Here is a 137,733-nt window from a genome sequence, read left to right as displayed (position 1 = left end):
ATGGAGTTGCCTTAGGAGAGAAAGGACTTCACTAGGAAGCGACTGGAATTTAACAACGTGTCATTCTATGGGCACTGATTTCTGAGAATGATTTTACACCACCATTATCTTCATAATTTTTCCAGGGATAACTGTGGCAGGACACATGGCTGCCCTGCTCTTTTCTCCTTCCCTCTCGCATTTAGTGAGAGTTTTGTAGGTAACAGCAAAACAAACCTGTGTCTGTGTTACACGGAGAGAGACTCCCTGCGGTCTCACTACAGCGGTCTCCTTCTCTCCCTCAGTCTGTCTGTCTGTCGGTCTGCCTCCCCGTCTAATGAAGTGAAAATTGGAAATTCTTAAAGTTTTTCTGCACTGTACCAGCAGCACTAAAAACCCAGGTGAAATGGGGACAATGAGAGCCCCGACTTCTTAGGCTCATCATGAGACCCAAATACATTAGTCCACGAAAAGCGCATTCAGCACTTTTTGATGCTGGTGGTTGCCAACGTTCCCCACTCTACAGATGGGCAAACTGAGGCTCAGTGTGGCAGGCTCGTCGTGCCTCCTCTATATGGGCACTGGATGCTCAGAGAGGGAAGACACACAGCCTTGTTGCGGGGAGAAGGCCCCCCACTCAGGTTTCTGTGGGCGGGTAGGCAGGAGAGATCACAGGAACGAGAGCCCTGCCCCCAATTCCTCCTCCCCCCTTCTCCAGCCCCCACCTCAGCTCATTAACAGGAGGCCCTTGTTCTACCCAGTGAAGGGCAGGAGGCCGAGGGTGAGGGCGGGGTGTGTTTACCCACTGGCCGCCTGGCAGGCAGAGGCCCAGGCTCCAATAGGCCAGTGGGAGAGGGAGGCTACCAGGCAGGGGAGAGCCCCAGCCCCGAAATGGGAGGACTGCATACAATTTGTGCCAAATAAATGCTTAGCAATCAATAGGATAAAACTAAATAACTCCATCCACTGCACAAGCATTGACCCCTTGCTGCACAGCCGATGGGAAGGAAGTGGTCTCAGCCTCTCAGCCCTGTGGTAGGTAGCCTCGAAGGTGGACAAGTGCACACAAGCTGCATGGAAGTAGGGGCTGGCTGGGCTGTGGAAACAGAGCCCAGGGGTCAGGGAGGCCACTCTGCAGTGGGATGTTAGTATCGAGACCTGAACAGGTGAACGGGTTCCAGCTGATGAGGGGTGTCCCGGGCAGAGGACACAGCAAGGGTGAAAGCCTGCGGGGAGGATGTGCCTGATGTATGGGAGGTTCAGCAGGGAGGCAGGTGTGGCTGGAGCAGAGGGGTGAGGGTGTGATGGAAGGGGAGAGGGCTGGGCGGGACAGAGCCGTGAACCATTTCGGGCTTCACGGGCCTCTCCAGCCCCATCTCTTTCTGCCCTCCAGGCCCTTCGTTGGACTGTGACTCTCCCTGGTCCACCTTCCCCTTTAACATCACTCACTCCTCTTTGTCCCAGCTGGGTTAGCAGCATCCTCTGGCCTCCAAAGTGCCCTATCATCTGTCGCAGCTCTGACCACACCGAATGGGCACAGATGGATTACATGGCTATGGGGCTGCATCCTTCACCACACTGAGTCCCACCATATCTCCAGCATCATACACGTGTTAGAATAAATGAATGATGGATGGACGGATGGTTAATGGGTGAGTAGATGGATGGATGGGTGGATTGATGGACAGATAGATGAGTGAGTGGGTAGATGGGTGGTTGGATGGGTAAACGGGTGAGTGGATGGACGGACTCACAGAAAGGAAGGCAGATGGACACATGAATGGATGGTTGGATAGATGATAGCTGGCTGGCTGGATCAGGGGATGGATGGATGGAGGGATGAATAGATGGGACGGCTAAATGAGTGGATTGATACACAGGCAGATGGGTGGGGAGATGGATGGATGGGTTGGTGGATACGTGGCTGGGTGGGTGGATGGGTGGATGATAGGTGGATGGATGTATCATAGACAGATGGTAGGATGGATGGATGAATGGATGGACGCCCCCTTGGGGCCTCTCTAGCTGTGTGACAAGCGCATTCAAAGGTCACTGTGAGAAGTCAGTCAGACAGTGAAAGTGAAGCACATAACAGGTGCCTCTGTCCAGTCTCTGTCTCCCTTGCCTTACATGAGACAAAGGAAAGTGAACTGGCCTGGCTCACTCTAGCCACACTGGCTGCCTCTCCCTGTGCCTCCCACTCTCAGGCTTCTCCCCACCCTAGGACCTTTGCACAGGCTGTGCCCTCCACCTGGAGCACTCTTCCTTCTGCCCTTTACCTGGCTGACCCCTATTTACCCTAACTTAAAGTTTACTCCCTCAGGCCGGACCAGGATGGCTGGCCTGTGTGTCCCTATTCTCACCCCACAGAAGGAGACTGACTACAGCAGCTGTTGGGATAGTCTGCGAGAGAGCTATGGGACGATGACAGCCACATGGAACCCTCTGGAAAAGGGGTGATGCCACTGTTGCTGCTGGCCCACATAGTGCTGGTGGAGGGGCGGTCATTGCAACACCCACCCCATGAGTTCTCTTGACTCTGTTTCCCGCTGGGTTAGATGATTTACCCTTTTCTAAAGTCACAAGTGGGGCTTCCCTGGTGGCGCAGTGGTTAAGAATCTGCCTGCCAATGCAGGGGACACGAGTTCGAGCCCTGGTCTGGGAAGATCCCACATGCCGCGGAGCAACTGAGCCCGTGCGCCACAACTACTGAGCCTGCGCTCTAGAGCCCGTGAGCCACAACTACTGAGCCCACGTGCAGCAATGACGACGCAATACAACCAAAAATAAAACCAAACAAACAAATAAATAAATTTATTTTTAAAAAGTAAAGTCAGGAAGTTCCAATGAATCCAAGAGTCACAAGACCACAGAACAAGGAGCCACAGAACTAAGGAACGACAGAGTCATAGCATTATGGGCTAACGGAGACATGGGACCACAGCATGCTAAAGCCATGGCACTGTGGGATCCTAGGGTGATATGGCCACCCGTCAACAGAAGCACAGAACCATGGGACGGTGGAAGCCACAGGAGCCCAGGGAGCCCGAGACACAACACTGGTGAGCCCCACATATGAGATGCCACAGGATGGAGTCTCAGAGGTGATCCCATCAGAATCACCCTGTCTGATCCACCCTGACCTGTTGGCACCTGTCCAGGGAGGCTCCCAGAGGCCACGGGAGCTCTGAGGTACTCTCTCCCTGCTCTCTGGGACAGCCACGGGAGAGAAGGACCACGCCATCGCCGATGCCTGGAGCCAGCCAGCCGCCAAACACTCGGCGAGTCCCTGTGGCCAGGGCCAAGCGAGGCTGTCCAGGTTCCAGGAAACAGCGCCAGCCTCCGGCCAGGCGCGCCGGGACGCCGAGTGCTCAGCAACAAGTGGAAAAAGAATCAACAAGTTCCTTCTGCATCCGTATCCTCTTAAAAGCCAACAGCAACACGACACGGAGGGGAGGCTGTATCCTGGCTGCGTTGCCTCCGGATGGCAGTAAACTGGTAAGCTGCCCCCCAGCGCTGGCCTCTGCCCAACACCAGGAGTCATAGCCCAGCTCGGATTCCACCAGACACATCCGGGTATTAATGAGCTCTCCCAGGACAGCAACTATTCACCCAGCAGACCCGGCACCTGACGCCCAGAATAACCAGTCTGTTTTGGAGAGGGGAAACCGAGGCCCAGAGGTGAACACCACTGGCCCGGGATCACAGAGGGCCGGAGCTGAGACCCGAACTCAGGGCTGTTGGATGCTAAGAGTGAGCTTGTCACCACCCCGCTGAGCCTCCTCTTGGGAGCCCTAACCCCCCTCCTCCTGAGGCCCCAGCCATTTGCTTCTAGATGTGACACAGCGTCGAAGGCAGGAGCACGGGCCTCAGCGATTTCTTCCCTTTGCTGAGCTCAGAGCACCTTGTTCACAGAGCTGCCACGGGGACGAAACATGATCATACATGATCAAAGATGAGTGCACGAGCTTCCCTGGTGGCGCAGTGGTTGAGAGTCCGCCTGCCGATGCAGGGGACACGGGTTCGTGCCCCGGTCCAGGAGGATCCCACATGCCGTGGAGCGGCTGGGCCCGTGAGCCATGGCCACTGAGCCTGCGCGTCCGGAGCCTGTTGCTCCGCAACGGGAGGGGCCACAACAGTGAGAGGCCCGTGTACTGCAAAAAAAAAAAAAAAAAAAAAAGATGAGTGCACACTGGGACCGCGTATTGCTGGCATGGAGGAACTTTCCCTTCCTCCCATTTTACAGATGGGAAAGCAGAGGGTCAGGGAGGGGATTCCAGCCTCCTGAGGCCCCCAGCACCTGCAGTGAGGGCTGTTCTCATCATGATGGGGACGAAGCAGCTGATTTTCTGAAATACCAGGTTACAGGGAGGGAAAGCCCATCCCTTGCTGCCTTACCTTAACGTCAGGGTTACCTTCAGCTATGGCTGGATCCAGAACCCCCAAATGATGCCTTCAGGATCTGTGTCTCTCTGTCAGCTGTCTTCTCCCTTTTCTAAAAAGAAAAAATTATGATAAAGTACACATTACATAAAATTTATAATTTCAACAATTTTAAAGTGTACAGTTCAGTAGTTTTTAGTACATTGGTGATGTCATGCAATCATCACCTCTATCTAGTTCGAAAACATTTTCATCTTCTCCCAAAAGGAAACCCCGTTCCCCTTATCAGTCACTCCCGTTCCCCCTACCCCCAACCCCTGGTAACCACTCATCTGCTTTTCTGTCTCTACGGATTTGCCTGTTCTAGACATTTCATATAAATGGAATCATACACCATGTGTCCTTTTGCGTCTGGCTTCTCTCACTCAGTTTGTCTACAGGGTTCATCATTTTGTTTATCCATTCAGCAGTTGATGGACATTTGGGTTGTTTCCACCTTTTAACTATTGTGAATAAATAACCCTGTGAACATGTGTGTGCAAGTTTTTGTTTGAACACCTGTTTTCAATTGGGTGTATACCTAGAGTGAAATTGCTGGATCTTGTGATCATAAGATGATGAACTATGTTTCACTTTCAGAGGAACAACCACACATTGTTTTCCACAGCGGCTGCAACATTTGACACTCCCACCAGCCATGCACAAGGGTTTCAGTTTCTCCGCATCCTTGCCAATGCCGTTTTTTTAGATTTTTTTTTTATTATGGCCATCCTAGTGGATGTGAGGTGATGTCTCTTTGTGGAAGCAGAGCACCCTGCTAGGCCCAGTAGAGATCTCAGGGCTGAGGCTCACTGGCCCAGCTCAGGTTCCATGCCCTTCCCGGAACCAGTCACTGTGGTCTGTAGATGGAAGGTTTTGACTGGACAGGCCAGGGGCTTAAGTCATCCTCTCGAGGTGGGGAAGGGGGTAAGCCCCCAGCTGGATGCCACCAGATGCAAATAATGGAGACTGGATCCGCCACCTGCCTCCTGCCTTAGTGATCATTCTGGATTACAGGTTGCCGGACACCACCTGCTTTAATGGAGGTGATCCTGGCAGTATGCCAAGCCTCCATCGTCTGCCTCCATCTCCAAACGCTACATTCAAGGCCCCTCTTGTTACCTTCTGCCTGCAGGAATGGTGGTGGTCCCAGCTCTGGCCCAGGCTTTCCCTGGAAGGCTGCTGCTGGGGGAAGCTCCAGGCCCAGCCAAGGCCCTTCCTTAGTTTGCTGGCCTCTTGACCTCCCCTGGGTACCAGGCAACCTTGAACATCACAAGGAAACAGGCTTTGCCCGGGACGGCTGCCGTCGCCAACGTGTTATTTCCAAATGGCTGGCAGGTGGCAAGAGGGGCCCACACTCACTAGTTTCTCACCCCATCACTCGTTTCAAGGCCGCTCAAGTGACGTTCATCTCCCTTGCTCCCCAGCCCCGCTTCAAGCCCCAGAGGGTTGAAATGGGGGAAATGCACAATCACAGGAAATCATCAAGTTCAGAGCTGTGACTATGATCCAGAGCTGGAAGGGAGGGAGGGAGGGAGCAAACAGAAGCCCAGAGAGGGCAAGACATTTGCTCAGGCCACACAGTACGTGAGGGGCAGATCTGATTTCAGTCTTCACCTTTTTTTTTCTTTCTTAAAAATTATGTTTTATTGTGGTAAAGACACATAACATAAAACTTTCCATCTTAATCAGTGCACAGTTTGGTGGCATGAAGTGTGTCCAGATTGTTGGGCAACCATCCCCACCATCCATCTCCAGAATACTTTCAGCTCGAAAAACTGAAACTCTGTCCCCATTAAGCAACACCCCAGCCCTCTCCCCGCCCCTGCCACCTGTCCCCACTTCTTAAGCCACACTTGAACCACTTCCTCCTAGTGACTGGGATCAAAAGACCAGAAAGTGATTCAACCCAGTTCCCACCCCACCTGATTTTAAACAGCTGACTTGTGCCCCTGATCTAGAAGATTTGGGACCGCTGGGATCTTGTCCGTGGGGCCCCAAGCTGGGTCATGAATGGTCCGAAATGAGCAAGCTGTCATGGTGATAATGGTGACTCCCTGAGGTGGGGCTGTTTTCCTCCCCATTGCAGAGATGGAAAACTGAGGCCCGGGAATGTGACAGCTGTTGTCTAGCGAACCCCACACCCCGTCCCGCTGGACTGGGAGGCCCTCTGGGCAGGGCTGGCCATGGCTCGTCTGAGGGGTTGGTCTCCAGTGCGTGGCCCTCGGCTGAGCACACAGCTGGTGCTTCGGGAGACCTTGAATGTGGGTGCGAGTCCAGAGCAATGCCCCCTTTTCCAGGTGGAAAACCGAGTCAACTTTCACGTCTAGAGAAATGCTGGGAGCCAGTCTTTTGCCCTCCTGACCCCTGCCCTCGCTCCTAAACAGGTCCCTGGGCGGGTCTCAGATCTGTGGGTTGGCGAGGGGCCTGGGGCCTGTTTTTCCACCCGGAGCTTGGGTTGACACCGGGAAGGGTGAGGCCTCGGTGCTGGGATTATTTTTCTAAACTTTACAGTTGCAGCCAGAGACACAAAGCTGAAACCGTCCTGCCCCCCACACCTGGCCGGGCCATGGCCAGAGAGGCCACACGGAGGCCGGACCCACTGGACGCCTGGATGCTGGGCCTCCCCAGACCGCACGGTCTCGGGGCTGCATCCAACTCCACATCTGGATTTCTCCACTTGGTCCCAGTTTCCAGCTGGAACAAAAGGACCCGGATGGGGAAAACTTGGGCCCTGCCTGCTTACACAAAGCTTGGGGTTTTAGGGCTCGGGCCACGCCCCGGCCTGCCTCTCCCTGGTGGACCCGGTCCAGGCTTGGACGTCAAAGGCCGCTCTTCGCCCACAAGGTCCACAGTTCCATCTGGAGCTCGACCAGCCTGGCCCAGGCATGTGATTCCAACCAGACACCTTGACCGCACGGCCAAGGCACAGCCGTTGGTACCCTGATGTCATCTCTCCAAGGCTTTCTGTCTCAGGCAATGGTCCCACCATCCATTCCATGCTGGGCCTGAGACCTGGGCAGCATCTGAGGCTCCTCCCTCCCACCCCCCACCCCCTGCCATGTTCAGTTTGTCAGCAGCTCTTGTCCCCTCGGCCTCCAAAACATACAAATCCAAACACTTTGCCCCTCCCAGCAGCCCAGCCCTGGTTTCCACCCCGCTGACTCCTGCCCGGACACTGCCCCCCATTCCCCAGGGTAACCACAGGGGATGTCTCAAATTCATAAATCAGATCATGTTCCTCTCTGGCTCACACACCCTCCATGGCTCCCTATTACTCTCAGAATAAATTCCACCTCCTCTCTGTGTCCTGCAAGGCCCCACACAATCTGACCTCATCCCATCCCTCCTGCCTGTCTCCTCCTTCCCTCACTCTGCTCCAGTCACACTGGCTTCCTCACTGTTCTGCCAACAGCCACGCCCTTTCCCACCCCAGGGCCTTTGCACAAGCCATCCTTTCTGTCTGAAATTCTCATTCTCCATTTTTACACGGTACTTTCCTGTCCTTCAGATCTCAGCTTAAATATCACCAACCTCAGGAGGCCTCCCCAACCCCTGAACAAAAATACCTTCACTCAACTTTCTTCCAAACACTCTTCACTCTTTGAAAATATCTTCTTTGTGTGTATGTTCATACAAACTGTATTTTACCCACAGCATGTACCATCATGCCCAGCCCATAGTAGGTGGGGTCCTGTCTTCTAGGGGACCTAGAGCCCCAATGACAAGGTTTGAGAAACATCTACCCCTCTGAGTCCCCCTGACCTCCCCCAGCAATGCCCCAGGATTTATAGTCAAGAACTTCACCCTCAATACATGCCAGTGTGGGCAAAGGCCGGAGGGGACGAGAACAAGGCAGTGTTCCTGGAGCTGGCTGTGGTGGGGCCCAGCTCACATGGGGGCAGGGGACACAGGGCGATACAACTAGACAGGCCAGACTTGGATTCCATCCTGGGACAATAGGGAGCCATGGGAGGTGTGTGGACCCCATTGCCCTGTGCTGGGCACCGGGAGGTTCCTTCCTCAGACGTCAGCACCCTGTGGGTTGTTCATGTTTGCTGGGAACATCTCGAAGCAGCTTTATACGAATTCCTGTGGAGAACTGTCTCCGACTGGTGAGGCCACGCACCACCTCCGTCACCACAGGACTCAGGGAGGTCTGTCGGTCTGCAGGAGCCTCCCAGACCCAGATAACGTGCTGACAGCCACCTGGCCCTGCCTGGGCCCCTCAGCCTCCCCCAAGAACAGCAAGGTCCCCCCAAGGCCCTAGGCCTGGCTACCCCTTCCAGACCCTTCGTGGATGCCAAAGACCTCTCTCCTTATTCCCCTGGAATTTTCCTCACAGGCCCTGCCAACGCCTCCAGGAATATATTAAAAGAAAATGTTTCCAGTCCGAGCAGGACTGTTTTATGGTTCTCGGGGCTGGGAGTCTGACTGCAGAGTGGAAAGGCCTCGTCACGACGCTGTTCCTTCTGCAGAACGGCTTCGACCCTGCTTGCCTCCTGTACCCTCCTTAGAGGCCTGGGCTCTGCAGGGATTTCCTAGCCAAGCAAAGTCCCCCTCACCCCCTTCCCCCAGACTGGGGAGAAATTCTCCAGCAAAATAGAGGCTCAGGATAAAGCCTGGAGCTAATACATTTTCCAACATTTATTCATTCAACAAACGCCTGCTGTGCTCCTACTGTGTGGTCTCCTTCGGGTGCTGGGGACACAGCAGGAACAAGTGGGACCTGTCCTGCCCTAGGGTGGGGACCAGAATCAGGTGGGAAGTGGCACTAGAGTACCCCCAGGTCACAGGTCTATAAAGGTGGGCAGGGAAGGTGGCAGCTTGCCTGAGACGGGGCAGGGAATAAGCAAAGGGGCAGAGATCAACATAGGCAGAGCAGTTCCAAAGATGCCTTTCTTTTGTCTAATTGAGGTGAAATTCCCAAAATGTAGAAATCACCATTTTAAAGTGAACCATTCAGTGGAATTTAGTACATTCACAGTGTTATGCAACCGTCACCTGTATCTCATTCCAGAACTTTTTCATCATCCCAGAAAGAAACCTTCATCCATTGACAGTCACTCCCACCTGACTCTCCAGCCCCTGGCAACGACTGATCTGCCTTCTACCTCTGTGAATTTGCCTGTTTGGACATTTCACGTAAATAGGGTCATACAATCTGCGGCCTTTGTGTCTGGCGTCTTTCACTTAGCGTAATGGTTTCCAAGTTCATCCACGATGTAGGGTGTGTCAGAGCTTCATCCCCTTTTACAGTTGTGTAATATTCCACTGTACAGTTGTACCATGTTTCGTTAGTGGACATTTGGGTTGTTTCCACTTTTGGCAACTGTGACTAGTGTTGCGCTGGTCCTGGACTTTTGTTTGCAGGGAGTTTTAAATTTTTTATATTTAAAAGTATTTTATTCATTTATTTATTTTTGGCTGAGTTGGGTCTTAGTTGCGGCACGCAGGATCTCTTTTTTGCAGTGTGCGGGCTTTTCTCTCGTTGTGGCACATGCAGGCTTAGTTGCCCCGTGGCATGTGGAATCTTAGTTCCCCGACCAGGGATGCAACCTGCGTCCCCTGCGTTGGAAGATGGATTCTTAACCACTGGACCACCAGGGAAATCCCTGTAGGGAGTTTTTCAAATTACAGATTCTATTTCACTGCTAGTGATCGGTCTGTTCAAATTATCTATTGCTTCTTGATTCAATTTTGGTGGCCTGTACGTTTCTAGAAACTTGTCCATTTCTTCTAGGTTGTCGAATTTGTTGGCATAGGTATTCTCTTATTTTTTTTGTATTTCTGTGGTATCGGTTGTCATTTCTCCTTTTTCATTTCTTATTTTGTTTATTTGGGGCCTCTCTCTTTTTTTCGTGGTGAGCCTGGCCAGAGGTTTGTCAATTTTGTTTACCCTTTCAAAGAACTAGCTCTTGGTTTTATCGATTTTCTTCTAGTTTTTAATTTCTATTTTATTTATTTCCGCTTCGATCTTCATTATTTCCTTATGTCTGCTGACTTTAGGTTTTGTTTGTTCTTTTTCTAATTGTTTTAGGTGGTAGGTTAGTTTGTTTATTGCAGATTTTTCTTGTTTTTTGAGGAAGGCCTGTTCACTATGAACTTTGCTATAAGAACTGTTTTTGCTTCATCGCGTGGATTTTGTATGGCTGTGATTTCATTGTTATTTGTTTCCAGGTATTTTTAATTTCATTGTTGACCCATTTTTTTTTTAAATGTCCCTTAGACATTCCCATCACCCCCAGAGGAAACCCAGTCCCCATGAGCAGTCCCTCCCATTCTCCTCTCCCAGCCCCTGGCAACCACTAATCTACTTTCTGTCTCTATGGATTTGTCTGTGGTGGACATTTCGCGTACATGGATCCTTACATTATGAGGGGTTTTGTGGCTGGTTTCCCCCAGTCAGCATGATGTTTTCAAGGTGACTCTATTTTCAATTTATTTTTACTTCATTTTGCTGAAATATGTTAAAGCACTCCCAGGCCTCGGGTCATTTCTCTGTTTCTCTGCCACGTGGCTCCAGAAATGATGGGGATTTTCATAGGCACCCACGATGCATCATGCATCTCCCCGTTTCCCCAGCTGTCTCAAAAGATGACTTTTTTACAGTTGGTGTATTAGAATCAGGTTCCAAACAACATCCGTATTTGGTTGTTGTCTCCCTTAAGTCTCTTTTTATCCCCTCTCTCTCTTTTTTATTAATTGTGGTAGAATAACATAAAAATTTAACATCTTAACCATTTCTTTCAAATTTTTTTTTGGCAGTGCCATGCGGCTTGCAGGATCTTAGTGCCCCGACCAGGGATCGAACCCGGGCCCCCTGCAGCGGAAGCGTGGAGTCCTAACCACTGGACCGCCAGGGAAGTCCCCATCTGAACCTTTTTTTTTTTTTTTTTTTTTTTCGGTACACGGGCCTCTCACTGTTGTGGCCTCTCCCGTTGCAGAGCAACAGGCTCTGGACGCGCAGGCTCAGCGGCCATGGCTCACGGACCCAGCCGCTCCGCGACATGTGGGATCTTCCCGGACCGGGGCACGAACCCGTGTCCCCTGCATCGGCAGGCGGACTCCCAACCACTGCGCCACCAGGGAAGCCCCAGAATCTCCTTCTTTTTAAGGCTAAATAATATTCCATTGTGTGGCTACACCACATTTGGCTTATCCAGTCATCTGTCGATGGACATTTGGGTTGTTTCTACCTTTTGCCTTCTGTGAATGTTGCTGCGGTGAGCACAGGTGTGCAAGCATCCATTCAAGTCCCTGCTTTCGCTTCTTGTTGAAGGCGTTTTGTCCAGGAACCAGAATGTAAGACCAGAGGAACGAGAGTGCACTGACTTGGGGGGCACCTTCTTGGGACACGTTAAATCTTGGGATTTAACATCCCGGCAAGGACTCAGAGGATGATGGGCCAGCTGGGTTGCTGAAATGGCTCTTAGAAGCCTGGAGAAAGCGCTGGCCCAGGCTGAGAGGCGTGGAATTACCTGGGTGAGCTGTCCTGGCAGCGGCTGAGGGCAGTGGAAGCATACGTGGAAGCATCCCAGAGGATGGTGTCCCGTGGGAGGACCCAGAGGGCACAGCATCTCCCAAGGCTGTCAGAGAGACATGCCAGCGCCAAGAGGGAGCTGGGTAGTGGTGTCTTCTGCAGGTGGTCACAGAGCCGTGGACACGATGCTCCAAGTACGAGGTTGGGTGGGCACTTCACCACCAAGAGCCAGAACCCTCAATTATTCTAAGACAGTACCATGGTTTCACATGTCAGCTTGTTTAGTTTTACATGTCAACTTGGCTAGACTGTGCCCAGTCATCCCTTAAGCCCCAGTCTAGGGGTAGCAGTGGAGTATCTTGTAGAAGTGTTTCACTTCCATATCCAGTTGACCCTAAATAATCAGGGTGGGTCTCATCCAGTCAGCTGAGACGATTTATGAGCAAAACTAAGGTTTCCCCAAGGACGGAGAAACTCCACTTTGTCCAAGATAAACAAAGCCAGACCCTAGTTAAAGTGGTCAGGACAAACTTATGGTTACCAAAGGTGCAGGGCTGGGGGCAAATTAGGGGTATGAGGTTAACAGATACTAACTACTATACAGAAAATAGGTAAGCAGCAGGATGTACTGGATATCACAGGAAGTTACACCCAATATCTTGCAATAACCTGTAATGTAACGTAATTTGCAAAAAAAAAAAAAAAAAAGAAAAGCCAACGAAACACCCTGAATCACTATGCCATATGCCTGAAACTAACACGACATTGTAAATCGACTATACTTCAATCAAAAATAAATAAAGCGGTCGGGGAGATTTTAATCCATAACATACTATTGCCATAAGGAAAAAGATTCAATGTGGAGCGAACTCAACTTTGATTTGGCTTTCTAAAGGGAGAATGAGGGAATGGAAGTGGGGGGTGAAGGGGGGCTCTGTAGAGGCAGGGAAGTAAAAATGACAAAAAGCAGGAAGGAAGGATTGTTCCACGTGAGACCCATCTAGGTTTGCCAACTGATGCTTCTCAAAGTTTGGCCTCCACCCTCCCACCGAGGCTGAGAGACCGGGGTGCCATCTCCAAGAGCTGACTGGAACAAATGGTCAATTCTTTTGGCAGCCCTGAGTTTTCTCAGGCAGGTACTTTAAGAGGGGCTGGGGTCGGGACTTCCAGCGGTTAAGACTCTGCAATCCCGGGGGGAGCAGGGGGTCCGGGTTCGATCCCTGGTCGGGAAACAAAGAGTCCGCATGCCGCAACTAAAGATCCTGCACACGGCAACTAAGACCCGGCACAGCCAAATAAATAAATAAATATTAAAAAAAGGAAAAAAAAGAGGGGCTAGGGTCATCCTAGGGAAGCGACCTTGAGCCATTGGATACCACATTAGTTCAAGTCGTTATAGGCCAAGATTGGAGCCTAGTTGAGAAGAGGGCTCGGAGGAGTTGGGCTTGAGTTTGGTCAAGGAGACCAATTTTTTGGCTCCTGCCTGAACCCCCAGTCTGCCAGTCTGGATTTCGAACTCACCAGCCCCCATGATTGCATAAGCCAATTCCTCACAATACGTCTTTTGATGTATACATGTCCTGATAGCTCCATCTCTGGGAGAAACTGGCTGATACAGCCAGGCAAGGTGGAAGGGGGCTTGACCCCAGCGAGCTGTGGAGATGATTAATAAGACTAATAGAATATCCCTGGGGTGAGATGGATGGGCAGCTACCAAGGATACCGCATCATTAACAGCCACGATCTGAAAGCACAAGAACAGAGGAAAGGGATGCTGAGTCTCAATCCCTTTGCCCAGTTCCCAGACCCGAGCTGGCCTGAAGAGCTGGTCAGGTGCGAGGAGGGAGGACTCTGGAATGTTCTCTCCTTGACAAATCCTCAGTCCTCTTTGTCACAGCGACCTGTGGTCCTGTACTCAAGTGGCCGTCCACTGCAGAACCTGGATGCCCAGACATTTTGAGGACTCTCAGACACAGGGTCTGAGCTGACACTGATACTCAGAAACCAGTGAGTCACCACCCCACCCGCAGACAGAGGGCTGGGGGGCCAGATAAAGAATAAAGTCCTGGAGAAAGTCTAGCTCATGGTGGACCAGCTCAGCGGTCCCTGAGTATACAACAAGTAGAGCTGATGAGAACAGATATGCTTGGAAGTTGGAGGAACTTCCTCTCACTGTTGAGGCCCGAAGGATAAGAGTGGGGAAGGCCACAAGAAGCCTCTAAATCTGTCCCCACATGCAGCCAAGTCGTAAAACACAAACAAGATCACATCCATAGAGATCCGCCACCATCAAAGGACGCAGGGGAGGGTCCCTGTCACATCTCTGTTTAATTCTCCAATCAAATTCTCCAGTCCGCCTCTGAGGATACCAGATGGGCCCTGGAGAATGACCATGGACTTCCTCAGGTCTGACCAAGTGGGTGCTCTATCCAGCTGCTGTGTAGAGGGGGTGGTCCTGACAGAGCTTATTCCTGAGGCTTCAGCTATGTCGCCTGTGGCCACTGGTTTGGCGGATGCATTCTTTTCTATTCTGATTAGAAAGAAGGACCAGAAACAGTTCACATTCCCACAAGATAGACAGGATACGCATTTACAGTTTTGCCCCAGGGCTAGGATTGCCCGAAAAGCTACAGATGCCCATTCTGTTTGGGGAGGTGATGAAAAAGTTCTGGAACTAAATAGTGATGGTGGTTACACAACAGGGTGAATGTACTAAATGGCAATGAATTTGCACACTTAAAAGTGGTTGAAACGGTAACTTTATGTATATTTTACTGCAATTAAGAAACAAACAGGACTTCCCGGGTGGCACAGTGGTTAAGAACCTGCCTGCTAATGCAGGGGACATGGGTTTGAGCCCTGGTCTGGGAAGATCCCACATGCTGCGGAGCAGCTAAGCCCGTGCGCCACGACTACTGAGCCTGTGGTCTAGAGCCCACGAGCCAGAACTACTGAGCCCACGCGCCTAGAGCCTGTGCTCCGCAACAAGAGATGCCACCGCAGTGAGAAGCCTGCGCACCCCATGAAGAGTAGTCCCCGCTCGCCACAACTAGAGAAAGCCTGTACACAGCAACGAGGACCCAACACAGCCAAAAATAAATAAATAAAATAAATAAATTTATATAAAACAGGCAAACAAACAAAAATATAGGATGCACCGTTGAATTTGAATTCAGATCAACAATGAATAAATTTTTAGGATAAGTATGTACCAAATATTACGTGGAAAATACTTATCCTAAAAATTTATTTGCTGCTCAGCATGAGGAAATGCAAATCAAAGCCACAATGAGGACTTCTCTGGTGGCACAGTGGTTAAGAATCCGCCTGCCAATGCAGGGGACACAGGTTCGATCCCTGGTCTGGGAAGATCCCACATGCCGCGGAGTAGCTAAGCCCGTGTGCCACGACCACTGAGCCCGCGCTCTAGAGCCTGTGAGCCACAACTACTAAGCCCATGCGCCACAACTACTGAAGCCCACGCGCCTAGAACCTGTGCTCTGCAACAAGAGAAGCCACCGCAATAAGACCGCGCACGCAGCAAAGAGTAGACCCAGCTCGCCCCAACTGGAGAAAGCCCGCGCGCAGCAACGAAAACGCAACGCAGCCAAAAACAAACAAACAAATAAATAAATATTTTTCGAGAACCACAATGAGATATCACCTCATCTCCACTAGAATGACTACTATTAAAAACACAAAACAAAACACAAAATAACAAGTGTTAGTGAGGATGTGGAGAAACAGGAACCCTTGTGCACTGTTGGTGGGAATGTAAAATGGTGCACAGTATGACAATTCCTCAAAAAATTGGAAATAGAATTATGATATGAGCCAGCATTTCCACTTCTGCGTACATTCCCCAAAGAATTGAAAGCAGGGACTCAAAGAGGTATTTGTACACCCATAATCATAGCAGCATTGTTCATGACGGCCAAAAGGTAGAAGTAACCCAAGTGGCCATTGACGTGTGGATGGTTAAATAAAATTGGAGTATATCTATACAATGGAATATTATTCAGCCTTAAAAGGAAGAAAATTCTGAGACATTGATGAACCTTGAGGACATTATGCTAAGTGAAAGAAGACAGACACAAAAAGACAAACATTGTATGATCTCACTTATATGAGGTCCCTAGAGTAATCAGAGACAGGAAGTAGAATGGTGGGTGCCAAGGGCTGGGGGAGCGGGAATGGTGAGTTAGTGTTTAATGGGCACAGAATTTCAGTTTGGGAAGAGAACAGAGTTCTCGAGATGGATGGTGGTGACGTTTGCACAGCAATAATGTATTTAACACTACTGAACTATACACTTAAACACGGCTAGAATGGTAAATTTTATGCTGTGTGTATTTTAGCACAATAAAAAATTTTAAAATAAAATTATTTGCTGCTTATGTAAAATTCAAATTTAACTGAATGTCCTTTTTTTTTTTTTTTTTAAAAAAAAAAACGTTTTTTCTGGGTGTGTGTTTGTCTTGATGAATCTGGCATGCCTACACCCAGAGGCATTTTAGCTCTCCCACTTGGGTCTGTGTGGTGGGTTGCTTGGCACACAGGTGTGAACCAATGGCTGCAGTATAGCCTCATGCAGGGGTCGCCCCAAAGGATGGTGGAGGGGTGTTCTCCCCCATGGGCAGAGCTGTGAGAGAGTCCCTGACTAGCCACTCTGTGGGACGGAGAGGTGACCTGAGGTGAGAGTATACACAGATTCCTGGGCCAAGGCCAGGAAGATCAGGACTTCCCTGGTGGCACAGCGGTTAAGAATTCACCTGCCAGTGCAGGGGACATGGGTTCGAGCCCTGGTCCGGGAAAATCCCACATGCCGCGGAGCAACTAAGCCAGTGTGCCACAACTACTGAACCCGTGTGCCACAACACTGAAGCCCGCGCATCTAGAGCCCATGCTCCGCAACAATGAGAAGCCCACGCACTGCAACGAAGAATAGCCCCCTCTCTCCGCAACTAGAGAAAGGCGTGTGCAGCAACAAAGACCCAATGCAGGCATAAATAAATAAATAAATAAATAAATAAATAAATAAATAAACAGACTAATTAATGAATGAATTTTTTTTAAAAAAAAGATCTGGAAGATCAAAGACTCTGGGGTAGAGCCATCAATGGACAATCAGGTGTGGACTGAAACACGAGGATTTCTGTTTTTTGGGGGGTTTTTTGCAGTACGCGGGCCTCTCACTGCTGTGGCCTCTCCCATTGCGGAGCACAGGCTCTGGACACGCAGGCTCAGCGGCCATGGCTCACGGGCCCAGCCACTCCGCGGCGTGTGGGATCTTCCCAGACCGAGGCACGAACCTGTGTCCCCTGCATCGGCAGGCGGACTCTCAACCACTGCGCCACCAGGGAAGCCCTCCTTTACCTCTTGATGGTTAATTTCAAGTGTCAGTCTGGCTGGGCTAAGGGGTCCCTAGAGAGGTGGGAAAACATTATTTCTAGCTGCATCTGTGAGAGCATTTCTAAAGAGCTTAGCATTTGAATCAGAGGACTGAGTAAGGAAGTTTACCCTCACCGGTATGGGTGGGCATCACCCACTCCAGTAAGGACCTGAACAAAGCAAAAACTTGGAGCAAGGGTGAATTTGCTCTCTCTCTGTTAAGCTGGGCTCTCCATCTTCTCCTGCCCCCAGACATCAACACCCTGGTTTTCAAGCTTTGGGACTCAGCTGGAACTTCCACCATCAGCTCCCCTGGTCTCTGGGTTTGATTTTTTTTTTTTTTTTTTTTTTTTTGCGGTACACGGGCCTCTCACTGTTGTGGCCTCTCCCGTTGCGGAGCACAGGCTCTGAACGTGCAGGCTCAGCGGCCATGGCTCACGGGTCCAGCCGCTCTGCGGCATGTGGGATCTTCCCGGACCGGGGCACGAACCCGTGTCCCCTGCATCGGCAGGCGGACTCTCAACCACTGCGCCACCAGGGAAGCCCTGGTCTCTGGGTTTGGACTGACCTACACCACTAGCTTTCCTGGGCTCCAGCTTGCCCATGGAAGATTGTGGGACTTCTTAGTTTCCATAATCACGTAAGCCTCGTGATAAATCTCTTTCTATACATCTATATGTAACCGACTGGTTCTGCTTCTCTGGGGAATCTTGACTCATACATGAAGGATTTGATTTTGCCCCATTTGATGGGTGAGGAAAGCGTGCAGACAGCCTCCTAAATCAGGAAGAGGCTGGGTCAGGATTCAAACCCAGAACCCCCAGCCTTAAACCACCCACAGCGCTGCTGCCCCAGGCCCATCTGAGCATTCCATACCCAGACTCTGCCCAGCCTGGGGTGAGGGCACCCAGCACGCAGAGGTGCTCGGCGAACATGCACTGGGTAGCCGATGCCAGGCAGTCTCCACTCCTTCACTTGGGGATGCTGGGCTGCTGGTGTCCACAAACCCCTCTGATCTCCTGGGCCTCAAGCCTTGATGTGCAGGCCTAGCGGGCCATGCTGGCCTTGTGAATGTCACTGGGCCTTGAATTCACGTCCTGGGGACTTCAGTGTTGCCCAGGTCTGAGTGAGAAGTTGCCAGAGGGGCCCTGAGGAAGTGGCTTCACTCCTCGGAGTCTTGGATAACCCTCTGCAAGTGTAAGCGATAGTTTAGTGGGTAGAATGGTGGTCCCCCAAAGATATGTCTTCTCGGAACCTGTGAACGTAAACTTATTTGGAATAAGGGTCTTTGGAGGTGTCATTAAGTTGAAGAATCTCAAGATGAGATCATCCTGGATTATCTGGGTGGCCCTTAAATCCAATGACAAGTGTCCTTATAAGAGACAGAAGAAGAGGAGGAGGTGATGTAAAGACAGAGACTATAGTGATGTGGCCACAAGCCAAGGACGCCTGGAGCCCCCAGCAGCTGGAATTGACAAGGAAGGATCCTCCCCTAGAGCCCTCAAATGGAGTGTGACTATGCTGACACTTTGATTTAGGATTTCGGGCCTCCAGAACTGCAAGAGAATACATTTCTGTTGTTTTAAACCCCCTAGTTTGTGACACTTTGTTACAGCAGCTGCAGGAACCTCATGCAGTGTCCTCTAACTCACCTGTGATGATTCGGTTTCAGTTGGTCTGGTGGGTTTTATACTGTGCCCATCTTCTGGGCACATCTGGTCAGTGATTTGCAGTCACACATTTGACCCTGCAAGTGGCCCTGCACCCAGGTGTCCATCGACCCCTCAGGGAACTATTTACTTCTCTCTTCTCTTCTTTTTTCCTTCCCTTTCCTTTCCCTTTCCCCCTCCTTCCTTCCTTCCTTTCCTTCTTTCTTTCTTTCTTTCTTCCTTCCTTCCTTCCTTCCTTCTTTCCTTCCTTCCTTCCTTCCTTTCTTTCTTTCTTTCTTTCTTTCTTTCTTCCTTCCTTCCTTCCTTCCTTCCTTTCTCTCTTTTTCTAGCAGTAAAATATATGACAAAAAATTTACCCCTTTAAACTGCCACTTAGTATATTAACTATGTGTGCAGCCATCACCTCTTTCTCGTTCCAGAACATTCTCATCACCTCAAAAGGAAACCCTGTACCCACTAAGCAGTCACTCCCCGTCCCCCTCCCCCAGCCCCTGGCAACCATTAATCTGCTTTCTGTCTATGGATTTGCCTGTTCGGACATTTCGTACAAATGGAATCATATACTGTGTGGCCTTTCGTGTCTGGCTTCTTTCACTTGGCATAACGTTTTCGAGGTTCATCACATTGTAGCGTGTATCAGAACTTCATTCCTTTTTATGGCTGAGTAATATTCCACCGTACGGAGGCACCACCTTCTGTTTATCCATTCATCAGACACTTGGATTGTTTCTACCTCTTGGCGATTGTGACTAGTGCTGTTCTGAACATGTGTGTACAAACACCTCTTTGAGACCCTGCTTTCAACGCTTTTGCACATATACCCAGAAGTGAGATTTCTGGATCACACAGCATTTCAATGTTTAACTTTTTGAGGAACCGCCAAACTTTTCTGCAGCGACTACAGCATATCACGTTTTTACAAGTTGCAGCGCGTAAGGGTTGCGATTCCTCCACATCCTTGAACAACACTTGTTATTTTCCGTTTTGGATTGTGGCCCTCCTAGTGGGTGTGGCGTGGTCCATTTTCCTTCCCATCGTTTTGTCCCCTCCTCACACACTACACCAGTTACTGATTTCTGATGGCTTCTGCGTATCATCCACCTCCCTGCTCTGAAAGGCCACACAGCTATCTGTGATTTGGGGAGAATGACCTGGGTCGGACCCACTGGGAGGTGTTATTTAGTTTCCCAGCCCAACACCTTCTAAAACATCCATGGTGAATTCCACCCCAAATATATCCCAGCGTGCAGCGTCGTATGGGAATAGAAGAGGGTCCCTGGGGGCTGACTTCTTTTCTGGAGGCTTGCCACCCTCAGTGGCAGCCTTGAGTCTCTTTGGGAACCCAAGCTTTGAGGCCAGGCCAAAACCCACCTCTCCCGACACCCCAGCATACCCCCCCAAAAAGCAGCCTGTGGTTGAATTAGAATCAAGGTGGCCACCCACTGTCCCCCCCACCCAAGGCCTGCTGTGACCCATCGTCACCTTCAAAGAGGCTGTTCAGAGAGCAGAGGAAGGCTGTGAAATATACACACATGCCTATTTTTCTTTCCCCACCAGCATCGCCGGGGCTTTGGCCACATATCCATGTCCCACAAGAGGCTCCTTTGAAGAAAGAACGGGGCCGCGAGGGGGGCCCACAGAAACCCACAAGCGCCCACTGTTCCTGGGAAGAGCCCCAAATGGGGTCCACGGTCAGCCTGGGCTGCCCACATCTCAGCAAGGCGTGGCTGGCGAGGGCCACTTCTGTGGGAGCCAGGAGCCCAACAGATGGGGTTTCAAAGAAGCTGGTCCGGGGGAAAGCTAAGATCCTAAATGTCCTTTTTTCCAAAGTCATGGAATTTCCCTGCAGCAGCCATGGCCGCTGCTTACCCTCGAGGGACCTCTCTTGGTACAAGAGAAGAATGCCATTTCCCTGGACTTGGAGGCTGGCGTGGAACTTGAGGAGAGGCTGGACCAGGACGTGGGGCAGAGCTGTGAATTCAGGACTGGCGGGTGAATTCCGGAGTGCGACCCATGCTGGGTTAAGTCACTGAGTGGGACAGGCCTGGGATTGGCTGAGATCTACTTGGGACCCAGCCTGGGCTGTGGTGGAGGCCCGAGGGGACTTTGGTGTGGTTTGAAATAATTTTTTAAAAAATTTTCAATGATGAATTGTGAAAATGTAGACAAAATGAAGAACACTGAGAGCTAGTGCTTGATGGCTGCTGTCCAGATACTGCCCTAAGCCCTTCAACACAGTGTGGGGTGTTGGGGCCACTAGAATCTCATTTTACAGGTGAGGCACAGAGAGGTCAAGACATTTGAGAGAGGTTACACAGCAAGCCGACAGCAGGGCAGGGATATAAATCCAGACCTGCTTTAGTCAACCCAAACCCATCAACACAACCATGTGTTGTATTTTTCTTTTTAATTGAATTTTGTCGTTTTAGACTTCTTTTGTGGAAAAATATACCTAACATGAAATTCGCCATTTTACTGTACAACTGAGTGGCATTAAGTACATTCACGAAGTGTTATGCAACCATCACCATTATTTACTTCCAAAATTTTTCATCTCCCAAAATAGAATCCCAGTGCCAATTAAGCAATAACTCCCATCTCCCCCTCCCCTACCCCCTAGTTAATCTCTAATATCTGCTTTCCGTCTCTGTGGATTTGTTTGTTCTGGACTTTTCATAGAAATAGAATCATGCAACATGTGGCATTTTAGGGTCTGGCTTCTTTTACTCAGCATAATGTTTTCAAGGTTTATCCGTGTTGGGATTTCTCTGGCAGTCCATTGGTTAAGACTCCATGCTTCCACCACAGGGGCCGTGTGTTTGATCCCTGGTCAGGGAACTAAGATCCCACATGCTGTGCAGTGCAGCCAAAAAAAAAAGCTTTATCCGTGTTGTAGCATGAATCAGTGCTTCATTCCTTTTTATGGCTGAGTAATATTCTCTCTCTCTTTTTTTTTTTTTTTGCGGTACGCGGGCCTCTCACTGTTGTGGCCTCTCCCGTTGTGGAGCACAGGCTCTGGACGCGCAGGCTCAGCGGCCATGGCTCAGGGGCCGAGCCGCTCTGCGGCATGTGGGATCTTCCCGGACTAGGGCACAAACCCGCATCCCCTGGCGGACTCTCAACCACTGCGCCACCAGGGAAGCCCTAATATTCTCTTGTTTGAATGGACCACATTTTGTTTATCCACTCACCCACTAATGGATGTTTGGGTTATTTCTGCCTTTTGGGTATTGTAAAAAGGGCTGCTATGAACATACCCATACAAGTATCTGTGAATCCCAACTCTGAGTGCTTTTCTTATGTTTTTTTTTTCTTACAACACACACACACACATTTTTCATATAATACTGTCATTGTCATTGCTTTTTAAAACAGCAGTACTCAGTTATAATTGACATACCAAAACCTGCACATTTTTTTTCTTTTCTTTTCTTTTTTTTTACATCTTTATTGGAGTATAATTGCTTTACAATGGTGTGTTAGTTTCTGCTTATAACAAAGTGAATCAGTTATACATACACATACGTTCCCATATCTCTTCCCTCTTGCGTCTCCCTCCGTCCCACCCTCCCTATCCCACCCCTCTAGCTGGTCACAAAGCACCGAGCTGATCTCCCTGCCTGCACATTTTTAATGTGTACGATTTGATGCATTTGATATATGTCTACACCTGTGAAACTGTCACCACATCAAGATAGTGAACATAACCATCACCCTGAATGTTTCCTCCCACCCCTCCCCTTAAAACCTCTGACCTGTTTTCTGTCAGTGTACATTAGTTTGCACTTTCTAGAATGGCATATAAAAGGAATCGTGCAGTATGTAGCCTTTTGTGTCTGGATTCTTTCACTCAGCATAATGGGCTGGAGGTGCATCCCTGGTGCTGGAGTGTCAACGGTTCACACCTTTTTATTACTGAGAAGTATTCCACTGTGTGTTCATTCATTCCCTTGATTGTGGACATTTGGGTTATTTCCAGTTTGGGACGATTACTAATAAATAAAACTGCTGGGAGCATTCATGTACCAGGTCTTCTATGAACACCTGCTTTCATTTCTCTAGGCTAAATACTGAGGAGGGGAAAGGCTGACTTCTGTTAACTTTTGAAGAAACCGCCAAACTTCCTTTCCAAGTGGCTGCAGCAGTTTGCATTTCCAGCGGCCTGGAAAGGAGTTTCAGTTCCTCCCCATCCTTGTCAACACTTGCTGGTGTCAATCTTCTTCACGTTAGCCATCTGGGGGTGGGGATCGTGGCGCACACTGTGTTCTGAGTTGTGAGATTCCAGGTGGTTTTATATTCTTTCTACTTTTCTGTTTTGTCTGATTTTTTCTTTTCCAGCATCAAGGATGTGTTACTTTTACAGTGAGGGATCCTCCACCCCATACACACAAACATTGTGTTTTTTCCCCTGAATAGGAAAAAAAACCAAGAATTAAATACCAGTTAAACAGCTGCTTAGTTTTGCTCAAAAGCTGTATTAAAGGTACAGGGTTTCCTTTATGAGGTGATGAAAATGTTCTGGGACTAGAGCTGATGTTCACACAGCATTGTGAGTGTAAATGTCACTTTAGAATAACCAAAGTGGCAAATTTTACGTTGTGTGAATTGCATTATAAAATTAGAATAACCTGAGTACCTCAATGAGCTACCACTTTGCATCCAGCTGGTTGGCAAAAATTACCCAGTGAGATGATACCCAGCACGGTGGGAATGGGGCTCCTGGGGGACTCATAGAAAGCTGGGGGGCAGGCGTGTGTGGTGGCCATGCTGTTTCTTCCTCCTCAAGTGGAATATTCACATGCCTTGCAACATGCTCGAGAGAAATTGCTAGATGTGTTAGAGGTGTCCATGCCTGGAATCTGCCTAAATGCTGAATGAAGGCGGTGGAATATTATACAGCCATCAAAAAGTATGCCCAGAGGGATGAGTAACAATATGGCCACAGCTCAGAAATAGAATCACCATGCGAAAAAGAGTAAGTGACCCCAAGATCACAGGCAGCTTGATGCCCTTTTATACAGTTAAAAGCAATCCAAATAAAAATGTATATGTATTTTTAATAATTAATAGAGGTATGAAAAATATAGTACAAGGGTTGGATGGGGGTCTTTGAGATGAGAGTCATCTGGTGGGGGTGTTAGTGTCCTGGGGCTGCTGTAACAAGCTACCACAGACTGGGTGGCTTATAACAACAGGAATTTATTCTCTCATGGTTCTGGAGGCCAGAAGTCCAGGATCAAGGTGTTGGCAGGGCCGTGCTCCCTCTGGAGGCTCTAAGGGAGGATCTTTCTTTGCCTCTTCCAGTTTCTGAGGGCTCCAGGCATTTCTTAGCCTGTCGCTTCAGCACTCCAGCTTCTGCCTCTGTCATCACATAGCCTTCTCTATGTTTCTCCTTTTCTGTCTCTCATAAGGACACTTGTCCTTGGATTTGGGGCTCACTCTAAATCCATGGTGATGTCATCTTGAGATCTTTCGTTTAATTACATCTGCAAGGACCCTTTTTTCCAAATGAGATCACATTCATAGGTTCTAGAGGTTAAACTTTGGACATATCTTTTGGAGGGACACCATTCAGCCTGCTAGCGGGGACAAATATTAATGACTAGTAGGTTTTTATTTTATTTTATTTGTAATTTTTAAAAAACTTTTTTTTTTTGGCTACACTGTGTGGCTTGTGGGATCTTAGTTCCCCGACCAGGAATTGAACCTGGCCCGGGCAGTGAAAGCACAGAGTTCTAACCACTGGACCACCAGGGAATTCCCCATTGGTAGGTTTTTAAAAATGACTACTAACCAAGTAAACGAAAAGTGGCCATGGACCCTCCAGTGATGTGGCTAGACCAAGCGTTATTTTATTTTTCATCCTCTCCATATGACATCCTAAAGAAGTGCTCTGGGTTAGTATGTGCTTTTTTTGAAATTTTATTTTATATTACAGTATAGTTGATTTACAATGTTTTGTTAGTTTCAGGTATACAACAAAGTGATCCATTTATACATATACATATACCCATTATTTTTCAGATTCTTTTCCCAATAGGTTATTACAGAATATTGAGTGGAGTTCCTGGGGTAGTGTTAAGATGCAAATGCCTGGGTGTGCCCAGGATCTTCTCAGGCTAAGTGTCTGGCAGGGGTGGGGAGGTTGGGGGGGGAACCTTGGAGATTGATCTGTGGTGCCTGCATCCATAGGGGGTAGCCCAGGATCCTTTGAAGAGCCTCTTTGTCTCTTCTGCGACAGATTCTCCTGAAAGATTTTTGTGTGTGTGTGTGGTACGCGGCCCTCATTGTTGTGGCCTCTCCCGTTGCGGAGTATAGGCTCCGGACGCACAGGCTCAGTGGCCATGGCTCACGGGCCCAGCCGCTCCGTGGCATGTGGGATCCTCCCAGACCGGGGCACGAACCTGTGTCCCCTGCATCGGCAGGCAGACTCTCAACCACTGCACCACCAGGGAAGCCCTCTCCTGGGTGATTTTTAAAGAGAATCCAGGTGAATCCCCACTGCCCACGACCTCCCATCTTACTTCACCTGCTCTGAGCCTCAGTTTCCACTCCTGAAAAATGGGCAGATCCCACCTACTCTCAGAGTTGCTGGTGTGCTGGTTGTCAAGCGATGCTATCCCTGTATTTGTTTCACACCAGGGTTTCTCAGTCTCAGCACCATAGACATTTTGGATAAGATTTCATTTTTTGTGGAGGGCTGTCCTGAGCGTTGCAGGATGTTTAGCAGCATCCCTGGCCTCTACCCACTAGATGCCAGTATAGAGTTGCCAGATTCAACAGATACAAATGCAGGATACCCAGGTACATTTGAATTTCAGATAAACATAGAAAAATTTTTTAGCCTAAGTTTGTCCCATGACACACACTTATACTAAAAAGGCATTTGACAAGGGTGCCAAGACGATTCAATGGGAAATGAACTGTTGAAATGAACAAAAGAAAATGTTGTCTTTTCAACAAGTGGTGTTGGGACAATTGTATATCTACTATGTATATGTATACATATATATGAATAAAGTTGGACGTCTATCATATATAGGAATAAATATCTGTGACCTTAGAATAAGCAACAGTTACTTAGCTATGATGAAAAAAGCACAAAAGCAACAAAAGGAAAAATAGGTAATTTAGATTTCATCATAATTTAAAATTTTTGTGCCACAAATGATACCATCAAGAAAATGAAAAAGACAACCCACAGAATGGGAGAAAACACGTGCAAATCATATACCTGACAAGGGACTTGTATCCAGTATCCAAAAAGAACTCTTACACATCAATAGTAAAAATATAAATAACAATTTACAAAGGGGACTTGAATAGACATTTCTCCCCCCAAACAACAACCTTGAGAAAGGAGAGCAAACTTTGAAAGCCACACTTCCTGATTTTGAAAATTACTCCAAAGCCATAGTAATCATGACAGCATGGTACTAGCATAAGGATAAACAAATATATCAATAAAATAGAATTGGGAATCCAGAAATAAAGCCTTACATTCATGATCAATTGATTTTTAAGAAGGATGCTTTCTTAGCCTGTTTGGGCTGCTATAACAAAATACCACCGACTGGATGGCTTTAACAGATATTTATTTCTCACAGCTCTGGAGGCTATAAGTCCAAAATCAAGATGCTAGCCAATTCAGTTCCTGGTGAGAGCTCTCTTCCTGGCTTGTAGAGGGCCACCTGCTTGCTGTGCCCTCACCTGGCAGAGAGAGAGAGAGATAAAGAGAGAGAGAGGAAGGGAGGGAGAGATCTGGCGTCTCTTCTTATAAGGGCACTAATCCCCATTATTAAGGCCCTACCCTCATGACCTCATCAAGCCCTAATTACCTCCCAAAGGCCCTGCTTCCTAATATCATCACATTGGCGGTTAGGGTTTCAGTATACGAATTTAGGGGGGGGACACAAACATTCATTTTATAACAGGTACCAAGACCATTCAATGGGGAAGGAATAATCTCTTTGGCAAAAGGTACTAGAACAACTGGATATCCACATACAAAAAAAATGAAGTTGGACCCCTACCTCACACCATACACAAAATTAACTCAAAATGGATCAAAGACCTAAATGTAAGAGCTAAAATCATACTACTCTTAGAAGAAAACATAAGGGTTAATCTCCATGACCTTGGATTAGCAATGGTTTCTTGAAAATGACACCCAAAGCACAAGCAAAAAAAGAAACAAGTAGATCAACGTGCCTTCTTTTTTGAGGAGCCCTTGGCCTCTGTATGCTCAAAGCACTTGAAGATGTTGATGGATCTTGAGTTTGCAGGAGAAACATGCCAGAGGTGACTGAGAATGTAAGATTTTGAAAAAGTGTGACGATCCTATTAGTTATCCCTTCAACCTATAAACATGGGTAATAGGTCTCCTCCATGTTCTCCCCAAGCAGTAATATGGGCTCGTGACTTGGCCACTGAAACATTTACTGAGCACCTACTGTGTGCTAAGTCTTGTGTTCGGCCCTGTGCATACAGCAGTGAATGAAACTGACACAGTTCCTGCCTTCAGAGAACTGATTTCTGCCTCACCTTGGGTTGGGTTCTCTAGAAGCTGAGCCTGAGATGGAGATTCAAGGTTGTGTGAGTTTGGGGGAAACTTGTGAGGGAGTGAAGGATGCAGGACAATTTAGGGAAGGAGCAGGCAAGGAAGTGGGCTCAACTGGTGTCAAGCCTCCACTGATCTAGGGGGGACCCTGGAGCATGACAAGCCCGAGTTGTTCCTACTTTGGTGCAAGGGGTGTGGCCTCTGGTTCCCCATGCCAGTTGGTCCTTGGTGTGGGCTTCCCTAGGGGATGTGTGTTTTGGGGGGGCATAACCTCCCTGGTGAGGCAGTTCGGGTGAGGACAATTCACGATGGGTGGCTGTGAGCTGTTAGCAGACAATATTTACAGCAGCTGGGGTAGGGGTGCGGCAGCCAGTAAAGGAGATCTGCGTGGGAGACCTGCAGCATCCTCTCCAAAAAAATAATGAACATTCGACAAAGAATCACACTGACAATAATTTAATCAAAATTATGATCAATGTGTTACCAAACCAAACTTGGGTCCACTTGCCCACTTGTAGCAAAGCCAATCTACTGACACCAGGTTGTGGGGAAGGAAAGTGCAGCGTTTACTGCAGGGCACCAAGCAAGGAGTACAGGCAGCTAGAGGCTCTCCCTCAAAAAAGGCTCTCCCTGATGGTTTTCAGGGAAAGGTTTTTAAAGACAGTGAGGGAGGGGGGTTGTGGGGTGTGTGATCAGCTCATGGACTTCCTTCTAATCGGCTGGTGGTGAGGTAATTGGGAGTCAACATCATCAATCTTCCGGTTCCAGCTGATCTGGGTGTCTGTGTGCTTGTGGGCAGCATGCACTTAGCTTCTACCTGGTAAGAGTTTCAGTATCTGTAAAATAACTCAAAGGACCTGGCTCAGAATATTATCTGTAGCCCTTGAGAAGGAACTAAAAGTCCCTGACTTTGTTTAATGACTAACCTGAAATTATTTTGTCTTGCTTGACTGTTTCCCTTTCTAGCTGAATTTTCCCACTTCTCTGATTAAATTTATTCTTTGGAACTTGGGAAAGGCCTAGGAGGCTAAAGTTTTTTCTGCAGACAAGAGGCAGGCGGAAGACATGGGAGGTGGGGTCTGTCCTGGGATGGCCCCACAGGGTCCTGTTCAGTTACAAATGCTGGTTGTGAAAAGGGCTCCATCAGAGGAAGGGAAAGGAAAGTCTTGGGGTGACAGGGAAAGGAGGGATAAGGCATGGGTCTGGAATTCTGGCTACCATGTCTCCAGCTTTGCTGGAGAACTAAACTGCAATGGAAGGGCTTGGGGCTCAGCTGCTCCAGACCACATTCTAGGGCTGGCTTCCCTCCTGAGGCACCTCAGCCAGGGTATCACCCAGCCCATGACAGCTGAGGCTGTCCTGCCCTTAGGGGTGTAACAACCCAATCTGAGTTTGGGACAAGTCATTTGTTACCAGTGATGGACACCTAAGTTGTTTGGAATCCTTTGCTTTTACCAACTAACCTGAAATTAAATATCTTGTACGTCTGTATTAGTTATCCATTGCTGTGTAACAAGTTATACCTAAAGTTAGTAGTTTAAAAAGATACACCTTGTTATCTCATAGTTTCCGTAAGTCAGGAATTTGGGAGTGGCTTGCCCTGCTGGATCTGGCTCAGAGTCTCTTAGGAGCTTGTGGTCAAGTTATTGGCTAGAGCTGGAGCCAGAGGAAACTCTCCTGGGGCTGTAGGATTCATTGCCACAGATGGGCGGCAGCAGGTGCTGGCTGATGGTGAGAGGTCTTAGTTCTTCTCCCTGGAGGCTTCTCCACAGCAATGCTTGAGTGTCCTCATGATGCGGTAGCTTGTGTCCCCTTGAGTGAGTGACCAGGAGAGGGCAAGGCAGAAACCTCAGTACCTCCAATATCATGCAGTTTCTTCTGTCACCTTCTGTTTTGCCTTCTATTCATTAGCTGCAAGTCACTAAGTCCAGTTACACTCAAGGGGAGGGCAATCGAAAAAAGTGTCAAAGGATTTGAGGACTTTTTTTTTTTTTTTTTGCGGTACGCGGGCCTCCCACTGTTGTGGCCTCTCCCGTTGTGGAGCACAGGCTCTGGACGCGCAGGCTCAGCGGCCATGGCTCACGGGCCCAGCCGCTCCGTGGCATGTGGGATCTTCCCGGACCGGGGCACGAACCCGTGTCCCCTGCATTGGCAGGCGGACTCTCAACCGCTGCGCCACCGCGGAAGCCCTTGAGGACATATTTTAAACTTCCAAAATGTTGATGAGGAGCGACTTTTAAATTGAGATAAAACCCCATAACATAAAATTCATAATTTTAAAGTAGACAATTCAGGGAATTCCCTCACGGTCCAGTGGTTAGGACTCCATGGTTTCACTGCCAAGGGTTCAGGTTCAATCCCTGGTCAGGGAACTAAGATCCCACGAGCCGAGCGGCGCTGCCAAAGAAAAAAAGAAGTAGACAATTCATTGATTTTTTAGTCTATTCACAATGTTATCACCATTATCTCATTCCAGAACATTTCCATCATTCCCCAAAGAAACCCCATACCTGTTGCAATTCCCCCTCCCCCATATCCTGTCAAGCACCATTCTACTTCCTATATTTATGAATTGCCTACTCTTAGTACCTCATAGGAATGGAATCATACAGTATTTGTCCTTCTTGGCCTGGCTCATTTCAATGTTAATCTCATCTAAAACATACCTAGAGATCTAGAATAACGTTTAACCAAATATCTGGATACCATGGCCTAGTGAAGTTGACACCCAAAATTAACCATCATAAGTCCACCCCTTGTCAACTTGGCAATCATACACATCTCCTTCAACCATACTTAATTTTCAAATAAAGTGTCATGCAGTTACTTATTGTGTTAGGCAAAATTATAACCAGGTCATAATTTTGCCTAACACAATACAACTTTCCTGTATACAATGAAAATGCACTAACCTTTTCTCTAGAGGAGAATGCAAAGTCCTCGGGTGATGTTTACTTTTGTTCTTGATAAACTTTAAGTTAAATACTACAATGTAAAGCTAACAATACTTAAATACTGTACTATAAAGTCAATATGTCTCATGTTCCATGATAAGAGGATAAGAGAAGGAAGAATATATAGATATTACACACACACATACATAACAAAAGAAGAAATACTCATGACAATTTCAGTCCTCACTTGTGTAACTGGTCACATGGTCGTAGCTGGTATTAACTACCTTCTTCTACTACCTGTTCCATATTCCCTTTGCCCTCAGCAAGCACCTGAGTGGTCATCGTCTTCTACCTCATAGGGTGACCCCAAACTTCATTCCTGAAGGGTCTGGGCCATTAGCAGTCCGAACTGAACTGAGTTGTAGTTTTCCATTGACCTTAATCGCAGGACCATGGTAATACTAAGATGTGACTTCAGGGATCTCCTGTGGTCGAGACATGCTTTTCCTTACCTCCATTGTGGAGTAGAAGGCTAATTTCCCCCTTGGACGTCACAATCCATCACCTCAGCCCGCACAGTCACCCCCTTCCTTGCCTGTTGATTCAGAGGCATGAGGAGACCAAAGTGGCCAGGTGGCTGTCTCAACTTCCAGTTCAATGAAATCATTGTTTCTCCTGGTCTAATCATTCCTCCCCTTGAAATGAAGACCTCTAGGCCAGTAGAGCATAAGGTCATGGGGACAGGAAGCAAAAGTTTTGCTAAGGGGTCACTAGTGGTAATAGTGAAAGGTACCACTCCCACATCCACACCTTGATTCCTGGATCCGTGAATCCTGGCTATCAGACTCAGACCACATGCAGCCTCCTGGAGAGGCTTCCTCAGCCCTGCAAGGTACTGCCACCTTGCTGACACTGTAACTGAGTCTTCAAATGGCCATTCTATTGCTCTAGCAAACTAGCTGCTTCAGGATGATGGGGAACATGGTAAGACCAGTGAATTCATCGCCACACTTCATTTGCTGTGCAGTGAGTTTCTTGATCAAAAGAACGCTATGTGGAGCACCATCATGGTGGACAAGGCATTCTGTAAGTCCACAGATGGTAGTTTTGGTAGAAGCATTACATGCAGAGAAGGCAATTCCACATCCAGAGTAAGTATCTATTCCAGTAAACAAAATGCTGCTTCTTGCATGATGGAAGTGGTCCAAAGTGATCAACCTGCCATTGGGTAGCTGGCCAGGGAATGGTGCCATACTGGGGTCTCAGTGTTGGTCTCTGTTGTCGGCAGATTGGGCATTCAGCAGTGGCCATAGCTGGACTGGCCTTAGTGAATGGAAGTCCAGGTGGCTGAGCCCATGCATAACTTCCATTCCTGCCACCATGGTCACTTGTTCATGCATGGTCCATTAGGTGGTGACAGGAGTGGCTGGGAAAAGAAGCTGACTGGTGTTTCCAGAATGGGTCATCCTGTCCATTTGATTATTAAAATACTCCTCTGTTGGGTTCACCCTTTGGTGAGCAACCACATGGGACACAAATATCTTCGCATTCCTCCCCCCGCCATTCAAGGACGTATATCTACATAGTCTTCCCCAGACTTTCTTGTTCCCAGTTTTCCAATCTTGTTCTTTCCAAGTCCCTGACCATCCAAACAAACCATTGGCTGCAGCCTATGATTCGGTGTATAATCATACATTTGGCCATTTCTCCCTCCAAGCAAAATGAAGAGCTAAGTGCACTGGCTGAAATTCTGCCCACTGGGAGGAGTTCCCTTCATGGCTGTCCTTCAGGGCTGTCACAGAGGGGCTGTAGTTTTACAGCTGTCCACTTTTGGTGGTGCCTGCATATTGCGCAGCCCCATCTGTAATCCAGGCCCAAGATATCTCTTCCTCTGTCAACTGATCACAGGAAACTCTGCATAAGGCCATAGGTGCAGGCTGGGAGAGAGAAGGCAGTGTAACCGAAGTGGGGACCATGGGTATTTGGCCCATTTTTTCAGGTAGCTTACTTCTGCCTTCAGGGTCTGTTTGGGCCTGATATATATATTTTTTTAATTAATTAATTGATTAATTTTTGGCTGCGTTCGGTCTTTGTTGCTGCGCACGGGCTTTCTCTAGTTGCGGTGAGCGGGGGGGCTACTCTTCGTTTTGGTGCGCGGGTTTCTCATTGTGGTGGCTTCTCTTGTTGCGGAGCACGGGGTCTAGATGCGTGGGCTTCAGTAGTTGTGGCTTGCAGGCTCAGTAGTTGTGGCGCACGGGCTTAGTTGCTCCACGGCAGGTGGAATCTTCCTGGACCAGGGCTCGAACCCACGTCCCCTGCATTGTCAGCTGAATTCTTAACCACTGGGCCACCAGGGAAGCCCTGGCCTGATCTTATATACATACCCCTTCCATTTGATGATGGGCTGCTGTGCACATCCTGTTTTATGGGTTGATGGATCAGACAGTGCTCAGTTCATGATGGCAGCTCAGATCCCATAGTAACTTGGTGGCCCATGGCGAAGGGTTCAGTCTCTACTAAGGCCCAGTAGCAGGCGTAAAGCTGTTTCCCCAAAGGAAAGTATTTACCTGCAGAGGATGGCAGGGCTTTGCTCCAAAATCCTAAGGGCTTGTGCTGCATTTCACCTACATGGGCTGCCAAAGGCTCCAAAGAGCATCGCTATCTGCCACTGACACCATTTGATCTGCTGGATCTTACAGTCAAAGTGGCAGAACAGTTTGCACAGCAGCCTGGACCTGTTGCAGAGCCCTCTCTTGTTCTGGGTCTCGCTCAAAACCAGCAGTTTTCCAGGTCACTTGGTAAGTGGGCCAGAGTAACACACCCAAATGAGGAATATGTTGCCTCCACAATCCAAAGAGGCCCACTAGGCTTTGTGTCCCTTTCTTGGTGACAGATGGGGCCAGATGCAACTACTTAAGCCACCTCAGAAGGGATACCTCTACACTCCCCACACCTCTGGATCCCTAAAAATTACACTGAGCTAGAAGGCCCCTGAATTTTTGTTGGATTTATTTCCTACTCTCTGACATGCAAATGCCTTATCAGTAAGTCCATAATGTTTGCTACTTCTTGTTCACTAGGTCCAATCAGCCTAATGTCATCATTATAATGGACCAGTGTGACATCTTGTGAAAGGGAAAGGTGATCAAGATTTCTGCGAACTAAATTGTGACATGGGGCTGGAGAGTTGATGTACCCCTGAGGTAGGCCAGTGAAGGTGTATTGCTGGTCTCTTCGGCTGAAAGCAAACTACTTCTGGTCTTGGACAAGGATGGAGAAAAAGGCATTTGCCACCTATATAGCTGCATACCAGGTACCGAGAATGTGTTTATTTGCTCAAGGAATGAAACCACATCTGGTAGGGCAGCTGCAACTGGAGTCAACCACCTGCTTAAGCTTGCGATAACCCACTGTCATTCTCCAAGCTCCATCTGTCCTCAGTACATGCCAAATAGCAGAGTTGAATGGGGATGTGCATTCAATCGCACCTTTCAAGTCCTTGATGTTGGCATAATCTCTGCCATCCCTCCAGGAATGCAGTATTATTTTTGGTTTACCATTTTCTTAGCTAGAGACAGTTCTAGTGGCTTTCTCTTGACCTTTCCCACCATAATAGCCCTCACTCCATAGGTCAGGGAATGAATGTGAGGATTCTGCCAGCTGTTAAGTGTATCTATTCCAATTATGTATTCCAGAACTGGGGAAATACCACAGGATGGGTTCAGGGATCCACTGGACCCATTGTGAAATGGACCAGCTAAAACTCCATTGATAACTTGACTTCCATAAGCCCCTATTCTTTTTTTTTTTTTAAGTTTTAAGGTTTTTTTTAAAATATTTATTTATTTATTTTTTGGCTGCATCGGGTATAAGTTGTGGCAGGCAGGATCTTTTGTTGAGGCACGCTGGGCTTCCCTCTAGTTGTGGCTTGCATGCATGCTCAATAGTTGTGGTGTGCGGGCTTAGTTGCCCTGTAGCACGTGGGATCTTAGTTCCCTGACCAGGGATGGAACCCGTGTCCCCTGCACTGGAAGGTGGATTCTTAACCACTGGACCACCAGGGAAGTCCCCATAAGCCCCTATTCTGATTGATGGATCACAGTGATGTTTCGGGTCTCCCAGAATTAGTGTTGGTTCAGAGCCAGTGTCCAGTAATTCCTGAAAGGCCTAATTATTTCCTTTTCCCCAGTGCACAGTCACCCTGGTAAAGGGCCATAGGTTTCATTGGAGAAGACTGGGAGAAATGTTAACATATAAATTTTTGGTAGTGTGCCAGGGTCCTTCCTCAAGGGCACTCAGCCTCATCTTCCTTAAAGATGTTCTGGGTTTGTGAACTGGATCAAGTCTGAGGATTGACTGAGGGGCCGCGACTCTCTATTTTTGTGATTCAAGTTAGACTTCTGTTCACTTGACCTAGAACTTTTCTGCTTAAACAGATCAAATAAGAACTTAGTAGGCTTCCCATCTATTTCACTTCTAGGAACACCATGATCAGCTAGCCAATGCCATAGGTCTCTGTGAGTCAGACTATCCTGATTGTTTTTTTTTTTTTTTTTCCTCCTGATCGCTGCTTTGACCCTGATGTCCATTATGGTAATGATACCCACCTTGCCTTTGGTGTTTGAGTGCCACCACTTGGCTTGTGCCAATCCGGGATTCAATTACTCTCATTGCATTTAGGTTTCCCAATTCAGTGGCAGCAGTTACTGTTATAAGTTCTGAGCTACAGAGAAGAGAGATCATAGAACTCCTCCAGGATGCTGGGGTTCCCCTCACAAATTCATTTCTCACAATCATGGTGAAAGTTGTATCCTTGGGACCTCCCAGGTTGGGTGAGTAGGTCTTAAATGACAAATCCACTCTACATTTTCATCTCCCTAGGCCTTAGACTCCTTTCCTCAAGAGTAAACCATAGTTACTGTTGAATTGTTTATTTCTCCTTTCAATTTATCACATTTTGCTTCATGTATTTTGGGTCTCTACTGTTAGGTAGAGACCCAAAATACATTATTTCCTCCTGATAGACTGAAACTTTTAACATTATATAATGTTCTTTGTCTCAAGTAACAATTTTTGTCTTAACATCTGAGATTAGTATAGCCAGTCCAGCTCTCTTTTGGTTACTGTTTGCATGGAGTGTCTTTTTCTCTCCATTTACTTTCAATTTTGTCTTTGAATCTAAAGTGAGTCTTTTGTAGACAGCATAGTTGAACCTTGATTAAAAAAAATCAGTTCTGGGCTTCCCTGGTGGCTCAGTGGTTGAGAGTCCGCCTTCCGATGCAGGGGACACAGGTTCGTGCCCCGGTCCGGGAAGATCCCACATGCCGCGGAGCAGCTGGGCCCGTGAGCCATGGTCGCCGAGCCTGCGCATCCGGAGCCTGTGCTCCACAACGGGAGAGGCCACAACAGTGAGAGGCCCACGTACCGCAAAAAAAAAAAAAAAAAAAAAAAATCAGTTCTGACAATCTCTGTCTTTTAAGAGGAGAATTTAATCCATTTACAGTTAGTGTAATTACACATAAAGACTTATTTCTGCCATTTGCTATTTGCTTTCTATACGTCATGTCTTTTTTTTCAATTCCTCCATTACCGACTTCTTTTGTGTTAAATAGATATGTTTTAGTGTATTATCAAATACACTAAAACGTTTTGCAAATGTGAGTGTATGTAGGACATAAGAGGAGATGCTTAGAAATGGAATTGCTAGGTCAAATGCAGGGCAGGGCATGCATTTAAAACTCTGATAAGGGGGACTTCCCTGCTGGCACAGTGGTTAAGAATCCATCTGCCAATGCAGGGGACATGGGTTCGAGCCCTGCTCTGGGAAGATCTCACATGCCACGGAGCAACTAAGCCCATGTGCCACAGCTGCTGAGCCTGAGCTCTAGACCCTGAGAGCCACAACTACTGAGCCAGAGTGCCACAACTACTGAAGCCCATGCACCTAGAGCCTTGCTCTGCAACAAGAGAAGCCACTGCAATGAGAAGCCCGCGCACCGCAACCAAGAGTAGCCCCCACTCGCCACAACAAGAGAAAGCCCGTGCACAGCAACGAAGACCCAACGCAGCCAAAAATAAATAAATAAATAAAACTCTGATAAGTTTTACCACATTGGTCTTAAATGCTTCTACCAATTCAATTGGATATTTTCCATAGAGGGCTTTGCATTTCATTGAAAGAATCTGTTGGCTTGTTGGGATTCTCCCTTAAGCTCTCACCCTGGAGAGGGGGACCTAATTATTCATTTTTTATATTCCCACATTTTAGTGCACAGGAAGCCAAAAAAGATGTGAAGAAGGAAAAAGGAAACTCTTATCATGTTGTGACAGGAATATTGGAAAATGAGGAACAGTGCAGCATCAGGAAATTTTAGTGTAGCCATGCAAACCAGGAGCCCTGTGAGCTGACTTCAAGTATTTAGTCCCAGAATCTTGGGAAGTGGCAGGTTCTCGAAGACACTTTACAAAAAAGGAAACTGAGGCTAGGAGTTAGGAAATTAATGCTCATAAACTAGTAACTGAACTTCTACTGAGCACCTCCTGTGTGTTGGCATTATTCTCCCCATGGGGAAGTCCATGATCACATGGTCAGCTCCTGTCCACATGGAACTTTCCTTTATAAATACTTCTTAAGGGAGTAAATAGTAGCTCATTTATTCCTCATTCCATCTTAATGGCTATTATTTCCCTTTCCCAGATGAGAAAACCCTAGGCTCAGAGAGGTGAAATCACTTGTACAAAGCCACACAGCCAGTAGGTGGTCAGGTCTGGATTTCAACTCAGAGCAAGTACTCCCAGTCGCTTTGTTATATACTGCCTCTAAATAATATTATTGTCCAGAGCAGCAGCAATCACCATTTCCGCGTGCTAGGCTCTGTGGTAAGGACTGTCCCCATTCATTTATTCAACCAATGCACACTGAGCAGCTACTTTGGGCCAGGCGCCCCCTTTTAAAAGATGGGTTAACAGGCCCAGGGAGCTTCTTCGAGAGATGGGGACGCACCGCACCGTCCTGGCCAAGCCTCCCCAGCTGGGTGTTCCACCTATGTAAGGCATTCAGTTGGCGCTCAGTTAACCCAAGACACCGTCACCGCCTCTAACGACACAGACGACCAAGTCCGCAACCAACCTCTGCCCCAGCGCCACAGAGCAGCGGTTGGGGCGGGACCACGTACTGGAGCGTCTGCTGAGACGGCAGTTGGAAGCCCCGCCCCCCACGCGTGCACGTTGCGCGTCCCGTCGGCCCGCTAGGCTCCGGGAGTCCGGGCGCGGTTGGAGGCGTCCTCAAGGGGTGCGCGCGCCTGCGCCGGCGTCGGGCTCGCGCACGCGCACCTGCGCCGGCGTCGGGCTCGCGCACGCGCACGGCGGCGACGGCAGCGGTGGCGGCGGTTCCTGCCGAGGGCTGCGAGGGCGGGCGGCTCCGAAGGAAGCGGCGAAGCTGAGAGGCTCGGCGGCAGCGGCGGCGGTTTGGCGGGCGTGACTCTCGACCCTGCTCGCTCTGCGGCGGGCGTTTTGATCCGTTTCACGGGCGCGGGTGCAGCGGCGGCGGCGGCAGCCCGAGGCCTGCGGCCTAGGCCTCAGCGCGGCGGCGGGCTCGAGTGAGGTGTGGAGCCGGCCTGAGAGCTCTACGCGGCGGCACCATGAGCGTGGAGGCGTACGGGCCCAGCTCGCAGACGCTCACCTTCCTGGACACTGAGGAGGCCGAGCTGCTCGGCGCCGACACCCAGGGCTCCGAGTTCGAGTTTACCGACTTCACTCTCCCCAGCCAGACGCAGACGCCCCCCGGCGGCCCCGGAGGTGGCGGCGCTGGGGCCCCGGTCTGCGCGGGCCCGGGAGCGGCGGCCGGACAGCTCGACGCACAGGTGAGCGGCACATGGCGACGCCGGAAGCCAGGGCCGGGCCTCGGCGGTCGGGGACCTGCCCCGGTTTCCCCTCCAGCCGGTCCCGGGCTGATCTGCTCGGGTCCCACAGCCCGGCCGGGTCCGGAGTAACCTGGCCGGGCATCTCCCGCTCAGGACGTGCCCGGAGTAACCTGCCCCAGTTTCCGCTCTCCAGCCGGACCCGGGTAGATCTCCTTCAAGTTCCGCTCTGGTTGCGTCCGAGTGATCTCAGGACCTAGCTCAGGCTGGGTCTTAGGTGATCTGTCCCAAGTCCTCTTCCGGGCCTGTCCGAGGTGAGCGGCCCTAGGTCCGTCTCTGGCCAGGTTGGGGGCGACTTGTCCCCGAGTTCTCCTCCAGCTGGGTCAGTGCCCTGCTCAAACCAGCTCCGGAGTGATCTGCTCCGGTTCCCCCCTCTGGCTGATGTGACCGCCCTGCCTCACTCCCTTACCTGTGGTCGCAGCCATCGGGGCGCCCCCGCCCCCATTCATGCCCACTGTGCGGCGGGTTCACATTTCACCGGGCCCTGGGATGCTGGCGAGAGGAGGGTCGAGGCTTCCCCAGCAGACACGGAATTTTTGCATCCAATCGAGAACCCCACACTCTCTGGCTTTTAAGATTATTCATGAAGCAGTTTGCGTTTTGTTTTTCCTTCTTGCATTGCCTGTTGCTGAAATCGACCTGTTACGTAACTCCACAGCCCTGCCTTGGAAAAGTTGGTTTTGAGTTTGTTCCTCCAATGGGGCAGTGGTAGTGGGTTTCATATAAATGGTTCTGCCACGTCAGAAAGTTTTGTTCTTAATAATGTGAACATTTAGCGAAGGCTGCTCAGTTATTTTAAATTTGGGTTTGTGTTACGAGAGTGTGTTGGGCATACACTTCCTGGACCTGGGTCCTTGCCCCGGGGTGCGAGAAGGGACTGGCAGTGGTCTTGGGCTGGGCTCCCCAGGAATGTAGCCATCTTCCTGTGGATCTCAGATTCCATTCCTGTGCCTGGCACCTCCCTCAGGTTTATTTTCCTGAATTCTCAGCCAGGGAGGAGCTATAGGGTTCACCTTGTCATAGGTGTCCCTTAGCAAGAGGATCCACTGCCAGGGTGCGGGGAGCTAACCCATCCTCAGCCAGAGTGAGCTCAAACCTTGTCCTGGAGGAGGGGGCTTACATTCTAGTTGGATGAGTCATTCCCGTGGGTAGACCACCCACCTGGACTTCCTTTTAGCCCCTAATAGAAGCAGAAAACATTTGACTCATGCTAACCCCAGATTCCTTAAAAATAGAAGCTTGATGGGTGGGGCATCAGGGAGAACAGGTGTGCACCATATGTATGTTTTTTCGGTTTTGTTTACATATGGTGGGGGAAGGTAGGAGAGAGGGGAGAGTTTGCATGGAGAAATGAATGAGCCACTGGAGGCTCATGATAATGCCTGTAGTTTCATACTCTGTAGACCTGTTTCCACAGCTGTAAAATGGGGATAACAGCTATATTTTTGTTACTTTTAAACATACGTGAAATCTGGATTCATGTATAGATGGATAGACCAGATAGTGCTGTCTGTAATTTGTGTCCAGCATGTCCGGAAGGCTGAGGATAAAGATCTCTTGGTTGAGCAGTGTGCCATGACCCGTGGCAGCTCAGGGTTGTGAGAGGTAATCGTTTTATTGGAAATCCTGTTTAAACTGTAGCCTATAAAACAGCAAGCCTGGAGCAGCTCTGAGTTCTAGTTGGGTTCTTTTTTTTTTTTTTTTAATTAATAAATAAATATATTTATACTTATTTATTTTTGGCTGCATTGGGTCTTCGTTGCTGTGTGCTGGCTTTCTCTAGTTGTGGTGAGCGGGGGCTACTCATTGCGTTGGCTTCTCTTGTATCGGAGCACAGGCTCTAGGCACGTGGGCTCAGTAGTTGTGGCTCACGGGCTCTAGAGCGCAGGCTCAGTAGTTGTGGCGCATGGGCTTAGTTGCTCCGCGGCATGTGGGATCTTCCCGGACCAGGGCTCAAACCCATGTCCCCTGCATTGGCAGGTGGATTCTTAACCACTGCGCCACCAGGGAAGTCCCTGGGCTTCTATTCGGAGTGCCTTTTGATTTTATCTTATTGGATGAGTGGCTGTGGATTGTCAAGTGCTGGGCAACCACTTTTGTTTCACAGCTTTACCGAGGTAGAATTCACATACCATACACTTCACCCATTCAGAGTGTGCAATTGAGTGACTTCAGTACATTCAGAGTTGTGCAGCCACCACCACAGTCCATTTTAGGACATTTTCATCACCATAAAAAGAAGCCTTGCACCCCTTAGCCTGTCAGTCCTCCCTTCTCTTACCCCAGGCAGCCACTAATCTTTCTATCTCTGGATTTGCGTACTCTGGACATTTCATATAAATAGACATATAGTATGTGTTCTTTTGTTCTTTTACTGAGCATGTTTTCAAGGTTCGTCTATGTTGTGGCATGTTATCTGCTCCATTCCTTATTATGACTGAATGATATTCCACAGCACAGACAGACCACATTTTGTTTATCCACTTACCTGTCGGTGGACATTTGAGTTGTTTTTGTTTTTAGCTGTTATGGAAAATGCTGCTGTGAACGTCTGTGTAGAGGTTTCTGTGTGGACGTAAGCCTTCAGTGAAATTGGTGGGTGGTATGGTAACAACTGCCTGTTGCTTTTTCGGGTGCCGCCAGACTGTTTTCCGGTGTGTAGCCACTTTTGATATCAGTCTTGACTGCCAGTTTTGCACAGTTGGTTTTATCTGAAAGTTTGTTGAGGTAACACATGTGTGTCTTGGCCAGGGTGGGAGAATGGCAGGCAGAGGTGACTCCTGCTGAGCTCTGAGTTGGTTCCAATAACACTTGTTTTCTTGTTTATGATTTGAAACTGATATTTATCAAAGCCCTGACAGGTGTCCTTAAGATAAAGGGACAGTTTTCTTTTGGGTATTTGACCCTTTCCTGGCCCCTTCCCCTGCCCCTCAAAGGGCAGGGAAAGGTAATTTTGGAAGTCCTTTGCATAATAGCTGGTGTTACAGACCTTCTGCTCTGCCTAGTTGGAATATTTCCCCTTGACTGTTGCTACTATCGTGTTTCCTCCAAACATTGGAATTATGGTGAAAATCTTAAGAGTTGGGAACACTGCCAAACAAAAAAAAGGAAATGAACCATTGATACAGCCAGCAACATGGATGCATCTTAAAATAATTACAGTGAGTGAAAGATGCACTTAAAAAAGAGTATATACTCTTTGATTCTGTTCATATAAAACTCTAGAAAGTGCTAGGTAACCTACAGTGACAGAAGGCAGATCAGTGGTTGTGGGGAGGGGAGGAAAGGAGAGAGGGATGGCAAAGGCACGAGGAGACTGAGGGTGATGGATGTGTTTGTTACCTTTATTGATGGATTCACCGGTGTTTATGTACATTGATGTGTGTCAATTTATAAAATTATAAAGAGCTGCTACCTACTTTTCAAAACCTGCTGCCTTCAGAAGTCAGGGAAGGCTGTTCCAGCATATCCTTGATATTCCAGGTAAACAGATCATCTTCTGCTTCCTGGCCCTCAGCTTATGATGAGGAGTGAGTTTCATATAGTTCCGGGGTTCCTAAAAGTGGTGAGTTTAAAATTTGAGTCGGCCTTTTTTTGTTCCGTGAACACTCAGTACAGCTGTGACATAAGTACGCCTTGAGAAAATTGGAGATGAGATGCTGCTAACCTCGCAGGAGCTCTGGCATGTGTTCTACCTGTACTTTCCTCTTATTGGATTTCTGGCGTTTGGTTCCAAACCCCCGAAAGGGAGGGCTTACGTGTCAGTTACTGCTTAATAAGCGAAATAACTCCTAACTCTATTTACCCAATTAGTTTTGTTACCCAGATTCAGCATGATTGGGGGGAAAAGGTAACACCAATACAATACCAATATTAACAGCAGAACAAAGTTCTCTATCAATCTAGCTCCCACAACCAAAAAAGAGAGGCATCTTTCTAATAGCTTTACTGGGCTTCCCTGGTGGTGCAGTGGTTTAGAATCCACCTGCCAATGCAGGGGACACGGGTTCGAGCCCTGGTCCGGGATGATCCCACATAACGCAGAGCAACTAAGCCCGTGTGCCACAACTACTGAGCCTGTGCTCTAGAGCCCGCGAGCCGCAACTACTGAGCCCGCGTGCCTAGAGCCCGTGCTCCGCAACAAGAGAAGCCACTACAATGAGAAGCCTGTGCACCGCAATGAAGAGTAGCCCCCAGTCGCCGCAGGTAGAGAAAGCCCGTGCAGAGCAATGAAGACCCAGCGCAGCCAAAAAAAAAAGTAATAATAAAATAAATAAATGATAGCTTTACTGAGGTATGGTCATATACCAGAGTCCTCTTGTTTGTTTTTTATAATTTTTACAATTTCACACACCTTGATCTGGGTCATAGATATAAGCAGGTAAGACATTTTTTTTTTTTTTTTTTTTTTTTTGGGTTCAAGCAGCTTGCAGGATCTTAGTTCCCCGACCAGGGACTGAACCCTGGCCCCTGGCATTGGAAGCATTGAGTCCTAACCACTAGACCGCCAGGCAGTTCCCGAGGCCTCTTGTTTTTAAGTGTTCAATTCAGTGTTTTGTGTTTTTTTTGTTCATTTTTTTTAAAGTAAATTTACTGGGCTGTGTAGCCATCCCAACAGTCACTCACTGTCCTGAGTTCTCTTTCATGCCACCTTTCCTTTACTCTTCTATTTTTGCTCCTTCTAATCTTGGTAGTTTCTTGTTAAAGCTCTAAGGTAGGGAGATCGGGTGACCCCGCGCTTCCCATTCCAGGTCACACGCTGGGGAGATATGGTGCATCGTGTGCTAGGTAGGTTCTGTGCTGGGGTTCAGAGGTAGGAGCTGAGGCCTGGCCACACTGCTCATGTGGTGAGCCTGGGAGCCCTCATGTGTCTGTTCACGTTTTGTTTTGTTCCCTCTGCACAGACTCTCAGGCTGACCTCCTCAGCCTGGTTCTCAATGCCCGTCCTCTCAGTACTTCTGTTTCACTGTCTTGCTGTGCTTGGGGAGGGCTGACTCCCACTGGGAGTCAAAGTGAGTCCTTTGCCAACTGCAGCTGCTTTGTTAGAAATGGCAGGTGCTGCCCAGTCTGCAGTTGGGGACAGTGGGGGCCCAGAGGAGGGAAAGGGAAAAAAGCCTTTGTGAGTGGTGGTCCTTGAGTTGTTCAGGAAGTGCACCCTGAACCACTTGGGCACAGGGCTTGGCATGGAGGGAAAAGGGCTGTTGTCCACGACGAGGGGCTCGGGCTGGATCCTGGAGCCTTGTGTTGCTGCTGAGGGGTGCCGTGACCTCCCTTGAGAGGAAGGGCCCTTAGGTGGCAGGGAGACCTGGCAGAGTTTGGCTGAGGCTAGAAGGGGAGCTCAGGCAGAGAGCGCTGGGGTCAGATGTGTGCCCTCAGGTGCGCACATGTGTGAACCACCACAGTACCAGGTGGCCACAGTGGCCACTCCTCCTCAGGCACATGCTCGTCACTGCGCCGAGCACCCCGTTGTCCCCGAGTCCTCATAACTCCTCCAGAGCAGGCGTGAGTTCTTGTCTGATGGTTTTCATCAGGGCCCGGGATCCCCCTGGGCTGAGGCAGGGCTCCCCTTGGATGGGAGGTGTGAGTAGGGGGTCAGCAGACCTTTGGAGGTGCTGCCCTGAGAGCTGGGTGAGAGGCCTCGCAGGAGGGAGAGGCCCCACCAGAGCGCTGTGCGCAGGGGCTGGAGGGGCAGATTGTGGGCAGTGGCTCTCAACTGAGGGGCAGTTGTGGTGGTTAGCGTGGTAGGGGTGGTCTTTTGGTGGTATAGGACAGTCCAGCTCACAGAGAAGGGCCAAGATGACCATTGTGTTCAGTGGAACCCAGAGCAGAATGTGGCCTGGGAGGTGCAGAGCGGGCAGTGAGTCGGGCCGGGTCTTTAGTGCTCCCTTTTCCAAGTCTTATGGGGCCCCAGTCTTGAGGGGCTTTGAACTCTTCTTGCCGGAAGAGCTTTCCTTGAGGGCAAAATCCTACTTCCTCTGATAAACAACAGGAATGCCGAGTCCTGGGATCCCATGGCTGGCATAGGGTCCTTGTGCCTTTTTATGTGTGTTGGTCCACTAGCAGCTTGCAAGTTGGACAACTGAGCCGGGTTTCTCAGGATCCCTGCGGATTGTTGCCAGGACGGCTTCTAGACAGTACAGTTGATTTAGGCTGCCTGCTGAGCTGTGAGTAGCCCTTTGTCATGACTGAGGATAGCACCTTCCTATCTACTGTAGCTCCTCGCATAGCTCAGCAGCCAGGGCTGACAGTGAACCTGGAGGGGTTGCTTGCCTCATCCCGAGGCAGAAGCCATTTGGTACAAGCTGTGCTCATCTTCCATCACTCCTTTCAAGTGCATGGCTCTGCAGAGCTAACACAGATTCCAGGCAGCCACCTTGTCCACCTGTATTGTGTAAAAATGTTTATTAGGAATTCTCTCGTGTATAAGTAGATAAAGCAAATCCTGCCCATCTGTCTTCTTGATTTGATGGTTGTGAAGATTTTCTTTTCTCTCTTTTTTCTTTTTCTTTGCTGAAGTGTTTTAAAGCAAATCCAACTTGTCATTTCACTCTTCTGAGGTTGAGCCATATGAGTTAGTGATACTCAACCATTTAGACTTATGCTATTTAGAATGCATTTCTAAAAACATGAAAAGGGCATCTTTCCTTCATAGCCGTACTGCTGTGGTCAGACAAACAGCACCAACAGTAGTTTTTCAGGATCATCTAATATTGAATACATGGGGCTTCCCTTTTTCCACAGTCAGATTATTTACCTGGTCCGGGTCCCCGTGAGGTCTAGTGTTAATGTGATTGATTGGCACGTCTCCAGCCCTGCTCTTCTGGGCAGCCCCTCCCTCTTCTTCTTTTCATGCTACTGAGCCAGGATCCGGTCCAGGTCATTGTCCTGTGAGGTGTCCTGCCTTCTGGACTGAACCTCTCCTCACAGCCTGGCTTCTCCCTGCAGGTGTGGGTGGATTCCATGTCAGTCTGTGAGCTCCTTTGCGAGTGGCTGACCCCAGAGCTGGGCAGGCAGGGGCAGCACAGGGTGAGCTGCAGACACCCCAGACAGGTCGAGGATATTCTTGAGCTTTGAAATGAACGGTAGGGGTGGACTTAGCATTTGGTCAAAACAAGGGTCTACTGAAAAGAGGGAGGCAGGTAGAACTCCTTTAACCCAAAGCTCAGGGACTGCTGTGTTGGGTGGGACCATGTGACGTTCCCTTCATTGTAGGTCAAAAATGGTCAAATCTCAACAATTTCTTGTGGTTAAAACTAATGGATTAAAGAAGGCTAAGAGATTACATCACAAATTATGTGTAATTGTTAACTGGGTCTTGGATTTAAAAAACTGTAAAGGACATTATTAGAACATTGGGAAAATGTGTCTATGTGTATTAGATATCAGTATTACATCAGCATTATTCCCGAGTGTGATGTTTATATTGTGGTTGTGTGGAGAAAGCCCTTGTCCTGGGACCTATGATTCTGAAATGGATCAGGAAAAAAAAACTATGTGTGTGTGTGAACACATGTGTGCATATGTGTGCAGAGCAAGAGAGGGAGAGAGCAAATGTGGCAAAATGTGAGTGGCTGGTGGATCCAGATGGTGGGTGTGTGGGTCATTCATTCTCTGTAGCTTTGAAACTTTTTCAAAAGCTGAGGGAGAGCGGATCTTCTGTTAGCCTTTTGCTGAGGCAGGGCTCAGAGACCTGGTAGTTCCTCTCTGCCTCAGGTCACCTGAGGGAAAGGCGATTTCCCACTCGCTCTTTTTTATTTAAGTTGTGGCAGAAAAGAATAAATGATGTCATTTTACATCTCAACCTTTATATTTTGATTGAGAAGATATGTTCATTTAGCTAACACTGTGAGAGCCTCCTGGGGTGTGGGCTCAGTTCTAGGTGCGGGGGTCAGAGCAGGGAGCAGGACCGGCAGAGCTGGCCCCACTGGTGCCCCTCAGATAGGGTCAGGGGAGGCCTCCCTAGGAGGTGCCCTGTGGACCGGGACTGAAGGACCAGGAGCCATCTGTGTAGAAGCCAGGGGGATAGTGAGTGCAAAGGCCCTGGGACATTGGCATAGTCTGGGATTGAGGGACAGGAATGTCTATTTCATGCTGAGTGGTATGACGCTTATGAGGTTTGGGGTAAAAATTTATGGTCTAAAAGTTCTTACCAGCACAGTTAGTGGTAATGTTTGAACTGATGTGCTTTTCCTTTGTGGGAATGAAGTGACCTCTCTTCCTGCTGTTCTGAGGTGCACTGAGTTCTGCAGTGGGTAGTAAGAAACTCCCTGGGCAGAAAACCTGCAAGACCTTGATCAGCTCGGCAGCTCATAGATGGACTTCAATAATGAGTGTCCAGAGCAGGGGTGGAGGGGGAACTGTTTCCTTCGCTTTCTAGACCCAGTGACACGGTGCCTGGGGATGGGCTTGGTGCCAGGGGTGCAGGGAGGACTTTCCCCTCTTGAGCCCAGCAGGACCCAGGGGTCCTGGCTGGAGGTGATGGGTTGATAACCTCAGTCCTGTGCCAGACAAGGACACTCCCCTCCCTTCTTCCATTACGTCGCCTGGCTTGGATTGTGGGCCTTCTCTGTGCCAGGCACTCTTTAGTGCTTTAACTCATTTAATTATAGTTGCTAAGGTCAAATGTATTTTTGAAGTTAATGTTTATCTTAAAACTTTCCAGAAAGTAGAGGGAGAAACTAACAAGCCCGCTATAGAAGTCTGTGTTGTGGTCAGGTCACAGCTGGGCAGGAGTGGGGCTGGGCAGGGGTTGGACAAGTGCACGTGGTGTGTAGGTGTGCGTAAGTACTTGTGAGGAGGGACACACCCACGCCCCCCAGCCACACAGCTACAGGGCCTACTGGGGAATCTGGACTCCTCTCTCTCTAGTCTCCCTGCCTTCAGTGGGGGGTGAGGGAGAATCCATCTGACCTTGTGTTGTGTCGGTATTGTATTGTCTCTTGAGAGTTCCTAGAGCAGGTCCTAGAACGGATTTAGATTTCCTGCTCCTTATTAAGCCCGAAGGGGTATGAGTGATGCAGAGAAAGGGTCGTCACATGGTTGGTCAGGCTCTGTTAAGAGCCTCACACATTCCTGATGTGCCCTCTGCTGGTTCACTCTTCCCTCTGTGAGGGGAGATGAAGTGTGGGATCTGAGGCCTGGATGAAGCAGGAGTGGGTGGAATGAAGGCACCTGGTGTCACGCAGGTGTCCGTATTACTCCACATACTAATTTTTATGTTTGAGGAAAGTAAAGATTCACATATCACTAAGGATATTTCTTTACACATAAAAGTTTATACAACCTGATGAGACATTTTAAGAGTTCTTCTAGACTAGGAGTTAGCAAGCATTTTTTTTTCTTTTTTTTTAAAATTAACCATTTTTTATTTTATTTTTAAAAATTATTTATTTATTTATTTTGGCACGGGCTTCTCTAAGGCGTGCCATCTTAGTTGCGGTATATGGGATCTTAGTTCCCTGACCAGGGATCGAACCTGGGCCCCCTGCATTGGGATCGTGGAGTCTTAACCACTGGACCACCAGGGAAGTCCCCCAACCGTGTTTTAAATTGAAGTATAGTTAATTTACAATATTGTGTTAGTTTCAGGTATACAGCAAAATGATATATATGCTTTTTCAGATTCTTTTCCATTATAGGTTATTACAAGATACTGAATGTAGCACCCTATACTGTAGGTCCCTGTTGTTTTATCGATTTTATAGTAGCAGGGTGTATATGTCAATTTCAAACTCCTAATTAACATCCCCCCATCAGCCCTGTTGGTAACCATAAGTTTGTTTTCTATAGTTGAGTCCATTTCTGTTTTGAAAATAAGTTCATTTGTTTCATTTTTTTAGATTTCACATGCAAGTGATATCATGTGATATTTGTCTGACTTCACTTAATAAGTGACTTCACTTAATATGATAATATGATATGTCCATCCATGTTGCTGCAAATGACATTATTTCATTCTTTTTTATGGCTGAGTCATATTCCATTTTATGTATATGTACTACATCTTCTTATACATTCCTCTGTCGATGGACATTTAGGCTCCTTCCATGTCTTGGCTGTTGTAAATAGTGCTGCTGTGAACATTGGGGTGCATGTACATTTCGAATTAGAGTTTTCTTCGGATATATGCCCAGGAGTGGGATTGCTGGGTCATATGGTAGCTCTATGTTTAGTTTCTTGAGGAACCTCCATACTGTTCTCCATAGTGGCTGCACCAATTTACATTCCCACCAACAGCAAAGGAGAGTTCCTTTTTCTCCATGCCCTCTCCAGCATTTATTGTTTGTAGACTTTTAAATCATGGCCATTCTGACTCATGTGAAGTGATACCTCGTAGTTTTGGCTTGCATTTCTCTAATAATTAGCAATATTGAGCGTTTTGTCATGTACCTGTTGACCATCTGTATGTCTTCTTTGGAGAAATGTCAGCAAGCATTTCCTTAAAGTGCTAGGTAGTAAATGTTCTAGGCTTTGTGGGACAAGAAGCAAATACCTACTATTAGGTATTTAATCCAACCATTTAAAAATGTAAATACCATTCTGAGCGCACGATTGTGGCCCACACCCTCTCAGCCCTCCCCTATAGCATGATATATGTGGCTCTTTCACTGCCATGAAGTGAAATCCAGGTACCATAATCTGGCCACACACTTTCAGAAAACAAACGTGTGTGCTGAGGCAGTCACACTGAGAGGTGTCTTGGTCCCTTGTCGGCAGCCTCATCCCAGTATTGCCACTGCATGTGTCAGGAGAAGTGTTGCCAAAAGGAGAGGTAACTTTTTGAAGTAGTAACTTGCTATCAAAATTTTAAACAAAGGGGACTTCCCTGGTGGTCCAGTGGGTAAGACTCCATGCTCCCAATGCAGGGGGCCCAGGTTCGATCCCTGGTCGGGGAACTAAGAGTCTGTCTGCATGCTGCAACTGAGAAGTCCGCATGCTGTAGCTAAGAAGTCTGCTTGCCGCAGCTAAGGATCCCACATGCCCACGTGCCGCAACTAAGACCCAGTGCAGCCTAAATAAATAAATAAATGTTTAAAATATTTTCAAACAAAGCACAACAAAAAATTTAACAACCTGATTAAAAATGGGCAAAGTACTTGACTAGACCTTTCTCCAGAGAAGATACCCAAATGGCCAACAGGCATAGGAAAAGATATTTAGCATCATTATAATCCAGGTTGTGTCAATCAAAACCGCAATGAGATACCACCTCACACCCATTAGGATGGCTACTATCAACAGCCAACAGAAAAATCACACGTGTTGGCAAGGATGTAGAGAAATTAGGACCCTTGTGCACTACTGGTGGGTGGGAATATAAAATAGTGTAGCTGCTGTGGAAAACAGTATGGCAATTCCTCAAAAAGTTAAACATAGAATAATTATATGATTCAGCAACTTCACTTCTGGGTATATACCCAAAGAATTGAAAACAGGGACTTGAAGAGATACTCGTACTCCACGTTCATAGCAACATCATTCACAGCAGCCAGAAGGTGGAAGCAACCCAAGTATTCACTGACTGATGAATGGATAAACAAAATGTTGTGTGTCCATACAATGGAATATTATTCAGCCTTTAAAAAGGAGGAAATTCTGACACAGGACATAGATGAACCTTGAGCACATTATGCTAAGTGAGATAAGTCAGTCACAAAAGGGCAAATACCGTATGATTCCACTTATGTGAGGTCCCTACAGTAGTCAGATTCATAGAAACAAAGTAGAATGGAGGTTGCCAGGGGCTGAGGGAGGGGGAATGGACAGTTTCAGTTTGAGAAGATGAGAAAGTTCTGGAGGTGGATGGTGGTGGTGGTTGCACAACCATGTGAATGTACTTAACGCCACAGAACCACTTAAAATTTTTTTAAAAAGGAGGTCAGGGATTTACAAAGAGGTGCTTGTGATGTTAATAATACTGTCTTCATTACATTAAAATCCAAAAGTTAATACTGATTTTTCATTAAAAAAAAAAAAACTGGGGCTTCCCTGGTGGCGCAGTGGTTGAGAGTCTGCCTGCCGATGCAGGGGACAGGGGTTCGTGCCCCGGTCCAGGAAGATCCCACATGCCGCGGATCGGCTGGGCCTGTGAGTCATGGATGCTGAGCCTGCGCGTCCGGAGCCTGTGCTCCGCAAGGGGAGAGGCCACAACAGTGAGAGGCCTGCGTACAGCAAAAAAAAAAAAAAAAAAACTTCCCCCAAACAAAGCATACAGTCTTCTTGCATTTAACCTGATTGTTGCCTTCTGAAAAAATGTTGGGACTTCCCTGGTGGTCCAGTGGTTAAGACTTCGCCTTCCAGTGCAGAGGGTGTGGGCTTGATCCCTTGTTGGGGAGCTAAGATCCCACATGCCTGGTGGCCAAAAAAACAGAACATAAAACAGAAGCAATATTGTAACAAATTCAATAAAGACTTTAAAAATGGTCCACATCAAAAAAATCTTAAGAAAAAAAGATAGTATATTAAAGTGGTGGCAGACACAGTGAAATGGGGTACTGATCAGGCTGAGACCATTACAGAGACACGTGTTCCTGTAATGGGTTCTTGGCTTCCTTGACAACCTGAATGCACCTTTGGAGTTTCTGGGATGCGCCCCCCTCCCCCCCGCTCAGGAGACCCGTTGTCCTTAGGCCCATATAGGTGACTGGAGCAGTGGACAGGGACTGGCCTGAGCCGACCCCGCATGGCATGGGTGTGGGTTTTGGTTTCCCAGCTCTGCGTGGCAGGCCAGTCAGTGTCTGATCCCGTCTCACAGCTCAGAGAAACCTGGTGCCTGCCCTGGGGCTCCTGTCACTCCTTCCCGTCTTTCATCGCATGATGCCTCCACTGCTTGACCCAGCCTTGTGTGGGCTGTGGCCCGTGGGGACCATGATGGGGACTGTTGGCTGCTGTCTGAGGAGGCAGTTCCTACGGGGGCAGCATTAGGAGCACCTGTTTCCCTCGGACAAGCTGAGTCTGTGCACTCGTGAATGGATGTGTGAGCTCAGCAGAGGTGCCTGTGAAATTCATCGCTTAGTTATTTAAAGTTGCCTACTTGTATGTTTTTGCTGTTATGACATATAAAGGGTACATTTAGTAAGATTGTGTCCTGAAACTGGAAGATTATCCTAACATTCAATTTCTAATTCATAATTAAGAAGGGCTGCCTTCTGGAGAGGGGAACTGACAGTGGAGGAAGTATGTGGACTAACGAGAGAACTGCATTCCCACATCTGCAGGGGTCACAACCTTTTACTTCTGGTGCTTAGGCTTTAAAGGAGGAGGACCCTTGTGCAGCTGTCCGCAGGGGGGGACCATATCTGGTTTGTAAAAAGTCATCTTGCTTCTTGTGGCCCTCAGCTTCCTGCTTGTAGTCATGGCGCTATGGCTACATGGGGTTGGACCTGGGTGTGCAGGTGGCAGGGCGGATGACCTCAGCCACCTGTGCCCTGTTTTTGGCCAGGTAGGTTTGATAGGGAAGAGGAGAGTATGAAAAGTCAAATCAGAAGGTGCTGAACTGTTGCACAGTAGAGAGCAGGCCAGTGCTTCATGGGAAGGTTGCCATGACTGCTCATATGGGGAGAAGCCACGTGCCTGGGCTGAGGCCCGGAAGCTGCAGTCTTTCATGGTGACGCTGCCTTCTGCCATAGGTCGGTGGACCTGAGGGCATCCTGCAGAACGGGGCCGTGGATGACAGCGTGGCCAAGACTAGCCAGTTGTTGGCCGAGTTGAACTTCGAAGAAGATGAGGAAGATACCTATTACACGAAGGATCTCCCCATACATGCCTGCAGGTGAGCACCTTCAGTGGAGGAGAGGACTCGCCTCCCAGAGCATCCACATTCTATATGCATTTGCTAACTTTACAGAGGCCCCTCTAAGACCATGGACTGTGACACTTGGAAACACTGTCCTTGGGAATAAGGAGGTTGCTCAAGCCTTTATACACACATAAGTCCCTATTACTGGGCAGGCGAATGGGATCAGCACCCTCTGTCATCCCTGATTCTCCCAGCTGGAGGGGGAAAGGTTCCCCTTCTCTGCCTTCCTCAGGCCCTTGGGTTGTTACCCGGTACCTGCCCCACTCACGTATCAGAAAGAACTCATCACATGGGGTGAGCATTTGGAGGGTGAATACAGCAGCTAAGATTTCTCTTACAAAGAGATTACTGTAGGCTTCTTTAAAACATCTGCCTCCTTGTTGCGTTGAAGATTCCTGAAAAATTGGAAGTGAGTAGTCAGTGGATAGACCTGCGTGTTGACCAAATTTGGAATTCTTATCTAGAGGAGGACCCACCCCTTGTGTTTGGACTTACTCTTGCTTTTTTGTTACACGCACATGAGGAAATTGAGACCAAAAGAGGTGAAATGATCTTGCTGAGGGCACCCCGCCAGTCAGGGCAGTGGGCCTGGGCCTCTACTCAGCTCTGCCTGCCCCTTGGGCATGCTGCCCCTCTGAGGTCTGCACCCATCACGAGACAGAGGGCCGCTCTTTTCCCTGCTTGGTGGGCACACTTTTTTACTTTGTTGGCTCTTTGTTCACTCTCATTTACAGTACATTTTTACATATGTATTCGCGTTCCTGTTATGTACCAAATATGCCTGTGAAGTGGTCCTGGTGAAGCTGCAGGTCGTTAAAGTCTGCACACCCCGTCGCACTCCTGCCGTCCGTGGGGAGTGGAGTAGGGAGAGCCCCCTGGCGTGAGGTGTTGCAGGGAAGGTTCTTGGCCAGAGGACATTCTCATTTGAGACTTGAGTCTTGGCTTCATCCACATACAGAACTCTGTGGAGAGCCAATATTTTTGTTTTGGGTGTGTTGATTTTCAGAAAAGGGAGGCCAGGGGGCTCTCCCTAGGTGCTCCTTGTGAGCTGAGCTCCGTCTGTACCCCAGGACCCTCCCCTGCTGGATTGAGCTGAGTGTTCCCAGGAGCAGGGCGCCCTCTGCTGGAGCATGGGAGGCACTGTGAACGCAGCGTGGTCTCAGCTTACCTTCTGTGTGCCCAGAGCTAGGGATGCCGATTTCCCTGCTTATAAGTCAGGGTTCCTGAAACTTGAGGCCAAGGGGAGTGACTAGGTCACCTTGGGGGTTTTAGGACTCCGTTGTTGGGCTCACCTGGTACCTTGCACTGCTCTCACCCCCCCCCCACCCCCACCTCACCCTGGAAGGGGCTTTGCTGCTGTCTGAGGAGTCTCCACAGCACCCCTAAACCCTTTCCTGCGTTCACAGGGTCAGGAAGCCTCTGCAGTTAACTGATTGGATTTTGTTAGTGGGATCGTTTGGTTTGAGTATGTGTTTAATGAAAAGCTTAAAAATGTTGTAAGAGGAAAGAATTTTACATCCTGCCAAATTAAAACCAGAGAGTGGTCTTCTAGCTTTAACTGTTGATGTTTTGACTTTTTTAGTTACTGCGGAATACACGATCCTGCTTGCGTGGTTTACTGTAATACCAGCAAGAAGTGGTTCTGTAATGGACGTGGAAATACTTCTGGCAGGTAGATAATCAAACCGCGCATGTGTCTTTAATCAGTGCTGTGCTCAGATTTGTGTGTAAATTATGGAAATGTTGAAGTGAAGCACAATATAAAAGCACGCTAACAAACCTGGTTTTTTCCCTCCTCTGTGACTGGTTTAACTTGAAACAGATGGTGGTGTGTGAATGCCTTAATGTATTTACCCTTGATTTATTCTCTGTGGTTCTTTTTATTATGCAAGTAGGGTTGGCTTAATTCTCTTTCCCAGTTTTTATTTATATTTTTCTGCAAGATGAGCTCCTGGCACGCCCGTTCATCTTCATTACTGGGTGCCTGAGGAGGATGTTCCCAAGACAGTAATGGGCATCCATGGGAGCCGCTTCCTGAGAAGGCTCCCTCTGGCATTAGCTCATCAGAGCAGTCCTGAGGCTAATATGGGCCAGATCCTGAATCATCAGATTAAATTAAGTTCACTTGACCATCGGCTCTGGGCTTCCCTTCCTGCTGTTGATCAGCAGCAGCTGTGACTAGGTCCCTTGTTTTGTGTTTGGGGTGAGACCCGCATTGTGAGGGTGCTTGGATTCCAGGGGAGAGTCCGTTTGGCTAAGCTCGAGCGGTGAGACTCCTCAGCCTCCACCACTGGCATGGGTCTGGTCCGGGTGGCTCCTCCAAGGCTGCCATGGTGTGCAGCGACTCACTCCATTACCACAGGGAAGCAGAGCAGAGTCTCCGTGGGGCAGGGGTCCAGGTCGCCTGCAAGAAAGCGGCATCTTCCTCTGAGGTTCATGTTTTATAGAAATAAAGTGACAGAATTCCATAGGCAGCTTTATTTGCATAGAGCCCGTACCCTTCCTGTGCCTTTGGCAGCTGTGGCTGAGGACACAGAATGGTCAGATCTCGTGTCACCTTGGAGTTAGTAATGCGAATTGTGGGGTTCTGAGTGAGGCAAGAAAGGGAGCTGATGTTTTTTAGAGATTGGAAGGGAAAAGCATCTTCAGAATAACCAGAAGAGACTGGTATACCATTTTCCGAACTTTCTGGGTAATGATAAGTGTTACCGTGTTCACATTAGTTCCCCTCCTGCAGGAAAAGCAGTTAAATAAAACTTGCCTTGGCTGGCAACCCCAGCTTCCGGTCAGCAGAGCCAAGATAAGGGAAGTGAGCGGAGGGCCTCTAAGAGAAAACAGACTCGGCCAGCCAGATTGTGTGTTCTGTGCAAGGTCAGACTGTGAAGGTGATGGGACAGCCACTCGCCTTCAGGAAGCTGCCAGTGTAATGGAGTGAGGTGGGCCTAGAAAAGACAAGAGAAAATCACTGATCCTGGTAGAAGGCCCAGGGGTGGGGGGAGGGGGTGGCTTTGGAAGTACGGAGAGCAGTGATGATTAGTTAGGTAATCTGACAGTCTTCGTGGGGCCAGAGGGGATTAAGATGTTGGCATCTGAGCCGAAGCTTGAACAGGAGGGGTTTCCCAAGGTGATGTGAGGGCGGCAGCAGGGAAGGCTGGAGGCTTGGCAGGCATGCTCAGCGTGTGACAAACCTGCAGCCAGGCTGCAGATCGCTGCGGGGGCTGGGAGGGCTTGAGGCAGAACCGTGCACCACCCGTGGGCCCTGAATGAGGCTGGCGTGGCAAAGGGTAGAGTTCTGTGGCTGGGGCACTCAGGCCCTGGTTTAGGTGAGCCGTGTCCCGGAAATGAGAAAGGCGTCAGAGCCCTGGCCACCCGCAGCAAGGAAAGAGCTGAGGCGGTGGGGCTTTCAGACCGTTCAGGGCTGGCCCTGTGCTTCCGGAGAGTAGCCCTGAGCCCCACTACTCGGTATTTTTTACTGTCCTCAGGTTTCTAATACATTTGGTTATCAGGTTTCCTGGCCTGTAGCAAATGAGGAGGGGTGTTGCTCCTGGAAGCAGGCACAGGGGCCATGAGAAGTGACTTTGAAAGGAGGAGGAGAGAAACTACAACAAGCAGAGGAGCAGTGAAAGGGGCGAGCCTCCTGCCTCTCCAGGACAGCAGCCTTGGCCCCAGCGTTAGATTCACTTAGGTCCAGTAAGTTGGATTTAAGAAAGCAGGAACTGGGGGGGGAGAGAAAAAAGCAGGAACTGTGTGAAACGTGTTAGGAAAGTTTTCCTTAAAAATGGTTCAAGTCGGATTGATTTTTGTGCTCCGTGGGGAGCCAGTTCAGGGGCGGGCTGGTCCCCCGGGATGCCAGATGGATGAGGTGTGACCACTCCTGCTAATGGACCGTGAACGGTACCGGAACTTTTAACGGAGCTCGAAAATTGGAAGTGGTGAAAAGCCAAACTTCGGGTGTTAACTATTTATCATTTCCTGGTTTCAGCCACATTGTAAATCACCTCGTGAGGGCAAAATGCAAAGAGGTGACTCTGCACAAGGATGGGCCCCTGGGGGAGACGGTTCTGGAGTGTTACAACTGCGGCTGCCGCAACGTCTTCCTCCTCGGCTTCATCCCTGCCAAGGCTGACTCGGTTGTGGTGCTGCTATGCAGGTGAGGGCAGGGCCGCGATTTCCCTGGGGGACTGCCTTTCAGCCCCAGTCGTCTTCCCCAAAGACTCAGCCACTCCATGGCTCTGACTCCATGGAGCTTTAAAATAGTTTCTGCCGACTGACGAGGTGTAAGGAGGTTCGGGGGGCTGGGGCTTGTTAGAGAGCTGGGAATGTCAAGTAACCCTTTTGGGGTGTGTTCTGGTTAAATCATGAAAACAATTCTGTAAAAGCAAAGTCTCTTCTGAGTTTCAAGAGTTCAGAGCTCAAGTGTGTGGGGACACACAGTTTATTCCTAACAATTTAAAGGTAATGTGCTCATACAGTAAAATGTAGGGAAAACGCCCCTTTGAGGTTAAAGGCAGTAAGCCTTTGGGGGGCTAGAGGTCATCCTCACCTGGGCTCTCCCCACCCTCGGGGCTTCTGCAGGCAGCCCTGTGCCAGTCAGAGCAGCCTCAAGGACATTAACTGGGACAGCTCGCAGTGGCAGCCCCTGATCCAGGACCGTTGCTTCCTGTCCTGGCTGGTCAAGATCCCTTCTGAGCAGGAGCAGCTGCGGGCGCGGCAGATCACCGCCCAGCAGATCAACAAGCTGGAGGAGCTCTGGAAGGTGAGGGCCTGCTGGGAATGCACACCCATCTCAGCACCAAGTGTTGCGGGGGGTGGAGAGGGGAGCTGGGGGTGGTGTCTCAGAAACAGGAGGTTCCGGAAGGAGCTCGAGGGGGACTCTGCAGCCTCTACCTGGAGTGGCCCCTCGAGCTCCTTCTGGAAGCAGGGCCGAGGGCGCCACGGGTACCTCCCGCCAGGCCTCTGGGAAAGGAACGCTCCGGCTGTTGGAATTTTTCTCTTGCTGAGGGCAAGGGTAGGTGGTGGGAAGGAAGTGGTTGGGAACTGGCCATTGGTGACTGTGTGTGGACATGTCAGGAAGAGCCAGGCCTGAGTGGACAGACAGGACTGCGGGTGTACTCCATAAAACCTGGTCGGGCCTGCGACGCATCGGAGCCAGGGTGACACCAGGCTGGGGGCGTGCAGGATTCCTGCCCCGCCCACAGACCGTTTCTCCAGGGAAGCCCATCTCTGGTTCTGGCTGTTTATATTTTACGATAAAGTTTTAGTAACTAGGCTAGAAATTTTCATTAGGCACCCATATAATCAAGGATGTGAATTTATCTTCAAGTGCAAGTCAAAATATTTTTGAAGGGCAGTCCAGCAAGGAACCTTTCCACCTTGACTTTCAAGTTGCCACAGTTATTTCACTGTTCCTGTTTGTATCCAGACAGCCCACATACTGTTTTGTCCCTGCCAAGGAAGTGTGCGTTGCTCCTGTTGGTGCAGCATAGGATCAGGAAGAAGTGGGGAGGTGGGCCTTCCTTTCTGTTTACACAGCCAGGGAAGCCAGTAATCTTTCTGGCAGCCAGGAAGAAGTGTAATCTCTCCCAGGTCAGGGGTTAGGCCTTTGTTGGAGAATGCAGCCATCTGATGGTATAGGTGTGTCAGGGCTGTGTACCTGGGGTGTCCACCTTTGTGTGCCACGTGGACTTCCTGATATGAGGGCTCTCCTTACGGAGTGGACACCACCGACCACCGGGTGCCCTTCTCCGCATCAGCCCAACATCAGCTCGTTCTGAGAAATGGTGGGTGTGACTGTGCCTCTGTTGACTGGGGAGCTCGCATATAGTTCATTTTAGAGGTGAGAACAGGGAAGAACGTGGTGCCGTTCTTGTCCTCTAGGAAAATCCTTCTGCCACCTTGGAGGACCTCGAGAAGCCGGGAGTGGATGAGGAGCCGCAGCATGTCCTCCTGCGGTATGAGGATGCCTACCAGTACCAGAACATTTTCGGTCCTCTGGTCAAGCTGGAGGCTGACTACGATAAGAAACTCAAAGAGTCGCAGGTGATGTGTGTGCAGGAGGGTTTGGTCATTTTAACAAAGCATCTCTCCTAAGGTCTGGGGAGGGTGGTTTTCTCTGCAGACTGCAAATGCTGACGTGGGCCGAGGCCCAGCCCCTGAGAGACAGAACCGTGGATTGAGGACAGGCCTGTGGGCAGACGCCCCATCACTCAAAGCCAGACACCCGCCTGGGTGTTTTCTGATTTTAAATCCAACAAAAATTCCTTACATTTGGGTTTGTAGCCTTTGCCACAGCCATGAGAGTCAGACCTCAGGAGCCCACAGCACACTGAGGACACTCCTTGTGCCCGTCCCTCGGAGACTGTGCGTAGGAAGCAGGAGCCCTGAGGCTCACGAGATGTGTCCTCGGCCATCGGCTTCCTTCTCTCCCTCCGCAGCCCACAGAGAAGCCGCCTCCAAGAACAGACATCATGTGGGGGTCTCCTGGTCGTCCTGCGCAGGTTTCGGGGTCCTAATGACTTCTCTCTTGGATGTGCCCTTGTTGGTGTTTCAGGCTGTCCGGTGCTGCTCGCCATAGGGCACGCACCTGTGGAAACCCAGACACAAGGAGTCCAGGCCTGTGTCTGTGTTGCAGGCTAACAGGGCTCTTATTTTTTATGTGCTCAGACTCAAGATAACATCACGGTCAGGTGGGACCTGGGCCTTAACAAGAAGAGAATCGCCTACTTCACTTTGCCCAAGACTGACTCTGGTAATGAGGATTTAGTCATAATTTGGTTAAGAGGTGATTTTAAGTTTTAAAATATTTGTGACCATAAGTAGCATAAAATTCCTAGTTTCACCCTTGTAAAGTGTCCCTTAATTTGAACTCTTCATGGTAGCGTCTGTGGCACATGTGAAAACTTTAACTTTCTTGCTGTCTTTTCCCTGTAAGACATGCGGCTCATGCAAGGGGATGAGATATGCCTGCGGTACAAAGGGGACCTGGCGCCCCTATGGAAAGGGATCGGCCACGTCATCAAGGTCCCTGATAGTATCCTTTGTGTAAAGAAGGGCTGGCACAGGCACTGTCTGCCCAAGTCTCTGACGAGCTTGTCCAGAGCACAGGAGACCTGCGTGGGGGTCACTGCTGAGAGCAGCCTCAGGGCCTCAGGTGGAGGGAAGGGTGTGTACAGCTGCGGCTGCAATGCCCTTTCTTCAGGTGTCCTCTGAGGGGCACCGTTTCTATAAAACGGATGAAGAGAGCTGCTTACGCAGAAGCCAGGGTGCTCCGAGCTATGTGCCTGAGGGCTCTGCAGAAATTCACAATCAGGGCCTGGAACTTGGGCCCTGGGCTTGGCTGCTCCATGCTGGGTGCTGGCTGCTGCCCCAGGGCTCACGAGGAGGAGGACAGTGCTGGCTGCGCTGGCCCCGGACACGGTGGGCAGAATCTGTCACTGAGAACATGGATCTCTGGCTGCGTTTTCTGTCTTTGGTGCAGAGGAGGGTCTGTCTCTTCAGTAACAGAGTGAGGTCTCCTCAGAAAGGCTTTTGACCAGGATGAGACTTAACTCGGCGGCACAGATTATGGCGATGAGATCGCTATTGAGCTTCGGAGCAGTGTGGGTGCACCCGTGGAGGTGACTCATAACTTCCAGGTGGATTTCGTGTGGAAGTCAACCTCATTCGACAGGTATGTCTGCCTCCTCCCCAGCCTCTACTTCCCTGCGTCTACTTTGCAGTCACCTGCCCTTGGCGTGGCTGCTGCCTCCGGCGTCTCCATGCTTCTCCTCCTCATCACAGAGGGGCAGGTCTGCACAGCAACTCCACGGTGGTGCGTGCCCCTGACCTGGAGCTTTCCTTTCAGGATGCAGAGTGCGTTGAAAACCTTTGCTGTGGACGAGACCTCCGTGTCGGGCTACATCTACCACAAACTTCTCGGCCACGAAGTGGAGGATGTGATCATCAAGTGCCAGCTGCCCAAGCGCTTCACGGCGCAGGGGCTCCCTGACCTCAACCACTCTCAGGTTCTCCCCCGCCCTGGGGGCAGGAGGGTCCCGGACTGCAGAGCCTGCCTGGTGAGCGGCCCTCCGCCGTGTCTGCGCCCCTGACGGCCACTTGTATCCCAAGGTTTACGCCGTGAAGACTGTGCTGCAGAGACCACTGAGTCTGATCCAGGGCCCACCGGGCACAGGGAAGACGGTGACCTCAGCCACCATTGTCTACCACCTGGCTCGGCAAGGCAATGGGTAGGGCTCTGCACGGCCCGAGTGGGGGAGAGAGGGAGGCCTGTCTTCCAGGAGGCTTCGGGGCCCAGGGTGTCTGGCATGCTGCATTCTATGCCGTTTGTATTAGATCTGGCCTTTGTGGTTGCTTTTAACAAGCAAACCTGCCATTCTTGTAAAGGCTGTAGTGGGTAGGTCCATCCTGGGTCGTGTTGTGCCTGCGTCCACCTTGGAGCTTTGAGAGACTTTACAGTGCAAACGGGAGGTGAGGCTGTTGGACTCGGGTGTTAGCGGTGGGTTGCTTGAGCAGAGTGAAGATCAGGAAGCTCCAGACCATCTGGCTCCTAGCTCCTTCAGCATCGTGTCACTCCTGGCTTTAGTCTCAGAGCTTGAGCTGGCTCTACCGCCTGTGATTCAAAACAGCAGTCGTGGCTAATTCCACTTCTCTGGGCGAGCACTGACGTTTGCTCACATTGTGTTGAAGGCCCGTGCTTGTCTGTGCTCCAAGCAACATAGCCGTGGATCAGCTGACTGAGAAGATCCACCAGACTGGGCTGAAAGTCGTGCGGCTCTGTGCCAAGAGCCGAGAGGCCATCGATTCCCCGGTGTCGTTCTTGGCCCTGCACAACCAGATCAGGAACATGGACAGGTGGGTGTCGGGTAGCCGGCCTTAAGCGAGGTGTGTCTCCCCTGGGCGGGCCCTGGCTGCACACGCCTCCCTCTCATGTGCCCCTGTGTCTGCAGCATGCCGGAGCTCCAGAAGCTGCAGCAGCTGAAGGATGAGACTGGCGAGCTGTCGTCTGCGGACGAAAAGCGGTACCGGGCCCTGAAGCGCACTGCCGAGAGGGAGCTGCTCATGGTGAACTCACCTGCCCTGCTGCCGGGGGAACTGGCCTGGGCCTTTGGGCGTTTGTCTTGTTCACTTGGGCCAAAGGACCTGCTTGGATATGTTAAGTCCACGATGGCACCTTTAGTTAGTTTGTTCTTTTGCATTTGAGGAGAGAACTCTGATACCCTCCTCTGTATGCTTTTTCTGAGATCACACAGAGACATCTTGTTGAGGTAGATTCCACTTCCCGCCAGCCTCCCTGCTGCTGGGATCTTGGGAACCTGGTCTGTACCCGCGGTGGGGCAGGGGGCAGATCTGGAGCGCTGTCTCCTGCTCTTTGCTGATGAACCAACCAAAAGTGGATCTCAGCCTGAGCATGGTGTCCTTGGCTTAGCGCTGCCCCTCAGAGGCTGTCTCAAGGCGCCAAGCTCTTTCTTAGGAGTGAAGCCCAACCACTTAGGATCTCGAAAGTTAGGGTCATTGCACCCTGGACAGATGTTGTCAGGGAGGGGCCACTTATTTCCATAGTTGTTGAGGAGGGCGTGGACCGGAATGGTGTCTGTGTCCCGTCCTGCCTGCTTTGGGGATCTGGGAACATTGGCCGTGCAGGTGCCCTGATGCCTGGCGCACTCTCTTCCCCAGAATGCAGATGTCATCTGCTGCACGTGTGTGGGCGCCGGGGACCCGAGGCTCGCCAAGATGCAGTTCCGATCCATTTTAATCGACGAGAGCACCCAGGCCACCGAGCCAGAGTGTATGGTCCCTGTGGTCCTTGGGGCCAAGCAGGTGGGCCACAGCCCATCCATTATAGTCTTGTTTGAAAATTGGTGTGCATTCTCTCTTGTTCCAGTTCTGTGTAATTCTTAGTGCTGGGGGTTTGTTTTTAAGTGTCCTGTGGTGCTGTTTGATGCCCTGCCAGAGCACAGAGGGATGCATAGCAGGCCCTTTGAGGGGGTCTTCGAAGGGTGGACTTGGCACAGAGTGCCTTTGTGTGGGTTCTGAGTGCAAGTTTGCGTGTTCCATGTATGTGGTGGGCAGTTTTCCCACCCCTAGTCCATATCTTGCCACTTGAATTCACATAGTCGGGTGGTTGTATGGACCCTGGCCCTCTTAGTCCCCTGAGTGGACGTCTAGGCTGTTCCATGCTTGAGCTTCTTACCTGTGTGGGCCTTTCACCACAGCTGATCCTCGTGGGCGACCACTGCCAGCTGGGCCCCGTGGTGATGTGCAAGAAGGCGGCCAAGGCCGGGCTGTCCCAGTCGCTCTTTGAGCGCCTGGTGGTGCTGGGCATCCGTCCCATCCGCCTGCAGGTCCAGTATCGGATGCATCCTGCGCTCAGTGCCTTCCCATCCAACATCTTCTATGAGGGCTCTCTTCAGAATGGTGTCACTGCAGGTAATACTCGGCCCAGAGCGGGGGGCCTGGGGAGACAGTACCTCCTGTCACTTCCTTCTTAAGTGGCCTTACCTGGTGTCTGCTTGTGGGTAGGGGCCGCCTCAGAGAGATGCAGTGGTCAGTGGGACAGAAAGTGCACTCTGGGACATTCTCGGGGTGTGGGCAAGGGGGAGCCCGCGTCCTCGTAAAATTCAGAGTCACTATGTGAGCATTCCCACCATTGGCGCATCACACACAACACACACAAGAGGGGGTGGCAGAGCTGACTGCCTGTCCCGCTCCTTCCTCTATCGGTGGTTCTCAAAGTCCGGGCCGTGGAGGTCTCAAAGACCTCTGCACGACCAAGGCCAGACTACTTCTGTAGTAACACTGGGACATCGTGTGCCTTTTGGCTGTGCTGACACTTACGCTAATGGCACAGAAGCCTCAGCATGAGTCAGTGGTGCAACCAGGCTGCTGTGTGTCGTCACCACCACGCACCTGTGGCAGGCACCAGCCTGGGTGCACAAGCGAAGAGTACTCCCTGAGTGCGTGTTCTTGTGATTCTATGTGTGATGGGAGAGGACGTTCTCCTAAGAAACTTGGCAGGGGTGTGAGGTGCTTGAAGGAAGGACTCACACGCTGGTTATACAGACTGGGGTATTTAGCAGGCGTTTTCCCAAAAGTGACCAAAGTGAGCCTGTGGCTTCAAGGAAAATAACTGAGAATATTCATCACCAGTGATAAAATCTGAGAATTCACACCAAAATTAGAATTTTGGAAAACCCATGTCCCCTAGCATAAGCTGATCAAGTCTTCCCAATGCTGAGTGGATTTTCTGATGAGATCTTTGGTGGTGACAGATGTCAGGTGCATCAGCCTTTGGAAGCTCTGCTTGACGGGGTGAGCAGGCACTTGCCATTCCAATGGCCAGCAAGGGTGCTCCCAAGTCACTGGGGGGCCAAAGGCCATGCAGGTGCAGGGCAGAGTAGAAAGGCCATCATCACTGACCTGCAGGGTGACCTCCCGTCCAGCTTTCCTGTAGAATCGGGCAGAATTCCACAGTAGTAGGAAAGGTCATAAAACACGCTTCCCTTTTCCAACCATGTGCATCTGTGACCATCCTCACATGCTGCAAGGGCTCATGGGAGACTGGGAACAGGACTAGAATAAGCCAGATAGTGAAGTGAGTTGCGAAAATTCACTAAATATATATTTTAGTGGAAAATAGTTATTTGTCATAAAAAAAATTTGTAAGTTAATATGTTTATCTTTAAATGAATTTTAAAATATTTTAGATTTCTGGGTTTTAAAATACAATAAATATCAGTAGATGTAATCCATAAAAACAATAGCTGTTTGAACTCAACTTTTCAGAGTGTAAAGGGGTTCTGAGACCAGCATTCATTCAAGAACCAGTTAGTGTCTCATTAATGCCAAGAGCCCAGCATGTCGGCCTGTTGAGCCCACGTTATAGGTGAGAAGACTGAGGCCGAAAGTGTGCGTGCCTGGCCAGGGCCCCCTGGCTGCTGTGCAGTGCAGTCTTGACACTTAGAATGCTGCTGGTCTGTTGGGTGGTGGGGCTAGAAAAGGCCAGGCCATGAGGAGCTTGTTTGTGATTCTCTGACACGGTTGACACTTGCTGGGAAAGCCACCGCTTAACCATGATTCACACCCTTGCCCACCTTGCTCCACCTACCTCCACGGCGTCGGCTCCGTAGGGCAGGGATTGGTGGTGGTGGTTCACTGCTGAACCATCACTGCCCATGAGTATATTTTTTTAAACTCTCTACTGAAGTGTAAAAAAGTGCCCAGATCCTAAGTGTTCAGCTTAGTGAGTTTTCACTAGGTGAACACACCTGTGTAACTAGCACCTGCATCTAAAAGCACAACCTGACCAGCTCCTTGCAGCCTTGAAGTGACCCCTGTCCAGGGCAGTGCGGGTGCCTGCCCAGACCCACGGACTCAGGATAGCCTGACATCAGTGGTGGCGGGAGTGTTTACACCACACAAATTGGCCAGCACTGTAGATTAGCCCTCGCCTTACCCCCAGCAGGTGGTTAAGCGTTTGCCAGCAGTGAGCGGGTCACCAAGCTTGCCAGGCACTGCCCTCGCTTGAAAGGTTGAGGCTTTGCCTCATTTTCAGCTTGACATAAAAGGGATCATACAACGTGTTCTCATGGGTCAAGCTTCCTTCATCAGTGTTAGGCTATTTTCATGCAAAAATACCAGTTTTCTTACACTAATCTGTTGATCAGGTACAACTCCAGTCAGAATTCCCAAAGGTGTGGGTGGGGTATGTGATTTGACAAGCTGATTTTTTTAAATTGTAAGGACCAGGCACCCAAGACGAACATGAAGAGCCTGACAAAGGTGGCAACTCATACTAGGAGATGTCAGGAGTTACTGTAAAGCTGCAGTTGCAGAGACACTGGGCACAATGCCCAGGATAGAGTCCAGAGGCAGACCCGTGTGTCCACAGGCCCTGGTGTGTGACAAGATGGGGTCAGCTCAACAGTGTCATTCTTTTTTTTTTTTTTTTTTTTTTTTTTTTTACCACACCACGCGTCATTTGGGATCTTAATTCCCCAACCAGGGATCAAACCTGCACCCTCTGCATTGTGGAAGTGCAGAGTCTTAACTGCTGGACTACCAGGGAAGTCCCAACAGTGTCATTCTTAAAAGCCAGTTGTAGGGGCATATGAGTCCCTTAAGGTACATCATAAAGCTTCTGGAAGGAAATAGAATATCTTCGTCACCCTGAGGCAGACACAGGTTTCTGTTTTTTTTTTTTTTTTTTTTTTTTTTTTTTGCGGTACGCGGGCCTCTCGCTGTTGTGGCCTCTCCCGTTGCGGAGCACAGGCTCCGGACGCGCAGGCTCAGCGGCCATGGCTCACGGGCCCAGCAGCTCTGCGGCACGTGGGATCCTCCCGGACCGGGGCACGAACCCGCGTCCCCTGCATCGGCATGCAGACTCTCAACCACTGCGCCACCAGGGAAGCCCCCAGACACAGGTTTCTTAAACAGACTGCAGAAAGCACTAACCAGTGAGATCTTTTCAGCCAGTGAGCCGGCTTCATCCCAGACACGGTGCCAGGTGTTCCTGGGAGTTTCGGTACTTGGTGGCCTGGCCCGGGCCCGCAGACCTGGGTCTTTTGCCTGGAGCCTGCGGTTTCCTGCCCCACCGTGTGCCTGCCCAGGATGGCATGGCCTCCACTCAGCTCTCCACCTTAGCTCAGTCCAGATTGCCTACACTTTCTTCTCTGATAGGATATTCTCTTTCTTTCTCCTCTACGATGACAGCGGATCGTGTGAAGAAGGGGTTTGACTTCCAGTGGCCCCAACCGGATAAACCGATGTTCTTCTACGTGACCCAGGGCCAAGAGGAGATTGCCAGCTCAGGCACCTCCTACCTAAACAGGTAAGCAGAGACTCATCTGTGGCGTCTCCTGGCTTCAGTGACGGCTTGTCCAGTGACTGCTAACCTGTGGTTTTGTTTAATGTGGTGGTGAAACTTTTCCTTGTCCCCCTCATCCTTATTCTGTTCAGACACTTAAACCAACAGCCTACTTCCAATCTCATCTTTTCAGCGTATGTTTTTATGTTGAGCAGATCCTTCATAAGCCCACGCATGAGCCTTTCTATCCCTCATGACTCCCTTGGTAAAGGATGGGCAGCCCAGCTGTGGCTGCACTGGGCAGGGTCTTCCCAGGGTCGTGCTGGAGGCGGAACTGCCCCTGAGCCTCCCACAGCCTCCAGCCTTGGGGGGGTCTCAGGAGCCAACAGGTGGAGCCTGGGAAGTGAAAGCCTGATTTTCTTAGGACGGAGGCTGCAAATGTGGAGAAGATCACCACGAAGCTGCTGAAGGCAGGCGCCAAGCCAGACCAGATCGGCATCATCACGCCGTACGAGGGCCAGCGCTCCTACCTGGTGCAGTACATGCAGTTCAGTGGCTCCCTGCACACCAAGCTCTACCAGGTGCGCGCCCAGTCCCGTCTGCTGCTCCCACCCCAGGCACTGGCCTGTGACCGCCTTGTAGCAGGGGCGCAGTGAGCCAGTGGCCAGCACCTAGGGGCTCTGCAGGCTTCAGGTCCCAAGCTCATCGCTGGGATTTGATGGTGCATCTTAACACCAGGCTGAGCACCCCAGGCTGAGGGGTCCCTGAAGGAAGCCTGTTGGCTGACCATGACCGTTGCCCGTGCAGGAGGTGGAGATTGCCAGCGTGGATGCGTTCCAGGGCCGCGAGAAGGACTTCATCATCCTCTCCTGTGTGCGGGCGAATGAGCACCAAGGCATTGGGTTTTTAAACGACCCCAGGAGGCTTAATGTGGCCTTGACCAGAGCACGGTATGGAGGACTGAGTCCTGTTGGGCCTTGCTGATGGCTTCTCTTGCATAGGAGTCATTCCGAGGCGCTGGGAGGGGTTGGCCCAAGAGGCTGCTCGGTGCCTGGTTCTCTTCCTATTAATTCTCGTACCCCAGCTGCACCCTGGGCTGGGGCACGGGGCACGGTAGAGGGGCTTCGCCAGTGCTAGTGGTCAGAGGGCTCCCAGCAGCAATTCGGAAAGAACGTCTCACTCATGAGTTGTCTTTGTTTCTGTGTCCTGGTAGCTTTCTGTGGCCTCAGTCTCGAAGGAAATTCCATCCCAACAGCGGAGTGTCCTTGTTGAGTTGTTTAATCCATGAGTCCAATGTTTTAGTCCTATTTGCCTTGTTCAGTTCTGGAATAAAACTTTTCTGAAATGGTGAGGGACCCAGAGGGCAAGGTGGACCCCGTGTTACCCCCACGAGACACCAGACAACAGCCACCATCGTACCAGCCCCAAGCAGGGCTCACGTTTGCATGTTGGTTCCTTCCCCACTGAGGGCGCCTTGGTTTTCGTCTGTTACCCCATTTGTTTGGCGGCGGCTTTGGCAGGGGCGGGGGTGGCCCCAGCACAGCCTGATGAGTGTGAGCATCCATTAGCCGCTCAGCGTGGGCCTCGAGTTCCGTGCCCGGCCCGTCAGGGCTCCCGAAGCCGCTGTGGAGCCTGCCTGGGCCACTTGCGACATAGTGCCCAGGAGGCTGACTCATGGTTGCAAACAAGGAGACTCATCTCTGAGCTCATCGGCCCACAGAGGTGTTTTGACATCTGGGCTCCACAGAAATCTGCCCTCAAATAAACCCGAGTGTAGGCTCGGCAGCTTACAGGGTGGGCTCCAGTGAAAGTCACCTCAGCTCGCAGTTACCCACCTGTCCCCAGCATTCACGGCGGGCACTGGCACAGGCAGGGCAGGCGTCTGGTTAGGGAGGTCAAGGGTGGCACCCAAGGCTCCTGTGTGGCAAGAGGAGGGGTGTCTGGTGGGCGGGGTGCCAGGAGAGCTGCCTGGGCACCTTTTACTCTGGACTTGGGTTTTGAGTTTGTTTGCTCTTGCCTTGGACCGATCTGCGTAGTGCTCTGCTCACTGCAGTCCTAAGCACGGCACTCTCTGTGCCCACGTCTCGCAGATACGGGGTCATTATTGTGGGCAACCCGAAGGCCCTGTCCAAGCAGCCGCTCTGGAACCACCTGCTGAACTACTACAAGGAGCAGAAGGTGCTGGTGGAGGGGCCGCTGAACAACCTGCGGGAGAGCCTCATGCAGTTCAGCAAGCCCAGGAAGCTGGTCAACACCATCAACCCGGTGAGGGCCGGCCGCGGGCAGGGGGCGGGGAGGCGGGGAGGAGGCTGCTGGGAGCCCCGTCCTCCCCAAGCCGGTGTTCCGGGCACGTGGCAGTGAGCGATGGCAGGTGTGACACGTGACTAGTGTGAGCTGAGGGTACGCCGAGAGTGTCAGTGTGAACAGGAGCCATGCATGTGCCGGTCTGTCCCCACAGAGCCCCCCCACGCCAGGTCTCCCTGCTGTTCTGAGGCCTTTCTGGCCTTGGACTTGATGGGATGCTACGTCACAGGTGGCACCTAGGGGTCAGACCCAAGCAGTTAGGGAACTTGGCAAACCCAAGGTGCTCTGGGGGCCTAGGGAGTGGATGCTGCTTGAGCTGAAGTGCAGAGACGGAAATGTTTGGCAACAAAGACCAGGTCAGGTGAGGAGGGGCAGGCAAGGCCCCAAGCCGGCAAGCCTCGGGGTAGTCCTCAGTGCAGCCGGGCCACCTCCCAGGCCACCAGATCTTTGGAAGTTCTTCCTTGTGTCAACATGATAAATTCCTCACTTATCTGAACCCTTTGCAGGGAGCCCGCTTCATGACAACAGCCATGTATGATGCCCGGGAGGCCATCATCCCAGGATCGGTCTATGACCGGAGCAGCCAGGGTGAGTCTCTGCAGGGGACCGCCCCGGCCCCACAGTTGTTGACCATTCCCACGCCCACAGCTTTCAGCCCTGTTACTCCTGGAGTGGCCTCCCAAGCCTTGGTCCACAGAAACCTGCTTGACAGAGTTTTCTCAGCTTCCCTTGTCAGAAATCAAATAATTGGTCTTTGGCCATTTCTAAAAACCAGATGTTTTTATAATTTTTTTTTTTTTTTTTTTAATTTATTTTTGGCTGAGTTGGGTCTTCGTTGCTGCCCGCGGGCTTTCTCTAGTTGCAGCAAGCGGGGGCTACTCTTCGTTGCGGTGCGCACGTTTCTCATTGCGGTGGCTTCTCTTGTTGCGGAGCATGGGCTCTAGGCACGCGGGCTTCAGTAGTTGTGGATCGTAGGCTCCAGAGCTCAGGCTCCATAGTTGTGGCGCACGGGCTTAGTTGCTCCGCGGCATGTGGGATCTTCCCGGACCAGGGCTTGAACCCGTGTCCCCTGCATTGGCAGGCGGATTCTTAACCACTGTGCCACCAGGGAAGCCCTAAAAACCAGATGTTTTTAAAATAGTACAGCTCAGTGGACAGCGGTTTCTCAGCAAATACCGCAGCTCAGCCAGTTTGCCCCTGTGCTCACACCCCACCCTGCCTGCCCTTCGCTCGCCTTCTCAGTGGGGGTGTCACACCCACCGCCTCATTTCAGGTTTCGCGGCTTCCCCAAGCTTCAGCTCCATCTGTCAGACCTCAGGGTTGCGCATGCCCGCTTTTCCTGTGTGAGGCTTCTGTATGTGCTGAGGCTGAGCCTTATCCTGCTGCCTGGGATGACGACTCTTGCCTGAGCCAGTCTGTAGACGGTTCCCATTCATCCCCCAGATCCCTGCTTCCTGGGACCCTTCCCTGCACCAGCCGCATGGAGGGTGACTGCCTCACCCATGACTCTGTGCCACCTCCCCGAGTTTCACATTGGCCTTAAACCTCTCATGTGCTTGCCACTCACCCTGAGGGCAGGCGCACCCCAGCTGCTCCTTTTCCACATTAAATTGGCAAGGCCCCTTTCCCTGCCTCAGTGTTCTCCCTGTCCCTGGGCTCAGACAGGGGATTGGGTTTTTTTGTTTGTTTTTGTCTGTTTAAATATTTATTTATTTACTTACTTACTTATATTTGGTTGCGCTGGGTCTTGGTTGCGGCAAGCGGGCTCCTTAGTTGCAGCACATGGGCTCCTTAGTTGCAGCATGCGAGCTCTTAGTTGCAGCATGCATGTGGGATCTAGTTCCCTGACTTGGGATCGAACCTGGGCCCCCTGCACTGGGAGCGCAGAGTCTTAACCACTGCACCACCAGGGAAGTCCCAGGGATTGTGTTCTTGAAGAACAACAGATCTCTTATCGCCATATCTGATGAGTCCCCGTGTGGCTGGGGGTTTCCTGGGTCCATACTTCATCCCTGATGCCACCGTGGGTCTGGCTACACCCAAGGTTGCCCTGGGGGCTCTTGCTTTCAGTGAGATCTGCTGATCTGTCAAGCTTGGTCTTTTTCTTTTGATTGGGGGGTGGCAGGGTGGCAGTGGTAGCATGTAATATGAATATAACATTTGCCACAAAAGGTTTTTTTTTAAGAAATTAGAAATGCATAGCGGTTTCAGTTTTTCAGATCCCCATGGGCCAGTGATTCTCAGAATCCCCTGGGAGAAAAGGTGCCTTCCCAGGTACCAGCCTCAAGGAGGCTGTTGGGCACAGGGAGGGGGAGGGGGTTGAGTTGTGAGATTTCTGCATCAGGTGACTTTGCTGTTAGGGACGCACCAAGAAACGCTGGGGCAGACAAAGTAGTGACAGGACCAAACAGACATTTCAGCTGGATGCAGTGTGATGCCTGCCGTTCACCTTGTGTCTTATAGGCCGGCCCTCGAACATGTACTTCCAGACCCATGACCAGATTGGCATGATCAGTGCTGGCCCCAGCCACGTGGCTGCCATGAACATTCCCATCCCCTTCAACCTGGTCATGCCGCCCATGCCGCCACCGGGGTATTTTGGACAAGCTAATGGGCCAGCCGCAGGTGAGCACCGAGTGGCATCCCATGGGGAAAAGCAGTTTGGCCTTGGAGTTTGAGCAGGAGTGCTTGTCTGTGAGGCTCAGAACCTCGTTCAAGGAACCCTGGATGGCTGTCTTTCAGGCCGGGGCACCCCAAAAGGCAAGACTGGTCGTGGGGGACGCCAGAAGAACCGCTTTGGGCTTCCTGGGCCCAGCCAGACGAATCTCCCCAATAGCCAGGCCAGCCAGGATGTGGCGTCACAGCCCTTCTCACAGGGCGCTCTGACCCAGGGCTACATCTCCATGAGCCAGCCCTCCCAGATGAGCCAGCCCGGCCTCTCCCAGCCTGAGCTGTCCCAGGTGAGCCCTCTGCCACTTTAACTTGAGACGTCTCACACCCACAGAAAAGTCAGACCAGCCCAGGGAGCCCTCTTCACACATGCAGACCCCGTGACACTCACCCCTAAAGACCTTAGCAGGGGGACTGTAGGTCTAGAACATTCCATCCACAATACTGTCCTGGGTAGCATGTCTCCAATGGTGAAGTAACCATTGTGGGTTTCCTGCCACTTAGGCTTGAGGATAAGTTTCCAGATGATTCCCTGCGGCTGGTGATGGGCTGGACACAGAGCAGGTTCTCAAGCCTGGGAGGGTGAGTGCGCATCCTTCGACTGGGTGCTCATCTCTCCAACCTTGTCTTCCAGGACAGTTACCTTGGAGATGAGTTTAAGTCACAGATTGATGTGGCGCTGTCGCAAGACTCCACGTACCAGGGGGAGCGGGCGTACCAGCACGGCGGAGTGACGGGGCTGTCCCAGTATTAGAAGGCAAGCTGGCCTCTGGAGGAGGTCTTCGCTGGGATCTGGACTTGTAGGAAAATTTGGGAAGTGTGGGAGTCTCAAGTCCTCGAGGGGCCAGTGCATCCTGTCACCTGTCACTCTGGGTCCCTGCACCTCTTCTTAGTGTCTGGGGGATGTGAACTTCATGCACACCGTCTGTGCCACGGTCCTCTCGAGAGAGTCTTAGAGCTGCTCCTGGTGGGCAGCCAGGAAGTGGATGTACCCCTCGCCCTGACGAGGCAGGTCATGAGGGTGGCGAGGGCCCCAGCTCCTAGGTGCACGGGTGCCTCGGGGTGCTTCTAGGTGCCCGCGAGGGCCCTGCCTCATGGTTCTCCATCTGTAACGAGGCCGAGCAGGGCAAGCATAGGCCTGGGGCTTGCTCCTCTGCCCCTTCCTGACTGTGTGCACGGAAAGTGGGATGCAGTGATGCTGGGAGAAGGGGCCTCATGGTTCTCCATCTGTAACGAGGCCGAGCAGGGCAAGCATAGGCCTGGGGCTTGCACCTCTGCCCCTTCCTGACGGTGTGCAGGGAAAGTGGGATGCAGTGATGCTGGGAGAAGGGGCCTGCCTACCGCTGTTGAACAACACAGGCTCAGCAGCCTTAACTCTTGGCTGCCTTCTCTCCGGGTGGGAAGTCATTGGTCTGGGTACCCGGCCGGCCTCTGAGGTCATGTTTAACACATGAAGACGCAGGTGCCAAGTGGAGTCGGGGAGAAAGCCCCGTCCGTGCCTTCTGGGCCAGGCCCGGGAGCTGCCCCGGCTCCCACTTTCTCTGAAGCCTCTTGCCCTCCCTCCCTCCCCAACAGGTGGCAGCGGAAGAGCTAAGCTACGTGGCTTAGTCCATCAGCATCTTATTCTGGGTAATAAAAAATAAAAATAAATGGATACCTGTTTTCCACTGCTAAAACTGAAGCACCACTGTGAGCAACAGGAGAGGGAGAGGAGTACCCGAGGGAGAGAGGAGCCCGAGACAGAGCGAGCGCCCACTGCTGGCACGTGGCGGCGAGGAGACGGAGAAGGGAGAGCGGGAGGTGGGGCGGCCACGGAGGACCGCCCGCCAGCGAGCCCCGCCAGCCCCGCTCGCCGAGGAGCCCAGCGCTCGCCCGCTGCGTCCACACCTGGGTCTGCGACCAGGGCGGAGGGAGGAAGACCCTCATCTCAGAGTAGCCCTTTCCTCTGTTCTTTTCTTTCTTTTTCTCTTTTATTGAAAGGGGACTACGTTTTAGCAGGAAAAACTACGCGTTTCTGTGCTGAGCAGGCTCCTTGCGGTGGCGGCCATGCCGGGAGAGCCCCTCAGAGTGTGGGTTCTGTCCACGCTGGCTCTGATATCGCCGCGCTCACACTGCCTGTGTTCTAGGAGGGTTTTCATTTAAAGAAAATATGGTGGTTTGTGTTTTTCTGTTTGTTTTTTAAAGATTCTTTCAAAGGAGTACTGAAAAATATACTTTCCTGAATTTGTCTCTCAAATCTTAGTGGTGGACCTGGGAGATGCGAGAAGCTTCCAGAAACGAAGTTTAAACATGCCAAAACAACTCAAGATTAGGATCAACACCTGTGACGGGAGGAGGATTTTTTTTTTCAGTTTTAGCTTCCAGCAGCTTCTCCCTGTAGGTCAGGGCAGTGAGGGAGCATGGTCCCGGGCCGGGCAGGCGACTCCGTGGTCTCTGCTGGACTCCGAGAAGCAAAGCGCTTCCCGTGTGCCGTGGACTCGGCCCCACAGGAGGGGCCTCGGGCAGGACTGGCCGTGAGGCCAGAGGGCAGGAAGGTGGCAGTTCCCTGGCCAGTGGCTCCTTCCCCAGGGTCCTTCCTGAGGATTTGGTGGAAAGCACCAGCCAGGAGGATCTGTCCCCGTTCCCAGGGAGGCTCCCACCGTCGCTGTGGCCAGTTAGGCTCACTGAATGCCCCATCCCCTCTTGTTCCCCACCCTACCTGACTAGTTTGGAGCCCTTCTACCTGCGGGCACAGTTTTGATGAGGTGGGGTCATTTTAACTTTGGTGGGGAAAGGGAATACGTTTCTGAAATAAGTGGTACAAGGGGCCTCTGCCTGGGTCTGGGTTGCAACTTGCATTTATTGTTGCTGGTGGAGTCACCCCCAGCTCTTCGCACACCGTGATGGGGGTTAGCCTCCCTGGCGGGACCTAGTTGGGGACTGTCTAACCCTAACCCTGCCTATCCAGGCCCTGATGACCCTGACCCCCAGCATCCCCCTCCCCATGTGCCTTATCCCAAAGCCTCCAGATTCCAGCTGGTACATGGGAGAGATGGGGGACACACAGGCCACCTTCCTTCTGGCAAGGCCTCTTATTTATTACCATTGCTGTAGTGCTTTCGGTTCCCACTTCTTTTGGTAGCTGCATAGAGTTTGGATAGGTTTTTGCTATGACCCCTTGTGCACTGTCCCCATGGGTGACACACCCACCCACCCTGTTCTGTTCCTTGGAATGCTTTGCCTCTGCTTTGTGCTGTTTGCTTTTTTCTCCACCTTAGCAACAGTTGCTATGAGTCCCCCAAATCAAGAAGCATCTGTACCAAGGCAATGTAACTTTTTGATTTTCGGTCAATTTGTTGTTTTAACTTCTTTTGTCACCAATAAAATCTTAATAAACAGCTCTGCATTCACACTGGGGCTGGATAACTACAGGGGGTGGCAGAGCACTTGGTTTGGGGTTCTGCCTGGTTGGGGGTGGGGGATTCGGAGCCACCTCATCGGCAAAGCTGAGACGGGCCAAACCTGTGCAGCAGGGAAGGGAGTGGGGGAATCTGGGCCTACGCAGGGTCAGTTCCTGGGGCCCGTGTACATTAGACGTTGGGCCCCCTAGAGATGGGCTCTGGAAAGGCTGCGCCGGCGGCGTCACTTGTAGGACCTCCACCCACCATCCTGGTGGTCGATGGTGATGGACATAGCTGCTTCCCTCCCCACTCCCAGGTGACAAGACCCGAGAAGGCAGCAGAGCGGACCACGCAGTGTTTATTGTTGCCCTCTCCCGCCCGCCCCCGGTCAGCGGCAGCCGCACTCATCCACCACCATGTCTTCGTAGTGCCGCAGTACCACGTTGTCGCTGTTGTCGAAGAAGAGCACGGAGATGGGCGACAGGCGCGCGGGCACGCAGCAGGGCAGGCCGGCGGCGGCGCTAGGGGCGGCCGCGTGCATGAGCGCGCGCAGCACCGCGTGGTTGAGCGCGGGCGTCCCGCCGGGTTCGGACAGCGCGGCGGGCAGCCCGCACTTGCCCTGGCAGTAGTTGGCCAGGAAGCCGCGTGGCGCGATGACCCAGCGGTGCCAGCCCACCTCGCGGAAGCTCACGTAGAGCCGCCGCGCGCGACACGCGCCCCCGGGGCCGCCGCCCACTGCGGGCTCGGCCTCGCGCCGCGGCCGGGCCAGGGGGTGGCACAGGCGCGGGTCGAGGGTCACCAGCAGCAGCGAGGCCTCGGCCAGGCTCGCGCAGGCGGCGGGAGCCCGGGGACGCAGCGCCAGAGTCAGGCGGAGGCTGCGCGGCGCCGAGGTGTTGCGGGCCCAGGCGGCGCCCAGCAGCTCGGCGCGCACCGGCATTCCCAGGGCGGACACCGCCTGGCGGAGCACCACCTGCCCGGGGCCCGCGCCCGCCGGCGCCACGCTCAGCTCCCAGCCGCCCGCCGTCCCCGCCGTCGCCTCTGCAGCCGCGAAGCGCAGCTCCAGGCGGGCCTGGCTCGGGCGCTCGGCTGGCTCCACGGCCGACAGGTCGAAGACGACGGTCCACTCAGGGCACTGTCCCGCAGCTGAGGCGGGCTCCGGGGGCCGGGCGGCCGCGCCTGGGGAGGAGGGGAGAGGGCTCGGCTGGCGCTGGGTCCCCACTCGGTGCCGACCGGCCCGCGAATGGGTCTTGGTTGGGGACAGCGGGGGAAGGTGAGCGACCGGAGCTGGGGGTCGCACCATCTGTTAGAAGGCGTCAAATGGTGTGAAGCGGCGGTGGGTGAGGGAGATGGAGTGGGGGCAGGGCGTCACTTGCAAGGAAGAGGCCCCGACCAGTGTAGGGCGGCCAGCCCGCCGTTGGGGACATAGGCGGGGGTGGGGAAGTGGTGTGGGGGGGAAATGAGCGAACGCACGGGGCCAGTGGGGAAGCGATGCTAGGGCGGGTGGCATCTGCAGGAAGGCATCAAGTGGTGTGAAGCGGCAGAGGGGGTGGGATGGAGTGGGGGCAGGGCTTCAGCTGCAAGCAAGGGGCCCTGCTCGGTGCAAGGGAGCCTGGCCTTCGGACCACTCCCCCACCCCATCCCCTGTCCCGGCAGGTGTCCACGCGGAGGAGCTGAGGGAGTTCAGAGGCCCAGGTTGCTTGCGGGCTGGACGGGGAGGGTGGCGACCCTCAGGGCTCTCCGGCCTTCCTCACGCGCCGCTGGAGGCTCGTGGCGGGCTCGAGGCGCCCAGCGGGGTATCGGCCTCCCAGACCCACGCCCCCAGCGCAGATCCCACTCACCGCGGTCCGGGACGTGGCGCACGATGTTTCCGGCGACCCCCAGCTCCTCCACATGGCACGGCCGCAGGGTAGTCCCCAGGGGCGTCCTCCGAGGGCCCGCCCTGGCCTCCTGGTGGTCCCGGCGGCGGAACAGGCGCCACATGACAGGGGGTACAGGCCGGGACTTGGGGGCGCCCCGGGGCACGTCGGGAAACCCGAGAGCCTGGAGTAGGGCGGCGGCGGGGCCCGGGGGCGCGGGGGCGCGGGCCGGGGGTGACGAGGGCAGCAGCATGGCCAGCAGGAGAAGAAGGACGCGGCGGCCCGGACGCCGGCACAGCGGTGGCATCTTCGTCACAGGCGGCGGCCGGGCGAGTGCTCAGGGGCTGCTGGGCTCCGGGACCTGCGGGCTGGGGGCGGGACCGGGGTCCCTGGAAAGACCTGGGCCAGGTCAGGGTCCCGGGGGGCGTGGCCGCGATCCTGAAGTCGAATAGGGACCAATCACGGGGGCGGGGTCTCGAGGGGGCGGGGCAGGGGTCCCGGGAGTGGCCAGGGCGGGGTGGGTTGCGGCGGGGGCGGAGCCTGATAGGGCCAGGGTACAGGGAGCGAATGGGGGAGCCGCGTGGCTGGTCCCCGAGGGCGAGGTTGGGTGGGGCTGGGTCCTGGGCGGCGGGGCCGGGGTCGAGGGGTTCAGAAGCGCTTGTCCTTAACCAGTCCATTCCTCAGCGGCTTCCTGCGAGCCAGAACCGGCCCAGGTTAGCCTAGGGACCCCACGCCACCACGTAGCGCCTCCCACCACCGTCCCGCCCTCCTTGCCCTCCTTTTCCCAGCCCCGCCCCATTCTTCCTCCCAGCCCACAAGGCCAAAAGACCCTGCCATCTGCCTGCTGGGCAAGTGGTCCCTGCTCCTTCCCACAATTAAACCCTCCTCTCCCCTCCCCCCTGGGCCACCCGCGGCTGCTGGAGGGCAAAAGTCACCTACCAACCTCTGCCTGATTTAAGCCCATCGCCTGGACCTGGACCAGCACTTTATCCTCCTCCTCTCTCAGGGAGGCAGAACTGGCCAGAGCCCCCGGCGATCCCACCGGGCAGGCTCCTCCCCAACTACAATGGCCCTACCAGGAAAGGCTTCCCAGCCCATGATTCTCCATCCACTGCCCTCTGTCTACACCTGCCGCAGCCCCTACTTTGCTTCCATGGCCTTAAAACAAGTTATGTGGTGTTTTAAAACGAACCAGTACTGTAAGATCCCAGAGAAAGACCCCTAACGTCTAAACGACGTTCATGGTTTGCATATTTCAAACTGTCTACGAAGATGTCTTCTCCTGCACCTCAATTTTCCAAAAATGTGCCACCGAGATCGCTCCCATGTGCACTGATGCTCTCCTTAATTCCATCTTCCCTGCCTGTGTTAGTGGCAGGTCTCTGGGGTTCCGACTGGGAGGGGACCTGCACCCTGGGGATCTGCCCAGGTCCACCTTACTGGACTCAACAGGTCTACCCCTGCCCCTCACCGCTATTGCCATCACTTGCTCGGTGTTGTGTCCCGTTTAACTGGCCAGCCTGCTGATGCCAAGACAGCATCTCCCCGCAGTCTTATGGTCACGGCCATTGACCATTCCTATTCCCACGTATGAGAACTCTTCGTGCCTTTGCACATGGTCCATCGGTCTCTGCTGAAGTGAATTCTACAGTCTAGTTTATGTACAACTGTATTAAGTTTTCTGAGCCAGTGATATATTCTCACGATCTAGACCTCAGAAAGCATAGAAAACTCACAGTTCAACCGAGCGGCTCCTAGGGATCTACCACCTTTGACTTCTGTGTATCCTCAGATACTAGCGTATGTGCATTACCGTACCCTGCAGCCCCTTGGTTTGTGGAGCACTCTAGCTCAGAGACCGTTCCATATGAGAACGTAAAGACTTTCCTGGAGAAGATGGTCTCAGTCACTTCGGTTTCCTCTTCCCTGGGGCTGGAGCCACTGGATGCCCCTTCCTGGGAGCACACCTCCCGCCCTCGGCCCGCTTCTCCGTGGGCTGCTGTTTTCTCTCGCTGCCACCACGGGAGCCCTTTATCTGGGAGATCAGAGATAAGCACCCCCCCGGACCTCCCATCTGTCCTGTATCTTCAGCTTGGCCTGTTGGTCTTTTAGACAGAGCAGAGGTGGGGTTCCCAGCTTCTTGAGTCTTCTCATAGTTCAGCTGCTGGACGGCAGTCTCTCATTTCGACTCTTGTTTGATTGCACAGCTTCCATTTCTGCATCAACATCTTTGATGCTTTGGGAGTTTGCACTGGGGGCTCATGCGAGATAAAGATGGTTACCAAGCAAGCGTCCCATTGACAGTTCTTCCTTCCCTCCCGGGATGCTTCTTTGCTAAAGTTTGATGGGCTCAGCTCTGTTCCCACTGTTTTAATTCCTATACTTCTATAGAAGGTTTAATACCTCCAAGGATCCGTACCCCTGCCCTGTGCCTCTTTATCAGAGCTTTCCTGTGGTGATTCTGGTTTGTTTTTCTGCACAAGCTTCCAAGTGCCCCCTCCCTCCTCAAAAAACAGTGTATTTGCGGGGGAGGGGAGTAGCCAACTAGGGCGAGATGGCCTCTCTGCAGAATCAGATTTACACTTTTTCGTCTCAGTGCACCACAGCGGGAAAGAGAAAATCAGGACGAGGGTGGAAGCTGCAGGGGGATGTGGGCAGGCAGAGACTCGGGTGGATTCTGGATGGTTCCTTGAGGATAAGGAGGAGAGGGAGAGAAGGGGGGCTCCCTAGGGTTTTGCAAGGTTTTCACCCTGAGTTGCCATCAACTGCGATGGACAAATGTTCACGAGAGGTAGTTTGCGGTGGGAATGGGGGTTGATTCTGGATATTTAGAAGGTGCTTGGAATGTCAAGCAGACGCTGACACAGACAATGGCACTCAGAGGAGCACTGTGAGCTGGGAGAGAAACTTGGAAGTCGGGGTGGATTAAGTGAAAGGGCCCTGGGAGAGGGGGAGGCCAGACGCGGAGCAGGAAGGCACTAAAAAGTGAAGCGGGAGCCCACGTGCCGCAACTAAGGAGACTGCGAGCCGCAACTAAGACCCAGTGCAACCAAGTAAATAAATAAATATTAAAAAAAAAAAAAATAGAAAGTGAAGCAGGGAGCAGAGGCAGACTGGCGATTGCAAAAGGAGAGGTTGGGTTGGGTATGGGGTTTCTTTTGCGGGGGTGACAAAAATGTTCTAAAACCGCAGTGATGGTTTCACAACTCTGTGAATGGACTAAAAACATTGACTTCTACACGGCAAATGGGCAAATTGCATGGTGTGTGAATTCCATCTCAATAAAACTGTTCAAAATAAGGCGGGGCGGGGGGAGTGACCACCAGATTTGTTTAGCATCAGCGGAGCGGACAGGAGTGGTCTCGGGGTGGTGGGGGGAAGACCCCAGAGGGAGCTGGGTTCGAGAAGGGAGGAGAAGGGGGTGCTGGGCTGTAAGCGGAGCGGAGAGAGGAGGTTTCCCTTCTTGATCAGAATGTCCCTGAGCAGGCGAAGGGGTGGACATCGGTGGCCCGGGACGGTGGCCTCAGAGGGAGACGGACCATCTACCAAAGCAGCCAGCCAGCACTAGAGGGTGGATGTCCTCATCTGGCTACCCCTGCTTTCCTGGGGACACGGAAGCCAAGTCATCGGGTGAGGGAACAATGGTGAGGACAGTTGGTGGCCGAGGAGAAGGAAGAGTCTCAGGAGATCAGGCACTGCCCAGGCATCGCTGAGGACCCCTGGCCCCCATGAGTGCTGCAGCGAGGACCAGATGTGTGGGTCGTGGCTCTTCAGATACAGCGGGGGCAGCTGAGTCACGGAGGAGAAAGCCGGTGTACGGAGGGGTGGGGTAGCCTCGGGCAGGTCAGCAGACCCAGAGCGGGGTGAGGGCCCCCAATGGATGGCGCTCCCAGCAGCCCAAGAGAACGATGGGGGCTTCAGACCGAGGTCGTGACCCGGGTGCAGGGGCTACTGCAGGGGGCCGAAGACAGAGGTCCAGGAGGGGCCCCATGGAGGGGGGTTCAGAAGAGAGAACCAGCAGGAGCAAAGAAGTCCTCAGTGCTGCTTTGCCATGGAAGACTGGGGTCCTTCAAAGTGGCTCTCAGTCATTGTTTTCTTACTGTTTTCAAATCTAACTGCATCTTCATCATACATGGTCTGCACGATCCTGGTTCTGAGCAACCGAGGTTGCCCCTGGTTCTTTTCAATTTTGAGAAGTGTTCCTGTGCTTAAAAAGAACATCTGCTCTTGCTTTGGAGCTGCCTGATGAGGAACGTGGACTTTACCTCCTGCGGTCCCATCTTGCCACGGTTTAGGGCTGGATCACGCGGATCCTTTCACATCAAAAGTTACACCTGACTTTCTCCTCCTGTCTTTTTACTTACAACTTTTATTTACCCTGGAGTTGAAGTCTTTTGACCAGGTCAGAGGTGGATTTATTTAAAAGCCCAGTCGCGTAACTGTCATGATTATTCCATGTGTGTTTATTTGCATGTGCAATACTTGAGATTCTACCCTCATTCTGCATTACTTACCCTGCTTTTTCTAGCTTTCCTTTCCTGCATTTACTTTGTTGTACCTGTTTTTGGTTCCATTCTCCCCTCTACACCCTAACAGTGTTAACATAAATACTCAATATAGCCCAAAGGTAATGCCCTACCCTCCTGCAAAATGCAAAGCCACCAATCCCGTTTCAATAATATTAAATATTTCAGCTCTAATTTTTTAAAATCTCTCAAATTAGGCGTTAAAAAATTTTTTTACCCAGACATGTATCAATTTCTCTGCTGATCTATCTCTTGGGGTAGTTTTCTGAAATATTCTCCTAGAGAAGATCTGTGAATGGTAAGCCTTCTTAGTTTTTGTTCCTGCGGATATCCTTTTTTTTTTTTTCTGGTGGGGATGCTGGGGACCAAACCCAGGATCTCATGCAAGCCAACAGGTATCCTTTCTCTTGAGTAACTGTTTTTAAACTTGTGTATGAGAGTCCCGGTTTCTTGTTACCTCCTTTCAGCATTTGAGGTGATATCTGACTCCAGTCTTCCAGCTTCCCTCGTTGCTGTTAGTCTGTCACTGTCTCGTAGGTCATCTCTTCTTTTCTGTGGCTGTTTCACATTTCACTATGATGTGTCTGGGGCGCGGATGCCTTTGTATTCATCCTGCTTATGATTTATGTCTTGTCACTTTCTGGAAAAATTCTCAGCATTATGTCTTCTCATGTTGTCTCTCCCTGTCTATCTATCTCCTATTAGGACTCAGCCACATATTCTTACTATTCTAGCTGTCATATTTTCCATTTGTTTAGGCTGCATCCTAGGTAATTTCTCCACAGCTTTCAATTCACTGATTCTCTTTTCAGCTGTATCTAATCGTTGGAGACTTAACATCTATAATAGGTTGAATGGTGGTCCCTAAAAGGATATGTCCACATCCTAATCTCTAGAACTGTGACTGTGACTCTATTTGGAAAAAGAGTCTTTGTAGATGTAATTAAGTGAAGGAATTTGGGGTGAGATCATAGTGGTCTAAATCCAATGACAAATGTCCTTATAGGAGCCAGAGAGACCATCTGAAGACAGGAAATGGAGATTGGAGTGATGCAGCCACAAGCCAAAAAACATCTGGAACCCCCAGAAACTGGAAGAGGCAAGGAAGGATCCTCCCCTAGACCTTCAGAGCAAGAGGGGCTCTGCTGACACCTTCATTTCAGACTTCTGGTCTCTAGAACTGTGAGAGAATAAACCTCTGTTGTTTTAAGCCCCCTAGTTTGTGGTACTTTGTTACGGCAGCCCTAGGAAAGAAATATATTTAACATCCAATGCTGTTTTTCATGGTCTCTCATGCCTTTTACATTTTTAATAAACTTTTCATTTTAGAATAATTTTAGATTTGCAGAGATAGCATAAAGAGCTCCAGGGTAGCCCTTGCCCAAGTCTCCCCGAACATTAACATTTTATATCTCCACAGTGCATTTATCACAACTAAGAAACCAATGCTAGAACATTGCTATGAGCTAAACCATAGACTTTATTTGAATTTCACCAGTTTTTCCACAGATGTCCCTTTTCTGGTCCAGGATCCCACATTGCATTCAGTCAATCTGAGCTGAGATGGTTCCTCAGTCTCTTGTTTTCCATGATCTGGCGATTTTGAGGTGTCCTGACCAGCTCTTTTGTGGCACATTCCACATTCTCATTGCTTTTTATCCCATCTTGTTTTATACCCAACTGTGCTAACTCTAGCCATCCTTAGGGACCAGGTTCTGCGGGTGGTGCCCATGGGGCCAACCATGGCAGCATGTCCCCAGTCCCCTGTCATTTCTGTATGGAGTTTGTTCTTTGCCATCCTAGTGGGAATGCTGTCATTTGGGGCTGGAGGCGCCAGCCTCCCAACTCACATTCTGGCTGGACATTCTTGGGGGAGACAGAGCAGGGAGCAGGGTGGAGCTAGGTTGTCTGGCTTGCTCTTTGCCTTGGGCTCTGCGTTTACAAGGACATCTCTAGGAGTTCACTGTTTTACAGCAGAAAGGTCTTTCAGTTTTAGATTTAGCCAAGCAGGTGCCTCCCCAACCTCACCCCTGGAGTTCTCTTTAATCACTGCTTCTTCTGGAAGCCTCTGAGGGTTGGTCAGACTCCTTGGTGAGACCTCACTGACCTGTACACGCAATTCCCAACTCACGTTCGCTGGACATCGACAATCCGACACCCTCAAAACTAGACTCCCAACCCCCTACCCCCACCGGTGCACATGGCCCTGCCCTGAGTCCCATCTTGGTAAATGGCAGCTCGAGCCAGAGGTCTTGGGTCATCTTTGAATTTTTTATTTCTATTTCACCTACATCCAAAGCAAGTCTGGTTAGTTCTACACCAGAGTTGGGATCTGACCACTGGGGTGACCTCACCTGCAGCCCAGCCCTCTTGTGTCCACAATCCCTGCTCACCTGCCTGACTCCCCTCTAACCTGGGCGCTGGCTTTTTGGCTGCTCTGGCAATTCCCCCAGTTCTTTGCTCCCCTTCTCATGTCTTTCAAGGAGATTTCTAAAAAATCTCTGCTTCTCTCATCCTCCTCCCTGCCCGTTCTGACCCACACCTCATTGCACTCTGAGCCCACTGCTTCCCCAAAACCATCTTTCCCAGGTTGGTCACTGATGACCTCCCAGGGGTCAAATCAGAGGGTCTGCTGGGGAGCGCCCTGCGAGCCTTCAGCAGCCCCCATCTCACTGCTGCTCAACCACTCCTCACATTGACTGCGAGGCGCTGCGCACCTTGGACCCTGCTGGTCATCCCAACCTGCCTCCATTCACTCCTGGGGCCCCTCCAGGCCAGGGGCTTTGGGTGCCATCTGGCTCACATCCCAGGGCTGGCAGTCCCGAGGCCCCTACCTCCAGGACAGTCGAAGAGGCCCCTTTGGCCCGTCATCCCTACAACTCCCACCTGGGCCCGAACCCCCGGCCCCATCTCCTGCTTGGCTGACCAGTGGTTGCCCCGCTGGACCAGGGAGTATTAGCCCGAACAGAGCCCGGGCTCCCTGGGCCGCCCATGGCACCCCCTCACCGCCCCCTTCCACTGCCACCTGCTTAAAGGTTGCCGTCAGGCCTGGAAAACAGCTGATCCTCAGCACTGGGCTTGGCCCTCACGGCTCCCACCACCGAGACCCTGATTCTCACCCCTCACCTCTCTACCCCCACCTTCCTCGCTGTCTGTCCTGACAGCATCTAACCCTGTCGCTACATTGTCCATGCCTTTATTGCAGTCTCTCTTTTGGATGCAGGCTCCGGGGCGGCGGCGGGGGGGCAGCGTCGGCATCAGCTTCATCCGCTGCCGTGTCTCCGGGGCCTACCCACAGAGCGCGCTCGATCAGACAGACGTGGTTAAGGAATGAACTAGGGCTGGGGGCCCCTCCACACTCACTCAGCTTTGCTGGGCTTCGGGCTCAGGGCCTCTGCTGTGTCATATTCCCGCACGTCCTTCAGCTCGCGTACCTGGCCCGTCAGCACCTTGGCAGCAAAAGCCACGATGTACTGTGGGAGGGGAAGGCACAGGTGAGAAGAGAGCCCCGTCCCCGACCTCGCTGCCCTCCTGATGGCTGGGTGCTCCTGCCACCGGCCCTTTGCACGTTGCCTAACATGCCCCTCCTCCCTGGGAGTGCGTGAGAAGGGCGTGCACCTGGAGCGCCCCTTGGAGACGGGGACCAGGACAGGACTGGCATCTGAGGAGAAAGGGGTGGCAAGGAGTTGTGAGCGCCAACTCACCAGGAACCAATAGAGGTTCATGAGCGTGAGCAACAGCAGGAGTGCGTTGAAGAAGAAGTAGAAGGGGATGTCAGGCACCGACCGCAGGCTGCAGTAGCTCGTGGCATACAGGACCTTGAGCGGGAACCAGTAGAGGCGGAACCAGAACCTGCAGGAGGGAGGGGCGCGTCGAGGAGGCTGTGGGGGAGAGGGGGAGGGGAGCCCCCTCCCTTCCCCCCAGTCCCTGTCCTGTCCCGTGTGGACTCATCCATCTGCCCCTGCACATCCTCACCCATCCATGTCTCCTTACCCCACCCCTGTTCATTCCTGCCCAGCTGTCTCCATTCCTGTGCTGTCCTTTCCTGCCCAGCTTGCTTATTCCCAACTCGTGCCCTCTGCTGTCCCACCAGACCCCGCGCACATCACCCTGGCCCTGTCTGGCCCCTCCCACCTCACCAAGCCCCCACCCACCTCACCAGGACCCACCCCTTCCCTGCCCACCCGCCTCTCTAGGACCCACTTCCTTCCTGCTTGGCTCCACCCACTCTCATAAGCCCCACTTCCTTCCCGGCCTGGCCCCGCCTACCTCCACCAGGTCCCCTCCCCTTCCACTAGGCCCGCCTCCTCCCCTGCCGGCTCACCAGCTGAGGCTGAAGCTGAGGCAGCCCAGGTCTGCAGCCAGGGCGTGAAGCCGGTGGTGGGATCCTCCGCGGGACTTGAAGTAGACATTGAGCTTGGTGAACTCCAGCTGTACGTCACTGATGTCATGCAGGAAGAGCACAAGGATGCCCACCTTGTGGTACCTGAGGAGGAAATCGGGAGAGGAGAGAGGGCTGGTTACCCCGGGACCCCTATCCGCACCGAGGCTCCCAAGCACAGGCCCCCTTGGCCACCCCTCCAGGCTTCCCGTGGGTCTGTTCAGAGCTGTCCTCCCTGGCCCATCTGCCCTGCCCATCCCCCCTTCACAGGGCTAGGTCAGCAGTAACACCCAGGCTGCACCCGTCCTGTGGCAGCCACACCCCAGGCTCAGGAACCTCCCTGGAAGTGCCCTCTCTGATCCTTCCTCATCTCTGCGACCTCTGACCCTCCATGACCCCTGACCCTCACAGGCCTGGGTCATTCTGTGTCCAGATACCCCACACTTTCAACACGACTGCCTCACTGATGCCCCCAGGTTTGTACATTTAACCTGAACACTGCTGCAAACTGCAGGCTTGCCTGGGAAAGGCCGCACCCCCACCAGGATCTGACGAAGGCTGAAGGGCCGTCCCTATCCAGCCTTCCGCCTCACAGCTGCTTGGTGCCTGAGTTCAGCCTGGATGTGGCTGTGCACCTCTGTCACCGTCTTCATGCCCACTCTGCCCTCCTGACAGCCACAGGCTGCTCTCATCCCCTAACATCCCTGGTGTTCCCGGAGCCTTCCTTCACCAACTTCCAGTCTCGGCTCACCTGTCACCCCTGACCACCCCACCTCACCTCACCACCTCTGCAGTCCTTATCTTCCGACTTGAACTTTCCATAGTGATCACCTTCAAACAAACTGTTAGTTCTTTTCTTTCATGGTTTTTTTTTTTTTTTTGTGGGGGGGTTGTTATCTGATTCTACCCTCTAGAGCAGGGCTGTCTAATAAATTTTCAAGAATGATAGGAATGTTCTAAATCTGCATTGTCCAATACAGGAGTCACCAGCCACTTACTGGGCTGAGGTACAGAATGTGTGATTTTATTTAAGTTTAATTAAAGTTGACATGACCACCTGTGGCCAGCAGCTACTGTGCTGGAGGGCACAGCTAGTCCAACAAGAATAGAATTTGAGGGGCTTCCCTGGTGGCGCAGTGGTTGAGAATCCGCCTGCCAGTGCAGGGAACACAGTTCAATCCCTGGTCCGGGAAGATCCCACATGCCGCAGAGCAACTAAGCCTGTGCGCCACAACTACTGAGCCTGTGCTCTAGAGCCCGTGAGCCACAACTACTGAGCCCACATGCTGCAACTACTGAAGCCCACGCGCCTAGAGCCCATGCTCTACAGCAAGAGAAGCCACCACAATGAGAAGCCCGCACACTGCAATGAAGAGTAGCCCCCACTAGCCACAATCAGAGAAGGCCTGCGCGCAGCAACAAAGACCCAACACAGCCCAAATAAATAAATAAAAATAAATTTTAAAAAATGAATAGAATATGAGCTGTATATGTCGTTTTAAATTTTCTTTTTTTAAAATTTTTTTTTGAGTTTCCATGTTCAATTTTTATTTTTTTAAATATCTTTATTGGAGTATAATTGCTTTACAATGTTGTGTTAGTTTCTGCTGTTAGTTATAGTTAGTTATAGTTATACATATATATACATTCTTTTTTTACTATTCTTTTCCATTATGGTTTATCACAGGATATTGAATATAGTTCCCTGTGCTATACAGTAGGACCCTGTTGTTTATCCACCCTATTTATAATAGTTTGCATCTGCTAATCCCAATTTCGTTTTAAATTTTCTATCAGCAACGTTTAAAAAAAAAAAAGTAAATAGGGAGAGGTAAAATTAATTTTAATAATATATTCCAATTGACTCAGTATATCCGAAATGTCGTCATTCAACATGTAAATGACATAACAAAGGGACTGCAAGATATTTTCACTCTCCTTTACCCTTGGAATCAGGTGGCTTTTACACATACAGCATGCTGTGGTTTGCACAGGCTCTGCCTTGAAGCACTATGACCACGTGTGGTGGCCACAGTGGGCTCTGGAACATAACGTTTTGTCTACTGTGCTCACGGCTGTGCCCCCAGCAGCACCTGTCATATGGCAGGTGTTCAGTAAACACTTGCTTTGTGATCCAGCCAAGGTTGCCATCCAGGAGGAGCTGGAGGGGGACAGATGGGGTGGGGGCAGGTGGTGCCCCTCTGCACCTGTTTTGCCCCATCACTTCAGAATCTCTCTTCAGAAACCTCTCCCACAGACACCCCCATACCCCCCACCCAGGCATCAGCCTCTGCCCTGTGCCAGCCTCTTGCCACTGCTCACGCCAGTGCCCTCCACCCTCCTGTCCCCTCCTGGACTCACCGGAAGGCATAGGACGAGATAATGAGGACCAAGGTGACCACATGGTGGATGAGCATGACCACTGAGTCCTTGCGCCAGGCATCCAGGTACAGCGTGGCGTAGATGGAATGGCCGTAGAAGCTTCCCTGTAGTAGGTAGGCAACTGCGATGTCCCGTGGTACCGCCATGCCCGTCTTCCAGCCTGGGGAGGGCCAGACCATGCCGTCAGGGACCTGCAGGGCCTCCGGGACCCACAGGCGACCCCGAGCATTCCCTCAAGCCGCGCATGGGTCCTCTGCATGCTGGGCGTGCCACGCGTCTCTGCAGCTGTTCTGGTCGCTGGTTTTCTGTTACCCATTCTCCACCCATCATTGTTTATGAATAGGCATTACTTTTTAGAACAGTTCTAGATCTACAGAAAAAGGTGCTCCTACCCTGAAATTGGTCCTTTGCAGAATTTCCAACTGTGCCCCAGGCCCCCTTCCCCATCTTCTCTTACCAGGCTCACTCAAGACACCCGGTCCTGGGTGCCGCCCTCCCAGCAAATCCCCAAACCGATGGAGGCTGCCACCTGCCTTGCTGTGCCAGCCAAGCAGCTGAGGCAGAAATCACACACTTTCCAACGCCCATGAGTGCGGGCTCTCCCGCAGAGCGGGCCCGGCTCCACCTCCCCTCCTGCGGCCACCTCCTGCCCCCTGCCCCTGCACATGCGCCCACCCGCACTCAGGCCTCGTGCCTTCCCAGGGGACATCGCTCCCCCCACCACCTCCGCCTCCCCTCCTCAGTCCATCACCGAGGACTCTGCCCGAATCGATCTAGAACTCCAGACCGTGCCCTGCTGTCTGCGGCTCCTTCTTTGTCCATCCCCCGTAACGGCCTCCCTGGGCTCCATCCCCGGTCTCCCGTCCCTCCCCCTCCAAGCCTCAGTGATCTGGAGCTAGACCCTCAAGTCCCCCTGGAGGCCAGCTATCCCTTAGATGCCTCCTATGCTGCCACCTCAGTGACAGCCCTTCGTCTGTACCCTGGTCCTGCCTGCAACAGAGATCCACTTGGACCTCTATCTGGGGGTCCCTCTTCGGTCCCCACCTCCACTCACTTGCCCTGCCCCCACTGCCCCCACCCTGGTCCAGGTACCGTCATCTCCTCCCAGCACTGCCCCAGCTTCTCCCGGCCTCCAGAGCCTATTCCCGACTGTCCATTCTCCCCACAGCAGCCTCGATGGCTGTGAATACACAGACCCCATGATCTGGCAAGTCCACTCTTGGCCTGTGCCCAAGGAAACTGAAAACAGGGACTCAAGAGACCCCCGTATACTCATGTCCACAGCAGCACTAGTCACAATCATCAAAAGGGGAACAGCCCAAATGTCCATCAGCAGGTGACTGGGTACACAAAATGTGGTAAATCCACGTTTCGTGTAGCCACATCATGTGGAATATTATGCAGCCCTAAAAAGGAAAGAAGGCTTGACACACACTACAATGTGAATAAACCTCAAAAACATTACGCTGTGTGAAAGAAGCCGGACACAAACGGGCACATGCAATCACAAACCAATGATTCCATGTATATGAAATGTCCACAGAACAGGCAAATCCATAGAGACAGAAAGCGGATTAATGGTTGCCAGGGGCTGGGAGAGGGGGGATGGCAAGCTGCTCATGGGGACGGGTCTCCTTTTCGGGATGATGGAAATGTTCCGGAACTAGATAGACACGGTGCTTACGCAACACTGTGAACATGCTAAATGCCACTGAACTGCTCACTTTAAAATGGTGAATTTTTAAAAGTTGTGGTAAAAATATACATAACATAAAATTTACCATCTTAACCATTTTTACGTTTAGTAGCACTAGGTGTATTCACACTGTTGTGTAACCAATCTCTAAAAATTCTTCCATGTTGTAAAACTGAAACTCTGTTCCCATTAGACACTCCCTCTCTACTCCCCCTTCCCCAGCCCCTGACACCCACCATGCTACTTTCTGTCTCTATGCATCTGACGAGCCTAGGTGCCTCACATAAGTAGAATCACACAATATTTGTGTTTCTGTGACTGGCTAAAATGGTTAATTCTGGGAATTCCTTGGTGGTCCAGTGGCTAGGACTCCGCGCTTCCATTGCAGGGGGCACGGGTCCGATCCCTGGTCGGGGAGCTAAGATCCAGCGAGCGGCACAGTGCGGCCAAAAATACATAAATAAAATAGAATGGTTAATTCTATGTTATGTAAATTTTACCTAATTAAAAAAAAAAGAAAGACACCTGACAGATCACTCATCCCCCCCACTTGAACACGTCCAGGGCTCCCCAATTGGGTTCAGTAGCAAAACTCACACTCCTGGCTGGGTCTCCCACCACGTTCCGTGCACAGCCTTGTGGCAGTGCTGCAGTCAGCAGAGGGGGGCCTCCCCACACCTGCCAAGTGTCTCTGTCCCTCTTGAGAAAGAAGGGACGCGGAGGCACCCTCTATGGAAACGGGACACCCTCTTTTCCACCTATCACACTGGCGAGACTGCTACAGTGGAGAGCACCCCCTCTCCAGCTTTGGGCCCCAGATCTGGGGCAGAGGGAAGAGGGCAGCAGATAATTCCCCATCTGGGCTGCGTCTGCACCTCCCTGCACGTTGCGGGGTGAGGTGGGCCGGGCTCTGTCTGTGGACCTCCAACCTCGTCTCCACGCACACCCCGCCTGCTGCTCTGGCCTCTCCATGTCACTCCTGCCTCATCCCCCTCCCCGATCTCCAGGATCAGCCACCTGGGCATCCCACACCCAGCTCCTGGTCTCCCCCAAACCTGCCCCACCCTCAGCCCCCTAGACCCTGGGGTCAGCCCCACCCTCCTTCTCTCTCACACCCACCTATGGTTTGGCAGTGAATCCTATCAATTCTGCTTTCAAAACATTTCTTTTCTTTTTTTTTTTTTTGTGGTATGCGGGCCTCTCACTGTTGTGGCCTCTCCCGTCGTGGAGCACAGGCTCCAGACACGCAGGCCCAGCGGCCATGGCTCACGGGCCCAGCCGCTCCGTGGCATGTGGGATCCTCCCGGACCGGGGCACGAACCCGTGTCCCCTGCATCGGCAGACGGACTCTCAACCACTGCGCCACCAGGGAAGCCCCAAAACATTTCTTAAATCAGCCACTTCTCTCCCCACCACAACCCTGTCCTGGGCAGAGCACACGGGCTCCTGCCCTCAGCCCCACCCTTAGGTCGTCCTGTCAACGTCCCCCCTCTGCTCGTGGCCCTATGGAAAAGACGCCCACTGCCCCCACCCCACCTGACTGGGCTCCTTGCTGCTTCTGACCAGCCAGTAGCGTGTCTGTCCGACAGTGGCCTTTGCATTTCCCATCTGCCCCAGGTTCCTCCCAGTCCCCACTCAAAAGTCACCTTTGGTGGGACCATCCCCATCCCTGTAGAAAATGCCCTCCTCCCCACCTCCTAGACACCCCACAACCCATGCTCCTCTGCTCACTCAAGTTTTCTCATCTGCACTTATCACCGTTAACAGATTTCCTATTTCACGTTAACAGATCTGTCACCCCAAAACACAGGGGTGGGGGGCTTTCTCTGACCTACTCACAGTTGTGTCAGCACAGCACCCGGTACACAGCAGGTACTCAATAAGCGTGCCTGCAGAGAAGCAGCTAACTTGTAAGTGTGCTATCACAGCATAATTTATAAGCAGGAACCAGAGGCAACTCCATGCTCGAAACTTCAATTACAGAGACAGAGTTCAATTACAGTTCATTCTCATAAAGGAAAATTGAATGACAGCTCAAACCTCCCCTCTAGGGATTTATGACACGGGAAATGTGCGTGTGTTACACGGGAAAAGTGGCCACGTGGGCAGCATGGTCACAAGACAGACAGGTGCAGCGCAGGGGTTCCATGCCCAGCTCCCTGGTGCCACCAGGAGCCCTCCCAGGATGTTTATATCACACGGCAGGAAACATGTCCATGTGTGTCCCTGATACACGGTCTGGGTGGTCAGCACAAGAGTAGAGAAGCCTGACCCCTCGTTGCAGACTGAGTTTTCTACATCGGCCTGCCGGTTGGTAACAGAGGACACTGCAGTCAAATTCCTGCCCATCCCACCCAGAGCTCAGGCCTTGATGACACCCACGTCGAATCCAATCAATGGATGCAGCCACTTCTCACCACCTTTATCTCCTTGCCAAGCTGGTCCAAACCACACTGGTCCCTTGCCTAACCCCTGGGCCCAGCTCCCCTCCTTACCCAAGATTCATCTGTCTCCACATGGCAGCCAGAAGAAGGTTTTTTATAATCCACAAACCCATCCCATTTAGGACGAAACTCAAGCTCCTGCCATCCTCCTCTCGTCCCCATATTATCAAGCTCATGCAAGCCCCAGGGCCTTTGCACGTGTTGGACTGCTTGCCTGGGCCCACACAAGGGGTCCCCTCCTCTAGGATGTTTCCCTGAGTCCTGACAGGGACAGGTGCCCCCTTTTCTGGCCCCAGGGCCCCTTCATCGCCCTTGTCTCAGAGCAGACATCCAGCATGGGATGTCTGATGAGTGTCCAGCTCCCCCATGTACCCTTCTCTGAGTTCAGAACAGGGCCCTCCCCCAACCTGCCCCATTCCTGCAGGTCCCCTACCATAGAAGACGGAGGGTGGGTCGTGAAAGAAGGGGTAGTCAGTGCCGAAGAGCAGGTAGGTGCTGTAGCTCCAGGCGCCCAGGTAGAAGAGAAACTTCCAGGCGCTCTCAGGCATCTTGGCGGCATCTCTAGGCTGGAGGCGGCACCGCTTGGCTAGGGGCTACGGGTGAGAAGGCGGGCGGCCATCAGCACTGGTAGTCAAGGGCCGCTCCTCCAGGGTAGGGAAACCAAGGCCCAGGGACTCCCCAGGCCAGGCAGTGCCGGGCCCGGTACCCACAGCCTCCTGGAAAGTAACCAGAGCCCACGTGTACCTGCCAAGGGCTAAACTTAGGGCCCAGCTGTCCAGCCGCAGCCGCAAGGGGAGGGGAGTGATGGGGGAGACCTGGGCGGAAATGTGAGGGGAGGCTGTGAGGGGAGGAGGGGGACACGTGGGTGTAAAGCAAGGGAGACCAGTGGGGTCAGTCCAGGGGACTGGGGGGCTTGGGGGGTCTCAGGGGGAGCTAGAGGTATGACAGAAAGGAAGAAGGATTTAAGAGAAGACTTGGAAGGGGCAATGGGAGTGAACTGGAGGGGAATATGAGGGCATCCGGGGTAACATGGGGGGCTGGAACCCTAGCAATCCCCATGGGGGAGGAACTTGAGGGAAGGGGGTGCCTCAGAGGAGGAATTGGGGAGACCAGAGAGGAACGGGGGCTGGGGAAGATGGGGTGGGTAGGTGGGGGAGGACATGGGAACTCAGGGGAGAAAAGGAAGAGAGGATGGGGCAGAGGAAGAAAGAGGGCCAAGGAAAGGACATCGCAGATGGGGGGACCTGAGGGGACAGCAGGGAGGGGACAAAAGAAGTGGGAGCATGCAACGGTGAGGCATGGAGGAATTTCAGGGACCCTGCGCCCCTGGAGTCCTGGGGGCAGAGCCTCGATCTCTCTGGGGGCGGGGCTCCAGAGCTGCCGGCCAAGCCCCGCCCCCCTCCCCTAGGAGCGGCTGAGGGGGCCGGAGCACCAACAGTCGCCATGGAGACAGCCAGAGCCAGCTCCGGTAACCCCTGGCAACCACACGACTGCCAAGAAGATGAGCTTTGGAGAACGAGGCAGCCCCTCCGCCCGTTTCTTGGGAAGGGCGAGCCACGAACTGGAGTGAGTGCCCGACGTCCAGGGATTCTAAAAGTGAGGGGCCCGTGACCTTGCTGTCCCCCACCCAGCTCCCTCAGGAACGTGGGGAGGAAGCCTGCTCCACCCTGGTAGTCCCAGAGCAACCATATCCCCCTCCTGGGCTCTGGCCCTCGTCCTCCTGGACCTCCCACTGCCCAGCTGGAAACTGGCAAGGTGGGGGAAGCAACAAAGCAAGATTGGGACCAGGGCTCACCTACGGAGGGGCCATAGTCATGCCTGCCTCCCCCTCCCTGGAGCAGCGTGGTGGCTGGGGTCTCTAACCCCCATGTGGGTCATATGGGGGTGGGAGTGGGGACAATGGCAGCCAGACAACACACCATCCCTGACTTAACAAGGGCCAGCCTCTGCCCAGCCAGCAGAGAAAGGCCCCTTTGTTGGCTCCAGGCACTCTGTCCCTGCACCCCCTGCCACCTCCAGTCAGACGGGCGGAGTGACCCCAGCTGGTCCTCAGGGAAGTCACAGCCAAGCTTGGAGCCCAAACGCCTTCCAACAAGCTCCCATAGCAGCGACCCCTCCCCAAGGATGGGAGGGAGGCCAGGCGCCAATGTCACCCCACAGTCACTCTCCAGCTGGGGAGGTGGCCTTCCCAGGCTCGCCGGAAACTGAGCAATTCTGTGGCGACCCCTTGGAGCCCGCACAGTCCAGCTTCGCAGACCCAGGCCGTGCCACCTCCCCCAAAGCCTGCGAACACGGCGTGGCCAGGGAGCCCAGGCCTTTGCATCCCTTGATCGGAGGGTGGCGCTGACTCCAGACAGACGAGCGGCAGCGACTGGGCAGCTCCTGCCTCTTCCCGGTCGCAGCGGACGAGCCAGTCCCGCCGCCGCACCGACCCCGGACACCGATCCGGTTCCGAGCGCGCCCCAAATGACCCGGAGGCGCAAGGCACACGCAGCCCCTGTGCGCCGAGCCTTCCCTGCCCGTGTCCTCCGCTCCTCTATACCCAGCTCCGCTAGGTCCGAAAGAGTGCGCAGCAGACAAGGCCCTCCCACCGCCCGGGGCCCCCTTGTCCCGCACTGACCGGACCTGTTCCCCCACATCTTGAGCATCCTACCCTTGTCAGGGTCCCCACGTTCCAGGCTTCCCCCAGCCCGGCCACACCCCCACATCCACTCGCAACCCCACCCCGCCCTGACCCAGAGGGGCACGCGGCCGCCCAAGATTCCGCGTCCCGAGCTCCTCCAGCCTGAGGCTCGCCACGTTCCAGTCACCCTGGTCCGCGGAGACATAAAGGGGCGCGCGGCGGCCCTGGGTCCCCGCCCCGGACTCCCTAACATCCCGGCCCCCCAGCCCGGGACCCCCACGTCCCAACCGCCAGCAGCACTTACCCGAAAGAGGCGCGAAGTGGCCGCCGAGCGCAGCGCGGTCCAGCCGAGTGCGCAGAGCGCCAGCAGCAGCAGCTCGGGAGGCGCCAGGTGCGCGTGCTCGGCCAGGCCGCGGCGCGCCAACCCCCAGCCGCAATCCGCGCAGCCCCGCGCAGCCGCCAGCGCACTGCCCCAGCCGCGCTGCACCAGCTGCGCGTAGCTAGGCATGGGCTCAGGCCCCGCCGAACCCGCCGCGGTCCCCGCCGCCGCCATGCCTCCCGCTCCCGGTCGTCCCGGCAGTCTGCGCCCGCCCACGGTGGCCGCCGGAGCCGCGCGCCCCGCGTCACGCGCCGCAGTTGGGCCGGGGGCGCGCTGGCCGTAGCCCGTGGGACGGAGGGGCGGGGCCAGTGCTAGCTCCGCCCCGCAGGGACGCGGGGCCGGGGCGCGCAGGAGCTGGGTCCCCCGGAGGCAGCAGCGGCGACCTCAGGCGTACAAGTCCTGGCGTTGTCGCGCCGCGTCCTGGAGCCGGGCCAGCGATCTGGCTCATTTTCCAGTGGAGGAAACCCAGGCGCGGGGGAGGGGGGAGGGGGGCGACCGGGGGGTGGAGGGGGTGTCTGCCTGGCGCCCGCCTGACCTGAACCCGAGTAGGGCCGCAGCGGCCCCGTGTCCCCATCCCTCGTCCTCGCTTGGATGCCCTTGCCCATCCTGGGCTCCTTCACCCCACCAGGCTGTGTCCGCAACACGGGGCAAGGTGAGCACCAGTAAGCCGTGCCCAGGACCAGCGATTCTCTTTCCCAGGCCCTCCAGCACGCTTCTCTTGCCCTGTCCCACACTCAGGCCTCACCATACTCCCGCTTGAGGGCCACCTGCTGCTCTCTGTGACCCTGAGGACCTGGCAGGCCTCCCTGAAGCGGGTTAACACAGGCCTTCAGGGAGGCCAAGGGAGTGAGCGCCCATGTGGGGGAACTCAGGCTGGCTCAAGACCACCACTTCATTGGGACCACCCCCCATGATCCTCCACTGTACACCGACCAGGCCCTGTGTCCAAAGCCCCCAATGGCCATCACCGAAGGCACCGGTCACCTCTTGGGGACATCGTCTCGCCTGCCACTGGTAGCCCTCATCCCAGCCCCAGGACTCCCGCACACCTGTGCCCCTCCCTCCTCCCCATCCAGGAGTCCTCCCACAGCCTTCCGAGGTGGGAGGAATCAGTGTGTGCCCTGCAGGAGCCAGGCTGGGTCCCATATGGCCACCAGCGTGACCTGACCTTCAGGTGCACAGGTGAAAACAGAGGGGGGCGGTCAAAGGGGCCCTCATCCCTCCTCCTTTCCCTCACCCTCTGTCCTGCAGCAATCCAATTCTCCCCACCTTCAAATGTTCCCAGAATCCAGCCACTTCTCTGCACCTGTACAGCCTTATGCAACCCTCGGCCACCCTTGTGCCTCCTTCCCAGTGTCTCGGCCTCCTCCTTACCCCGCTCAGAGGCCAGAGGAAACCTACCTGTCCCTCCTCTGCTCACAGCCCTCCATAGCTCCCATCACACAGAGTAAAAGCCCATCTCCTCACTGTGACCCACAACCTATCCTCAACGCCCTTCTCTCTCCATCTTTCTCCTTCCGTTCCAGCCACAGTGGCCTCCTAGCTGGAGGTGGCTCTCCAACACCCCAAACAGTCCTGCCTCAGGGTCTTTCACTGGCTGTTCCCTCTGCCTAGAATGCTGTTCCCCCAGGTATTGGCAGGGCTCCTCCTTCACCAACTTCAGGCTTTACCTACAAATGTCACCTGCTTGTTGCACCTCCCTGATCCCCCCATCAGTCTTCTCCTTGGCACTTATCACCATCTGTCCTGCTGTACCTCTTACTCATTATTTTTGAATGTGCACTCCATGTGGGCAAGGGTTCATCTGCCCGTTAACTAATGCCACAGCCAGCGTGGCAAGCAGACGGGGGCTAAGGGGTTCCGGGCTGCTGGACATGCCCTCATAGGTCCAGTCGGGCCTGTGGGGCAGCCCTGTACCATCCCAACCACCCACCTCTGCCCTCCCACCCAGGCACTATCTGGTCACTATGGCACCCATCAGTAATGGGAGAGGTGCCCCCAACCACCAGCCACAGCCCAGCCTCGAGTTTCATTTTGGCAGGGCCCACATAGGAGGCTGCCAATGTGTGGGTACAGAGCGGAAACAGAAAGTGGCTCCTGGTGCTGGCAGCTGAGAAACAGCTCCCAGGCACCAGGGGCTCAGTGAGGGGCTGCCGAGGTCCCAAGGATGGCACCCATACCCTGCCCCACCTGAAAGGGCAGGCCTCCTCTTCCCCAGGGAGCTCATCTCAGCCCTCACTCCCCCTACACACCACTGCCCCTGACTGATGCCCCTGCCCTGGGGCATCCGCACCAGGCAGGGAGGGGCTGGGGGTGGGTCCTGATGCTGGGGGTCCCTTGCTCTCTGTCTTGTCTTGGCAATCAAGCACAGCGTTTCCCAAGACCACCTCCGAGGCCAGGCTCTCGGAGCCCAAGTATCTTTCTTTCCCTACCCAGACACTGGCCCAGAGACAGAGCCCTGTCCAGCTCAGAGTCCAGTGTGGCCTCAGGGTCTTTGCACAGGCTGTTCCTACTGCCCAGGATGCTCGTCGCCCCAGAACCTGTCCTGGCAGATCCTTCTTCTTGTTTTGGTGGACACAGCTCAATGGTGACCTCATCCCAGAGGCCCCTGCCATTCCCCCTCCCTCCCTCTGTTGTTCAGCTTTTTTTTTTTAAGAAACTGATTGATTGGCTGCGTGGGCCTTCGTTGTTGCGTGCGGGCTATCTCTAGTTGCGGCGAGCGGGGGCTACTCTTCTTTGCGGTGCACTGGCTTCTCATTGCGGTGGCTTCTGTTGTTGCGGAGCACGGGCTCTAGGCACGCGGGGTTCAAGGAGTTGCAGCACATGGGCTCAGTAGTTGTGGCTCGCGGACTCTAGAGCGCAGGCTCAGTCGTGGCACACAGGCTTCGTTTCTCTGTGGCGTGTGGGATCTTCCCAGACCAGGGCTTGAACCCGTGTCCCCTGCATTGGCAGATTCTTAACCACTGCACCACCAGGGAAGCCCTTAGCTGCTTCTTATCGAGGGGCGCTCACTATGCATTTCTCTCTCTGGGCAGGGAGCTCGCTGCTTTGGCCACAGCAGCGTGCCGGCACCCACAGCCCCGACCACAGCGGGTCTGTCTTGGCTCATGACTCACCACAGGGCAGCAAGGAGCAGGGGTCTGGGCGGCTGATGTTTACTCCTGTGAGGAGCCGGTACACACCCTCCCCACTTGGCTGAGCCTGAGTGCTTCTGGCACCCTCACCACCTGCAGACCACCCAGGGGTCCTGCGTTCAAATCCCGGTGCCCCTTGTGATGGCTGTGACTCCTCTGTGCTGCAGTTTCCTTGGATGCCAACTGGGCTTGGGGGACATGGCTGTGCCGCCTGCAGCTCAGCAACACGAGGTGGCTGTCTGAGGGCAGGGGAGTCTGTACAGCTGCTGCTCACAGACCCTGGTCACCAGGGCCCCCTCCCAGCAACAGCCCTGGGTGATGGTGCCCAGGCCCCTCCCATCTGAGCCTTGGTTCCCACATGCTCCCCTCAAAATGGCTAGAGCAAACATGGATCCGTTGGGGATACCTGGAGTGGAGACATTTATTGACAAAAGGGGGGGCTGGGCTGGGCTTCCAGCCTCTGCTTCTGGCCAAACGGCAAGTGCCCGGTGGAGAGGGCAGCACAGCCCTGGCCTTGTATCCCCACAGCTCCGGAAACGCGTCTGGGGCCGGTCTCAGGCGCTGGGGGCGTAGTGCAGCACCAGCCGGTCAAAGTCATTTTCCTTCAACGTGAACAGGGGGCGGGGAAGGGGGATGGGGGTGGGCAGAGAAAGGGGAGAACTTGTGAGCCAGGCCCCAAGTTCTGCGCTTTGCCTGGCAAAGCCTGGGGAGTCTAGGGCTCAGAGACGGGCCGCCTGCACAAGCTCACCTTGGCCTGGTACTCCTTGATGAAGGGGTGGGACCTGTGGGCGTCCTTCAGCTGGGACAGGTAGCGGTTTGTCACCTGTGGGGGAGGCAAGGTTAGCTAAATATGGGGACTCCATGGTGGCTCTGACCTGCAGGGTAGGGAGTTGGGTGAAACAAGGGCCACCTGGCCAGACCCAGGCAAGAGCCCTGGTTTCCCCACATTTTCTCCATCACAACCTGCCGCCCCGGAACCATGCTGAATTAGAGAGGACCCTGGCGGGTGGGGAGCACCACCTGGCACAGAGCCTGCACTTGGTACATGGGTGAAGCATGCACCAGGTTCAGGGATGTGGGCTGGGCAGGGACCCAGGCCCTGGGAGAGGCAGGAGGCCAGGAGTGGAAGGCAGGTCAGGGAGCATGGGGCTGGGAAAGGAGATGGATTTGTTCTGGGCACGTCGTATGGAGACACCTCAGAGGTGGGCCCTCGCTCCCAGCCTTGCCCTACCTGCCAGGCTCAGCCCTGACCATGTGGGGCTAGGGGCATCTGTCTGGCTCTGTTTCTCCAAAACTGATAGTCTGGGGATGTCTCTGCGGCGAGTGGGAGAGTGGTCCTATCTGCCCTGCACCACCCCAGCCCTGAGGCTGTCTGGGGGGCTCTTCTTCGAGAAACTGGTGACAGACCACCATGAAGCCCTGAGGCAGGCCCCTGGCCGGCTGGGCAAGGCACCTACATGGGGCAGCGCCCCAGCGTCCTCCTCCCCACCCTCAGACAAGGTAGGCCCAGCAGGGTTGCTCCCCTGAGCCCTGTTTCTCTGTCCTGGTGTCCGCCCCCAATCCTGAGGTGGCACAGGCCGAGTCCCAGCCTGGGAGCCCTGAGCCTCAGCCCACTTGTCTGTAGGACCCACAGAGCAGCTGACCTGCAGCCCCAACCAGGGTGGGGACCCTGGGAGAGTACTTGCAATGCCAGCTTCCGGGGGCCGATCTCAGCTGCACCCACTCGTGGGGAACAGGTTTTCGCCCCAAGGCCAGGCCAATCTTGAAGGTCAGACCCTGAGGCCCCAAGCTCCCTCGAGAGCCGGGGCCACACCAGAGACCCCTGCCCACCCCAGGCTGGCACCGTGAGGGCCGGAAAACACTCCTGCACCTGGCTGAGGGTGGGGAGGGTCCTACCTCGGGAGGCTTGCCCAGGTGCTGGGACAGGACGATGAGGTTGATCAGGGTCTCAGGGTGGCCGCTGTCCTGGCAACACAAGGGGACACCAGACAGGCAGGGTCAGCTCCTCCAGGCCCCCATCTCAAGCAGGGCTAGGGCTGCAAGACCCAGCACGCCCCCACCACTGGCCGCTCCGCAAGACAGTGACCTCAGGGCCCTCCCTTCTGCCTCCCCACACCGGCTGCTTTCCCAGCGAGCGTGTTGCTTCATGTGCAGACCAGTCTGACACAGAGCCCCCTTGCTTGTCGCAACTTGGGAGGGGCGTTTTTATCACAAATCTCAAAGCAATGGAGTCCAGACCAAGGCGGCCTCAACCTATCACAGCCCAGCTAGCTGCTCCTCCTGCTGCAATGATGAGGCCTGAGACCGTGGGACAGACCCCTCCCGCCCTGCCTGCTCCCCAGGGGCATTGGCAGGAAGCTGCGGGAAATTACCAGAAACTCCAAGGGGGTGACCTCACCCCACCCGCCCATATTGGGCTCTGAGGCACAGGGAACTCTGGGAATCAGCTCGGCCGCTGCCTTGGCCAGGAACCCCAGCCAGAGCCCCTGGCTGGGGCGAGGCAGGGACATGCCGCTCAGGCTGCAGGGCGCCACAGGCTCGAGGGGCTGCAGGGACCCAGGCCTCCTGCACAGATTTGGCTCCACCCCATGCTGCCCTTCTTTGCAGAGACCCGCATTCTCCCCACCAGCACGGGGCGCTCTGGTAGGCGAGGCAGCGCCACACGGGCAGCCTGACGACGCCAGCCAGCAGGAGCACCCGACTGACTGCCCTCAGCCTGGCCCCACTCGGCCAACAACCTGACGATAGCTCGGCCCCTCGCAGAGACGAGCATGGAGAAAGCTTCCCACTGGTGTCAGTGTCTCATTATATCGTTTCGGATGGCAGCCGTGAGAAGACAACTGAGGCAGCCCTGAGGGCAGCGCTCCAGGCCCTCTGCTCGACAAGGATGGGCAGAGGTGACACATCCCGTCGGCAGCCTGCTCTCCCCTCGGCAGCAAACGGGAGCTGTCTCTCCCAAGCACAGACCCAGGTGAGGGATCACCGCGAAAGGCCCCTAACCAGGCAGCCAAGGTGTCAGTGAAGAGGAGACAGAGCGTGGGTCTGCTCAGCTCAGGCCGATGGGGGCCCAGGCTGACGGGATCCTCGCATTTCCAAGAGAAGTTAGAATCAGGACTGTCGCTTGCAATCCTGAGTTTTAACTGATATGGCACTAAAATCCCCACATGGCCACGAGGCAGGCCATGGGGTCTGTGGCACACCCGTTTCTGGGCTGGGGCTGCGCCTGCCCATACCTTGTCCAGCGCCTCCTGCAGCACGCCCTCCGCGGCCTCCCACCGGCCCTGGGCCATGTGGCAGGCTGCCTGCCCACTGAGCAGCAGCAGGGTGGACGAACACTTGTCAGCCATCTCCTGGAAGATGTAGTAGGCGTCCTGCAGCTTCTCACCACCCTGCGGGGACAGTCGACATCACCGCTTTGTCACCCTGCTGCCCGGCCCTACCCTGCCTGCTCCCTCCTGGAGGGATCCCAGCACTTTGTGGAGACAATCCCAGTGCAGCCGGCCCACGGCAGGCAGTCTTTGGACACCGCCCCCTTCCCCGAAGAGACCCTTGTGCAGCTAGTGCTGTGAAGGGGCCGAAGCGGTACGCAGACCCCCTCAAACCCGGCTCCCCAAGCCCTACGTTTATAGACTCGAAAGCCTCGGCTTCAAGAGGGAGAATCAGTGCATGGGCAGCTGGGTCAAGGTCTGAGCTGGGACCACTGGGACACATGGCCCATCGGGGTGGCCTCTGCTCCAGCAGCCGTGACCCCGACCGCCCGAATTCTGAGTAAGAAGGTTCTGTCCGCCTGGTAAAGACACAGCGCCACACCTGCAGGGGAACCTGAGACCAAGATGTGCTTGTGAAAGACTGCTAGGCTACGGGAGAGAGCTGTTCGGGTTTGTCGCGATAAACTGAATGGATACTGTGGGGTGAGGCCTCAGCCCTGCAAAAGCACGTGCAGGTGCACACAGACGAGGAGCACAATTTAAAAGGCCCGTACAAAGGACTCAGAGAAAGGAAGCCAAATGTCCAAACCCAGAAATGGGGCTGCTGCCAGGAGAGGGGTGCCCAGGCACGTGGGGGTGGGGGGCTGGGCTCCAGGGGGAAAGCGTGAGGGGGATACGGGCACCAACCCTGTGCTGGGAGCCCAGAGAGCAAGCTGAGTAGCAGCCAAGAGCAGGGCCAGACCCCAGAGGAGGGTGCGCTGCCAGCTGGCTGGCTCCGTGCACCCGGGCTGGGGGGCGGGAGCGGGTACGTGCAGGCAGAGGTACGCCGAGTCCGGTTCCATAAACCCCCAGTTTGTTCACTCTGGCTCTGGCCAAGCCTCTCGGCTGCAAGGAGCCAGAAGGGGTCAAGCCCGAGAGAGGGGGAAAACGTGCTGGGGCTCCTCCAGGGGACTAGTCCCCAAGAAAGCAGGAGGTCCAGTGCGTCTGTGGAACCCCACCTGCACCCTCCCCACAGGAGCAGCCAGCGCTGCGCACAGGGGGTCGCCGCCATCTCCTGGCTCCCGGATACTCCTGTCTCTCACGCCCGCACACAAGCCGGGTACTCACCACAGCCAAGCTGACCCAGGCGGTGGCCAGCTGGGTGAGGGTGGCGTCCTCGTCCTGGTCCTGCATTTTCTTCAGCTCCTTCCTGGGGGCAGAGGAGAGAGGCGGGAGGTGCCCGGTAGCTGAGTGGCCAGTCACTGTGCCCCACCGCAGCCCGAGTTCCTTGCTCACGAGGCCCCAGGACCTCAGGCCCCGGCCTGGCCACCCCCCATCCACGGCTGCACACGCCTCTGCGTGCTTGCAAAGCCCACCCCAACCCTGCAAGATGGGCCCCACTGCCTGCCTCACAGAAGGAAACTGAGGCACAGACAGTGACGCCCCTTGTCCCAGGCAACACCCTGCAGAGACGAGCAGGTAAACAATAGTGCAGTCACCCCAATGGACTAGAATGAAATAAATGGAGAAACACTCGTGTCACTGATAATCAGAGCCAGGGAGAGGGCTCTGGGTGGTCCCCATGCCGCGTGCACCCTTGAAGACAGCGGCCTGGCTGCTGGAGAACACAGGGTCCCAACATGGCCTGGCCGTTGCTAAGATACCCCCCCCCCATGCACAGGCCACAGCCCAGCAGCCCCGGTGGGGAGGGGCTTACCGGGCGAGGTCCAGGCGGTCTAGCTTCAGCAGGATCTGCACCGTCATGGCCATGCTGTGGGAAGGGCGGGCAGTCAGTGAACTCCCACCCGACTTTATCCTCCACCAGGAGCTCACTCTGTGTAAGCACCACCTTCCAGAAACCTCCCCTTGAGTGCTCAGGCCACCAGCCCCGCCTTACAGAGGGGAACACTGAGGCTGACTGTCAGCCCAGCTGGGCCAAACTCAGACCTGGGCGCTGCTCGCTGGGCTCAGCACCCCATCACTTCCCAGGCCCTGCACTCCCACCTGTCTCTGCTGAGTGTGCTTGGGCCGGGAGCTCCCATGGGGTCCCCAGGCCTGTGGCCCGCTCCCTGCCCGCCCCGTGGCTGGCCATCCCATCTGTACCCCCCTCTCGTTTCCAGAGTCCCAGATGAAGTGCTGCAGGGGAACACCTGCTCCGTGCTTTCAGCGCCCACACCCACAGCCCCTCGCCTCGAGCCCAGACAGCTGTGACCACCGATCACTGATGTGGCCACTTGTTCCCGAGTTTTCCCACCAGAACGTGACCCAGCACCCAGACCAGCCCGAGGAGAAGCATGAGAAACATTCGTGGGGTGCACTGCCTCACCAGCCGTGTAACATGCCTATTGCAAACCCTTCTCTGGATCAGATGGGACATAAACGGATATGAAGGAACACGTGGTGACCAACTAACCAAGGGAAGGCAGAAACCAGAGCGCTCATGGGGGAGAATGGCTGCACCCTGCAGGGCTGGAGCCCTGGCTACAGGGAGCCGGACACAGCACAGCCCAGAGCCACCTCCTGGGTGGGGGTGGAGCCGACAGCAGGCTGCAGGGCGCTCCAGTGCCCAGGCCCGGAGTGCCCTGAGGGCCGGTCTCAGAGGAGGGTCCGTGGGGCCCAGGAAGGACATGGAAATCCAGGGCCCAGGGCAGAGAAACACAAGGCTTCATGGGAGAAGGGAGGGTGCAGAAATCTCAGGCAGAGACAAAGGTGCTTTCTGCTCTGCTCCTGGGAACAGAGGGTTTTCAGCCCCGGGTGATGTGTCCTCAGAGCAATGGCCCAGCCATGCGGAAAAGTGTGTCTCCTGGACGGAGAACAAGAGCTGCAGCCTAAATGGGAGGCCCATGCCCCATCCCAGCCCCTCTCTTTCAGAGCAGCCCCCCTTGCCGTTCCTATGACGATGGCTGATGAGGCCCTGAGCTGCCTGGACACCAGAGGAGCCACTCACGCTGGCCGTTCCCCCAGTGCAGGACAGCCACTCACCACTCCAGGCTATCCCCTTGATGCAGGGTGCGCAGGGCTGCATCCGGGTTCTGGTTGTGGAAGTAGATGGAGGCAGCCATGAGCAGGAAGGTGGTGTTGGTCACGTCCACGGTCCGGCTCATCTCCCGGTCCAGCTCGGCCACGATCCCATCCCTGCGAGATGCAGCTGCTCAGAGGCCGAGGCAGGGGCAGGAGGCGGCCTCTCCCCCATGGGAACCGACAGGCCCTGAGAGGGCGAGTCAGGCCCCCTGGGGCACAAAGCAGCAGAGGGCAGGATAGGCCCAGCTGTCTCTGCCAAGCCCCACTAGGTGCCAGTCTCGCCACCTCCCCACCAGGCACTCCTCACCCCTCGCATAAACACGGAAACCAAGGCCAGGAGAAGCGGGGTTGGGTGATCCAGGCCCTATGGGGAGTGTGGGGCAGGAAGGGCCATGCCTGGCTCTGCCCACGAAGCAGCATAAATGACCATCCAGGTCTCGAGCTCCACTGGCCCTCAGTGCTCGGGGGCTGAGGTGTCCACACCGCCCCACATGCACAGGGACAGGCTAACTCAATGGGGACACCTCCACAGGGACATGAGGCCACACAGGTGAACCTCACACTGGCGACGTCACCAACTTCCCGAGGAGGCCAGTGGTCTCAGCAGAGGGTCCTGATCTACTTGGTCAGCGTCGGGCCTGGGTCCTGAGGGCGGCTGTGCAGGACGACACCCCACTGACAGGGTGGCTGCCCCCGGTTCCCGAGCTTGGTGTGCAGGCTGCTCCTGGCAAGTGAACGTCGTGCGCGACTGGGGGCTGGGAGCCGGCAGCAGGCTGGAGTTCAGGCTTGCCCGAGGACCAGCCGGATGCCCTCACCCGCCACAGGACACCAGAGCCTCGGTCTGCTTAACTGAAACGAGGAGCTGCAACTCCCTGTTTCAAAGGGCTGCTGAGCGGTTAATGAAGGGAGGCAAGGGCCCGGCCCTGTGTCACTGCTGGACAGATGCTGTGGCTTGGGACACACAGTCTCAACAAGCGCATACGTTTCATGCGGGTTGCTGGGGGCTGGTGGCCAAGTGCCTGTGTACCTGAGAGCCCCTGGAGGGCAGGGATGTGCCTATTACTCCCTCTGCGCCCACCAGAGAGTGCCTGACGGACAAATGACTTCAAATCTGAGTCTCTTCCCCTCTCTGCACAGAAGGACTGTGCACAGGGATCACACAGGGTTGGCGTGAGGAGCCCCAAGGCCACGTCCCAAAGCTTCCTGCCTGACTCCCGGCACACAGGCTGTGAACATGGTGCCTGCTCTTGTCCTTGTAACGTCAGTGCTGTACGTTGTTACTGGAACACGTGGTGGTTACCCTTACGGGCTCCAGCACTTTCTCCACCACCTGCTCGCTGGGCACTTTGTATGAGGTGGTGGTTTGTACTGCCAGGATGGATGCACCAAGAGCCGCTCTGCTTTCCTGAGCACCTGCTCCAAGCCGTGGGCTTCCTGCGGGTTCTTTTCTGTAGTGCTCACAGCAGCCCTGGGGCTCCCTCCCCTTCCGAAAGGAGAATGGGGTTTGTCACCCCAGCTAGAGACGTGCACAGAGAGGGTGAAGGGATGGCTTCAGGAGGCTGCCTGTCTTAGTGTCCTGGGGTTGCTGTCACAGAGCCCACGAACCAGGGAGGGGATCAAAACAACAGGGGCTTATTCTCTCCCAGTTCTGGAGGCCAGCAGTCTAAAATCAAAGTGCTGGCAGGATTGGTTCCTTCCTCCAAGGGAAGATCTGTCCTGGTCCTTTCTCCTGGAGCTGCAGCAGTCCTTAGCTTGTGTCTCTTTCACCCCCATCTCTGCCTCCATCTTCATGTGGCCTCCGCATCTGTGTCTTCTCTTCCATCTCTTATGGAGATACCAGTCACCACATTTAGGGCCCACCTTATATCCAAGATGATTTCAAGATCCTTAACCACGTATATCTGCAAAGACCCCCATTCCCAATGAGGTCAGGTTCACAGGTTCTGGGGGTTAGGACATGGACATGTCTTTTGGGAGTCCCCATTTAGCTGCCACTGCTTAAGCCTCTTTGAGTAAATCCTTCAAGTGTCTGTGGACGAAGGAGCCTGATCACAGAAGGTGGAGCACAGGGCGCTGCCCTCCATGAGGAAGGAGCAGAGGTGGGGGTCACAGCACAGTCATACCCACACTTGGGACTCACAGATGGCTGCAGCAGCCTCCGAGGAAAGCATACTGTCAACAAGGTCATGACCACATCCTGGTCTATTAAGTTCCACAGGGCAGAGATGCGGGGAGGGCCCCTCTGTGATGCGTCACAGTGCTGTGAGGAGAGGCCTGGGTGGTGGAAGGGCCCTGGGGCTGGGACAGGTAGGCGGGAATCGGCTCAGAGAAGAGAGTGGCTCCCTGTCGTGGGCTGTGCTGCCCCAGCCTTCCATCCCAGCCGCCCTCTGCGGAGTGTTTTACCTCCGAAATCCCAGGGGGCCTCACGACCAGCCCATTCCGAGGGGCGGGGGAAACCGAGGTGCAGAGGGGCCACGGGGCCTACTGCGTCAGGCTGGTGCTCCATGCACAGGTGAGGCAGGGCCACACGGCCCCCACCTGCAGAGGCTGAGTTCACGTGCACCTGGGCGAGCATCCCAGCCAGCAAGGAACAGCCCACGCACCTGCCTGTGCAGGAACCACCTGAGGTCAGCAGGGCTGGACTGTGAGCTGTCTCAGACCCCAACGGAGCAGCAGGTAACAGGCGGGCCTGGTCCTGGGATGCTCAGCACTTCCAGGTCCCCATAGCCCAGACCACCCCACCTCTCCTGGCCATCGCCTGAGGGAGTTTGATGACTGCTGGTCTGTGGCACAGGTGGACACACTCAGCTCAGGGTGAAGACTTGCTGTCCCCTCCCACCCTCCATCTGGGCAGAGATGAATGATGCGTGGTGTGGCTGCCATTCCCTCCCCTGCACAGTGGGTGAGCAGCAATGGCTGGAAGACTGGCTGCAGGGTCCCCACCCTTATGTACCAGGGGAGGTCCTCCTGGCAAGAATGAAGCCCTCACAGTCCCTAGGTATCTGTACACAAGTCCTTATCTCTGATCCCCAGCCCCCCGCCCCCTTTGAAGCAGGGTTCATCACAGCCTCCCACTGAGCAAATGAGGGAAACTGAAGCTCAGAGAGGTGAGAAGGCAGAGGAGGGATGCCAACTAGACATCCTCTGCCCACCCAGGCCCATCCACCGTGCCCCAGGCCTGCCCCCCACCCAACCTCACCGCCGGCTGTCGCTAGCCAGGTACTCAGCAAACATGCGCACGGCCTGGAGCTCTGGGGCCGAGGAGGGCTTGATCTCATCCAGGACCACGCCGTACTTCCTCTGTGGGCAAGACAAGCAGGCTGTCAGCTCCGCCCGAACTCCCCGTGGGGTTTATATGTTCTCAGACCCCAGGAACATACAAGGGCTTCTTGGCTCTAGCACTGCCCTGGTGGAGCCCCAATACCAGGGGCCGGTGCCCACCACTCCCAGGGACCCCCTCAGCCCATGGGTGCCATCCCCGCTGGAGTGCGCTGTGGAAGCCAGCATGGCATCACTCGTTAGCTGTCGTGCCACGCTGCCCACTGCTCTAGCTGGAGACCCTGGCAGCTCACTGTTCACCCCCTGGTGGTGAAGTGACGGGGTGAGGGCCCCGCCAGCTCTGGGGGTGGTGGGGTGCAATGGTGTCACCAGGGGCAGGGGGTCTGGGCACTGGCTTCTACTGAGCAGAACATGCACCCCACCGACAGACACCCAGCAGGGAGGTCACTGCAGGGAGGGGAACTGGAATCAGGGACCCCTTATTCACTATCTTCCTTTCTAGGTAGTTTCAGTATTTTCGTTGCCACTGACATGTATTTATCTTTTAAAAATATATATACACACACGAATATATGAACACATCCAAGGAGATTCTGGGGCGCACCGGGGCACCCTACTCTGCTGGGGACCACACACACTGTCTGGGCCCCAGCTTCACCCTGGAGGTTGGTGGGGGGAGGGTGGTGAGGGGGGCTTGGTCCACAAGGTGGAAGTTCCATCAGGCTCCAGAACGCTCCATAGAGGGAAAGATGCAAACAGACCTGGGAAGCCACCCGAGGCCTGATGTGAGGTGGGGGCATCTGTGGAGCCATGTACCCACAACAGAACAGTCTATGGCTGTGGCTGTGGGAAGAGGTTGGCGGGAGGCTGGTGGGTCTGGGGTGGGAACAGGGCGGGGCACGATTCAATCCTGTCTGCAGAGTCCAGATTGTTTTTAGAACAGAAGAATGCAGTCTTACTGCATTATCAGGGTAACGCTGCTTTTTAAAAACCCTAGTGTCTGTGGAAGCAACCTAAATGTCCATCAACAAAGGAATGGATAAAGAAGACGTGGTACATATATACAATGGAATATTACTCAGCCATAAAAAAGAACAAAATAATGCCATTTGCAGCAACGTGAATGGACCTAGAGATTCTCAGACCGAGTGAAGTAAGTCAGAAACAGAAAAATATCATAAGATATCGCTTATATGTGGAATCTAAAAAAAGACTACAAATGAACTTACCTACAAAACTGAAGTAGAATTACAGAGGTAGAAAACAAACTTATGGTTACTAGAGTGGGGTAAGGGGTCTGGGGGGAGGGATAAATTGGAAGATTGGGATTGACACACACATGCTACTGTATACAAAATAGATAACTAATAAGGACCTACTGTACAACACAGGGAACTCTACTCAGTACTCTGTAATGGTCTATATGGGAAAAGAATCCCCCCCAAAAAAAGTGGATATATGTATTTGTATAACATATTCACTTTGCTGTACACCTGAAACTAACACAACATTATAAATCAATTATACCCCAAATAAAAGAAAGAAAAAAACCTCCCACAGTCTAAACTGTGGGCTTTGGCTAATAACAGTATCAATATCACTGCATTGATTGTAACAAAAGCACCCTGCCAACCCGAAATGTTAATAAGAGAAAATGCCTGTGTGTGGGGGTTGGGCATTTGGAATTCTCTTTGCCATCTGCTCAGTTATTCTGTAAACCCAGAACTGTACTGAACAAGTGAAATCTATCGATTAAGTATAATAAGAAAAGCAAGAAATCCCAACATTGGCCCTCTGGCCTGGTGCTCCAGGGCCTCAGGGACACTGCCACCTTCTTGTGGTGGCCACACCAGCTGCTCGTGGTCCCTGCCCCTGCCGACACTCTGTTCCTTACTCTCCTTCCCCAGGGTGTTGGCAGTCATGGTCAAGGGCCCACACTCACCTGTGCCAGGTACGCTCTGTACAGGAAGACATCCCTTTCCACATCTCTCTCCAGGCTTGACGGCTGTGGAAAATCAGGTCAGAACTCTTGGGGGCTACGTGCCCAACAGGCCCTCTGAGGCCACAAGTGGGCAGCTTTCCCAGTGGAGTCTGGGTCCTAGTCCCGGCCCTGGCTCTCAGGTGCCTATGACCTTAGGCAGCAGGAGAGCAGCCTCCACTGAGGGCACGCGGTGTGCCGGGCACCTCATTCTGTGCCACCCTGACATCTCCCTGGGAAAGGAGGTTCGACCGTCACCCCCATCCATTCAGGTGAGGGATGGGGACACCAAAAGTGCTGAAACTGCTCCAGCCACATAGCAGGGGCCAGGGCAGAGCCCACGCTTCTGACCACTGGACACGTGGCTGCTGGTGTCAAGGAGGAAGGATCCCAGGGTGCAGTGGATCAAAACAGAAGCTGCTCAACAGTATGAAGCTGCTCACGTGGTCCGAGGAGAGCAAGGGGTGGGGGTGGGGGTAGGTATGGGAACACCCTGATGCCCAAGTTTGTACAAGCCGAGCAAACAGGCCCAGGAGGATTCCTATCCGGACATGAATGGTGGATACTGGAGAAGGGATGGGACCCAGCGGGAGACGTGCGAAAGGGACTTACTTTCTGTAATGAATACTTCCATGCCTCTTGTTCCTGTCCTGCTTTTGTTTCAAAACGTTCTTTAAACGTGACAAACAGGAGAGATGAAGGTCTGCCTCACTCAGAGGACCTTTCTGGGAGAGCTCAGCTTGGCTGCCCCAGCATAGCGATGTCTGGGTCTAGCCAGGCTGGGTGAGACCTTGGGGACTGCCCTATACTCGGGGACGAGGCCCACGGGCCACACTCCCTCAGCCCAGCCACCACACAGAACCCAGAAGCAGGTGTAAGGTGACCTCCTACAGGGTTCACTGTGGGACTGCGAGGGAGGCCCCCACGAGGCTACGGGCAAGCGAGGGACCCTTCCTGGGAAGAGCAGCTTTGGACCACGCCCCAGGGTGCTGGCTGACTTCCTGTGGGCCCTGTGGCACCTGGGGTGGCACAGAGCAACTCAGCCCAGAGGGCACGCGGGTGCTGGGACAGGCCACCTGGGGGCTGGGAGAGGAAAGTGACATGGGGGAAGGGGGCCCAGCCACCTTGGAGTCACTACTCCAACAACCTCTAAACCACAGGGCCTGAGGAAAAGCACAGAGAGAATGAACAGCCTGTCCAGCTGCCAGAGCACAGGGACAAATGTTCTGGAGCCCCGCCGGTGGGAGCACGCCAGGACTGCTCTCCCCCGAGGCTGAGAACCAGACTCCTAGTCCCCAGGCCTTCTTCCCAGCCTGAGGGGGCGAGGGCGCTGAATGTGTCCTCCTCCCAGGCCAAGCGAGACTGCGAACAAGAAGCCTGGCTCCTGGCCCCAGCCAGACTTAGGCCAACTTTGCCTGGGGGTCCCAGCAGCTTGCTCTGGCCTTGGTGGCCAGGCTGGGGATCCGGCCATGATTTGGAACACGGTGTCCTCTATATGAGTGACTCTGAAATGACCCTCAGAGGTGGTCACTGGTGAGGACAACCCACCTGGGGTCCCCATACCACCCTCAGTAAAAAAAGAGACAAATGTTGGCTGTTGCTACCTTTGAAGCAGGGACACAGTGGGATGCCTTGTGGGGGACCAGGGTCCCAGAGGCAACTCTGAGCCTCAGCTGCCCCCTCTGTAAAACAGGCACCACCGGGCTTCCCTGGTGGCGCAGTGGTTGAGAGTCCACCTGCCGATGCAGGGGACATGGGATCGTGCCCCGGTCCGGGAAGATCCCACGTGCCGCGGAGCGGCTGGGCCCGTGAGCCATGGCCGCTGAGCCTGCGCGTCCGGAGCCTGTGCTCCACAACGGGAGAGGCCACAACAGTGAGAGGCCCACGTACCGCAAAAAAAAAAAATAAAAAAAATAAATTAAAAAAATAAAAAAATAAATTAAAACAGGCACCACCACTGACCCTGCAGGACTGCCAAGGGGGGTCACCGAGACCCCACACACAGACGCTCAGGACCCTCTCAATCAGCCAAAGAGAGAAGAGCTTCTGGGAGGTGTAAGAACAAGGACAGATGTACAGACCAGGGAACACCAAGGACTGTGATGCATGCCACCAGGTGAGTGGTCTGGTCCCCAGTCCTGACAGCTCATCAGAATCACCTGGGAGCTCAGAAACCAGAAAAGCCAGGAGGCTTATGCCCACCAACGACGGCCAACCCCGAGGTGGCCTCAAACTGCCTTCAAACAGCTCAGAGGTGCAGCCAGACCTGAGAGCAAGGGCTACTGTAAAGGGAAGTCGGTGATGGGGTTTGGCAAGGGGGATCACGTTCCCTCCCCTTACTGGCCATCAGTGTCCCCTGACCACACTCGACGGTCAGCTCCTGGAGGCTTTCTTAGTTGCTTCATCCCTAACACCTGTGCAGTGCCTGCCATCTTGTGGGCGCTTGCGAAATGTCTGACAGGTAGGGAAACAAACATCATCATGGTGCCAGCACTGAGACACACCAGGTGTTCTACCTGGCGCCACCTCTGGTGGTGCCTGAGGTTGCTGGGGCTGCTATAGCTAACCACCAGCTGGGCTGGGGGGGTGTGCTTAAAGAAACAGAAACTTATTCTCTCATGGCTCTGGAGGCCAGAAGTCCGAGATCAGGCAGAGCTGTGCGCCTTCCGTAGGCTCTCTGGGAGGATCCTTCTTTGCCTCATCCGGCTTCTGGTGGCTCCAGGTAGTCCCTGGCTTGTGGCTGCCTCACCCCCACCTCTGCCTCCATCTTTTCTGTCTGCCTCAAGCCTCTCTCTTAGAAGGACACCAGTCACTGGATTTAGGGTCTATCCCAGCTGATCTTGTCTAGAGATCCTTCACTGAATTACAGCTGCAAAGACTCTTTTCCAAATAAGTCACATTCACAGGTCCCGGGTGAACATATCTTCTCAGGGACACCATTCAACCCAGTACAGGCTGCCTAAGAAGGTTTAGGTGGCCTGTGGACCAGAATTAAATCACGTCAAATGGCTCAGCAGGGACAGGACTCCCACTCTTCTGGATGCGTCAGGTAGAACCTCTTGGTTTGGTGCCGGTGCATCTTTACCACGTTGCTAAAGAGGGTGTAGCTTCCCCAGCTCAGAGGTTTGGCCGCAGTGTGCCTCCAGCAAGAGTGACTGCTGAGGGCTTCCCTGGTGGCGCAGTGGTCAAGAACCTGCCTGCCAATGCAGGGGACATGGGTTCGAGCCCTGGTCCGGGAAGATCCCACATGCTGTGGAGCAACTAAGCCCGTGCACCACAACTACTGAGCCTGCACTCTAGAGCCCGTGAGCCACAACTACTGAGCCTGCACTCTAGAGCCCGCATGCCACAACTACTGAAGCCCATGCACTTAGAGCCCGTGCTCCTCAACAAGAGAAGCCACCACAATGAGAAGCCCACGCACCACAACGAAGAGTAGCCCCCGCTCACCACAACTAGAGAAAGCCTGTGTGCAGCAATGAAGACCCAATGCAGCCAAAGATAAATAAAAAAAAATTAAAAAAAAAAACTGTTGGGACTTCCCTGGGGATTAAAAATCCGCCTGCCAACGCAGGGGACATGGGGTTCACTCCCTGGTCCAGGAAGATCCCACATGCCGCAGAGCAACTAAGTCCGCGAGCCACAACTACTGAAGCCTGCGCGCCTAGAGCCCGTGCTCTGCAACAAGAGAAGCCACCGCAATGAGAAGCCCGCGCACCGCAACGAAGACCCAACACAGCCAATAAATAAGTAAATAAATAAATAAGAGTGCTGATCTGGTTTCCTTTGTTTTCCATCACTCTCTACATACAGCAGGTCACGCCGATTCCTTCAGCAGGGAGGTAAAGTTTGCATATTATGACACAATAAGACGGAAAGAACACATTGCTGTAACGTAAGCAGAATAGACACACAACAGAAGACAGATGGTGGACCATGAGTATAACGCTGAACCTCACAGGGACCCTACTGAGATGAATGTCATCGTTCCCATTTGACAGGAGGGGAAAGTGAGGCTCAGAGAGGTGCAGTGACTCAGCCCTGGCTGCAGAGAGAACACAGAAGAGACAGAATCTGAGCCCAGGTCTGTCTCAATCTTCTCATGGTCTACACTACCCCAGCAAGGAGGCATGTAACAACCATGGCGCCAAACGGACAAGGTCCCCCAGAGATGTCCATACCAATCCCTGGGGCCTGTGAACAGCTTACGTTACATCACGAAAGGGACTTCACAGGTGTGATTAAGATTATGGACCCTAAAAATGGAGACACTATGCTAGGTTATCTGGGAGGATCCAGTCTAATCACGGAAACCCTTAAAAGCAGAGGACTTTTAGACAAAAGAAATGAAGAAGGGGAAATTCGAGAGACTCCAAGTGAGAACCCTGTGGCTGGTTCTGAGATGGAAGGGTGATATGCGGGGTTGAGGACTGGAGAGAAGCATCCAGAAGCCTCCAGGAGCTAAGGGTGGTCCCTGGCCAAGAGGTAGCAACTTGAACAAGTTAGGAAGGTGCTTCTTCCCCAGAACCTCCAAAAAAGGACACAGCTGGGCCAACACCTTGATCTTAGCCTGGTGAGAGCGGTGTTGGACTTCTGACTTACAGAAGCTGCGAGATAGTAATCGTGTGCGGCCTGACTTAAGCTGTCGTTTGGTAATTTGTCACAGTGGCAATGGAAAACTAATACAGTCATGCAAATGTTATTTCAACGATTCCTAATCTCTTACTGAAGTCTGTTTGAGGTTTTACCCCCCATTATGCAGATGACACTCAGGGACATGGGGTTCACTGCCAAAGGCCAGAAGGGAAAGCGAGCCTTCTCTACTCCAGAATCCAAATTCCTCCCGACCCTCTGGCTGCCTCTGGGAAGATGTCTGCAACTCCCTTGTGTGGCGCTCTGATGGCCTCCCACGATGGCCTCCCACACCTTCGGAATAAAATCCAAACCCCTGCTGTGGCCCTTCAGGCCCTGCCCCTCACTCTGCCCACCTCCTTCTTCATCTCCTCCACTGTGCTCACCTCACTCCTGCCACACCACCCTCATGCCTTGACTACGTGGAGCTCACTGTCGCCTCAGCACCTTTGCAGCAACTTATGGGGTTAGAGCCTTCTCAAGGTTTCGTCACAGGTTAAAATGGCAGTCAGAGAGCCCTGATCTGACCACTCCCACGTGAAGCAGCCCCCACCCCCATTTCTGATCAGCACTTTTTTATCTCCCTTCTCCCCTAGAGAACTCAAACTGAAAACTATGTATTCTCTCGCTTCGTTACTTCTTTACTCTCTTCAGGACACTACACCATGAGGGCAGGCAAAGACCCTGTCATGTTCACTGCTCTTAAAAATTCTCCAATGGCTCACTCTCAAAGTGACAGTACCATCCATGTGCCTCCCCAAATGGTGCTGCTCGTGGGCCCTGCTGCTCCCTCTCCTGTCACCCACTCACCACCTGGTTGCCCGGGCCCTGCCTTGAAGGTTCTCAAACAGCCAGGCTCACTCCCACCACTCTAAGTCGCACCACCTCCTATCATCTTGTTTATTTACTTGTTTGCTGTCTGTCTCCCTTGGGAGCTGAGCCTTCCAAGAGAGCTGGGAGTTTTGTCTATTTTGTCACTGCTTTGAGCCCAGCACTAATATCCTGCCTGGCCCATACAGATGCTCAATGAGGAATGGGTGAATGAATGAATGCGCAAGTCTGGGGAGAAATAACCTAGTTAGCGGGGCAGGGTAACGAGCGAGAAGCCATTTCTCTCTTGAGCCTCCCTTTTCTCACCTGTAAAATGAGAATAAACAACAGTCCCTACTTCATGGGTATTGAGGGCATGGCGGCACAGTGTGGGTGCTCAATAGATGGAAACTATCATTGTTGTTGCTGTTTTTATGATTACTACTGTAGCGTAGTATCATTACCATTGTTATTATTACTATAGCGGTATGAACCCCTCTCTTACTCAAATGCCTCCCAAGGTTCAGTCTGAGAGAGCGCTCAGAGTGAGAAATATCGTTAAAGTGTTACTGCTTTGAGTTTGGTCATAGGACAAGGATAATTCTTCACCGCGCTCTGAAGAGATGTGGCGGCGTGGTGGGGTCGCGGGGATGAAACGGCGCGAGGTGAAGAGGGAGGGTTTTTAAAACCAGAGCGCGACCCGCAGCCACCAGGAAGCGTCTTCCGCCTCCGCCCCCAAGGTCCCCCAGCCCCGCAGCCGCCGCACCTTCACCCGCTGCGCCTCGTTGATGCACTGCTGGTAGCTGCCAATGTAGAAGGCATTCTTCACGTCGAACAGCTCGTCCACCTCCCCGGAGCCTCCAGAGGCTGAGCAAGGAGCCGGAGGCGCCATGTTGCTGGCCGCTCACCCGCTACTCCCACTGAGAGACACGTCGGCCGGAAGGAGGGAGTCACCACGGGGCACGCCGGGAAATGTAGTTTACTCGTTCATCCCTAGAGATGAGCCAATGGGAGACTCAAACGGGAGTCAAAGGGGCGGGAGACGCAAGTGCGTCTCGCAGGCATCTGTAATTCGATTCGATCCTGAGAGCCAACGGGATTCGGGGAAGAGTGGCAGAGGGTGGGACCAGGCAGGAGGCAGATCCAATAAACTGGAACGCTTTCCTGACGTCATCAACACGCACCGGAAGTACGGCTCACACTGGTGCTTACACTGGGCTGGCGGCGAGGATGGCTGGCTTTGCGGAGCTTGGGCTGTCATCCTGGCTCGTGGAACAATGTCGGCAGCTGGGTTTGAAGCAGCCCACGCCCGTGCAGCTCGGCTGCATTCCCGCCATCCTGGAAGGTGAGTATGGCTAGGCCTCTTCTCCAGGAGGCGTCCCCGCTCCTGTCACCTCACTGCCTTCTCGCAGCTTTTGCCCACGCCGGCCCCGTGAGGCGAAGGGCAGTCTTGGCCCTTACGGGCGATCCTGGGTTCCGGAGGCAGACTAGGCAGCGTCGGCGTTTAGGGTGTACGGCTGGCTCGCTGTGTGCCCGCACCCAAGTGATGTAATCTCTGAAACTTTTATAGCCTCAGAGCACTGGGAGGGTTTGATGTAAAACTAATAGTCTTGGGAAAATTCGGTAGAGCTTGGATTACTACCTCCATTTTACAAATGGAAACTGAGGTTGTCAAGATTACTGGTAAATCCACGGCTCTGGTCCCTAGACTGCTCTTCTCCCCACTCCTCTGGTCCAACCCAGTTTTGCCATTAAATGGACGCCTTCAGGAAGCCTAGGATGTGACAGATTGAGGCATTAAATAAACAAGGATGAAGGAGTCAGTAGGGAGCGTAGGATGCAGATTGCGGGGAGGACATTCTGGGTTTCCCAAGCCCTGATACCCCGGAAGGAGTCAAAACGAAGTCGTGGTTAGTAGCAGGTATCTCAGGTCAGATGGATGTGGGTTCCAGTCCAGCCTGATACTCACTGTCTGTGTATCCTGGGAAAATCTTTGACACTTTGTTTCCCCTTATGTTAAATGGGGATTATAATGGCTTCGCCCTTCTAAATTGTGTCAGTTGCTCTAAATGGAAAGTTGTCAGAATGCCTGGAACGGGAAGGGCACAGGCCAGTACTGAGCATACAGTAATTGCTCATTAAATGTTAGCTACTGTAAACTGTGCCCGATACAACACCTGTCTACACCTGTGACACTGCTTTGCCCTCTGCCCAGGTCGGGACTGCCTGGGCTGTGCCAAGACAGGCAGTGGCAAGACAGCAGCGTTTGTCCTGCCCATCTTGCAGAAGCTGTCTGAGGATCCCTATGGCATCTTCTGCCTCGTCCTAACACCCACCAGGTGAGCGCCCCAAAGGCCTCGTGGGTGAGTTAACCAGCTGTGTTCTCTTGGGCAAGCGCCTTTACCTCTCTGAGCGCACTTTCCATGTGTGCAAGGTGGGGACAGAAATTATGCCCACCTCTTAGAGGTGCTGAAGAATTAACAAGACAGTGTGTGAAAAGTTCTGAGCACAGGGCTTGACTCAAGGGCACGCAGGAAGGCCGGGAAGTAGGGACACAGGCGGAGAAAAGGCCTGGGCGGAGCTGGGGCTGGGGGCAGAGAGGAGAGGACTTGGACACTGACCAGCCCTGGGGGAGGGGGGACTGACACTTGGGTCTCAGGCTTTGATGACTGTGGTGTTGAGGCCATTGCTGAGGACGTGGGAAGAAGAAAGGCCAGTGTGGGTAGGACTGGCAGGGAACAAGCCATGGGCTGTTTGGGGATCCAGCCTAGTGAGAGGGTAGGGGCCACAAGGGGCCTCCAACACTCAGTATCAGAACCTTTGTCCAAAGGGGACTGGGAGCCTCGGAGGGTGTGTGAACAGGAGAGGTCCAGGCAGGAGGCCGTAGGGTGGAGATGGGAATGAGAGGCAAGCACAAAACCGCTATCTGACCCAGGCTGGCCCCTTCATGCCCACAGGGAGCTGGCCTACCAGATCGCAGAGCAGTTCCGGGTCCTGGGGAAGCCTCTGGGCTTGAAAGACTGCATCGTTGTCGGCGGCATGGGTATGGGGGGCCCAGGGAGGCTCTGGGCATGGACCCTCTGCAGCCTCAGACCATCCACCCAGCCCCACCTCTCGCCCTCCACCCACAGACATGGTGGCCCAGGCCTTGGAGCTCTCCCGGAAACCACATGTGGTCATCGCCACACCAGGGCGCCTGGCTGACCACCTCCGCAGCTCCAATACCTTCAGCATAAAGAAGATTCGCTTCCTGGTAAGTCAGCCTGGGGCCCTGATACATCCATGTGGGAAATGTGTGTCCCACAGGCCATCCAGTACCACGTTGGGAGTGGTGATAAGAACAGCTCAGGAACCAACAAAAGGGGGCCTGTATTAGTAAAGATAGTTGGGGGCTGGGCCTCTCTGAGGAGGTGACATTGGAGCTGAGATGGGTGAGGGAGAAGGCCTCCAAGACCTAGAGGGAGAGTGCTCTAGGGCCCACATCTTAGACCAGGAAGGAGGCACATGGGGAAGGTGGATCGAGCCCAGGCATGTAGTCAGGACTTGGACAGCATCCTCACCCCAGATCCCTACCTCCTGCTGCCGGCACTACAGGTGATGGATGAGGCGGACCGGCTGTTGGAGCAGGGCTGCACTGACTTCACCGTGGACTTGGAGGCCATCCTGGCGGCTGTGCCGGCCCGCAGGCAGACGCTGCTCTTCAGTGCCACGCTGACCGACACGCTGAGGGAGCTGCAGGGCCTGGCCACCAACCAGCCCTTCTTCTGGGAGGCTCAGGCCCCGTGAGTCCATAGCCACGCTCCTGGGGGAGCAGGGCAGGCGGGAGTCCAAGTGGGGGTCACACGCAACAGAGGTTACTACCCATGGGCAGGGTGGGCTATTGGCCTCATTCAACAGAAGGGGAAACAGGCCCGCCTGTCCCCAGTGTGCGTACAGTAGAACAGCTGGACCAGCGCTACCTGCTAGTGCCTGAGAAGGTCAAGGATGCCTACCTGGTCCACCTGATCCAGAACTTCCAAGACGAGCACGAGGACTGGTCCATCATCATCTTCACCAACACATGCAAGTGAGTGTGGGCAGGCCAGCCTCTCCCGTCCCCGGGCGCCCCTCCCATAGCCCCTCACGGAGGCCTGAGAGGTGGCCCAAGGCTGGAGGTATGAGGCATACAGGTGGTCTTGGCACTCCGGGGCTTCTGCTCAGACCAGCAGTTTCAGAGGCTGCACTCAAGGGGGCTCAGAGAGGTCAAGCAGTTTGCCAAGGTCACCCCTCCTGAAGGCAGAGCCAGGATTTGGGGTTTCAGACCTGCCTTTAACCGGAAGGGCTCAGGGCCTCAGGCTCTCTCCAGGAGACCCCTGCAGCAGCTGAGAAGGCCCTGGAGCAGCCTATTCGCTGTGGTCTCAGGATATCAATGAGGCCCAGCACATCAGCACCAACACCTGGGGCTGTCCTCTCCGCAGACCCAGGGATTTCAGAATCCTTTGAGGTGTTTAGGGAGAGCGTCAAGGAGCTGTAGAGTAGCCTAGCCTGAGCCAGCGTAGAAGGGCAGTCCACAGCACGTGGAGGAGACCTCCTGACTGCTGCCCCCCAAGAATTTCTTGGCCACCAGAAGAGAAAAGTCTGGGTGTAGGACCCACTCTTGTTGGCCTCGGGCAGGGGAGGGGTCAGTGGGCAGGACACTGCACCCCGGCTTCTCCTTCCCCAGCTGTGCAGGGACACCTCCTTGGGGACTCGGGGGGTGGGAGGGCCAGGAGCGCCTTTCGAGGACCCTGGCGCTAGATGGGCTGACAGCACATCCTTCCTGCCAGGACCTGTCAGGTTCTGTGCATGATGCTACGCAAATTCAACTTCCCCACCGTGGCTCTGCATTCCATGATGAAACAGGTGAGGCACTGGGCGGCCCCACAGATCCCCTCACTCGCCAGCCTTGCCCTGGGGACTTCTCCCAGCCTCAGGGCTTTTGCCCAGGTCCTTTCCTGTGCCTGGAACACTCTTCCTGCCACCTGTCTGCCCCAGTCCGGCCTCCTCAAGGTCATCTCCCTCACTGGACTGTGAGCCACTTGAGGGCGGAGACTGTCCTGGCCTCTGCCCTGTCCCCAGGCCTCACACAGTAAGCGCTCAAACGTTTGTTGAGATGCTACCTCACACCCCGCCCCCCACCCCCAATTCTCTCCCCAATCCGGCACAGAAAGAACGCTTTGCTGCCCTGTCCAAGTTCAAGTCCAGCATCTACCGGATCCTGATCGCGACAGATGTTGCCTCCCGGTGAGCAGCTCCAGGGTACTCCCTTCCCCATGACGCCCCCCACGAAAGGGCCAGAGGGAGGGACTGACTTCAGGCGTGGGTCAGGCAGCCTCAGCTTCACTGCTGAGTGACCTTGGGTGAGTCCCAACCTCAGTTTCCCCACGTGGACAGAGGTGCTGACCGACCTCTCTCTCCAGGGGCCTGGACATTCCCACGGTACAGGTGGTCATCAACCACAACACCCCCGGGCTCCCGAAGATCTATATCCACCGAGTCGGCCGGACAGCCCGTGCAGGTGAGCAGACAGGGCGGGAAAGCCTTTGGCACCCGCCCTTCCTGCCTGCCCACACCACAAGGAGCCAGAGTCACAAGCTGGTGGGACACAGGAGGGCTACAGGCCACAGGTGAAAGACACTAGAGGAAGCACTTGCAAGTTGGGGGAATCAGCCTTTCAAAACCGTAGGTGGGGATGCTCTGTCTTCTCACCCCCAGCAGCACTAACAGTGACACGTGCTGTCCCCTGGGGACACAGCACACACTGGCCCCATCCCCACCACTCCCTGTTGCCTCACCCCAGGCCCCTTTACCCGTCAGGGCTGCCAATCCATGCCCAGCAGCAAATAGGTGTACGAGTCCTGGTGGGTATGACGCTGCCCTGTGGGATTTGGCGTCCAAGTTCAACCCCTCACTGTGACTCTGGCTAGGAGCCAAGGAGGCATCCTTGTGTCTGCTCCCCAGCCCCACCCAGGAAGGGCACGGAGTCCAGGAGATTTTCTCACACCTGGAGTGGGCAGAGATATGGTTTCTGGGGCCAGACTGGGCCTGGCCCTTCTCTCCTGCCCTGTGGCCTCAGGAAGGTCACATCAGCTCTCTGGGCCCCCACTGCCTAATCCAACAATGGGTAATAAGAAGGTGACACCTGTTTGGGGCTGCTCCGAGGGCCATGGGCCTGGCCAGCTGCCAGTGCTGTTCCAGCACTAGTCACTGTCACAGGAACGGGGAATGGAGAAAGTGGTGTGCAGAGATCTGAGCTGAAGCCTGTCTGGGCTTATTACTGACAGAACTTGGCCTGGGCTCCCTGGCGGCCACACCGAAATGGGAAATCAGCCACATCACCTGTATAAGGCCAAGCTGGCAGGAGAGCTGCCTCTCCCTGGAGTCCTGCAGCTCCCCTGGGGCAGAACTACCTACTACGCAGAGGTCAGGCAGGGGGTTGAGCCCTGACGCCCTGAGCGTCGTTCATTTCCACTCCCTCACTCACCCACCGAGCTCCTGTTCTGTTCCCCTTGATTGAGAGGAGCCCTGAGCCGCCTGCTGGTCAGGACCTGCTTCTGTCGGCCCTTTGTCTTGGCCTCCAGCACACAGCCTGGGTGTGTCCCCACAGGGCGGCAGGGACAGGCCATCACGCTGGTGACACAGTATGACATCCACCTGGTACACGCCATCGAGGAGCAGATCAGTGAGTGGAGGGGCAGGGGAGGGGAGGCGGGTGCTTCTGGGTGAGATGCCACTCAACCCTATCAGACACCCGCTAGCCTGCTCACATGAGCAGGCTTAAACTGCGCTTTCCTTCTTATGCAACCCTCAAAGAAGTTTCTTTTGCCCAGTTGTTGAAACAAGCTCTGCAGTGGCCTTCAGCAGCTGAAAGCCACATCTGGTGGGAAGGGACTTTGGTGGTTTCTCAGACCAGAGTGTGTGGGTGGTCCCTGTGGATAAGTCAGAAGCCCCAGGGCTCGGGCCTGGGCATGTTTGAAAAACCCCCTTGGGTGGCTTAATGGGTAGCCAAGACCGAGAACCTCTGGGGCACCTCCGGCCACTGCACAGACTGTCCTAAGATTCAGAAATGTCTTACTTTAAAGGACACTGTTTCCAGGAAAAAAAAAAAATCCGTAGTCAAATTCATAGTATTGCTAACAACAAAAAAAAGAGCAGTCTGTACCTTCTTTGGGTCTGAAATCTTAGATCTTGTCCACCTGATTCTTATCTGCTACGGCCCTGGATGGCCTTGCATGCCCTGCTACACAGGGAACTCACTACATAGTTGAAATCCCCTCCATGTCGTGCCTGCCCCCCTGTGACCCTGCTGTCCCCACAGAGAAGAAGCTGGAGGAGTTCTCGGTGGAGGAACCTGAGGTGCTAGAGATCCTCACACAGGTCAACGTGGTGCGGAGGGAGTGTGAGATTGTGAGTGTCGGGGAAGGGGCTGGTCCTCGGGGCCCAGGGTGCTTCCTGCAAGATGGTGACCCCCAAGGCGGCCTCTCCCTCCCCCACCCCCCTGCAGAAACTGGAGGCAGCCAACTTTGATGAAAAGAAAGAGATTAATAAGCGGAAGCAGATGATCCTGGAGGGGAAGGTGAGGGCTGAGCTGGTGGTGGAGTGGGCATGGGGCACAAGCTTCCCCACGGATGATCAGCTTAGCCACCTTCCGGTCCTCCCCATGCCAGGATCCCGACCTGGAGGCCAAGCGCAAGGCCGAGCTGGCCAAAATCAAGCAGAAGAACCGGCGCTTCAAGGAGAAAGTAGAGCAGGCACTGCAGCGGCAGAAGGCCAGCGGGGCTGGCCGCAGGGGGTGTCCATCCAGGGCCCAGCCTGAGGCCTGCTTGTCCCCAGCACCCGCTCAGGGCCCGGCCTGAGTTCCACACGGCCCCCGTCTGCCCAGCCTGGGACGCCTTCATCCAGCTGAAGGTTGGAGGGTCCTCCCCTCAGGATAATCTCTCCTCCTAGTCTGCCCAGTCCCCCTCAGTGGAGCCCACGGACACCCACGTGCAGTGCGCAGCCCTCCACCCCACCCTGCAGCCCCTGGTGGCCCCTCCTCAGAACCTTGGCCAAGAGGCAGGCTGCAGAGGAGGAAAGAAAGCTATGAGGTTGGGCCCAAGTCCACGTACAGTGACCCCAGCCCAGGGTCACCCTGGGGGTGCCGTGGGGCCCCAGAGCGAAGGTGTGTCGCTTGCAGGAGATGCTCAATAAATGAGTCTTTTGACTTCCCCAGTCTGACTCTCAGGGAGCAGGGGCAGAGGGGGGAGGGTATGACTGCCTATACTTCTCAAGTCTCCCAGAACACCACTTACCACCCCCCCCACCCCCCAGGTCTCCTTTCCTGTGGGGCCAGGCCCAAAGCTTTGAACTGCAGTGCTGACCATTCCAGCCGAGTGACCTTGGGTTGGTGAAGCCCCCTTATATGGGCCTTGGTTTCTTCATCTGGAAAATGGGCATAGCAACTGCTCTTCTCTGCAAATGCAGATGTTTTGGTGAGATTCCTCCCATGCCCAGTGAACACAGCCATGGGCTAGGACCTTCCCCTCCTGCCCACCTGCTTGTATTTGGGGTTTGTGGCCAGAGTGAAGTGGTGGGAGGAGTCCTTAACCAGGGTCCACCTTAGTCCAAACTGGTCCAGACAACATGGGCAGAGCCCAAGAAGATGGGGCAGCAGAGCCATGTGGCCTGGGCACGCCCCTGAGGCTTTCTGAGCCTCCCTCTCATCTCTGAGTGGCTTACCAAACCCTACACAGACCGAGGGCAGCGGGTCCAGTGACGGCGACCAGGTACCTGGCTACTCACACACCACACACACAGCCACGCTTAGAAATGTAATTTGGGCACCAGCACATGCCCTGGGGAGTCTAGAAATTCTACACGATGAAGAGCTCAAAAACAGCCCGTGAGCTGTGAACAGCCAGGGCCGGCTGGAGTACTGTGGACAGGCCCTCCCCAGGCTGAGTCGGGCCCCAGTCCCTGCCGGGGGAATGGCCCACTGTGCCGCCTGCGGCCTGGCCCGTGCCCCAGGCGGGAATCGTTCATGTAAAACTAGCTCCCGCAGGCCCCTGCTCCCACGTAGACCCAGAGGCCGGACTCAGGGCGTGCCCTCGGCCAGGCGGGCCAGGCCCTCCCGCAGCTCGCTCAGCTCAAACAGCCTGACGTCCAGCAGCTGCGCGGCCCGGCCCACCTCGGCCCGTGCCCGCTCCCGCTCTACCCGTGCCTCCTCCAGGCTGCGCTCCGTTGCCCGCAGCTGGTGCTCCAGCTCCGCGTTTCGGGTCTCCAGTTCCTGCAGGGAGAGGGCAAGCAGGGTTGGGGGCCCCAGCAAGTCTCAAGGGTCCAGCATCTGAATGCTATCCCCACAGCCTCCACTCTGGGCCAAGCCCTCTCTGTCTCCTGGCCTCCTCCCTGCCACCTCTACCCAAGACACTCCCCGGTCCCCTGATTGGAACATCACTGAAATGACCACATTCCTCTTCTGCTCAAGACCCTCGTCACCCATCATGCTGGGAATGAAATCCATACCCCTCCTCGCTCATTCCAACCCAGGCTTGCTGGCTTCCTTGTGGCTCCTTGAACATACTTTCTCCCCACCTCAGGGCCTTTGCATATGCTGTGCACTCTGCCCAGGAAACAACAGGGAGCATTCCCCCAACCTCTCTCTCTTTGGGGGCACCAGCTCCTTTAACTTCTCCCTCCTGCTGGACTCACAGGACGTGCTTGAAGGTTTCTCAGATAAAGTCTACAGTGAGGGCCAGGCCAGCACACCTGGCTACAAATGCAAGCTCCTGACCTCAGGCTGGGAAAGTGTGAGGATTTGATGGGGTCAAGAATGAAGATTCAACAGAGACTCAAAAACTGCTTGTTGACTGAACGGAAGGAGATGAAACATTGCACTAATAACCATGTTTTATAAACCACCCACTGATTCAGTCCTTCCATGCACCGGGCCATCCAAATCCTTCACAACCTTAGATGTCTTCCTACTCCATTTATAGGTGAAGAAACTGAAACTCAGGGAGGCACATAGCTGCCCAGAACCCACCAGGTAGGGAAGATGCCAGGTCTGTCCTATATCACAGGCTGGCTGCCCTGGGTGGTCACCCCACCCGCCTCACAGCAACCGCACACACCTGCACCTTCTGCTGTGTCTCCTCACGCTCGGCGCTGTCTGGGGCCTCACGGGGACCACCAGTCTGGCTCTTCAGCGTCTGGATCTCCTAATGGAGAAGTTCCCAGAATCCATTCTGAGAGTCCTGGCTCCCCCATGGGAGATCAGGGAAGGCAGGGCCCAAGGAAACACAAACGCATACAGACACACTCACACACCTGGTCCTTAGTTTGCACTAGTGCCTCCAGCTGCTCCAGCGACTGGCCCGGTCCCTCCTTCTCACTGACTGCAGGTGGCTCGGCGGTGGCAGCCTGGGCCTCCAGCTCAGCCACCTGTGCAGACAGGAAGGTCAGCCCCTGACGCCCCAGCCAGTACTCTCCTGATCCCTGGGGAATATGCCTGACCAGCCAAGCCCATGACTGGGCACTAACCCCTTCTGGTTGGGGCCACCACCCCGCCTCTGGCAGGTAGGTCTTTAGGGTCTGACAACCCTCTGAGGCTGACATTATTTCAGACCCATACTACAGAACAAGAAACTAAGGCTCAGGGAAGTGATTTGCCAAGATCACACAGCCAGCCAGGGAACCCGGGACAGATAGGAGGCCGGGGCTTCACAATCGTCCGGGCCACTTGGGGTCTCTGGGAGGGAGGGGCTTCCTCACCCGCTGTCGCAGCCTCTCGGCCTCTGCGCGCTGGGCCTCCAGCTGCTGCCTCCACTGGGCGGCGGCGGCGTTGGCCTCTCGCAGGGCGCCCGCCAACTTGTTGTTACTGTCCTGAAGCGCGAAGAACTCGGCCTCCCACTGCACCTCGCCCACCGAGCTGCGGGGACGCTGGAGTCGGCAGAGGGCAGGGCGGGGCCTCACTAGGCCTGAGGCAGGGTGAGGGAGGTGCTGGGCTGGGGGCGGGGTTATGGTTGGGGCCAAGGTACCTCGGGACTAGGGGGTGGGGACGTCCCGGGGAGGCGGAGTCTTGTCGGGGGTGGGGTCAAAGTAGGCGCTTTGGTGTCAGTTCAGTGAGACACAGTCGGAAGGCCAAGCAGGATCAGCCCAGGGGATGTGGACAGAACAAAGTGGGTGGGGAGGCACCCGTGGGTTTAGAATTAGCCGGGGGAGATGTGGACAGGCCAGGGTTAGCCCCGAGTAATGGATGAGGCAGGAGCGGGGTCGGCTCTGGAAGGGGCATAATCTGGGTGTCTCCTCTCCTACCACAGGCCTTGGGTCCAGTGTCAGATCCCGCCGCTTGAACAAGCCCCTACAGTTTCTGAGAACTTCCTCTCCCCTCTTCCCCAGCCCTTCGTCCTGCCACGCCCCTGTGCCCCGCCCTACCCCCTCACCCCTCGGACAGCATCTTTCTGAGCCGCTCGCGCTCAGCGGGGCCGGGAGCGTCCGCGCTCTGGCTGCGGAATAGCTTCTCGTCGCCGGGGCCGTTGGAGCTGACGAGGGGGCTCGGGGGCACCTAAGAGCATGGGCAGAAGTGAGGGCACAGTGAGGCATGATGCTACGTGGGTCGTGACTGAGGGCAGGAGGTCCTTCCCAGCACTGGGATCTGACTGCTCCTTTCCCCTCCTCACCCACCACCAATGGCTCCCGATGGCCCCTTTCTGGGCCCTGCCCCCCACCTTGCCTGCTGGGCTCTCACCAACCCCCAGGAGCAAACCTGATGCAGGCTAGCCTAAACCCCGGGAGATACTCATAATCTGCAAAGCGGGGAGCAATCTGAAACCTCCATGCTGTTCCCTCAGAGCAATGACCTTCCCTGGGGCCAAATTTCAACATCCATTTAAAATTCCTACAGGAAACACACTCCATCAGGCTAAATTCATTATGAATCCACCTGCTGCCTGGACCAACCTACTTTTTCATCTCCTTAATCCCTGTGCCCAGCCCTGGGCCTGGCACACAGTATGTGGTCAATAAATGTGCTGAGGGACTTCCCTGGTGGTCCAGCGGGTGGGACTCCGTGCTCCCAATGCAGGGGGCCCGCGTTTGATCCCTGGTCAGGGAATAGATCCTGCATGCGTGCCACAACTAAGAGTCTGCATGCCGCAACAAAGATCCCACGAGCTGCAACTAAGACCCGGTGCCGCCAAAATACATAAGTAAAATAAATAATAAATATTTAAACTAAATAAGTAAATGATACGAATAAGTTAGTGGGGGAAAACACCCAGGGACAGTTTTTTACTCTGCCGCTCTACTTAGCCATTTCAACTCCCACATTTCAACTCTGCCCTGTGAGCTGGTTTTCTGGCCTTCCTTGATCTAACATTTGGACAGCCTATGACACGCTCCCATGGCACCCACAGCCCTCTTCCATGGTCCTTGCCATGGATCTAGTTTTACATCATCTGTGAGCATTTGGTCCTGGGAACCGGCACAGCACCTAGACCCCCCCAATATCAGTTGAGCTCCTGGCACGCATGGGACAGGGAGTGCTGACCTGGTGGGCAGTGAGCCCCAGGGCTGGACTGGTGAGCTCTCCCCCATCCTGAGATTTCTCCCGTGCCAGCCTCGCTGCTTCCTTCACTTCCTGGAACTTCTCAGCAAACTGAGGAATGGGGGGTAGGAACAGACAGTCAACAAACCCCCAGCCCCCTCTCCCAGGGTCCCACCACATTAGCTCCACCCAGTAGCACCTCTGTCGCTTTGGAAGGAACTTTAGAATTGAGTGCATCCCCTCCTCTCATGAACTGGAAGAGTGGGAAGTAGGCTTGGAAAACGATGCCCAATGAGCAGAGTGGGTTATCAGGATGGCGGGGGGGGGGGGCCGGGGAATGTTCATGGAGGTGTATCACATTGAGCCACCTTGAGAAAGGGGCCCCCTTTCCCTCTCAGTCAGGCTTATTTCAGCAAGGAGAGCCTCAGGTGGGTGCTAATCTGTCTTTCATTTCCAGCTAGGGTAAGATACACTTTTTTTTTTTTCATTTTAAAATAAATTTCCTCAGCTTGAAAGTAATTTTTTAAAGAAACATATTTACAGACAGACAGCCACTTGATTTGTGCAAAGGGGCCAGTGCAATTCATTGGGGGTTGGGGGGGGTAGATGTTTTTTTCAAAAAATGGCCCAAGAGCAACTGAATACTCATGTGGGAAAAAAACACTCCTACTTTAAACCTCCGGTAGAAATTAATTCAATGATCTAAATTTGAAAGGAAAACTAATGCTTCTAGAAGAAAAGCATCACGAACTCAATAGGATTCAGAGAGCACGAACCATACAGGGAAACAATGGATAGGACAATACTGAACTCTAGAAACAGCAGAGGGTGGAGGAAGGCGATAAAGAAGGTAATGCCAGCGGTGCGGGGAAGCACCCAGCCCATCCTAGGCACCCAGAGAGGGGCAGGGTGTGTCCGAAATCAGAGCAGGTGGCCAACAGAGCTGGAATGTGAACCAGAAAATTGGGAAGGAGCTACTGGCTTGTCCAATTCTGTAGGCCCATTCTGCAGCTGGGAAGATGGAGGCCCAGCATCTGTCCAGGGTCCCCCAGTGCACCCAAGAGAAGACCCAGCCCCAGCCCCATTCCTCCCATCATGTATCCCTGCAGGCCCACCTGAGTCAGATGTTGCTCAGAAGCAAAGCCAAGGCCATAGACGGTGTTGGCGCGACTGTCTGCCCACTGCCCGAACTTCTGGGACGTTTTGGTAAATGTCATGTTGGGGGTGACAGTGCTGTTGATGATGGCCTGGGGAAGGCGGTGGGGAGAAAAGTTCCCGGGTGATGGGACTGGTAATAATGAATGTGAAACCCCCAGGGATATAGCTTTGTATTAGCACCTCAGAAGTCCTTGGTCTGAGCCATTTCAGGAGGAAGACTGAGACCCAGAAAGACTCAGGGTACTCCCCCGGCCCCCAAGGCACACAGCAAGGAAGCGACTGAACCGGGCTTGTCCCTAGGATCCTTGGCACCTGCCACCCCACCCAAGCCCCACCAGGACCTTGGCACCCCCAAGGCTGATGATTCGGTAGACGTTGCGGGTGGCATCGTAAAAGTAGGAGACAGTGAGTGCGTGTTTGCCCGCAGGGATCCAGTTCCGCTTGGTGGCCGGGTCGATCTGGAACACGTGCGCCCGTGTGCTGAAGATGGGCTGCTCCCTGCATGGGGAGAGGGTGTTCAGCGGGGGCCAGGAACCGGCCCCCCAGCGGACTCAAGGCCAAGCTTTGGTAGAAGCAGGGGCTCACCTGGCTGTGGACATTGGTCAGGCTTGTCTGGGTGGGCTCCAAGGGACAGCCAGGGGGATGGTAGGAACAGCTGGCTTGGCCTCTGGGGGGACAGAAGGTTTGTGAGTGTCTCCCCAGACCAAGCTGTGGGAGGCCAAGCATGTCCAGCCCCAGGACCCACTTCCAAGTACACCATTCATAGAACTTCAATCCAAAAGTGAGGGAATCACTCAGCAAAAAGACCCCAACTCTCTCCATTGGGAGGAAACTCTTGCAACACCCTGGGCAGGAGACGGCCTCTGATAGGAGCCAGGTGGCATCTAACAGCCCAGCATATACCTCACATCTTCCTGGTTACTGGACCCCCAGTGAAGTCTTCTCAATCTCTGGGCTGGGTGGAGGAGGCCAAGGTGGCCAACTCCTGTTCAGTATTTCCTGACACTTTCGTCCATCACTTCTCAAAGCAGGGCCTCCATCAAAAAGTGGGGCATTGACAGGTGCCTACTGGGAGACCCGTCCCCCACTGGACCCACAAAGAGACCCCTCAGCTTCCACTGTAGGGCAGAGGCACACCTTGGAGTCAAAGTCCAAATCCCCAGGGAGCCTCCAGCCTAGTTAAAAAGACAAGATGTAGCTGAACAGGTCTACCATGGTGCCCACCCATCACCACTCAATCCCAGTGCCATGGGGCTGGGCGGGATCCAGGTCCACGAAAGACCTGGGGGAGGGGGGGAGGCAAACTAAGGGAAGGGAGGCCTGGACTCGGTAGCCTCCGTGGTTAGAGGGGGGAATGCCCCCCGACTCTGTCCTGGGCAGCTTCTGTCCCGGTCACAGGGTCTGAAACCGGAGCCCCTGGGTGGGGGAGGGGCAGAGACTTTGGCCGGGGTTGGGGGTGAGTCCTGGGTCGAGCCAGGGTTCCGGGGCGCAGGGATCCTAGAAACTCAGGCCCCTCCTGCCCGGACGTTCCTGCAGCGGATGTTCCTGCAGCGACTTGCGGCATTGGGAAAAGTTACTCACCAAAAGTCATGCGCCTCGGACGCTGCCGGCCGCGGGGCTCCAAAGGGGAGCCCGACTCCGCCCGGTGTCCGGGATCCACAATCGCGTGCGGGGGCGAAGCCCCACCCCAGGAGCCCCAGTCCAGGGGATCTGATATTCAGTCAGGATCGAGTTCCCAGGGTCAGGACCAGGGTGCCCTATGCGCGCCCCAACTTCGTGAAGTGCCGCCCCCGACCCTGGAACTTCCAGGATCCCTGCGACGCCCCGCCCCACTCCGGGTCCAGAACTTCGGGGACACGTTATCTACCTCCTGCAACCGCAGGTCCGGAGCTTAGGGGATCCTGCGCGCTGTTCCTGACTCCTGAACTTCGGGGACGCCCCTGCCACCCTGCCATCCCCGGGTCCTGAATTTCGGGGTTCCCTCGCGTCGCCCCTCCACCCCAGGTCCGAAACGTCGGAGACATCTTCACAGCCTCCTCCAATGACGGGTCCGGAACTTCGGGAACCGCTCGCACTGTCCCCTCCCCGACCCCGACTCCGGAACTTCGGGGTCCCCGCGCCCTCTCAAGCCCTGGAACTTCGGGGCTCCCCCAGCTGCCCCCAGCCTCCGTATCCGGAACTTCGGGACTCCCAGCGCCCTCTCCCCGGCCCTGGAACTTCGGGGCCCCCCGCGCTCCCAGCGCTGGCTCAGCTGGCCGGGCTCACCCTGCCGGCTCTGCACCCCGCAAGTGTCCGGGCGCTAGGCGGGTGCGGCCCCGCGGCGCCGAGTCCCCGCAGACGGGCGGCCCGCTCACTCGCTGGCTCCGGGGCCCGCGCCCTCCACGCCGCCCTCCGCGCCGCCCTCCGCACCGCCCGCGCCTTTGTCTGCGCCGTCGCCGCCGCCGCCCGCGCCGTCTCCGGTCCCATCGCGGCGAGTCCCGACGCGGCCGCCGCCCGCCCCGCCTCCCCGGGCAGCCGAGGCCGCACCGCAGCACCCCCTGCTGGCGGCAGGTGAGGGGAGAGGGAGAAGGAGGGGCGCGAGCAGGGAGGAAGCGGGGAGGATTGGGGAAGAGAGGTTAAGAAGGGGGCGGAAGCGGACAGGGAATAGGGCGGAGACAGAGATCCAGACCTAGAGACAGAGAGATGGAGGAGAGAGGCAGAGACACAGGAGAGAGACAGACAGATAGACCTGGGTGGACAGAGGAGAATGTGGCCTCATCCTCGCTTCAAGGGGGGCCCTGACCCTCGGGGCCTCTGCTGCTTTTGCCCGTGATGGGGAATCAGGTTCCTCTTCACCCGATGGGAGTCCAGGGGCAGGGCACGTCTGCTGCCTTGGTGGGCCCAGGTGCATGCACACAGTAGCTTCTCAATGGCTGTATCCAGAAAATGAAAGAGACCTCAGCAGAGAGGGGGCTGGTAGATGAGAGAGAGGCAAACAGTAGGCACTTAATGGGGCTTGATCCCAGGTCCCCTGCTCAGAATCCTTCCTGCCTGCTCTCCCACCTCACCCTGATCCGCAGGTTGGGACTTCTGTCAACCTCGGGGCTTCTGTGTCCCCTAAAACAACTGTAACAATGCCGATGAGGTTGGATTAGGATTATTGTTGCTATGTTATAGGGTCCCCAAATCCAGGTGGAGGGAATGTCAGTGTCCACTTGCCACCAAATGGGTGAATTGCCTGGAGGTCCACAGGCCCAGGTTTGCCACCTCTGGTCAGAGGGAGTCCACCCCCTTCCTACACTTGCTGGGAGAGGGTCCTTTTAGAGCCAAGCCAGGATCTCCTCTGACCCTGCCTGTGGAGCCCGCTTTTCAGTCCCGTATCTGCCCTTTCTCTGGAGACACACAGTGTCTCCAAAGTCACAGAGTGCCATTGGGTTCATGGGCAGAGGCACCGGGGCTCCTCAGAACCAAGCCCTGCACTTCCCTGAAGCTCTGACTCACATGCCAGGTTTTTGCTTTTCCTCTCCTCACCTCCTTTCCCTGTTCTTGTCTGTCTGTTTCCGCGAACAAGAATCGCACATCTGAGCTGGTAGCTTCCTTCAAATTACCTTTAGGTGAATCCCAGGTCATGTCATTTCCGGAGACTTACTCCCAGGCCAAGATCTGATTTTTCCTCCCTCCAGGCCTTTGCCCAAGCTGTTTCTTCTACCTAGAATGCCCTTCCCAAAGGCATATATTCTGTTTTGTCCTTCCAGGCTCAGCTCCACTGCCCCCTCGCCTCCTGGAAGCTTCTCTAACTATCCTGGGTTCGGAAGGGATATCACCCGCCCCTGTTCCACCACCCCATCCCTTTCTGTGGGATCCCTGATCTATGTTTATTTGTTCGATTGTGGCCAGAGCTGGCCCATCCTGGAGCCCAGGCTCACTCAGCATGAGAGGTAGTATCACTGCAGCTAGGAAAACAGAGCTGCAGACTCAGTTTCCCTAGTTGCCTTTAACTTCATACGGCATCTGCATAAGCAAAGGATTTGGCTTCGCTCTCAGGCGCGAAGCCACAAAACGCTTGATCACTGTAGGGAACAAAGAAAATACCGTCTGTTCTGTGCAAAGAATGACTTTTCCTTATTACCGAAAAAAAAAAAAAAGAAAATTTAAAAATTAAAATTAAAAAATCAGTAACTGGAAAGGTGCCAGCAGAGCCAAGGCTTCTGGAAGCTGCTCGGTGTGTGCTGACTGGCTGTAGAGCTGGGGCCATGTGGCTGTTCTGTGGGGGCGGCTGGGTGAGGAGCCTGGGCAGACTTTACCCCTTATGAGGGCAGGAGGCAACAGCATGAAGGAGAATGGGGTCCCCTCTCAGGTCTCCAAGAAGGACAGGGATGTGGCTGGCCTTGAGCAGCCCTGACCTGAAGTTGTCTTAATCAAGTTCAAACTGAGGGAGTGATTTTGTCAGTGTAGACCTCAGTTTTCTCACCTGGAGAATGGGCTGATGCTTACAGGGCTGTAGGTGGTGGGAGGAGGCAGGAAGGATCCAGGCAACACCAGCAGCTTCTCACTGTCCCCTGGGTATAGATGGGTAGGGGGCTGCCCTGAGCTGCCACTACCAGCCCAGCCTGAGCCCTCTTCTGCTTGGTTCTCGGGCCTGTCTTACTGGAAATGTCCTTGAGGGGCGAACAGAGGCCACCAACCCAAGATGGCTGACTGGTAACAACAGCTTTCTCTTGGGGCTGAGGAAGGACATGAGGGAATAAGCTTCCTGTCACGGGAGGAACCAAGCAAGAAATAGAACAGCTTTTTCAGCTCTAGGGCAGCCGCATTTACAGAGTGGCTCTTAAAGGTCAGGCTCTGGCCTCTGCCTAGTTAAATCTGACCCAACCTTTGGGCTGAAGTTATATTGTTTCTCCTCCCTGGAGGGCTCCTGTCCCACCAGAGCAGGGGAGGTCTGTCACTCTTCCCCAAAGCCACATGCCCAACCTCATGGCATGAGTCACAGTGGCCACTTAGATGTGTTTAGGTCATGATTTGGTTACTGTCTACTTCTTCCATGGCTCTGTCTCAGCACCTAGAGCAAGGCCTGACTTGCAGCAGGAACTCTGTAAATGCTTCTAGAAGGAAGGGGTCCCAAGGCCCCACCTTGGTCCTTGGTGGCCTCCAGAGTCACATGAGCCAGGGAGTGAATCCCAGCCCTGCCTCCTACCAGCAGGGTGACCTTAAAGAAGTCACTTTTCTTCCCTGCACTTTAGTTTCCCCATCTATAAAATGTGCATAAGAATGGTGCTCACTTCTGAGGTTTCCTCTAAGGCTCCAACGTATCCTGGCGTGAAGAGAGTATGACCCTAGGAGTTTAATAAATGCTTGCTGTTATAAACATTATAGTTATTCTTGGCATGTGGTTTTGACCCTGAGCCAAGTTCTTAAGATTTTCTCTTTTAGGGTTTGAAGGGTCCCAACCAGGCATGCGCTCTTGAGAACAGAAATGGGTCCAACCTGGCAATGATATCCTCTAAATCTTTAGCTCTGGGCCCTGTATGTGCCTCTCTAACCACTCTCCTTCTCCTACTCCCTCTTGCCCCAGGCTGGCTAGTTGGGCCAGCCACTAGACCTTATCCTCCTGGCAAACTCCTATTCATTCCTCAAACCCCCACCTCCAATGCCCGCTTCTCTAAGAAGCCCTCTTTCCTCTTCTGCTGAACCCTTCCCAACACCCTCCCTCCTTGTAGCCCAACACTGACCCCAGGGGGTACCTGTGTCCAGCGCTGATTCCCCCAGCCTAAAGGTATCTCAAGGGCTGGGCTGAGGCCTCTCTTGGGCTTGGCATCTCCCAGCATGGGGTGGACGCACAGGGGTCATGGCAGAGGAGAGTTTGATGATTTACTATTGGTGATTTTTCTTCACTAGAAAGTGACCCCACCTAAAATTCAGATCCAATTCAATTTCTCCCCAAGGCCAAGGTTAATTCATTAAACAAACAGCTCTCAGGAAGTAATGGAACGAGACCCCCTCAGGCCCAGACATGAAGGGGCTGGTGCAGGGGGTCTGGCACTGGGTTATGGACTCAACCTCCCAGGACCAAGGCAGGTTGGGGGTTGAGGGAGGCGGCCCTTGAGCCCCCTCCAAACTTCAAATCTGGATCCATGGTTCAGTTCCCACAGACCTAATTACCCTCATTTGCCACATGTACTAATTACCTCCCCGATACCAGGTGGCTGGGCGGGGCTGCCCCACTTTTGGGAGGTAGGTCAGGGCCTGATTATTTTTGGCTGTGTTGTCCTTGAAGACTCCACCATCTACTCATGTGAAGGGCAGAAAGTGGGGCAGAAAAATCACGGCCACATCAGGAGGGACAGTGGGAGACTTAAGAGTCAAGTTGGCCCAGGAGCTCCCTGAGCAGCGGGTTTGGGCCTAAGGACTGAGAGTCTTTGGCACCCACCTGGGGTGGCAAAACCTAGAGAGACTGAGAATCATTCATCTCTACGGTGGACTGGTCTGGAGGCCTGTTTTGAACGTGACACCATCTGTGGGAGAGGGCTTGGATTGGGGGGTAGTCAGACAGGCCTGGGTATAAATCCTGACTCACACCAACTTGATGTGTGTTCCTGGGCACATGATCCCCTCTCTCCGCACCTTTGCTGGGGGATCAGATGGGGATAATAAGTCACAAAGAGTGCTCTGGGCAGAGGCACAGCATGTGCAAAGTCCCCGAGGTGGGGATGGGCTAGGTGTGTTGGAGGAACAGCAGGGAGGCCAGGGTGGTCAGAACAGAGTGAGGGAGGAGACTAAGGGGATGCTGACGGCTAAAGGAGCCAGGTGGGAGCTCGTGGATGGCAATGAAGTACTGAGGGTTCTGGGGAGCCGTGGGAGAGTTTGGAGCCAGAGAGGGAGGGATGTGATCAGATTTACACTGCAGGCTCCAGACAAGGTTTCAACTCTTTTTTTTTGGCGGGGGAGCAGCCGCGCTGTGCGGCTTGCGGGATCTTAGTCTCCTGAGCAGGGATTGAACCCAGGCCCTCAACATTGAGAGTGGGGAGTCCTAACCACTGGACCGCCAGGGAATTCCCCAGGGTTTCAACTCTTAGGAGAGAACCAGGTATCTATACACTGCGCAGAATAGGGGCAGACCCTGACTTTCTCTGAGCCTCAGTTTCCCAATCCCAGACAGAGTCCAGAGGCTTTGGCAGCCCCAGGACACTCAGGACCCTCAGCCAGGGAATCTCCCCTTCCCCCAAGCTCCCAAATTCTGGCCAAGCAACCTACATGGCCTCCCCTTCACCTGCCCTCTCCTCCTACTACTCTCCTTCTGTGGCCTTGAAGGAACAGCTGTGGGAACAGAGAGCAGGAGGTCTCGGGGAAGTCTGCATGGAGGGGCTCCGGGGGCAGTGTTCCTGCTTCGTGACAGCCCATGTGGGGCTGCTGGGTGCCGAATGTTCTTGCAGGAACCGGGTGACTCAGATGCTGCGTCCTCCTCCCTCAGTCTGCCAGGGGAGGTTGCTGCTGGTCCCCAGGCACAGGCTAGAGTCAGGATTCACCCCTCTGGCCAGCCCCTAAACCAGCATTCCCACCCCCAGGACCCCTTAACTGGTGGCATTGCTCACTTTCCTACTCCAGCACCTTCTATGGCTCTCTTGTTAGGTTTCAGAGGGAGAATCAAGCGCCTCATTTCCATCAGCCAAGCTGCTAAACCCCATCTCTGAACCTATGCATTTGGCCTCATTTCTGAGCCTTTGCACTTGACCCCACCTATGGCCTGGAATGCCAGCGCCAACACTTCCTCTTCCAGGAAGCCTTCCCAGACTTCCTCTACTACCCCAACCCTGACCCTACATGATGAGGGGGTATCTCTGTCTGGCTCTGCCACCACCCCAGACTGGGAGTCCCTCAGAGTCCTGACTTGGGCAAAGGCCTCTCAGGGGCCCCATCGTCGCGCAGTGTGGGAAGGCACAAAGAGGGAGAGAGATGCCTGCTATGGCAGCCCATGGCAGGGCCCCACAGGCTGCCTCCTTGATCTGACCTCTGACTTCATTTTTATAGAAGAGGAAACTGAGGATCAGGGGAATTAGGCCACTTCCCCAAATTAGAAAATGTCCAAGTGGAAAAGCTTGGCCTCGAACCTGGATCTGACAGGCCAGGCCCTGCTCCGTGCAGCCTTTGGAACCTTATTTACCCATTGGAGGGGGTGGGGGGGGCATTCACTTCCCTGCAGGTAGATTTGATACAATCTGGGCTCAGACTCAAATGTTCCAACGGCCCGTCTCCATGGATGCACTGGGGGCCTCTGTTTCCTCCTCCTTTTTTTTTTTTTTTTTTGTTCTGTCGCGCCACGCAGCTGATGGGATCTTTGTTCTGCAACCAGGGATTGAACCCAGGCCCTCAACAGTGAGAGCACGGAGTCCTAACCACCAGACTGCCAGGAAATCCCCTGTTTCCTCCTCTTTAAGATGGGGCTCTTCATTTGTTAACTCATGTTCATTGAGTACCTACTACATGCTAGCATTGTGGGAGGCTCTGCCCTCAGGGCGCTCACAACTACCTGGTGGACAAAATGGATGACAGAGGACAGAGCAGGCTGGCTTCTGACAGCATTGTGCGAAGGAAAGAAAATCAAGCAGAGCAACAGGCAAAGACAGGTGGCTGGCAAAGGCTGCTCTGAGGAGGTGGTGATTCAGGGGGAACAGCATGTGCAAAGGCCCTGAGGTGGGAACACACTCAGCCCCTTGGAGCGGCATCGAGGAGGCAGGTGTGGCTGGAGCAGGGTGAGTGCGGGGGGACAGTTGGGGACCGTGTGGGCAGAGAGCTTCGTAGACTGGGTCAGAAGGGACCTTCTGGGTCCCAGTGAAGAATGTGAACTGGGGAGCCATGGGAGGCTTTTGAGCAGGAGAGGGACAGGATTTGCTTTTACATGCTGCGATAAGATTCACCAGCACACCACATGGCAAATGGAGTGAGGAGGGTGATTCTAATACTTGACCCTTCGTTTATCATGAAACAGAGGGTATCCCGCTCTGTGCTTGAAAAACAAATGACATTGTTATTAGCACTATCATTATATCTTTGGGGACAGTCCCAGGCTCTAAGCGTGTATCCCTCCCAGGGCTTCCAGGAGAAAGCTCATCTCAGTAACTCTCTTTTTGCTTTGTTTGGCCTTCCTCTTTCTCTCTCTCAAAAGCTCTTGATGCTGGCCCTGGTCTTATCACTGAAATCCCAGGCCTCCAACAGGACGGAAACATCTGGTTTCCGGA

The 137,733-nt window shown here is 53.7% G+C and overlaps 6 protein-coding genes across 12 annotated transcripts; 2 read left to right on the top strand and 4 right to left on the bottom strand.

Moving 5' to 3' along the window:
- The first annotated feature begins 37,777 nt into the window (after nt 1-37,777).
- UPF1 (UPF1 RNA helicase and ATPase) lies at nt 37,778-74,283 on the top strand. 2 transcript variants are annotated; one of them, XM_032626462.1, is made up of 24 exons: nt 37,778-38,264; nt 51,950-52,092; nt 53,702-53,791; nt 56,102-56,269; nt 56,695-56,875; nt 57,997-58,158; nt 58,783-58,867; nt 59,051-59,149; nt 59,680-59,788; nt 59,963-60,122; nt 60,226-60,344; nt 60,805-60,969; nt 61,065-61,179; nt 61,792-61,935; nt 62,331-62,544; nt 65,827-65,944; nt 66,345-66,501; nt 66,728-66,870; nt 68,011-68,185; nt 68,731-68,812; nt 70,688-70,849; nt 70,967-71,184; nt 71,529-71,651; nt 72,470-74,272. In XM_032626462.1, exons 1-23 carry the CDS (start codon nt 38,043-38,045, stop codon nt 71,646-71,648), a joined length of 3,351 nt encoding a protein of 1,116 aa, XP_032482353.1. In that variant the 5' UTR covers nt 37,778-38,042; the 3' UTR covers nt 71,649-71,651; nt 72,470-74,272. The 2 variants fall into 2 exon arrangements, with proteins under 2 accessions (XP_032482353.1, XP_032482352.1); XM_032626461.1 differs by having other exon boundaries at nt 38,043-38,264; nt 58,783-58,900; nt 72,470-74,283.
- A 376-nt stretch (nt 74,284-74,659) lies between these two features.
- GDF1 (growth differentiation factor 1) lies at nt 74,660-76,469 on the bottom strand. Its single transcript, XM_032625044.1, has 2 exons — nt 76,113-76,469; nt 74,660-75,450 (listed from the first exon to the last, which is right to left on the bottom strand). Exons 1-2 carry the CDS (start codon nt 76,435-76,437, stop codon nt 74,663-74,665), a joined length of 1,113 nt encoding a protein of 370 aa, XP_032480935.1. The 5' UTR covers nt 76,438-76,469; the 3' UTR covers nt 74,660-74,662.
- Nucleotides 76,470-76,691: 222 nt separating this feature from the next.
- CERS1 (ceramide synthase 1) lies at nt 76,692-94,812 on the bottom strand. The gene is made up of 7 exons (XM_032625045.1): nt 94,487-94,812; nt 91,993-92,152; nt 87,399-87,579; nt 84,981-85,142; nt 84,361-84,508; nt 84,020-84,129; nt 76,692-76,821 (listed from the first exon to the last, which is right to left on the bottom strand). The coding sequence occupies exons 1-7, from the start codon at nt 94,733-94,735 to the stop codon at nt 76,779-76,781; spliced, it is 1,053 nt and encodes a 350-aa protein (XP_032480936.1). The 5' UTR covers nt 94,736-94,812; the 3' UTR covers nt 76,692-76,778.
- A 3,275-nt stretch (nt 94,813-98,087) lies between these two features.
- COPE (COPI coat complex subunit epsilon) lies at nt 98,088-115,767 on the bottom strand. 3 transcript variants are annotated; one of them, XM_032625784.1, is made up of 11 exons: nt 115,589-115,767; nt 109,345-109,407; nt 107,323-107,423; nt 104,085-104,237; nt 102,820-102,873; nt 102,231-102,312; nt 101,317-101,517; nt 100,929-101,084; nt 99,592-99,660; nt 98,444-98,518; nt 98,088-98,297 (listed from the first exon to the last, which is right to left on the bottom strand). In XM_032625784.1, the coding sequence occupies exons 1-11, from the start codon at nt 115,712-115,714 to the stop codon at nt 98,250-98,252; spliced, it is 1,128 nt and encodes a 375-aa protein (XP_032481675.1). In that variant the 5' UTR covers nt 115,715-115,767; the 3' UTR covers nt 98,088-98,249. The 3 variants fall into 3 exon arrangements, with proteins under 3 accessions (XP_032481675.1, XP_032481676.1, XP_032481677.1); XM_032625785.1 differs by lacking the exon at nt 101,317-101,517 and having other exon boundaries at nt 115,589-115,763; XM_032625786.1 differs by lacking the exons at nt 101,317-101,517; nt 109,345-109,407 and having other exon boundaries at nt 115,589-115,765.
- Nucleotides 115,768-115,945: 178 nt separating this feature from the next.
- DDX49 (DEAD-box helicase 49) lies at nt 115,946-123,088 on the top strand. The gene is made up of 13 exons (XM_032625783.1): nt 115,946-116,167; nt 117,038-117,161; nt 117,780-117,865; nt 117,954-118,075; nt 118,417-118,604; nt 118,748-118,888; nt 119,628-119,703; nt 120,008-120,084; nt 120,261-120,358; nt 121,448-121,522; nt 122,159-122,247; nt 122,345-122,416; nt 122,508-123,088. Exons 1-13 carry the CDS (start codon nt 116,053-116,055, stop codon nt 122,694-122,696), a joined length of 1,452 nt encoding a protein of 483 aa, XP_032481674.1. The 5' UTR covers nt 115,946-116,052; the 3' UTR covers nt 122,697-123,088.
- Nucleotides 123,089-123,637: 549 nt separating this feature from the next.
- On the bottom strand, nt 123,638-130,970 carry HOMER3 (homer scaffold protein 3). Of its 4 annotated transcripts, XM_032625789.1 has the most exons (11): nt 130,103-130,212; nt 129,659-129,696; nt 129,107-129,188; nt 128,863-129,019; nt 128,479-128,610; nt 127,367-127,474; nt 126,261-126,382; nt 125,590-125,746; nt 125,146-125,259; nt 124,950-125,036; nt 123,638-124,105 (listed from the first exon to the last, which is right to left on the bottom strand). In XM_032625789.1, exons 3-11 carry the CDS (start codon nt 129,118-129,120, stop codon nt 123,914-123,916), a joined length of 1,083 nt encoding a protein of 360 aa, XP_032481680.1. In that variant the 5' UTR covers nt 129,121-129,188; nt 129,659-129,696; nt 130,103-130,212; the 3' UTR covers nt 123,638-123,913. The 4 variants fall into 4 exon arrangements, with proteins under 4 accessions (XP_032481680.1, XP_032481678.1, XP_032481679.1 ...); XM_032625787.1 differs by lacking the exons at nt 129,659-129,696; nt 130,103-130,212 and adding an exon at nt 130,787-130,970; XM_032625788.1 differs by lacking the exon at nt 129,659-129,696 and having other exon boundaries at nt 130,103-130,229.
- Between the last annotated feature and the right edge of the window lie 6,763 nt (nt 130,971-137,733).

This window comes from Phocoena sinus, chromosome 3, assembly GCF_008692025.1.
Source record: "Phocoena sinus isolate mPhoSin1 chromosome 3, mPhoSin1.pri, whole genome shotgun sequence".
Classification (NCBI taxonomy): domain Eukaryota; kingdom Metazoa; phylum Chordata; class Mammalia; order Artiodactyla; family Phocoenidae; genus Phocoena; species Phocoena sinus.
The sequence above is the reverse complement of the archived record's forward strand: the minus strand, read 5'-3'. Positions and strand labels throughout refer to the sequence as shown.

Coding starts and splice junctions, on each gene's coding strand:
- UPF1 (XM_032626461.1), top strand. CDS start 38,043: ATGAGCGTGGAGGCGTACGGGCCCAGCTCGCAGACGCTCACCTTCCTG. Junction 59,789..59,962: donor AAGTCAACCTCATTCGACAG/GTATGTCTGCCT, acceptor CTTTCCTTTCAG/GATGCAGAGTGCGTTGAAAA. Junction 68,186..68,730: donor TGGTCAACACCATCAACCCG/GTGAGGGCCGGC, acceptor AACCCTTTGCAG/GGAGCCCGCTTCATGACAAC.
- GDF1 (XM_032625044.1), bottom strand. CDS start 76,437: ATGCCACCGCTGTGCCGGCGTCCGGGCCGCCGCGTCCTTCTTCTCCTG. Junction 75,451..76,112: donor GCGCCACGTCCCGGACCGCG/GTGAGTGGGATC, acceptor CCTCCTCCCCAG/GCGCGGCCGCCCGGCCCCCG.
- CERS1 (XM_032625045.1), bottom strand. CDS start 94,735: ATGGCGGCGGCGGGGACCGCGGCGGGTTCGGCGGGGCCTGAGCCCATG. Junction 92,153..94,486: donor CCACTTCGCGCCTCTTTCGG/GTAAGTGCTGCT, acceptor TCTCACCCGTAG/CCCCTAGCCAAGCGGTGCCG. Junction 84,130..84,360: donor TGAACCTCTATTGGTTCCTG/GTGAGTTGGCGC, acceptor CCCCTCCCACAG/TACATCGTGGCTTTTGCTGC.
- COPE (XM_032625784.1), bottom strand. CDS start 115,714: ATGGCGCCTCCGGCTCCTTGCTCAGCCTCTGGAGGCTCCGGGGAGGTG. Junction 101,518..102,230: donor CCTGGGTCAGCTTGGCTGTG/GTGAGTACCCGG, acceptor TCTTGGTCTCAG/GTTCCCCTGCAGGTGTGGCG. Junction 98,298..98,443: donor TCAAGGAGTACCAGGCCAAG/GTGAGCTTGTGC, acceptor TTCACGTTGAAG/GAAAATGACTTTGACCGGCT.
- DDX49 (XM_032625783.1), top strand. CDS start 116,053: ATGGCTGGCTTTGCGGAGCTTGGGCTGTCATCCTGGCTCGTGGAACAA. Junction 118,076..118,416: donor TAAAGAAGATTCGCTTCCTG/GTAAGTCAGCCT, acceptor CCGGCACTACAG/GTGATGGATGAGGCGGACCG. Junction 122,248..122,344: donor TGCGGAGGGAGTGTGAGATT/GTGAGTGTCGGG, acceptor ACCCCCCTGCAG/AAACTGGAGGCAGCCAACTT.
- HOMER3 (XM_032625787.1), bottom strand. Junction 128,611..128,862: donor TCAGCCTTGGGGGTGCCAAG/GTCCTGGTGGGG, acceptor CGCCTTCCCCAG/GCCATCATCAACAGCACTGT. Junction 126,383..127,366: donor TGGGGCTCACTGCCCACCAG/GTCAGCACTCCC, acceptor CCATGCTCTTAG/GTGCCCCCGAGCCCCCTCGT.